Source organism: Peromyscus leucopus, chromosome 8a (assembly GCF_004664715.2).
Source record: "Peromyscus leucopus breed LL Stock chromosome 8a, UCI_PerLeu_2.1, whole genome shotgun sequence".
NCBI lineage: Eukaryota > Metazoa > Chordata > Mammalia > Rodentia > Cricetidae > Peromyscus > Peromyscus leucopus.
Genome location: NC_051085.1, coordinates 57364577 through 57508755, shown reverse-complemented (window position 1 = coordinate 57508755; position 144179 = coordinate 57364577). Strand labels below are relative to the sequence as shown.

The 144179-nt window shown below is 36.8% G+C and overlaps 1 long non-coding RNA gene across 1 annotated transcript; it reads right to left on the bottom strand.

Annotated features, from left to right (window-relative positions):
* Positions 1-55540: 55540 nt before the first annotated feature.
* Positions 55541-117240, bottom strand: LOC119086883. The gene is made up of 2 exons (XR_005090269.1): positions 117137-117240; positions 55541-56022 (listed from the first exon to the last, which is right to left on the bottom strand). It is a non-coding gene; the product is annotated as an uncharacterized LOC119086883 (long non-coding RNA).
* Positions 117241-144179: the final 26939 nt, after the last annotated feature.

The window sequence follows — 144179 nt, the reverse complement described above, 5'->3', positions numbered from 1 at the left end:
GGCCTTTTCTGGATCTTTTTATAGTTTTTAAGATTAGTAGGTTCAATAAAAACTGGCTGAATCAGAGTCCTCCTCAAAAGTCTGTTTAGAATTAGTGAACATTATCTACATTTTCGTCTTCTTGATTGAAACCAATTCAGTTTACAGCTAGTGTGTACCTAAGAGTTCCAAGAATATAAAACAAGTTATGGTAAACCTGGTGAAAATTAAAAAAGCACAATGATGAATCAAAATAAAAATATAATGAAGGTTAACAAGAATAAAAGACAATTATTAAAAATAAAAAATGTTTGGTAAATCTAGTATCTTAGATGTCGTCGGTAATATGCAGACACTGATGTCTAGTTAGGTGGGCCAAGCTCAGATCATTTTATTTTATCCTGATAATTATTATATACTATGAAGACTGAGCACTGAGCACTGTTCATTTTTGTTACTTTTGTCTTGGTTTTCACAGGAGAAATTAAGACCCAGCAGAGGGAAGAACGTTAGTCAGGTCTGACACTGACACTCTTGGAAAATGTTAAGAATTCTATTCCAGTATATCTGAGTCTGAGTGTTGGCTCCAGAGTTAAAATGAGAAAACAGGGAGCTGGCAAGATGGCCCAGAGAGTAAAGTCACTCGCCACTAAGCTGGTGAGCTGAAATCAGTTCCTGGGACTCACATGGTAGGAGGCAGGAAGAGAGAACAAACCCCTCCACATGTTCATCTTACACACACACACACACACACACACACACACACACACACACACACACAACTTTCCCACAAACAAAATAAAAAGTGTAATTAAAAATAGGAACCAAATAATTTTGTAGGATTTCTCAGACTGTACACAAACCCTTTATAATTGATATGCAACTAGTCAGCTTTGTGCCTCAAGTCCTCAGTCTTAGTTATTGGTTGGTGACTTTTTTTTCTTAAAAATTTATTTCAGCTAAATTTGGGTGTGTCTCTGTGTGTAGTGTGTATGCACACATGCATGTTGATGCAAACTGGAACTGGAGTTACAGGTAGTTGTGAAGTGCCTTATGTGGTGCTGAGAACCAAGCCCAGGTCCTCTGCAGGAGGAGCAAGTACTTTTAACCACTTAGCTATCTTGCCAGTGAATTCTTAACATCAATATTACTTTATTTGTATTTTGTATTCAAAAAAGATAAATGAGTTTTCTAATATTCTTATTCTCAGATTTTATAAAGATCTAGAAAAGTTACCTTTAACTAAACAAATTCTACATGCCTATATAATATAAAGTAAATATTTAACTTTAGATATATTTTACTCATTGATTATGAGCATGGTGAGGAAATATTCAGGATCTCAGATTAAAAGGCTATTGTATTCATTTCATTTCCTCTCAGAGTCTCAACAAGTTACTATAAAATTGGTGGCTTTAAACAACAGAAATTTATTCGTTCACGTTTCTGAAAGGAAAGAATCCCCTCAAGGCTGCACTTCTTCTGAGCTCTTGGAGAAGTCTTTCTTTGCTTTTTTTTTTTTTTTGGTTTTTCGAGACAGGGTTTCTCTGTGTAGCTTTGCGCCTCTCCTGGAACTCACTTGGTAGACCAGGCTGGCCTCGAACTCACAGAGATCCGCCTGGCTCTGCCTCCCAAGTGCTGGGATTAAAGGCGTGTGCCACCACCGCCCGGCAACTTTTGGTGAATCTTGGTAACACTTAGTTGTACCTATATGTTGGGAAGCCCCGCTGGTCAGAGGATGCAGCCTATCATAGCTTAGCAGCTCTCCCTGGGCTTGGCACAACATGGAGAACGCCCATCCCCCCTCGCAGAGGGGGCGGGGTGTTTTCTGCTGTCTTCCTAGTCTTATCTGGAGGATGTCTCTAGGCCTGGAGGTCTGACTTATCTCAAAGATGACCCCTGAGACAGTTCTCTGAAAATGTTCTTCCCCTGCTGCCCACAGTACTTAGGTAACATGCTCTAGCTATTTTCATGGGGTGGTGCTGGCACTCATCCAGCTATATAATAGGAGCATGCCACCTAACGCAAATTAGGGTTTGCCCCAGCTATCACCCCAATCCTATATATCCCCTGTAATCTGGAATAAAGTTGAGGTGACTCACTTAAGCTGTCTCCCAAAAAGCTATCTCCATCAACCCACACGCCATCCAACTCTGCTCATTCTCTTCTGCTCCCTCCCCTTTCTCTGACAATCCCTGAGGAAGGAGAACCACACCTAAGTAATTCTATTTCCCTGCTTTACTGTATGTATGGCCTTTCATTGTCTCAAAGTTTCCTCATTCTTTCTTATAAAAACATTAGTTACTGAATTAAGGGCTGACTCTCAGGATACATTTGTGTTAAGATTCTTTTTTTTTAATTTTTTTAATTTTATTTATTTTATTTTACAATACCATTCAGTTCCACATAACAGCCACAGATTTCCCTGCTCTCTCCCCCTTCCTGCCCCTCTCCCCTTCCCCCCAGCCCACCCCCCCTCCCACCACCTCCAGAGCAAGGTCTCCCCCGAGGACTGAGATCGACCTGATAGACCCAGTCCAGGCAGGTCCAGTCCCCCCCCTCCCAGACTGAGCCAAGCGTCCCCGCACAAGTCCCAGGCTTCAAACAGCCATCTCATGCAGCGAGCCCAGGACCTGGTACCACTGCCGAGATGCCTCCCAAACAGACCAAGCCAATCAACTGTCCCACCCATTCAGAGGGCTTGATCCAGCTGGGGGGCCCTCAGCCCTTGGTTCATAGTTCATGCGCTTCCATTCGTCTGGCTACCTGTCCCTGTGCTTTATCCAACCTTGGTTTCAACAATTCTCGCTCATATAAACCCTCCTCTTTCTTGCTAATTAGACTCCCAGCGCTCCACCCGAGGCCTAGCCATGGATGTCTGCATCTAGATTCCTCAGTACTTGGATGGGGTTTCTGGCACAACTATTAGGGTGTTTGGCCATCCCATCACCAGAGTAGGTCAGTCCCGGCTGTCTCTCGACCATTGCCAGCAGTCTTTTGTGGGGGTATCTTTGTGGATTTCTGTGGGCCTCTCTAGCACTTTGTTTCTTCCTTTTCTCATGTGGTCTTCATTTACCATGGTCTCCTATTCCTTGTTCTCCCTCTCTTTTCTTGATCCAGCTGGGATCTCCCGCTCTCTTTCCCTCGACCCTCGCCCTTCATTGCTTCCACTCATGTCCAGGCTGTTCATGTAGATCTCATCCATTTCTCTGTCATTGGGTGATCCCCTAATTATATCTGCATGGACCTATTTAAAATAAGGTCATGGGGAAAGTCAGCAAACATTAGGACTTGCACATATTTGACATGGTACAAGTCAACCTACCATAATAGACCAAGTTTTCACTGTAAAACAACCAGTTTTTACTAATCATTTGAGTAAGCATTCCTTTTATCCAATTAAAAAAAACTGCTTGTAATCATGTATGTTTTTTCCAATTCCTACAGCATATACTAGATTAGTAATAGTGCAGGCACATGGGGCTGTTCTGGCACTGGGTCCTGCAGAATGTAACATGAAGTTTGATGGTAATGGTCATTATATGTTTTCAGGATGCTTAAATAGGATCCCACAGATTCTGTAGCTTAAATAAGTATTTATTTCTAATAAATGTTTCTGGTCCTATAGGTGAGAAGTCTCATGAGGATTCCATCTTGGTTAAAGTTCTTGTAACCTTCCTCCTCTGTGTTCCTGGACACTGGAGCATAGACAACTATCTTCTCACTATAGCAGAGGCCAGGAGAGGGAGGGAGACAGAGGGAAGAGTTAGTGTTCTGACTTCTTATGGTGGTTCCACATACATGACCTTGTCTAAATCTAACTACATCCCAAAACTGTTCTTTCTAGTGCTTCCCACCTTTTAATGATATCACATTTGGAATTAGGGTTCAATATCAAAATTTGTGGGTAATACTAACATTTGATCTGTAGCTGTTTCTCGGAAATGTCAAGGTACTTAAAAGTTATATGGTACTGCATGCTGAGACTGAAAGATTGCAGATGTCAGACAAAATTACAAGAAATAATAACACACAGCTACTTGAAATGTAAAGGAGGGGGGGCTCATGAAACCTGACTCTTTCTGAGAAAGCTGGGGTTGTGAGGTATCCACCAGCTAGTACTGCTCTGCTCAGACATGGGTTTAAGCCAATAAAAAGTCCTTATTAGCCAGCCAGTGACTACACTGGGTATGAGGGATCCTGGTGTAGTCCCAAGCCTTTCTCGGGGTGTGATTATTATTATTGTTGTTGTTATTATTATTATTATCAATTAAATGTATTCATTTATTTTACATCTGACTGGTTTCCTCTCTTCTCTCCTCCCATCCCCTCACCTCACCTACCCCTGAACCCCTATCTGCTCCTCTTTGTTTCTAGTTTCTGTTCAGAAAGGGGCATAACTTCCATGGGTGTCAACAAAGCATGGCATATCAAGTTTTGGTAGGAATAAGTTCCTCCTCTTGTGTTAAGGCAGAGCAAGGCAACCAAGTATGTGGTACAGCACTTTGGCTAGCTTTCAGGGTGAGCTTTTAAGCACAAAAAACATATCCTAGGTCAATATACTTCACTTAACAAGAACAGTTAGCCAGAAGCAGAACTACAGAAACCAAAAAGACAAGGTTAGTATATTTAGAGACTTCCCCAGAACTATGGAGTTTGATGGAATTAGGTCTTTGTTTTCATTTTGGCAAGTGGTGCTGTCTGTGTGCTGAGTCTAGGGCCTGAATGGTACTTCCATGATGGAGTCAGTATACTAAGGCCTATCGGATCTACTAAGTTTTAAGGGCCTGTTACACTGGCTTCACAAAGATGACTGAAACCCAAGAGCAGAAGCACACAATCCATGCACACGTAATGTGAGAGAGAGTTGTTGGGCAAGGATTTCATCACTGTAAGGTCTCATATGATCTCCTACAATTTGGAGTCAGTTTCTCTAGATTCTTACCACAAATCTAGCCTGAATTGGTTTCTGTTCTACTATTCTCAAGAACAAGTTTGATTTTAAAATGAAAGACCCTACAAGTTTAAACAGATGAAAAACATTACTTAAAATTGGAAAAATAATTAATAAAAATAACTATAAATAAACATGAGCTTTGGACCTTGATATGAGCAGGGTTACTCAGAGTAAATGGTGAATATTATTAACAATCCAATAGTAAGTTTGGCTGCATTAAGATATTCATAGCTTATGCAAAGCATGTGAGTGAAAGTAAATGGATGTTTCCATTTAATGGAAGGTAACTTGCTCCCTGCATGTCTTCCTCTCTTGCTTCTAGAGCAGCAACATTTTAGAAAACAGTTCCTACAAATAGTGAACTGTAATTTTATAGTCTGTCTATGTGAAATAATCATAAGCACTCACTTCAGTTATAATAATGGTAAAAGTGATGTGATAAAAGTATAATGGTATTATTTATTCCAAAGAGCTGACTGAATACAAGTCTTGAAAACACACTATGCTGGTGATACTCAAAAGAATCCTCTAATGGATACCATTACCACCTCTATTTCCATGATGAAAAAGACAAACAAAATTAATAGACTTAAAGTATTTGTTTAGGTACCCAAATCATAATATTTAATAGAGCTCAAATTTTGGTCTAGGACTGAAGGATTGTGACTCACACACTAAATCACCTCACCATTTCCTTTGTGCTATTGTAACAATCCTTATCAATAACCTTCATGATTGTATTGAAATTACATTCAGTAATGAAAATAAAGAAATCATTCAGCTATCATCATGTGACAGTGTTCATTCAATGTGGTAAACACATCATTGGCAAAACTATAGAATGTATTAATTCCCATTTCATAACTTTTTCAGATTTAATTCAATGAATAGATGTTATAAATTAAACTTGCATTTGATTTTTAATTTCAATTTATGGTATTTAGTTATAAATGGAACAGATACCTAGTTTAAGGTCTGTGCTACTGCACAGACAGAAAATTTCTCTAATGACTTCCTGAGGACGACGAAGGAAAGAGAGACCACTGTGAGTTCTTGCCGCAGATACACTCTGTGCCCTTGTATACCTCAGGTGTTTGCTGTAAAACAAGGATAATTAATTTACTAACTTTGCCTTGGTTTTGTTAAGATTAATGAATTAATCATGTCTAGAATACATTCTGTAATTCTTTAGTGACAAGTACATGAAAATGTTCAGCACTATATGGGCTCAATTGAGAAAGAAGGCAGCATTTATCATGCCCAGTATCTAATGGACTGTCAAAGGAGATAGAAATAAGTCTCTTCTTTTCAAATAATATTGATGGGAATAAGCTCCACACCATGACAAGAACCTGCACAATCTTTGTGTCTTACCTTGAAGGAAACAGACCACTTTGGATAATATAACCTCTGTAGTCAAAGTACTCAATGCTTCCTGGTTCTAACACTGACTCACAAACCAATACCCAGAGAAGCTCATTACCTTTCTTTGCCTTGGACTCAATAGCTATAAAATTAGGATAATGGTGGCATCTGTGCCATATAACACAAATTCCATTTACTTAACATGCATTCATTATACAATGTATCTATATACAGGGTATTGCTGCCTGGGGGCCAGCACCACAGGGCTGGAAAGAAATCCACAGAGTCAGCACCTACTACACTTTTCGTCTGAGAGAACCAGGGAAAGAGATGCTCATACACTCTCTTGATGGTTTCCTTCTTTATTCTTCTGCTATATACTTTTTTCTACAGTTTATATACCCCAGCAAAATCTTTCAGGCAATATAGGAATCACAATATGGTTACATTCTATTGTTCAAGGGAATTATTATAATGAATACAAGTAAAACACAGCATGTTTTCCATATCCCTTAGATGATTAAGCATTTTACATATTACAGGTGAAAAACAAATAATCCAAAGAATCCATGTACATTCATACCCAAGCAACTTGTTATAGATTAACTGTGTAGGCAAACAAGATGTTCTTCTCAGTCAGGTATTTTACTGGTAGGCTGCATTTTCCAGTTACAAAGAAAGGACCAACTACTTTGTTACTTATCTTGAAAGGTAATCTTATAAGGAATCTTAAAGGAATCAATCCTAAATGTTTATTATGAAAAAGAATCAGTCAGCTCTACTTTAAACCTTTAGGGTACATGCCCACTCATCATAGTTGTTCTGTTTTGTTTTGTTTTTAAATATCAGGAGACTGAGGGCAGAAATGGGTGTAAGGAATTAATCATCACCTTAAGTTATCAACCAATCCTAGCAAGAAAAGTGTGTAAGCTAGAAATAATTGAGCTGCTTTGTTCTTGTTCCTTTACCTTAAAGAGTTCCTCACTCAACTATGTGCCTTTCTAAAACTTTAGATGATCTTCTTACATTTTTACCTTAAAGCCATTTGACAAAAACATCTTAGTCTAACTCTAAGTTATTTTTAAAGCTTTGTTTCAGTTATGATGCACTCTAAAATCTGTGAACATATCTCCCAACATTAAGATTAGAAGAATTTAAGCTACCTGGGCTACTGGGATTCAATTGTTTTTCTTAATCATTAACCTAAGCTACAGTCTATACAGCTCCTCAATAGAAACTCATACAATGTAGCTGTGTGACACTTCCTTGTTTAATTTTTTTATCATCAAAACTCAGTTTAAACTAACATTATTATTATTATTTAGATGGTACAGCATAAGAAGAAACCATCTTTATAATAGTCCACATATAAAAATGCCCAGTAGAATGGGATATTTCCATGAAATAAACACACTATATCACAGGCAGTGGGAATCTCCCCACACCCATTCACACCATGCCAGATACCAGAGAAAGATGGCAGCAGCAAACACATAAAGGCACAGCAGAAGCCAAAACATTCTGGAGTCTGTGGTCACAGGTCCTTGCCTATCTGAGATTCACCACCAGGGATTTGCCTCCTGGTGGGCTGACACCCTGAAGTCAACTACCATCTGCTGCTCCTCTGACATGGCCCCTGGCAACTGGGTGTTTTGGATAGACTGGTGTGGGGTCATGCCCCACCTGGAACTTAGGTCCTCCAAGAAGGGAGACCTGAAACTGAGGAAAGGTAAGTGCGCTACTGCTTGCCCATTCCCCTACCTCCCTCAGATGCAGCAGGGAGCCAAGTCAGGCAAGAACTCATTTATTTAAAAAAAAAAAAAAAAAAAAAAAAAAACAAGCTCCTTTTAAAGCATAAAGAAAACAAGGAGGTGGGGTGGGAGGCAGAAATGCCCCATTGGGCCAATCAGCTTAAAGGGAATCATGTACTGACATCATCTTTCTTGATCTGAAGCTCCAGTCATATTTTTTGTAAACAACTTGGGTTATACCCTCTACACTTTCCCTGGGGGGCCAGCTCTACTAGCACCTGGCTCCATAAGCCCTTTCCTCACAGACTGGCAATAAATAAATCGGTTCTTTAAAATAATTTGAGAAACATTTCTCTAGAGCTTAGGTAGGATGGCTAGACTTACATAAGAATAGATACCTTGTTGTAAAGTTAAGAGGTGTTTCGTGTTTTATTTACTTTCTTTTTTACCCTATTTTTTTTACATTGAAAATAGATTTTTCTCATACAACATATTCTGACTACTGTTTCTCCTCCCCTAACTCCTCCCAAATTATACCCCTACCCAAATCCTCTCTCCCCTCTCTCGTTAGAAAACAAATATACATCTAAAAACAGTAGTAAGATAAAATAAAAACAAACCAGAATAGATTAAGCAAACAAACAGAAGAAAAAGAGCCCTCTCGCTCCCCCCCCCAAAAAAAAAGCACGAGAAACATATGGATGTAGAGGCACACATGTTCACACACACAGGAATTCTATAAGAATACAAAACTGGAAACCATAATATATATGCAAAGTATCTCCAGGGTAAAATTAAAGAACTTCCAAGAATGCCACTGAGTTCATTTTTTGTTTATATTTATTTTTAACATTTGTTTCATTTATTTTACATACTGACCACAGTTCTCCCCATCCTCCGTCTCTTTGCCCCTGACTCCTATCTACCCCTTCCCCATCCTCTCCTCTTACCTCTCCACCCAGAAAGAGGCAGGCCTCCTAAGGGCCTGAAGCAGGCCCGAGCTCCTCCCCCTGCATCAAGGCTGGGTGAGGAAATCTAGCATGGCTTCCCAAAACCAGCTAAGGGCCAGGCACAGGTCCTGATCCACTGCAAAAGAGCCCTACAAACAAACCAAGCTACACAACTGTTTTTTGTTGATCCGCTACGGATAAGCATGGGGCCTGCCCTTAAGAGTTGTTTACATACTGCAGAACTGTCACCCATGTCCCATGCAGGCTCCCCAGCTGTCAGTCTAGTGTCCGGTATGTTCCCACAAGTTCGGGTCATCTGTCTCTGTGGGTTTCCCCATCATGATCTTGGCCCCCCTCCCCTTGCTCCTATAATCACCCTTCCCTCTCTTGGACTGGACTCCCATAGCTCAGCCTGGTCTGTCTGTGGGCCCCTGGCAGTGGGATCAGGATACATCTGATATATGAGTTAGCCTTTTGAAGCCCATTCCATATGGTGAGACACCTTGCTCAGCCTTGGTGCGGGAAGGAGGGGTGGCAGGGGGGAGAAGGGAGAGGGGACTTCTTGTCCTGCCTCAACTGAACATGCAGGCCTTGTTGACTCCCCATGGGAGGCCTTACCCATTCTGAGGAGTGAATGAGGTGGTGGGGGGGGGGGCGAGAGGAGGGGGAACTGTGGTCTGTAGTGGGTAGCCATTCCAGCTTGGATCTGGAAGTTCCAACCCCCATTGAGACTCTGGCAACTGTCATACCTATGAGGTGGGGCCAGGGGAGGCGCCTGGAGACCCAAGAGCTGGATGGGCCAGCACTCACTCTGTGCAGGGACCCTGAACGGTGGAGATGGACCGAGCAGAGTTCCAGAGAACACTGCTGGATTGTGATACACCTTCCCCAGACCCTGCGACCTACCTTTCCCTTTTTGTAAGTTACCCACTAAATAAATCTTCCTTTTAACTAAGTGGAGTGGCCTTAATAATTACACCAATAGTGGTCAGTATGTAAAATGAATGAACGAACAAACAAACAAACAAATAAACAAATAAAAGTTATTTGTATACTCATTGGAGAGAAATAATTTTACATTTGTGAGGAGTTATCAATTGGAGATAAGTTCTGGCTTAGGAATGGGGGTTTATGTCCATTCTCCTCTCAGCACCGGGACCCCTTCTGACTTAAGCCCACACAGGCCCCATGCATGCTGTGTTAGTCTCTGTGAATCTCACATGTGCATCTGACCTGTCTTGTTTCATTTCCTCCATCCCCTGTGGCTCTTACAATCTTTCTGCTCCTTTTTTTTTTTTTTTTTTGTTTTTTTCTTTTTTTGTTTGGGTTCCCTGAGCCCTGGAGGGAGGGATCCATCATTTACTTTCTAATATGACAAATATCACCTGATAGAGATAAGATGAGAGGTAGTTGAATCACTGGTTTGGGGCCATCGTCTGGTTAAGGTATTGTGAGGTACCAAAAATTCCATGACCAAAACAGAAACTACGGTAGTTTACTGGGGACTCAAGGACTGTAGATGTGTACTTTCATGGTGCTGCGAATGAGTGGCTTGGGAGCACTTCCCAAACAAGGGAGAAAAGCTGTAAGGGCTTCCTGTGAATAAACAGAATGTAGTGAGACAACCCAAACGAGTGCATGACCAGGTAATACTCTCTATGACTGGCTGATAAACACAAAGGAAACTGTAAAACATTGTTTTTAGCATTCATTTGAGCACATTACATACTCAGATTAATGACATGTACCCAAATGTTTCATTCTACCGAACTTTTGTGAAATGGGCATTTTGAATACAATTGTAGTGCAAAAAAGAAAGGCTTGGGTGAATGTCTTTATGTTCATGTAGAAAGCTATAAGTAAAGCTACCCTGATTTCTGATTCCTTGCTTTGTTCTACCCTTTAACTTGATGGAATAATAAAGGAAAGTAATATTAAAAATGCCTTTATTTATTTATTTTTTTTTTTACAAACAAAGTGTTTCCCATTGCACTGAGACTCAGCGGAGAAGTTTCTGGGATATCTGTGAGTTTTATTAGAAGCTTTTAATGATTGCTGAATTTGCTTAATGTTGCAAATACAAACGACACCTTGAATCATCATTAAAATTAGCTTCATTGTTTTCTAAGAATGCTGCCTTACAATAGATTTGGTTGCCATTCTGGTATAGAGTATCAAGCATATAATAATAATAATAATAACACCTTATATTACCACTGCTTTGGTTTTCTAAGTACTTTGGCATAAATTATCATATATAAGCCTCATAATAACTCAATCCCTTTATTTGTGGCTGCTTTGTTTTATTCATGACTGTCATGCTGGTATTAGTCATACACACTTTATTTATTCCTATGGTTGGATAGTTATATAATGCCTTAATCAACCAAACAGAAAGATACAAGCTGAGGAGAAGAGAATGTATCACTTGTGATTCTGAATAGCTGATTTCTTTTTATAAAATTAGTGAAAGCATCCAAACTATGCCTTATACAGCTTTAGAAATTAATGTTTTCAAAATATGCATTATTCATATCTATCAGAAGTAAATGTCATTTGTTAAATTAAACTCATTGAATTGGAGATAGGTCAGAAACACTAAGGAGAATTCAAAGCCTACAGAAAATATTTTTAAAATAAACATTGTATTTCATTTAGTTCATTCATTAATAGAATGTCTATATTATGGTTTTGAACTATTAGTAGTATACAAAATATGCTATGTAATTTCTAATCAACTGTAAAATGGGAAAGCTTTTGCTACACTTAGAATCATATTAGTTGATCTGAACTGAATTATATTTTGACTGAATGCTGTTAAATATGTAGTTCACATCTGAGCTCCACAATCTGATAGAGCAGAGGCCACACATCCCTTAATCATGACACATTCACCTAGTGTGAAAAACTAAATTATGAGTATATTAGGCTATTCCTTTAGTCTTGTGTCTTTCTTCTAATCCTGATTAATCAAAGAAAATTTAAATATATTTGAATAACAATTTCATATTTTATTTCAGTTGTTCCCAACCATGTTTTAAATAAGATATTCTTTTGCATACTTATAAATTCATGTAAATCAACAAATATTTCAAGGATCTTGCAAAAAGATAGAGGTTGATGAAAGATATGACTAACTAACATAAATTCTTATCTTTCCCTTTAAAATAAAACTCTCATGATTTCATTGAGACATTAAAATATTTATTAAAATAAACATTGAGACAAAAATTATTAAAAATAACTACCTCTTTGTCTGGATCACTCTTAATATCCACACATAGGTAACAATGCCTGAAAGTCCATAGAGTAATGTCTGTTAAAGTGCCTCTTATGAGAGATGGAACATTTGTGATGTGATAAGGAGATGAAAAAAATAAAAAACCTCATTGCTTCACAGGTAATGATAATAGAACACAGCAATGTGAACACCTATCACCTTAATTAGGGTTCCAATTGCTATGAAGAGACACTATGACCACAGTAACTCTTATAAAGGAAAAGAATTAATTGAAGTGGAAGCTTACAGTTTCAAAGGTTTAGCCTGTTATCATCATGGCGGGGAGCATGACAGCATACAGGCAGGCATGGTGCTGGAGAAGGAGCTGTTACATGTTGACTCAAAGGCAACAGGAAGCAGTCTGTGTATCACACTGAGCAAAGTTTGATCATATGACACCTCAAAGCCTGCCCTCACAGTGACACACTTCCTTTAACAAGGCTACACCTGCTTCAACAAGGCCAGTAAATGAGCGAAAAATAAGAGAATAAATGATGGTATGTAATTTCCCTCCTCTGTATTCTTCACAGTGTGGTAGTTTTAATGTAATTGGCCCTCATAAACTCATAGGAATTAGCATTATTGGGAGTTGTGGCCTTGTTGAAGTACTGAGAAGGTAGACTAGATAGTTTTTTAAAAACTTACCCTTTCGTATTCAATCATATGAACATATTACATAATTTCTTCCTCTTGTGGTGGTGATAGACAAGCTAGCTAACTTGAAAGATCATTGGGAGAATAAAAGTACCTCAGTGTCATCCCTTCCTCCTTTTAGGTTCCCTTTCTCTTCCTTGCTCTCTCTTCTTACTATGGATTTCATTTTAATAATCAGATCTCTTGTTTGTTTCTAGAAACTATATTTGCAATTTCCAAATATGTAGGGTGTCTTCAGTTAAAGTGCAACACATTCATAAACCAGAGAAGACCTTCAGCAACTTTAGTTTTAAGATTTATTTATTTTTATTTTATATGCATGAGTTCTTTGCCTTTGTGTGTATAAGTGCAGCTCATGCATGCAGTGCCAGAGGAGGCCAGAAGACAGTGTTGATTGCTCTAGAATTGGAGCTACATACAGTGTGATCCCCCATGTGGGTCCTGGGAACTGAACCTGGATCCTCTACTAGAGCAGCAAAAGCACTTAACTGTTGAGTCACCCCTCTATCCACCCTTAGATGACTTAAGTTCTTACTCATTTTCTATAAATACCATCAAATTTTATCATATTCCTTCTTGGACTTGACTTTTTTGAAAGCCTTTTAATTGTAGTACCCAGAAAATGGAGACATGGTTCTTTGCTAGTAAATGGTTAATTTCTTTCTTCAAAAATTTCCCCAAGCTTCAGAACATGTGAAAAACATGCAAAAAATATTTTTATACATGTAATTTTTAGTTATATATACAAGTTCACTGATTTATAAATTATCTATATTAGAAGTACAGTGCTGGTTATTGAGCATAGGAATTTGTGCTCAGCAGGCAAGTATTCTTGCTAACACCAATGAGGTGTATCACCACTTCATAAGATATGCTTCTAAAACCCAGAATAATATTTGTTACCCTTTCTTGAAATTTGTTATTTTGGTAACTGATGTGTAAAATCATGAAAGTAGTTCATTTATATGTGGTAAATGTGATATGCCAATACATATATACATTGTAGAATGTTACAATGAAGACTAGATTACTTACTTATCCTCTCAGGTTTTCTTACCCAAATTTCTCATTCCTGTCTATTCACAATTTAGCACCACTAACCAGTTCCCATTCTCCTCTTCCCACTTCCCTGCCAGGCATCTGATAACCTCTGCCCTACTCTCAAGTTCTATGTGGGGCTTGGACCTGCCTAGGCTCAGTGTGCTGGGCTCTGCTGACTCCCCATGGGAGAGCTTGATTTGGGAGATGTGGGGATGTGGGGTGGCTTGGGAAGGAGGGCTGGGGGGTGGGAGGAGGGAGGAGGTGGGATCTGTGCATGGTGTGTAGAGTGAGTAGAAAATTTCTTAATAAAGAAAAATTAAAAAAAATAGCCCAGCTATATTCCTTAAGAAACTCTTTTGTTAACAAATAAAAAATTAAGATGAAAAAAAAGACCAGGTTTCATTTAAAATATTTCTTTATTTACTTATTTTCTGTGTCTGTGTGCGTTTTGTTCATGGGTGAGGCCATGCAGAGAGAATTTGCTCTGTGGAGCTGGAGTTACAGGAAGTTGTGAGCTTCCAGTGTGGCTGTTCAGAACTGAGCTTAGATCCTTTTAATCATTTCCAGCCTGAAGGTCGACTTTCATTTTTATTTTTGTCATGTGAATGACTTACAAGATCTGTTCTGCAGTGCCTGAATTACTTCATTGAATGTAGGATTTCCTGTTCTGTGTTGCTGTGAAGGACAAGATGGCAAATTAATTTTTTTTATTTTGATTTACTTATTATTTATTTATTTTGGATGTGTGTGAGAGCCACAACAAATGGTTGGAAGTCAGAGGACAACTTCCTGGAGTCAATTCTTTCCTTTAACATGGGTTCCAGGAACTGAACTCAAGTCATTAGTGGTAAGCATTTTTACTGCTGAGCCATCTTGTCCACTCAGCATGTATTTATTTTAATGGTATTTTATTGTCAATAGTATTTCCTTGGTTCTATGAACCATTGGTTTTTTTCCCATTCATCAGATGATGGATGCTTTTTGTTTCCATTTCCTAGATATTATAAACAGTGATACAAAACCCAGCATGTGCTGATGTCTCATTGGTGAGTGATTTCACTTTATTTAGTTATCTACAATTTGATGAAATTATTAAATCATGTGGAACTTCTATTTTTAACTTTTAATGGAAACATCCATATTTTTCTATACTAGGGAAAATAATTGATATTCACACTAATAGTTCCAAGAGTCCCCTTTCTTCACATTTTTGTCATCATTTAATAACAGTCTCTAAATTTTTTTTGAGAATATGCAAGCTTAGTTGGGTCAGGTGTTATCCTTTTCTGTTTTGAATGCAAAGTTTGTGATGACTGCTGATATTGAACATTTTTATATTGTCTGTTGGTAATTTACACTTTCTTTTCAGAAAAGTTTGTTGATTTGTTGAGATCTCTCCTGGATATATCTCTAGAGTGGTATAGCTGGGTCATATGAAAGCTCTATTTCTAGTTGTTTTTTTTTTTTTTTTTTTTGAGAAACATCTACATTGATTTCTAAAGTGTCAGCCCATTCTTTAGTAAAACTTTTTTGTTTTTTCGAGACAGGGTTTCTCTGTGTAGCTTTGCGCCTTTCCTGGAACTCACTCTGTAGCCCAGGCTGGCCTTGAACTCACAGAGATACACCTGCCTCTAACTCCCAAGTTCTGGGATTAAAGGCGTGCACCAACACTGCCTGGCCTAAAACTTTTTTAGTAAAGAAAAAAATCTCAAACATTTGACAAATTATACTGTTATTCTGTTTTTCAAAAACAAATTGTAATTAATTTGCTGCTCAGTGTTCTGATTTACTATATGAAAAAAATTAAACCACATAACTTTGCGTATTTGAAGGGTCATGTTTAGAAATGGAAGAAACTGAAATTCTCTTTGATTTCACATCTGACTTTTTGTAACCAAATCAGCTACAGATTTTCAGTATTGGTGATGTGGAAACCATGGCAAACTCTCTATAAGACATCTTCACTAAAATGTTTAAGACTTAAGGTAATGAGCATTTGTGTGTATGTGTGTGTGTATGCATATATAACTATATATTTATCATTTTCTACAAATACCCAAAGCATATATCTCATAACACTGATGATAAAATAATTGGATTATTCATCACTGATTTATAAAAAATAGTCACAATAAGCCAAGCATAAAATTGGCTTACAATATATGTAAGTTTTGGCTTTCTGTGAATAATGTATTAATATTTCATACATTTTAACATATGAAATATATCTTGAAAGAAAAATATTAGTAATGTCAATATTTGTTAAAGTATTTTTAATCCAAGAACAGTAAAGAACATTAATTTTATTTTTTAAATCTTTTCTTTTCCCCATTATTTATTGTTTGAGAATTTTATATGTACATATAACATTTTTAAATCAAATCTACTCATTTCTCCCCTTCAATCTGTTCCCTATCTAACCAACCACTTTCTCTTCAAACTTCACTTACTCCTTTTTTTAAATGCCACTTAAGTTCACTTAGTGTAGCCTATGTGTCTATGAGTGTAGGACCAGCTACCGGAGCGTGGGTAGTCTATCAGGGGTTGAATAAAAAAAACAAAAACAAAAACCTGACTCTCTCTGCTCCTAGCAACCATCTCCACACTGGCATTGTGGCTGGTTTGATTTTCTACAAGGATTACGGGTGGAATCATAGCCACTGTAGGTTCATGTGTGTAATGCCCTGTCACGTCTGGCAAGTACTATTTCCCCATAGATGTGCACTGCCTCTGATTCTTACCATTTTTCCAGTGCCTCTTCCACGATAATTCTTGATCCTTGGAGAGAGGATGCATGATATAGATGTCCCCTTTAATGCTGATCAAGAAACTGGCTCTTTTTATCTGCATCTTGAACAGTTGTAAGTCTCTGTGTTAATCACTGCCTATTGAAATAAGAAAGAAAAAAAGCTTTCATCTCAAAAAAGAAACTTTTCTGATGAAAGTCAAGAGATACAATAACCTATGGGTATAAAGATAAGGACTAAAGGGGCATTTTGATACTATGTCTACTTAGCAGAATAACTCATAGGACATGTCACTTAGCTAGTCATAAGCTAGTATACACTCTAGACACTCATCATCTAGAGCAATTCTGAACCTTCCTAATGCTGCGACTCTTTAATATGCTTCTCCATGTTGTGGTGACCCCCAACCATAAAATTATTTTCATTGCTACTTCACAACTGTAATTCTGCTACTGTTATGAATCATAATGTAAATATCTGATACATGACCCCTGTGGACGGTCCGTTCAACCCCCAAAGGTTGAGACCCATAAGTTGAGAGCTGCTCCTCTAGAGTTTTGGCCTATGCTTGGCACTGGCTCTCTCTCTCTCTCTCTCTCTCTCTCTCTCTCTCTCTCTCTCTCTCTCTCTCTCTCTCTCTCCCATTGCCCCTCCCCCCTCTCTCCATCTCCTCCATCTCTCCATTTCTCATTCTCATGTTGTTGTTACAGGGTCTTATATATAGTCTTGACTGGCCTAGAACTCACTATGTAGGCGAGGTTATCCTCAAACTCACAGATATCTAGCTGGTTCTGCCTCCTAAAGCTGGGATTACAGGTGTGCATCACCACACCTGGCATAGTATTCTATTTTTTATTGTATCCCTTTATTTAACTTAATTTAAGTCCACCCATGGCCCCTTATTGGTTTCCTGACCTCCATCAGTACTAAACACACATATCTAAAGATCCAAAGCTAGCATTCATGTATGTGAGAGGGCATGTGCATGTGGCATTTGTCTTTCTGGGTCTGGGTAACTTTACCCCAAATCATGATTTCTAGCCCCATGATTTTTATCTGTGAGTTTCATAATTTCATTTCTTCTTTAAAGTGAATAATATTCTACTGTGAGAACGTATCATATTTTCATTATTCATTCATCAGTTAGTGGACACCTTAGCTGTTTCCATTTTCTGGTTATTATGAATAAAGTAGAAATAAGCATGGATAAACAAGCATCTCCATAGTAAGATGTAGTGTCCTTTCAATTATAACAAGAGTGTTATAGCTGAATAATGTTGTAGATCCATTTCTAACTTTTGAGGAACCTCCACACTGATTTCCAAAGTGGCTGCACTAGTTTTTGTACTATCACGAATAGTATATAAAGGTTCCCTTTTTCCACATTCATACCTGTAATCATTTGGGTTTTTTGTTTTGTTTTGTCTTGATCTTAGTACTTCTGACAAATGTAAGATTAAATCTCAAAATAGCTTTAATTTGCATTTTCCTGATGGCTAAGGATATTGAATATTTTTTAAAAAATATTTCTCAGTCAATTTTATTTCCTCTCTGAGAACTCTGCTTAGTTCCATATCATAATTTTTAATTGAGTTGTTTTCTTAATGTTCATATATCTAATTCTTTGAATGTTTCTTGATACTAATACTCTGTCAGATGTATGACTTTGTAGAGATTGTGTTTCCCATTTTGTAGGTTGCCTCCCTATTAGATTGATGTGGAGTTAAGGTAAGACTGAGCTCTTCCCCCTGCATAAAGGCTGGGCAAGGTAATCCAGCATGGGAAACAAGTTCCCAAAAGTCAGTTTAGCACCAGAAACAAGTCCTGATCTCACAGCTAGGAGCCTTACAAGCAGATCAAACTTCACAACTGTCACATACATGCAGAAGGCCTAGAATCTTGTAGGAGCACATACAACAACCACAGTTTCACTAAAGCAACATAATCCCTAACTACATTCTAAACATTTGTCTTTAAACCCACTTATAGTTACAGTCCTCATCCTTCACCTAGGAAACTTCTCTTTGTAACAGGTGCACCATTACACGAAACTAACTACAAGCAATCAAACTGCAGAGCTGTGGAGCCCATTCCCAATGGAAACATGTACAACACAACTTCATCATCTAAGGCTCACCAAACATAGTGGGAGGGAGCAGAAAGAATGTAAAAGCCAGGGGAACCGAGACTTTTCTGTGAGATTGTATCTCCTACTGCTGTCAGAAGCTATACCCACAGTCTCACCGACATGACTGCCTAACCATGAGATGAGTAAGGATGACAATAGACACACCAAAGAGGACAAGTGGAAGCCCACAAGGCCTCAACCCCACACAAAGGGCTGCAAGCAACTAAGAATACTAAGAGTAGAAGAAGTAGTCTCCTAGAAAGAGCACACCAAATGGTTATCCAGTACCAAAAAGTCAGCTCTGAAAATATACATACATATCAGTAACATTATACAGAGTGAGCAGGTTATGTTTAGAAATACATACATAGAAAAACAATTAATGAAAAAAGAGACTATGAATTAGAAAGAAAGCCAAGAGCAAGGAAGGATATAAGGTACGGATTGGAGGGAAGAAAGGGAAGAGAGAAATGATGCAATTATATAATAGTATCAAATTTTTTAAATGGAAAAAATTTCCTTGCCTTGTGATTACATCTTTGAGACAGCTTGCTGGCATTTACTTTATCATCTTCAGGTTCAGCATTAGTAAAAACCAAATTACTTTAAAATAAATATCTGTCTCTGACTCTCTCTCTCTCTCTCTCTCTCTCTCTCTCTCTCTCTCTCTCTCTGTGTGTGTGTGTGTGTGTGTGTGTGTGTGTACTTGTTAGTACTTTGGTTTAGATCATTTTGCATGCTAAATATGTATTCCACCACTGAGCTACATCTCTAAATCCTATTTAAGCATTATTTCCATTTTAATTCTTCTAAAACTACAGCTAATATCTAGGAATAAAGCATACTTTTTAGCATTTTATACAAAATCAACAGACCAATAATATTGTAAGACCATTATAAATTATTCTTGGATTTTCCAATGAAGACACATGTGAATGGTAAGCCTTGAACTGGGGTTAGTTTGAAGAGCAGAGGATTTGATAAAATGTAAGTGAAACACACAATTTCAAATACCAGAAAAGTAATGAGCAGTACATTATCAATATTTTATATGAGTTTTATGTTAAGATAATATCTTGATTACCTTGGATTGAACATTTTACTATTGAAATTCACTTTTTTCATTTGCAATTTTAAATACGTCTCCTGGATAATTTAGAGTTGCATTTGTGGTTCACAGTGCTTCTGTTGCCGAGTCGACGACAGCCCATTAACTGCAGGTTCCTCACATGTGCCGCACTCACTGCGATTGTGAGTAGCACCGTTATTCACAGACCAGTGAACTTTCAAAGACACTTCTGGTTTCATGTTGACTGTGAAGGGAAGTTCACACGATGAATTATTCACTTTCTAGGAGAGAGGAAGCATTTAGTGAGTCCCCAGAGAAGTGTTGAGTGGAGGGCAATTTTAGGCAGACAGACCTGTGATATCTTTCCTTCTCAGCGTTTGCCTGCCTATTTCAATGTAAACATGTAGTATTTTTTTCCTTTGGCTTGTGTTGTCCAGTTGGGTATTTATTTTTAGAAGCAACCCTTGTTCTCTAATGTTCATGGAACAATCTATATTTACCATTTTAAAATTAGTGTTGTTTCTTTTGATTATTTATTGCCATAATATTCTCAATATCAGTGTTTCAGTTGTAATAATTCCTTTCCAGTATTGCATTTTGTGCTAATGTTATACCATTATAAAAGCATCTAAATATTTTCCAACATAGAAAAATAATAAAATCATAAACGAGACTGGCATTTTTCAGGTTGGAGCTGAGAGTAAAATCATAGGTAGTTACCTGTGATAGTCTGGCATAGGAAAGTTACTAAAATTCTAACAAGATTAACAATGTACTTGTAGAAAGTACAGAAACCAAGCCTTTTGATTTGTCCATTATTCGTTTTGCTGATGTTTTTCTGTCAGGCATAGATACTGACTTTCTATGGCCATAACTGTTAGGAGTAGCTCACTGAACTATTTAGCCTTTTATCGGCATGCTGGAGAAATAAATGGTAATGCAGATGGAAATCATGTGCTTGAAGGAAATGCCAGATTGTGTTCTTTCTCAACTCAATATTTATTTATAAAGTAGATCTGAGCACCAAAATAAGGATTTGTATCAAGGAAAATATCAGTTCCCTCACAGGGCTGGGGTTTTACTTTTTCCATTGATTTTACTAACCCACTTATAAGTTATTTGGGTATAATAACTAAAATTATCTCTCAAAATTCACTTGATTACCTTGCTAAACAAAGTGTTGCTTGTGTGTCAGTCACTGGAACACAAAGAATCCTTCTCTACTTGAGGTACATCAAGTAGAAATCTAGTGGCCAGTTTCTCTCCACTTGGGATGGCTCTGTGTGGATATGGATAACAGATGAATCCTCAGTTGTATAGCAGAGTAATCATTATTCATTGTGTTATAGAACAGAAGCATACTTGTGTTATAGAACAGAAGCAACCAAAAAAACTGAAACCTACCAAGAATCCTCATATTCTAAGCCAACCATACTGTTCATCTTTTTGTGTTCATTTCCCTAAACAGCTTTTAAAGAAATTAGTTAAAAGCACTAATTTATATCTAACCTCACTGGATTTGGAGGTTAATATAAATTCTACCCACTTTTTTGTCCCTGGCAGTCAGCATAGACCACAGTGTAGTGTGTACCCCATTACCAGATCAACCTCTTCATATGTATGAGGATGTATGGGGGATGAGGACATATAGGAAAATACAATAAATTTTCTTCTACTGTTATATGGTTCAATTTTTTCTTTTTTTATTTGTAACACTCTTCCAGAGTGTCCAGATGCTTGTTATGTTGATACATTCTAGCATCATTTGAAAGCAGAAGCTTCAACTGAAGGATTTTCTAGATGAGACTGGTCTGTGGCCATGTCTGTGGGGATTGTTTAGATTACTAATCGATGTGTGATGGCCTATCCAACTATGAGTGGGACTATGGCACCGTCCCTGGTCAGGTGTGTCACAGCTGTATAGGAATAGTGCCTAAGCCTGGGACTGTGAGCAGCAAGTAAGGAAGACAGCAAGCAGTGCTTCTCTGTGGTTCTTCTTCAAGTTCTCCACCTGTTTGACTCACTCCTTGACTTCCCTCAGTGGTAGACTGTGATGCAAATGAATTCAAATGGATGAAAGATCTCAATATTAGACTTGCTATTCTGAGGACTAGAGACAAAAGTAGGTAGCATGCTTCAATTTACAATCACAGATAAGGACTTTCTGAATAGTGTAGATGTAACCAACTGTCTTATTAAATAAGAAACACAGAACCAATGTAAAAGAGAAAGCCAAGAGGTCAGAGCTCAGAGCTAAAATCTTACCCTTCCTCCTGCGGTGCTCCTACCTCTGAAAGAGAGCTACTTCCTGTGTGTATGTCTTTAAATAGTCTTTCTGTTCTGCCTTCTCATTGGTTGTAAACCCAAACACATGACTGCCTCGTCACTGCCTATCTGTACAGACCTCCAGGTCTTAAAGGCATGTGTCTCCAATGCTGGTTGTATCCCCAAACACACAGAGATCTACCTAGCTCTGTCTACCAAGCGCTGGGATTAAAGGCGTGCGCCGCCGCCGCCGCCGCCGCCGCCGCCGCCGCCGCCACCACCACCACCACCACCACGCTCTTGCTATGGCTTTAATAGCTCTGACCCCCGGGCAACTTTATTTATTAACATACAATTAAAATCACATTTCAGTACAAATAAAATACCACCATAGAATAGGGCACTTACAGTACAGGAAATTAGACCAGCAATGGAAAAGCAATATGAAACTAAAAAGCAAAAAAGCTGTACACTCTTATAACAAAGGAAACTGTTCAACAAGTGAAGAGGCAGCCTACAAAATCAGAGAAAAATCATTGTCAGATATAATTTGACAGAGGATTAATGTTTAGAATGTACAAAAAAAATTTTTTAAAAAAACCTAGAAAACAATAACACAATGAGAAACTGGGTCTAAATACAGATGGTGAGAAAGTGGGTTCAAATACAGATGGCAAGTAACCATATTTTAAAAAGTGTTCAATATCCACAGAGCCACCAGGGAAATGAAGATTAACACCATTTTCAGACTTCCTTTACCCCAGTCAGAATAGCTAAGATAAAAACAAAAATGACAACAAATGATGCCATGGATGGGGGAAGGGGAAGGGGAACACTTAGACACTACTGGTGGGAATTAAAATTGTGCAACCACTTTGGAAATAAGTCTGGATTCTTCCTTAAAAACTAGAAATAGAACTGCCATGTGATCCAACTATACCGCTTCAGTGCATATACCCCAAAGACTCTCTGTCCTACTATATAGATACTCTTATTTGTGTGCTATTCTATTCACAAAGGCCAGGAAATTAAAACAGTCTACATGTTCATTAACTGAAAATATATAATGAAAATGTGGCACATTTACACAGTGGAATAGTATTCAATATTTTAAAAGAAATTTACAGGTAAATGAATGGATCTGGAAGTAATCATTCTTCATGAAGTTACCCAGAACCAGAAACTCAAATGTCACATTCTCTATCACATGAGGATGCCAGCTTTAGATATGTGTGCTTAGACAGGAGTACCCATGGAAGTCAGAAAACTAATAAGGGGCCACGTGTGATTTTTAAGAACAAGGGGATAAAACACAGGTGGTTGAGAGAAGAAAGTGGCATAATGGAACAGGAAGTGTTAAATGGTGTGGGAAATGAGAGGGAAAAATGGAATACAGGGAGGGATAACTAACACTGAAGATTTTTGCAGAGACTGCATAGGAACCTTCTACTACCGAAGTCTGCTAATAGACATGTGTTAGTTTAAATGGAGCTGCCCCATTACAGGGGGTAGGGAAGTGATGCCTGTCCCAAACTGATGAGTGGATAATGAAAATGTAGTAAAATCACACAATAGAATATCAATTAATTAAAAAATGAAATTATGAAATTTGTGGTTTAACAGATTAAATTGGAAAAATATATATATTGAACAAGGTAACCTAGTCTCAGAAAAACAAATGCTGTATGTATTCTGTCATACATGGATTATAGCCTCAAATATTTTGTTTTGTATGTTTAACTTGGAGTACCTCTGGGAATAGAAATTAGAAAGAGGTCATTAGTAAAAATGTGCATTATGGGAATGAGGAAGCAGACTAAAGATAAAATAACAGTAGAGAGGGTAGATACTGGAGACAGAAGGATTCAAAGCAAGATGCACTGGAGGAGATGGGGAAGCAAAGGAATGGTAAAAGGAGTAACCAAGACAAATTGTTCATGAGAAAGCCACACAGAAAAATACAGTCTTGTAGTTCATTGGGAACTTTAACTGGAAAGGACAGCAGAGAACATGTGATATGAAAGAAAGCGAGAGTAGTGGGAGATAAACGGTTACATAAAACAAAGAGGGGACATGGAGGGCAGAAGTGAATGCAATATGGGTGAATTCACCAAAAGGAATGATGTATGAAAAAAAACCCTTATCTAAACCCACTAGTTGGTAAGCTGATTAAAAATATAATTTAACAAAAGGACATTTAAGAGAGGTGTACAATGCTACTTCCAGGAGATGTGGGTCAATAAACAAAACTCTCAATGTCAGATTTAGGACACTTCCTTGAATCCTTGTTTAGGGAAGCCTTAGATGCCTCAAAACAACATAGGCTATTGCTAATGTTCATGATTACATGTCAGAATCAGATAGTAGGTCCCTATTATTGAAGACATAGCACACTTTGATTGGAGCACATGCACAAATCAGATGGAAACTGCCCCAGAAATTACTTGCTGGTTAGCTTTATACAGTGGAAAGGTGATATGGAGGTGGTAAGGGAAGATGAAATCAGTAGTTTTACCCAGTACTGGATCCTGATTACTATAATATCAACCATCTAACAAGAATGTGCCCATTGATGCAATAACAGCATGCTTTTGACAGGGAAAATCATCCACTTTCTGATTGAATTTGAGGACTGATCTATGAGAGACTCATGACTGGTACTCTAAGTCTGGTCAAAACCCCATGGCTTGGAACATCATAAGCCCTACAAGGGAATTAACTGTTATAGGGAATTAACTGTTATTTTGCTAGACCATTGGTTGGGCAAAGTGCCTTATAAATACTCATGTATTGCCCAAGCTTAGATAGTTGAACATAGGCAAAAAATCATAAATAATGACATGCACAAAATTCTAAAACTAAAGAAAATCATATATTAGGATCCTGCATTATGATTTCTTTCCTAGATTAGACAGCTGCTCTTAGAAAATGACAGGCATATGCACATTGCGCGTTCAGCTCACTATGGCTGAAAAGTCTTTTCTTTCTCCCAAAGAACTAAGGTTTACTTCATTAGCAAAGTAAGTCCTCATAGAATAATATTTCAAAATCTCCCAAACTTCTTGAGGGGTTATATGGCTTTTTAAACATTCTTTATTTAGATCCACAACCTTTCACAAAATAACATTTATTATCTTCCCTATAATAACATCAAATGACTACTTCTTCAGAGTTCATCAGAGGAGACATCACTATCCTTCAGGCCATTTCAGTAACTAACTGCAAAAAAGCAAAGGGAACTTTAACAAAGCAGAAGGCCCAAAAGATTATAGAATGGATTATAGGGGTAGAAGACCTGTGAAGGAAGTTGGCATTGTCCCGTACAGACTTAGGAGATTTGTGAGAGAGGTGAAAAAAATTACTTCATGAGCTTAAGTGTCCTGTGAGTCCACGCTCTTTCATACTCCCCAGTGTATCTCCAGACACATGTGATATGGGTTTCAATCACGTTAACTCACAAATTATGCATAGAATAAATGAATGAAGGCATGAATGATTTATTTTATGAGATGTAGTAAAGAAATTCACCTATAAAATGTGCTTTATCTTTGTAGGTAGTGAAATTGCCACTATTAAGTGCTCATAGGAGGAAAAGAGAATTCTTTTTTTCTAATGTAATTTGTTTCTAAAATAGATCTTAAATAGAATCATAAAATTTCTATGAAGCAATATTTTTTTTTATTATACCATGCTCATACACAACAGGAGAATAAATACAAATGTAATGTAAGGAGTTTTTTTCTGCCTACTGGTGTAAAAGGTACTTGGGGAGTCTTTGCTGATAGTGAAATTCAACCACTTAAGCTCTCCTGATCTTTCCATGATACCAATGGCATATCTGTGTAAGACAGTTGATAAGAGGTATATGATTGTGAACCAAACAGAACTTAGTAGTTCTGAGCTCCTATCTAACATGAGCCTATAAATAAATAGTTGACTTACAAAGCAATACAGAGAAGAACTCCATCAAAAAAGATAACCCTAAACTTTGACCTGTCGTCTTGAAAATTTGAACCTTTGGGTTACATGTTTAAAGTTATAAAAATATGATTTTTAAACTCTAATTTTGTGTAAAATTGAAATAATTATAAAGACAATGGATAGTAGATTAGCCAGAGATAGTAATATTAACATCAGACTATAGAAGTAACTGTCTTATTAAATAAGAAACACAGGGCCAATGTAAAGATAAAAGCCCAAGAGGTCAGAGCTAAGAGCCTTACCCTTCCTGCTTCAACGATCCTCTTCAGTCAAGAGAGACCTGCTTCCTGTGTATTTGTCTTTATATAGACTTTCTGTTCTGCCTTCTCATTGGTTGTAAACCCAACCACATGACTGCCTCGTCACTGCCTGACTGTACAGACCTCCAGGTCTTCTATGGTTGGTATTGAGATTAAAGGCATGTGTCTCCAATGCTGGCTGTATCCTTGACCACACAGAGATCTACCTAGCTCTGCCTACCAAGTGCTGGGATTAAAGGCGTGCACCACAAATGCCCAGCTCTGCTATGGCTTACTATTAGCTCTGACCCCCAGGCAACTTTATTTATTAATATACAAATAAAATCACAATTCAGTACAAATAAAATATCACCATATCAGACAACCACATTTTATAGTTTAGGAAACTCTGAGAGAAGTTGAGAGACAGATCTAATTAACCGCTTTCTACTTTGTAGATGTAAATGAACTTTGAACAAATTTCTGACATTCATAGAACTCATTATGTACATACAAGGTTTGCAATAAAACTGTAATCTAGCAGTAGGAAACCAAGTCTAAAAGTAAAAATTCATGAGAGAACACTGGAGAGATTGCTCAGTGATAAAGGTCGCTGACTACTCTTGCAGAGGACCCAAGTTCTATTCCCAGCATACACATGACTTCTAACAACTGGATAACTCCAGTTCTAGGGGATCCAATGTCCTCTTCTGTAAGTGGCAACTCTAAAGTGTTATGTAGACATACATGCAGGTAAAAATACTCACACATATAAAACTAAATGAAAATAAAAATTTAATACAAAAATATTAAAAGTAAAAATTCCTACAGTGCTTATTTACAAGAACTTCTTGGGAATACTGAAAATGTATCCTTACATCCCACGTTTGTTTATTCTCAATATATTATAATATCCTAACTTTGAAAAAGATTGCAAATTCAACAATAAACTTTTAGAACAATCTAGTTTTTGAGAAAAACTCAGGCTATTTAAGGATAAATGAATGTTCTTTGGGCAGTATACAATTGGGAGGTATTTGTGTAGGCATCATAGGAAGGAATCTCAAGGAAATGCCTTTAAAATGTGTTACTATTATTGTTCTAAAACTTGTCTTACATCATCTGAATTTGATAGTTTACTCTTCATATTGATAACCTGTTTCAACAGTGAAAATAGGAATTTGCTAAAAGTTCGCTTTTTGAAGTTATTTCTCTAGAAGTGTCCATGTTATTTAAAAGGAACCATTTACAAATTTCCTTCAACCAGGTGCTGGTATTCTATACTTCTATAACATAATGTGTTTTGCCTCATCTCTCTCTCTCTCTCTCTCTCTCTCTCTCTCTCTCTCTCTCTCTCTCTCTCTGTGTGTGTGTGTGTGTGTGTGTGTGTGTGTGTGTGTGTGTGTGTGTGTCTAGCAAATCATCCCTGTAATTTGTCCAGATGTCCAGGTGGTCCTTACCTATCTGTCTATCTATCATCGATCTATCTATCTATCTACCATCTATCCAACATCTATCTATTGATACAGCATTTTTCTATGAATTTAGATAAGGAAAGAAAAATTGGTTTCATCTTCCCACACCCTTCTGTTATAGTCTCTTACCAATTATATTTCATACAGAAAGTCACTTGGAAGAAATCTCAGCCATGATGAAGCAGCTGAGAGTGGAAATACACATAGTTGAAATCAAGAGCATCTCGTGTTTCTACCTCTTGTTTATAAAGTCTTTACCCTGTTTGCTTTGCTTCCTTCTGTTTCCTGAGAATCTCTTTAATCTCTTCCTACTCTCCCTCAGTAATACAGTAAGTGATTCAAAAACCCTTTTATTTTTTTATAAGGGACAGAGGCGATGGGTACTTTTATTAGAATTCTAGATTCCCTTTTAAACTTTCTAAGGAAATTGACTCTGGTTCACATAAATTTTGTTAGACAATTCTTGATACAAAGCATTCACATATAACCCTCTAAAGGGGAGGGGAGGACTAAATTGAAATCCAAAATGCTAGAAAACATTCTTTTGTACCTTTGGGAATAGGGGCTGGGCTGGGGGAAAGGCAGGGGTGGGGGGTGGGGGGGTGGTGTATGGCAGGGAGGGAGGACAAGGAAATCTGTGGCTGACATGTAAAATTAAATTAAATTATAAAATTTTAAAACAATTATAAAAAATGTATTTTTATTGGAAAAAGGCAAATATGCACAAACTAAAGCTGCTCTTCACCACATGTGAAATAACAGGCCTCCCAAGGTGTGACTCAAGATTCCTGAGAGTTTTGCAATTAGTGTTTTCAGTCACATGTAATCACTGAGTAATGCAAATATATATATAAGGTTTGCCAACCAAGACCTTTGCAACTTGAAACCCCAGATCAGCTTGTGCCAAAGGGATTTTGAACGAAGTTCAGTATAAGATTTTGTGGGAGAAAAAAATGATGCAGCTAGCCAGATAGCTGAATCTGACTCCAGATGTAGCTTGTAGGCCCTCTTATAATAAGTACTGGCCACAGCTATTACATACTTGCCTTGTTAACATGACTGAGGTGAGCCAAGATAAAGATGAGTGCATTAGCTCTCTTTACTGTGATAGCAGTGTTATGTTTAATATTTGAGCACACAGGATTAGCTTTGTTTTCCAAGGAGAGATTTATACAATAATGAACCTAATCTGTGTTTAATAAGGTTTTCTTCCTTTGTGTTCATTGGAATATGGAAATAATTTTAGTTTGCTTGCACAGAAGTCCCCACTGGTTTACATCACAGTATAGTATATAGCACAGAACTCTGGCCAGCATCACATGCACCATATCTGGGTGCACATGGCTTGCTGCCTCTAGAGATTTTTTTCAATCAATGAGTCAGATTTTTCTCTATTTAATACTGCCAAATTGAAGTGGGTTTTATTATATTAATAGTTTACTAATTTCAATTATATTGAAGTCTTTGCAGAAATATTCTGCGGTTTGTACACTATCTCATAAGATATACTTTGAGAGACAGAAATACCAATTTTTTAAAAATTTTAACACATTATCTTTCAAATTTGCACACATAAAAAGTTAAACTAGTAGTTTGTTGTGGAATATTATTTTAAATTATTAAATTTTTTAAAATTATTTAAATTTTATTTTATTTTATTTTAAATTACTTAAATTATTTTATTTATTTATTTTATTATTTATTTATTTATTTTAAAATTAAATTTTATTTTAAATTACTTAAATTATTTTAAATGCTGTGGAACATTTGGTTTAATGATGCAAAGATGTGTTGCATTTTTTTAGGTTGCATTTGTTTCAGCACCTGATTGGTCTAGTAAAGAGTTGGATGGCCAATAGCAAGGCAGGAGAAAGGATAGGAGGGGCTGACAGGCAGAGAGAATAATAGAAGGAGAAAATTGGGGAGAGGAAGAAGGCGGCATGAGAAAAGAAGTTAATAGGACATAAGGGGCCAGTCACTCAGCTACATAGCAAGCCACAGAGTAAGAAATAATAAAAGGTATATAGAAATAGAGAAAGGGGCCAGGCGGTGGTGGCGCACGCCTTTAATCCCAGCACTCGGGAGGCAGAGCCAGGCGGATCTCTGTGAGTTCGAGGCCAGCCTGGGCTACCAAGTGAGTCCCAGGAAAGGCACAAAGCTACACAGAGAAACCCTGTCTCGAAAAACCAAAAAAAAAAAAAAAAAAAATAGAGAAAGGTAAGAACTCAAAGGCAAAAGTTAGATGGGCTAATTTAAGTCAAGAAAAGCTGGCAAGAAATAAGCCAAGCTAAAGCTAGGCATTCATAAGAAAGAAAAAGCCTCTGTATGTCATTTATTTGGGAGCTGGGTGGTGGGCCCCCCAAAGAGTTAAGAGCAAAAAAAAAAAACAGTAGTTAGTATATACTGAAATGTGTGTGAGAATACATGATACATGTGTGTGGTTGTGTATATATTGCTGATAAGGTACTGTGTATGAAGATTAGAAAAATCTTGGTTCATTCCAATGTCGACTTTTAAATTTTTAAAATTGTGAGAATTACTAAAGGAATCATTTTAATAGGTTAGAAACAGCATTAAATGATATTGTATTTTTGATAGTTGGTGATTATATTATATATTGACTGTATTTAGTGAAAATGACATAGTCTCACCATCACCACAATAAAACTTTAGTGTGTAGCAATGTTTATTTCAATTAGCTAGATTTATTTTACAAGGCTTAAATACCTTAAAAATAATGTTTTACATAGTAAATGCATACAGTATCACGTGTTAATATAAAATTAAAATAAAAACTAGTATTGCAGAGTACTGCTTTGGCTCCAAGAAATTTGAAATTGTTCTATTTTACATATTGGTTCTATAACACAGAGCCTTTAAATTTTCTAAGACTTCAATTATTATGTGTAAACTTAGAAAATTGAACTAGTTGAACTCAAAACTGTCCACTAGGCCCTGAGCCCTGTGGTCATGACCAAATGGGTTCCCTAGTGGATATGGGGGTTTGAATAAGAATGGTCCCATGACAGAACTTTCAACTACTGCTCCAGCACCATGCCTGCCATGCCTGCCACCATGTTACCCACTATGATCATCATGGACTAAATCTCTGAAACTATAAGCAAGCCTCCAATTAGCTTTCTTTTATAAGGGTTGGTCATGGTGTCTCTTTCCATCAATAAAACAGTGACTAAGAGAGTAGACCTCTGTTGCAGAGTTTCCCACACTGATGCAGAGCTGTGATGATGATCAGGCGGTCACTGTGCCGCTGAAATCCATATTTACACCAAGATTCTAAGTTTGAAGCTGGGTAAGATAAAAATCCACAGCAGTTGGAAGTCCATAATCAGTCAGTGCTTATTTAAATTATTGATTTCCTCCCTCCTTATCCAAATGTGTTTCAGAACACTCTAAGTGACTTCCATTGACCCTTGCAAGCTTGCATAAAATAGTTTCAGTTGCATTTTTCTATATAGAAACTATTTCAAAGTACAATGCTTTGAATTAACATTTTGATTCTCCCACCCACCCCCCATGGCTAAGGATCATGAACATGGAAAGCATCTCAGCTCTGCTCTTGAAGGTGCAGTTAGAGTGTCTCCAACATCTATGGATGGGCTACTGTTGCTTACTTAAGACCAGTTGTGGACAGAATGCATTCCTCCTTACTCATATGTCCAAAACCAATTTTCAGCATGATGGTGTTTGGGGGAGAGGCCTCTGGGAGAGGTCTTGAGAGTGAGATCAGCTTGTTCTTTCTCTCTCTTTTTCTCCCTCTGTCCTTTCTCCTTATCTGTCTGTCTGTCTCCCTCTTTCCTTCCTTCTTTCCTCTTTGCCATGCTATGTGTGTATACAACAAGATGATACCTGTCTAGGAACTTAAAAGCAAACCTTCAACCCTTTGGTCTTAGATTTCCTATTCTTCAGAACAGTGACAGATATTTATTGATTTAACCACTTAGTCCATACCAGTTTGTTATAGCATCCCAAATCAATTAACACAGTTATGTTAGCCTGGTTCTGCTGTGGCCTTGTTGGAGTAAGGGTGTCTTTGTTGGAGAAGGTGTGTCTTTGGGGGTGGGCTTTGAAGGTTCAAGAGCACACACCCAGCCCAGTGTCTGCCTCTCTGCCTGCTACCTGCACATCAGGATGTTAACCTGGCAGCATGGCTATAGCACCACCCCTCCTGCGCACTACTATGTCCCACCATGATGATCATGGACTAACTGTAAGCAAGCCCCCGAATAAATGCTTTCTAAGAGCTGCTTTATTCATAGTGTCTTTTCACAGCAATAGAAAAAGTAACTAAGACTCCTAGCTTTAAAGCATGACCATATCAGGATTTAAGGAGGCTTTTTCGCATGTCTAGTGATTCAGAACTTCACAGGGCAATTCTGTCACTCATTGTAACTAGGTGTGGGTTTCTCACTGCAGAAGTTTCAGGATAGCTGGGTTTTCTACCTAGTAACTGTCTTCCAAAAAAAAAAAAAAAAAAAAGGAGAAAGAGGAGGAGGAAGAGGAGGAGGAGGAGGTTGTAAATCCTGTTGAATTTAAGCTGCAGCTGTTACAGTGTTACTCCATTAAATGCGATTGTCCCAGCCAGGTTCAATTGTTAAAGAAAAAACTCATTTCTTGGAGTCAGGGATGTCAAAAATTCACACTTATCTTTTATTTGCCATATAACTGCTTCTGATTTGGCTCAATCACAAGGTTTGATTTTTTGATATTTAGCTGATAATTGTTTATTATCATCAAGTTTAAGCTATCTCAGGTATTTTTTCAAAACAATATTAATAAAGGTATAGCTGGTATTTAGAAGGCTATTCACATGCCTTGTTTTTAAAATGTCTTCAAAGGTTTAATATAGGCACTGGAAGCTAAAGTTATAACAAATACTTTGCCCTCCAAATAAAGAGTATATGGAAAATAAACACATAGAAACTCCTGCTATTGGTTAGACACAGTTCCAGAGAGTCCCAGTAAAGACTGGGCATGAGTTAAGATGATTCAACTCATAGGTTTTTACTTTACAATGGCATGAAAACAGTATGCATTCATACTTTCAGTTTTCAGTTTTTCCCCTCTCCTGGCTGTGGCAGATCCTTTCTCTAACTGCTGAACAGCAGCATTGAGTTGCAGCTCCCATATGGCCAGGTAATTATGAGGATGAACAACAAATGTTCCATCTACAGAAGACCTTAGGACTAAACTGGAGTGTTCTTTAGGTTAGACATACTAAATGAACATGTTTTGTTTTTAATAACTTCAACTATAATGAGTTAATAGTGAAATAATCACACTGTAAATCGGCAGAATTGGTCTATAAAGATGTCACAGACATGGGGGCTGAAACAACAGAAATTTATTTTTCCCTCTTATGGAGACTAAAAGTCCACAATTACATTGTTAATAGTCTGTATTCCTATTGAGGATGCAAGGAAAAGCTTCATTCTAAGATTTTTCTTTGGCTTATTAGTGGTCTCTTTTGTCTTTCATTATTCTACCCATATAACTGCATGGTTCCAAACTTCTTCTTTTATAAGTACATTAGTAGTATTGGATTAGCATCATTCATACAATTATATTATGAATGATCAAGACTACCATTAATGAGTTGGGCACAGAAATCAACCTTTTATACACCATAGAACATTCATTCCAGATCCCCTGTGACCACCTGTCTTTCTTTCATCCACAAGTTAGCAATACTGTATTAAGAGGAGAGAAATAAATGGGGAAAAAGAAAAGGAAAAGGATGAAGAAAACAGGTAAATTATGAGAAAAACAGGGTACAAGGGAAAATAATTTGTGTTCTGGAAATAAACCTTACAAAACTAGATAAATATTTCACAATCACAGCACAAAACCTCTTTCAATTACAAAACATTATTATTGGTTATGAAGTTTGAAAAAAAGTTCCTTCTTGTTTCATTTCAGTATCTTCTTCCCACTAATGAAAATCAATAACATGACATGCTGTACTGCTGTCCCTATTCAGACATTTCTAATGTACTGTCAGACTTGGTTTTTACTTGATTTTCTGGGTGTATTTGCCAGTTAATCATTTGTTTTTGTATTACAAAATAGTTCAGCTGTGCCTCGTTGCACACTGAAGATGACTCTTGACAAGTGATTGTCCAAGACTCACCAAGCAATGCTCATGCAGGTTGAAAAGGATGCACACAGAACAGAAAAAAGTGTAGCCAGATTGCTTTTACTAACAGAGGGGATGAGTCAGATGATATATGAATTAAAAGAGAGTGAAAGTGTAATGATGTTGACCATCTTATTCAGATACCTTTGGCGAGGTGTAACCATACATATGAGTTGAAGAGGAAACTAGGAAAATGTTAGAATGATTGCTGGTAGTTTGTTAGTGCTTCAGGCAGAAAAGGGGTTTTGTTTTAAAGAATGTGTAACAACAAGACAACACATACAACTGGACAAACGTCTGTTAAATCTTTTTCTAAGGGTAATCAGCTTCCTAAAGTAAATACAGTATGCTTCTTATTTGTTGCAAACATTTATAGCATTATTTATATATTTGGAAAAAATATTTTATTTATTTTTGTTCATCTTGTGATTCCTAATGGACTAAGGTCTATAAATAAATTGATGACTTTATTGTAATATTTTAACATTCCATGAGTAAATGCTTCATAGAATGTCCCATCTACTTTTTTTAGTGAAATGTACCTTTACTATTGTTATCTTTACTCTGTATCTTTTGTAAATTTAGACAAACAATTCATATCTTCTAATTATATGTCTGGATGAGGTCTACTGCATAGCAAACTTTTTGTTGGACTATCTTTGGATCACCAGCCCCCAAATAATGACATGGAGACTTCTTATTAATTATGAAAGCTAGAGCTTTAGCTTAGGCTTGCTCCCAACTAGCTCTTATAACTTAATCAGCTTCTATTAATCTACCTTCTATGACTTGGCTTTTTTAACCTCTTCTCCCTTTCTGTACATCTGACTCAGATCTCCTGGTATCTCTTGCTTGCCTATGTTCATCCCTCTGACTTCCTCTCTCTGTCTGAAAGTCCAACTCATTCTCCTCTACCTTACTATTGGCCATTCATCTTTTTATTACACCAATCACAGCAACACATCTTCACCCAGTGTACAAATATCTATCCTACAACACTACTGTATGAAACTTGCTGCTTAAAGTAACAATTGGACATAAGACTGAATTAATTAGCTTTTCAGCACAGCATGAAGGTTGCATAAAAGACAGTTACTTGAATTTGTCTCTACCTTTAATCATCTGAGAGAAATTATTTTCCAATTGAAAAGTTATTTGTAATTAACATTACTACAGAATCTAAAATCCTTAAGTATAAACTAATTATAGAATGATTAGAAAATAAAATTCACAGAAACACTAGAAGAAATAATTATTCTAAAATTTACTTTATTATCAGATATCACAAACTGGCAAGATGCCAATGTGAAATAAATATGCTTTTGACAAATAATTTTCAACAGGTGACTACTCTGTCAAAGAAGGTGGCAAATAAAGCCTTGTAAACAGTTTCAGGGACAGATTGGCACTGCAGAAACCTTGTGGAATTCATCTTTCATGATCATCTTTGAGGACCGTCATTGCTGTCATCCCTTCAGCAAATATTCACTGAACTCTGACAAGCACAGTGCTGAAGGCTGTGAATGCGGCAGGGTGTGCAGAACAGACTCAGACATCAAGAAGTCTGTGGTTTCTGCCATTTATTCAACAGGCTTTTATTGCACATTACCTACAGTGTACGCATCTTGCTAAGCTTGCCCTGAGGATTAAGTAAAGGATTATGACACCCTTGGTGTTCCCTGTCTTATTTATCAGTTCTACCTACACTTTCTTGTAATGCAGGACCCATGCTTGTTGTTTACTTACCGAGGGTCCTATCTAGCTGAGCTATATCATTTCTCTGCATTGTATCTCAGACCACAGGTGACCTGTGACTCATTTCCTATATCACTGTTATATCTGACCTTACTGACTTTCTCTATTTTTTTAATTGGTTACATCTGTATCCTGTATTTTGGGACTTACACTGTGAAACTGTTTAGAATAATTCCATATTTTACTAGAAGCTTTCAACTACTGCTTACCTTGACTGCCCCTTCCCCCAATCTGTCTATCATATAACAGATTTCTTACTTGAAAATATCTTTTATCAGAAATTATAGTATCCTACTTATGATGTAACTGGTGTGAGAATTATCCATTGCCTAACTTACTTAAAAACTGACTAAAACTAATATAACATTTATTTTTTTTAACTCTAATAATGAAAAGCAAAATAGTACTCTATTTTAACATTAGAAAAGGAGAGAAACTTGCAAATCTCTGGGGGTTTGAGGCCATCTTGGTCTACATAGTGAGTCCAGAACAACCAGGGCTGCACAGAGAGACTCTGTCTCAACACGACCCACCAACAAAAACAAATGCAAAATTGTGGAGCCCAATCCCCAAGTAGGCAGTATCCTATATGATGGATGTGTAGGAAAGAACTTTCTAAATGATACTCAGTTTGCCAAAGAATTAAGGTCAACAATTGACAAGTGAGACTTTATAAAACTAAAATTCTTCTGTATACCTAAAGAAACAATCAACTAGGAAAAAAACTCCACAGACTAGGAGAGAATCTTTGTCAGCTATACATCTGACAGAGGATTAATATCCATAGTATATAAAGAACCCAAAAATGATTTAAAAAAGAAAGAAAACAAAGCAGATGAACAAAAACCAAATGAACCATAATTCTTTTCCAATATTGTTATTTTATGCTAATGTTATACCCTTATAAAAACATATAAATATTATCCAACATAGGGAAATAATAAAATCGTAAGTGAGACAGACTGGCATAACTCAACAAGAGGGAAACTGGCTGAGGCACCAGTGATAGAAAAGCCATGAATCTTGGAGGAAAACTGATAACCCCAACCTTATTAAACCAGCATAATCCTTAACAAGTATCTGAACATTTGTCCTTAGACCCACAGATAATTGTATTAGTCACCCTCAATCAAGGACCCTTTCCTTTTCAATAGACAGAGACCCCTGCAGAAAACTACAACCATTCAAAATTTAGCATTGTCAAGCCAGGCATTGTGACCCATGCTTTTAACTTCAGCACTCAGGAGGCAGAGGCAGGCAAATCTTTGTTAGTTAGAGGCCAGCCTGGTCTATATAATGAGTTCCTGGACAACCAGGGCTACATAGAGGAGAGCCTGTCTTAACAATCTTCCCACCAAAACAACAACAACAAAATACAAAGTTGTAGAACCCAATCATAATGAATAGATTTACAAAACATTCTCACACTTTAGGATCGGGAAACATTGTGGAAGATGGGGAGGAAAGATTGTAAGAGCCAGAGGATCAGGGAGTTTGCTGTAAAATTGTGTCTCCTAGTAATTTCAGAAGCTACACCCAGAAAGTCTCATCAACATGACTGTCCAAATGTGACCTGGACTAGAACAACATCAATAGACATGCCAGAGTGGATGAGGAAGAGCCCACAAGGCCTCGACTCTACACAAAGACATACAAGCAACTAAGGAATGCTGAGAGTAGGAATAATAGACTTCTTCAGGAAAAGGTATATCAGTTGTTTATTCAGTACCAAATGGTTAGCCCTGAAAACATACATACAAGTAGCATTATATGGACTAAGTAAGTTATATTGAGGAATGTATTTGTGTGTGTGTGTGTGTGTGTGTGTGTGTGTGTGTGTGTGTGTGTGTGTATACAGAATGTATGCAATAATAAATGATGTAAAAAAAGAGGCCATGGATTTTAAAGAGCAAAGACAAGTATATATCTTTTAATAATTATGATTTTATATTTCATTCCACAGTCTTTTGCCTTTGCTCATTCCTCTCTTCAGCCTAAAATAATGCTTCCTATATTTTCTTTAGGTTTCATTTGTTGGATATAATTGTTTTAGGCTGCTTAATGTCATGGAAAGTCTTTCCTTCTCTTTCAACCATGGTAAATATTTTTGCTGGGTATCTTATTCTAGTTTGGCTGCCATAATCTTTTAGGCCTTGGCATGCATTGCTCCAGGTTCTTCTCCCTTTAATCATTATGATGGGTTTTCCTTTATATATAACTTGTGTTTTTTCTGTGTCAGCTTTCAGTACACTTTTTTTGTTTATGTATACTTATTTTTAAAACTATGATATACCCTGGAGATTTTCCTTTCTGGTCTTGTCTATTTGGTGTTTCCATGTGCTTCTTGTATTTGAATAGGCATGCCTTGCCTTAGTTTGGGGAAGTTTTCATCTATGATCTTGTTGAAATTTTTAGTCTATAGCATTGACTTGAAAAACTCTTTTCCTCCTCAAAATTTCTCCCTCTGTAATGTGAGCACAAAGAGGCATTAAATGTTTTAGATGCTATATTTATAGCATTTATAGGCTGGGGCAAATTATGGTTTTTGTTCTACTTTGTACATTTTCCAATGGTTGCTTATTTTTAAAAAAGAGCAATTGTAATATCTCTTATTAGAAATAGATTCAAAGTCAATAGATTGATGATCATTTTCAAGTTTTTACAATGTCAAGTTTTCATAATATTATTATCTTCATAGCTTTAATTTTTAAAATAGCTTTTCTCTCAGATTGCATTCTTTAATTTTTTTCCACTTCATTCTGAGTTTATTCCCTAAAACCAAAAGAAAAGAAATACACACACACACACACACACACACATACACACACACACACACACACACACACACACACATAACTTTAGAGAATTAAACATTGCATATGGACTACTCCCTTGTAGTAAGTAATGGCTAGAGACCTACCCACCAGTCAATTATGAATTTTTTAAAAATCAAATATTAGTCTTGAATGAAAACACGAATAAAATTATGCAAATTTTCTTTATCAAAACTGAATTGATTATACAGTGTACATGTGCAAGAGAGTATATCAAGCCTTCATATAGTATTTACCATTTTCAATGAGCCCTAGACCTAGGGATGCTATTCACTGAAATACATGGTGCTTTCAGAACCTCCTTCTGCATTAATATACCAGTGAGACAGCTGCATTCATTTCATCCAAGATGAATGGGAAATTCCAATCCCCATGATGCTCAGGTAATTTAGTGTGTTAAAAGAAGGGCTCATGCTTTCATAACAGAGATTATTAGTTTATATTGTGTAGGAAGGAGACCATAAATTGCTCAGGACCAGTTTCTTCAGTGCTAGGTTTAGTTTTCCTATTAAAGCTCTTTTCAAAAATAGTTCCAAACACATTTTACAGTAAATTATGATCAAAGTGACAAAGATTGCTATGCTTGCAGCTCAACTGGCAATCTGAATTCCTACAAAGATAAAAGGACACAAAATAAAACCAAAGAGGCCATTATGGAGGAAGGAGAGAGAGCCTTTGAGGAAGCAGGAATTAAAGGTGTGCTCCTGTAAACAGTTCATTGCAAGCCCTTTTAAAAAATAGTTTAATTCCTTTAAGTGTTTCTTTTTACCATAGGAAGAGACTGAAGTTCAGTAAGACTCATTTCCTACCAGCTTTAAAAATAAACAACAACAAAAAAAAAACCCTTGCCATCACAACGTAGTTTTTTGCCATTGTTCTTTCCACATAAACTGCCAAAACTATGCCCCAAACAAAAGATATCATTTGTTTAAATTTGAAAACTTTCTTATTTTTCCAGTAGCTATGTGAGATATATTTTATTTTCTTCTGATTACAAAGGATTTTTGTTGCAACTAGAGAGTTTTGCTCTGTTATTGCAGGAAGGCTTATCAAACACTGTATATATTTTTATCCTTTTCATTAAGGCTGATGATGTGTATGCTGCAGAGATTACTCTGTTAAGCATGAATCATGTAAGGAATATAAGGGCCTTGCTGTTGTGTGGAATATTTGCTTAATCAGGCAAAGATGTGTTACATTTATTCATGCTGCATTTGTTAACTATGTAAAGATGTGTTGCATTTGTGTTAATTAAATAAAATTAACCTGGACTCAGAGAGGCAGAGTTAGCAACTGGTTGACAGGAAGTAGCAAGGAGGAGTTTAGTATGGGTTTTCTAAGTTGGGATGGTGTGGAACAGAGTGTCTTCCAGATTGACAGCAAAGAGAGAAAGTTAGCCAATTGCTACTCTAGCTCTCTGAGATCACAGATTTTCATCCTAGCCTTTGAATCCCAAGTTTTATTATAATGATAGAGATTTAGTTAGAACTACCTTTAGTGGCAGAAAAAGACCCATTGTGTGGGGGAACAGAATTTCCCCCAGACTAAGGGCCTATGGTGGTGGTGGTCACTAGTAATTTAAAGTGCAGCCACAGTAATGGAGGTAAAACAACATCTTGCTTTTTAAGAAACAAGTTACAATTATAAATTTCTATTGCATTGCAAAACAGAACTTGAAAAAAAGCTAAATAACCAAAGTCTATGGGTATTTTTGCTTTCATTTTTATCCTGGTAAAATATGTTAATTCTATATTTGCCTTTTACTCAAGGCTTGCTGGAATTTTTTTTTAAACAGACACACCTCATGTCTACTTATTTTAATTAAAATAATACAGGCTTAATTAAATATTGAAATTAACCATTTTTTCTAACGAGAGTTTGAATTGTGAATAATTATAGTATATTGGAATTTGGACATTAGCAAATTTGTTAATATTGTTGCTCAGGATTTGTTCTACAATAAGATTGTAACTAAGCTGTATTTGAAGAAAGGACACTTACCTATGTAAGGGCTAAATTCTGAAGCTCCTTTCAAGTCTTCCACTCCTATCAGAGTCTTGATCTGATAATGATGCCATACATAATGTGCCAACTGTGACTTTGAGTAAAACTAATTATATAGTCCTAGCTGGCCTTGAACTCACAAAGATCCCTCTGCCTCTGTCTCTCCTTCTGCCTCCGATTGCAATGGAAATGAAGGTGTGTGCCTACCAGATGAAGTAGGTTATGATAAGAGTTCATCAACCTAATGTGTCAACCACATTTAGTTGGATTATCTGCTATCTCTAACTCAACACTGTACTCACGGCTCATGGAAATACTAAAAAGCACAGAAACTCATCAGCAGAAAGACAGTAAAGAATAAGCAATTTTGCCAAGTTTTAAGAACTAAATAATTGTCAAGTCTGGGTGTTCAAGGGGTCGTAAGGTGTGTAAGACTGCATGCTAGGGACCTGGCATGACACTTAATATGTAGCCCTGCATTGTTCCAATGAGATGAATACTATTCAGCTGCAGTTATGAATCATTTAAGTATTATAAGTATATAAATAACTATCATACTTAAAGTGTCAATACTATTTATACCTTAAAAAGAACTTTTGTATAGTTAAGTTGGAAGGCTGAGGTAGGAAGATTAGTATTAGTTTGAGACCAGCCTGGGTTACATAATAAAATTTGGATTAAAAAAAAAAAGCTCTAGTTGCCTTGTGGAGAATATAATTTAGGAAAACAAAAGAAGTGTAAGGATGACTGTCACTTGGGACACACAAATCCTGATATAAGTTTAGAAATTAGAAGAAAAAAATAAGGTATGATGCTGTGTATATTGCTCTGTATAAATAAAATGCTGATTGGCCAGTAGCCAGGCAGGAAGTATAGGCAGGACAAGCAGAGAAGAGAATTCTGGGAACAGGAAGGCTGAGTCAGGAGACGCTGCCAGCCACCGCTATGAGTAGCAACATATAAGATACCGGTAAGCCACAAGCCATGTGGCAAGGTATAGCTTTATAGAAATGGTTAATTTAAGATAGAAGAACAGTTAGCAAGAAGCCTGCCACGTCCATACAGTTTGTAAGCAATATAAGTCTCTGTGTGTTTACTCGGTTGGGTCTGAGTGGCTGCGGGACTGGCAGGTGAGAGACATGTGTCCTGACCATGGGCCAGGCAGGACTGAAGAAAACTTCAGCTACAGTATGTATTTGGATGACAGAGCTGGCAAAACCTGATGATGACAGTATGTATTTCTCCTTTCAGTTTTTCTGTTTTAATGCATTGCTATATTAAGATTTTCAAATGGTGATTATTTTTTAAATTAGTGATGGTTTGGGAGGTATGTCATAAGCAGCATTTCACCAGTGTATTATTTTTATGCTCCTTTTTGCATTCTAAGAAGTGTTTATACATTTGTTTTGGTTGCTGGAGTGTGGCTTTCATAAAAACAGTATATTGATATAGTATAAATTAATTTCAAAGCCTTTACTTTAGGAACATAAGCATTATATTGAAAGAACTCAATTATAACTCTGTGAACACTAGGCAAGGTGGTAAACATTTACTAAAGAATTACATACTCTGTTAGAACTAAAATTTGGAACTTCTGGATATTCTCATTTTCACTGATCATGAACTCTCTGCCATTCTACCATATATTGAATGGGTTAGATTTTTATAAATCTTTGAATGGCAATAATGATTTTTTTCCATGTAAATTAAGACATTTGTGTAAATTTCAAAGGTCAATGGAAAATTGCTATACACACCACAAACTATTGTTAGCTTTATGAACAATTGGAACTCCCAAGGAACTGAAATCATTGTCATCCGTTTATGTTTCAGGCAGATGATTGACCCATTATAACAGGCACATAGTCCCTCAACAATTATACTCTAAGTCTGCATTGGCTTTTACAGAAGAAAAAGATGATTGTTAAATCAATGTGGTTATAAAAATCCCCTGCATTTCATCCCCCAAGCAGTTGGGAGCTGTGAGAACATGATGGAACTGAAGACTGATGAAAAGTCATAATTCTTAAATATTATTAGAAATTTTAGGTGATAGAATTAAAGGTTGATTATGTTTCTTATGCAAATATTCATAAGAGTTATTTTCATTTCATTCAAAATGTACTGGAAAAATCTTATTATAACAAAGTCCCGAGAGCACTGAGAAGTCTGAAGTATCTACGGTCACAGATATCTGTGAAGATTGTTTACATTTGGTGAGATGAAGAAAAACACATATAGAAGGAGATGCTTCAACTTGGAAAAACGTTGGAAAATTGAGAGAATTTCATTAGTACAGACAAGAAGTTATAAAACTAACATTGTATTTCCATGTACAAGTATATCATGTGATGTCTCAACAGTTCATATTGACAAGTTTGTCAAGTAAACTCATATTGACAAAGCTAAACATTGTTCTTGTTTTTTGTTTTTTGTTTGTTTGTTTTTCAAGACAGGGTTTCTCTGTGTAGTTTTGGAGCCTGTCCTGGATCTCACTCTGTAGACCAGGCTGGCCTCGAACTCACAGAGATCCACGTGGCTCTGCCTCCCGAGTGCCGGGATTAAAGGCATGTGCCACCACTGCCCAGTGACAAAGCTAAACTTTATGAAATAAGATTCTCCACCCTCAATCTAGTTATTTAATTTCTCCTGAGGAGTCCCTTTCCCTTCTAGAAGAGCTCAGGGTTTTACAGAGTCGAGGATGGCATCACATCTAATGATGAATGTGGGGTAGAGGCTGAGTGTGGCAGACACATGCATGCAGATTGATGCAGCTGAATATCGCTTCTAAGACAACACTTACTTGCTAAGTGACTTATACATGTATAGTCCCTCATGCTTTTCTGTTTTACTGCTGGTATAATTGAATAACAGCATGGACAATCTAAGGTTGTTCTTTTGCATATGGAAACTATATAATACTTACTGGCTACACATTCACATATTGTAAGTCCATTTTGAAGCCATTTGTTTTACTAACTTTCTGCAGTGCACTCTATTTCTTTGACAAATGTTCCCTGTAAGATTTATTTTATTGTAAATTAAATTACATATTTAATGTCAAAGAATTTTATTTTTTTCTCATCGCATAATACTTTTCTAGTATGATAGCCTTCCTGTGCTTGTTTGAGATACAAATGAATAACAGACTGAGACTACAAACTTTTTTATGGAAAATTACCATGATCTTTGTATAATACGTTTCATCACAGCTTTGTCTGTTTATTTTTGTGTGGAGATTTTTCTTTTTTGTTTGTTTATTTATATTTTTATTTTTTGGTTTTTTCAAGACAGGGTTTCTCTATGTAGTTTTGGTGCCTGTCCTGGATCTTGCTCTGTAGACCATGCTGGTCTCAAACTCACACAGATCTTCCTGGCTCTGCCTCCCGAGTGCTGGGATTAAAGGCATGCACCATTTCCCGGCTTAGATTTTTCTTTTATCTTGCATTTTTCCAATTACAGGACTTCTTTCAAAGTCTGGAGGTGGGTTATTGACTCATGAGGAAGAGTAGAAAACATGAGAACATTCAGCATGCATGGACAGAGCTAATAGGGTTTCAGTGAAGCATGATTTTGTTGGAAGATTGTCGTCAGGTTTTTTGTTTTGTTTGAGAAAAGAGAGAGCAGCCAGTTCAACATATCATTTTTTGTTATTGAGATAAAATGTATAATTAAGAAAAATTAAGACCTAAATTGCCATTCAGATGTTTCACATAAGCCCTGGGGAATCTGCCAACACTGGAAGTTAGTTTTCACCAGAAGTTTATCTTAAAGTCTTAAATCACTGGATCAATGCTACATAACTGTGGAGGGCTGTGGTATTGTATTGCCCCAAATATTTTGCATGCTAATAAACTTATCTGGGGTCAGAAACAGAGCAGCCACAATATTAAACATAAAGGATAGGCAGTGGTAGCACACGCCTTTAAGCCTAGCATTCCAGAGGCAGAAATCCATGTGTTCAAGGATACAGACAGGCATGGTGACTCATCATGCCTTTAATCCCAGAAAGCGAGCCTTTAATCCCAGGGAGTGGTTGTAGAAAGCAGAAAGATATATAAGGCGTGAGGACCAGGAACTAGAAGCATTTGGCTGGTTAAGCATTTGGCTGGTTAAGTTGTCAGGCTTCTAGCAGCAGCAGTTCAGCTGAGACCCATTCTGGATGAGAACTCAGAGGCCTCCAGTCTGAGGAAACAAGACCAGCTGAGGATCCAGTGAGGCAAGGTAGCTGTGGCTTGTTCTGGTTCTCTAATCTTCCAGTATTCACCCCAATAACTGGCCTCAGGTTTGTTTTTATTAATAAGACCATCTAAGATTCGTGGGCCATCCCTCAACCCCACATTTTCCCAAAGTACTCTTGAGTAGAAGCAGCAGGAAATATTAGTTAGAAGGATAGAGGTGAGAGAAAAAGGTAGAAATACAGGATAGCCTCAAGAGGGCCTGCATCCTAATCCGTTGGGCCCAACTGTCTCTGCCCTAGGGTATTTAAAGGAAGAAGTGGAGCAGACCACTGCCCACCAGCACAGACAAGTGCAGACCATTTCAGACATCTGTGCTTGAGACCATTGGTCCAATCATCTTCTTTATGCAGACCTGTTGGGTAAAGCCATTAGGAAACCTAAAGGTGGTCTCCAACATATAACAAAACTATGGTTTACATATTATTGTACATAGGCTTAAGAATAATCTCAATTCCGACATTTCACTCCATATTATACTTGGGGGACAAGAGTTTAATGTAGAACTAAATGGCTGCCTATATGTACTTAACTGAGGTATTTGAACAAGCTCACCATTTTTTATTTTCTTTTCCTTTTTAACAGTGTACTAATGCTTTCCTGTAAACTTTCTATACTGAAAAATATAGACTAAGCCAGGCTTATATTTGTGTTAAGGTGGTAACTTCTAGCAAAGTAAAATACTTTCCATCCTGAAAATTTGCCTCCTCTCCCAAATTGTGCAGAATTAAAGTGACCATATTGTGGACACTGATCTTTAGTCTCTTGAAAACAATAAAAACCTTTATTTACCAGCAGAGTGGTCCATAAAAGGTGCAAAGATCATACAGACTAAACTTTGGCACAGACTCAACTACCTCGGGAAATGAAGTAGGAGCAAACAATAGAATTGTCTGACACAGACATAGAGGTGACTTCTATCTCTTTGATAGGCCTTTATTCCTGTCCTTACTGTTGTGTTAAAAATGTTTTTCTTCTCTGTGATTTGGTTTTCTTCTGGAAATGATACCTTCACCCAGTCTCAGATTGATCCCATATTCTAGATTTTCTATGTATTTTGTTGCTGTTTCTCTTTCTTCCAATTTTTAAAAATGTTTAGTGATAGGAAATTCATACAAGGATTAGATTTACAACTCATTGCTATTTTTCAGTAATGTAGCCACTGACAAGATGGGCTATACTAAAATACATTAAAATTAGTAATAAAATCCCTTACCCAAGGAGCAGGATACAAACATACATAAGACAACCTGCAGTTGGCATGTGTTAGTGATGGTCCATTGCCTTCACACTCAAGAGCCGGATTCCAGGGTAAGTGAATAAAAGGAAAGAATTATCTAATTATATGCTTTCTGAAATAATCTAAAGTGATAATTACATATAAAACTGCATGGCCATATTACTGTTGATAAATTATAATCCTTCATAATCTCAAGGATTTTTATTTATTTTTTTTTATTTTACAATACTATTCAGTTCTACGTAATAGCCACAGATTCACTTGTTCTCTCCCTTCCTGCTCCCCTCCCGTTCCCCCCAGCCCAACCCCCCATTCCCACCTCCTCCAGATCAAGGTCTCCCCTGAGGACTGGGATCGACCTGATAGACTCAGTCCAGGCAGGTCCAGTCCCCTCCTCCCAGATTGAGCCAAGTGTCCCTGCATAAGTCCCAGGTTTCAAACAACTAACTCATGCAACAAGCCCAGGACCTGGTACCACTGCCTAGATGCCTCCCAAACAGATCAAGCCAATCGACTGTCTCACCTATTCAGAGGGCCTGATCCAGTTGGGGACCCCTTAGCCTTTGGTTCATAGTTCATGTGTTTCCATTCATTTGGTTATTTGTCCCTGTGCTTTATCCAACCTTGGTTTCAACAATTCTCACTCATATAAACCCTCCTCTTTCTCACTAATTAGACTCCCAGCACTCCACCCGGGGCCTAGCCATGGATGTCTGCATCCAGATTCCTCAGTCTAAGGATTTAAGAAAAGTGTCATTTGAATTTGTTGTCTTTATAAGTAGTTTGTGGAATACAAAAATGTTACACATTTGATTTGGTACCTAGCCTTCAAGAAATGTCTTTCTAGTGTGTAGCTGGAAAAAAGCATAATGATATATGTAAATAAATACTTAATATATGACCATAGTCCTGAAATCCCAGCAATCAAAAGGATGAAGAAAAAGAATTACGAGTTTGAAGAAAGCCTGGGCAATATAGCCAGACCCTATTTCTAAATAGAAAGAATTGAATCTCAGATAAAGATACCAAACCCTAAGGAAAACCAAAATAAACTAAAGAAAATATTTCACACATTTTCATGCAGCATTTGGTAATTATGAATTGTTAGCATATAATTATTACTAGATGCTTACATAAAGTCATTCATAATTTTAATTTTTCATAGTCAGGGAGTTTTCCAGGCTAAAACTATCTCTTTCATGGCAGGGATGGAGAAAATCATGATCTAATGTTAACCTGATATGCCTACTTATTGGCCATGGTGTTGGATTGGTGTTGGCTTTGCTGGATGTTGAAAGCTATTTACATGACTGGTACCCTTCTAGCTGGAGGCCAAATAATACCAGTCATTCCAGAAGGATGAAACAATCAGCAGATGCCTCCAAGGTGGCTAGGATTCACTATGTAAGAAAGAGGTTTTTAGCAACATGGAAATCATTTTAACAAGATTTGAAAGTGGCACCATTTCAAATTCTAAGAAGAACAAACTATGACTTTATTCAAAGAATATTATTTAATTATTCAGGAGACTTAAGAGTGATCAACAATTGATTGTTTGCTACCACAAGTTGTATTTGAAGAATTTGCTGGAAGTTCTGTTTGGATGACAAAGCTGTAACAAATGCATTTAGCTGTCATTCATAAAGCCCAAGGCAAAGACAGATGGACCATTGATTTGTCTGTAAAGAAATATTGAGCTGCTTTTTCTGCAGTGAACTAAAACATGTTGATAAAATTCATAACACAAAAGATATCTTTACATTAAATTTAAAGATATCATTTGCATTTAAAATACTGCCTTATAGTTTCTCAGAAAATTGGGAATCAATCTACCTCAAGACCCAGCTATACCACTCTCAGGCATATACCCAAGAAATGCATACCAAAAGGACACCTGCTCAATTACGTTCATAGCAGCATTATTCATAATAGCCAGAACCTGGAAACAACCTAGATGCCTCTCAACCAAAGAATGGATAAAGAAAATGTGGTACATATACACAATGGAGTACTACTCAGTAGTAAAAAACAATGACAATATGAAATTTGCAGGCAAATGGATGGAAATAGAAAATATCATATTGAATGAAATAACCCAGACTCAGGAGAACAAACATGGTATATACTCACTCATAAGTGGATACTAGATGTAAAGCAAAGGATAACCAGACTGCAACCCACAGCTCCAGAGAAGCTAACTAACAAGGAGGACCATAAGAGGGATGCATGGATCATCCTGGGAAGATAAAATAGATGATATCTCCATAAGTAAACTGGAGGTAAGGGGGCAGCAATGGAGGGTAGGGGATGGGGGATGATAACATAAGGGAACGGGATGGTCAAGTTGGAACAGGGATGGAGTGGGAGAACAGTGAAAGCTATACCATGATAGAGGGAGATACCAGGTGCTAAGGAAGTTCCCAGGAATCCACAAGGATGACCCTAGCTTAGATACTAGCAATAGTGGAGAGAGTGCCTGAACTGGTTTACTCCAGTAATCAGATTGGTGAACACCCTAACTGTCATCATAGAGCCTTCATCCAGCAACTGCTGGAAGCAGATCCAGAGATCCACAGCCAAGCGCCAAGCCGAGCTCAAGGATTTAGTGGAAGAGAGATAAGAGGGATTCTATGAACAAGGGGAATCAAGATCATGATGGGGAAACCTACAGAGACAACGAAACCAAACTAGTGGGAACTGATGAACTTTAGACCAACAGCTGTGGAGCCTCCATGGGACTGGACTAGGCCCTCTGAAAAATGAGACAGTTGTGCAACTTGATCTGCTTAAGGAACCCGCTAGCAGTAGGATCAGGATCCATCCCTGGTGCATGAGCTGGTTTTTTGGAGCCCACTACCTATGGTGGGACACCTTGCACAGCCTTGATGTAGGGGGAGGGGCTTGGGTCTGCCTCAACTTAATGTACCAGGTTCTGCTGACTCCCCATGGGAGGCCTTACTTTGAGAAAGGAATGGGGGTTGGGTTGTGAGGGGGGAATGCTGGGGGATGGAAGGAGAGAGAGAGGAGGAATCAGTGGCTGCTATGTAAAATGAATAAAAAAAATTTAATAAAAAAAGATCTCAAATAAATAAATAAAATGAAAAGATCCCTGTCATAAGTGTCCAAACAAAAGACAAATGGGAGGAGTATAATATGTCCTTAAAATGTAGCTAATTGCCCAGCAGCTCAAGCAAGAAAACAGAGTTCCTTCTGTTTTTGATGGCTTAAGAATATAATGGTCAAGGTATAGTGTCCTTTCTTCAGAAATTCCAAAAATGAGGAGAGATTTGCTCAAAGCTTCCCATTTCATATTTTGCCTATATTTCTTGGGAATAGAGGGAAAAGTGTTGGCCAAATGTTCGTTTTTGTCTCTGAAAACTCAAAGCTTTGGACTCAACTCACTCATGAAATTGACTAGTCTGAAAGTGAAGGCAGTTACTCTCAGTCCTTACTTTCCAAGTCTGTTGCTATGTACAGAAGAACATTCTTCTGCTGGCCTCACCAAAGAGATTTAGGAACTTGCTTCCGGATAGCATGCGCACAAAAGTCATGAGAAACATTTTTTCCTCTTGCAAAGAATGAATACAGAAGTCAAATGTTTATATGTCTAGAAAAGTGTAATTAGTGGCAAATAGTGTCCCATAAAACAAGGCCCACTAAAAAGGAAGGGAAAAAAAACAGAATCCTCTTTACAATGCACACTACTTTTTATCTATTATCATTACTGTAAAGCTCTAAGGTGTATGTTCATATTTGATATATATCATAATACTAGGTTATTTAAAAAGCTATTAAAAATAAAATAAAACAAAACACTGCCTTAAATATCTTTGTCCTTAAATCCTAGGCACTGTTGAGCATGCTGCACAGGCAGTGCTGTGATGAGCAAATACAATGAAGTAAGCAGCAAGAAGGAAGGTGAGTCTTCCTGTCTCCTGGTCTGCATGGGGAGGAAGAAAGCACAAATGGACCAGACACTCATAACACTGCAAAGGATAGAGCAAAGGAACTCTACATGCCCTACCTAGAGATTTACTGCTCTACCTTGTGAATTTTGAATTATCTTGTCATTCCTAAATATAAAACCTTAGGAATGGCTTCTTTGTCCTGAAAGAGGCACATGATTACACTAATGTTAGCTGGCTGGTTTGCTCCGGCACAAGCAGCTGTCTGAGTCCAATATGTCACATGTAGTAGCTCATTAATATGAAGCATCAAAAATACTTTGAGTTTGAATTGCAGTGATGTTTCATTTTTATATTGTTCTAAAATAACATAAATTTCAGAACAGTTTTCATCTACAGATAAAATTCAGGACAGCTATGTGCTTTATGATGCATTTTTCATTTCTCTCAGGAGAAAAAAATTATTTTGTGATCTATGAAATATAAAACAAGATTATAAAGTGAGGCCTGGTGTTTTTTTGCCATCTTAACTGATATATTTATGGTTTGCATTTGTGATTATTCATTTATTTATTGGGTAAGTTTTAATTACTTTGTCCTTTTTTTATCCCTTTCCTTCCTCAAAGCCTTCTCAAATACTACTTATCTCTTTCAAATTCATAGCCCCTTTTTTCATTAATTGTTGCATGCATTTATGTGTGTGTATATACATACATATTCCTAATTATAGCTTGCTCACTCTATGTATTATTACTCATTTGTATATTTTCAGGGCTGACCATTTGGCATACACTTTCTTGGGGAAGACTGTTGTTTTGTAAATGAATTGTAGGGAGGGGCAATAATTAAAAGCTTTGAAACTCAGTAGTGTTATAAAAATTATTGAAGTTACTCTATAACTCAATAGAATATATTCTGTCACCTTTTTGTCATAACTATAGGTATCTTTTCATTTAAGAATAAACTTTAAGTGTATGTTTAGAAAAAAATAAACAAATAAGCTCTATAACCAATGTCTGTATATTGAATGAGAAAGAACAGTGACCTGAAGTGTAGGTTCAGCTACAATCTGAAAAGGACTTTTACTCCTCAATGGCATTACAGGTTCTCTGTGCTGATGACCTTTACCCTGTTTTAGTTTACACTAATGGGGAGATGCACATGTATGAAACTCACACCTCATTCCTTCCTCTCTGCCTCCTGATTTCCAGAAGCTAGTGGATTTTGTTGTAACATTGTGCCATTAAAAATTAGCAGATTAGTATAATCTATATGAATTCTAAAATTAGATATTTAAATAGGACTAGTCATTTGCTCACTTATTTCAATATTTTATTTCCTTCCATAAGGTATTAATCATTCTTTTATAGGCAAATAGTGGATATTTGGTCCACTATTGAACAAGATGCAAAAATAATAGGAAATACTCATTTTAAAAAAATTTAAATTTTTCTTTGGGATTACTGTACAATAATGCTTGATATTCTGGTTTTTGTTGAATTATTTTGTCAAGGACATAAGCCAATAATTTGACCAGAATTATAATCAGCAATCAGGTTGTTTGCTTTCTAGTGAATGGTTTTATGCATGGCATACATTATTGCAACTGGAATCAATTGATAGAATTTCCTTTGAAGACCGTAAATTTGTTTAACAAATAGATACTATGATACACATCTTACTGTCAGAAAGAATAAAAGAGAACCTTGATTCTATGAGAAGACTTCTCAGCACTTTGTAACATGGATTAATTTTATCCACAAAGTTGTTATATACTATTTATTTATTCTTTGAGAATTTCATAAATATATGCAATGTATATTGACCATATTTTCCCCTACTCCTCTTATCCAACTCCTCTAGGACACCTCACATTCCCCCTTCCAACTCCATGCTTCTATATATTTATTTTCAGTAACCTACTGAGTCCAAATAATGTTGCGCATATATGCATGGTTATGGGTTCATGAGCTAGAGCATGGACCTCACATCAGAAGAAAATTGACTCTCTTTCTCTCCTAATTACCATTAACTGCCAATAGCTCCTCAGATGCCTCTGTTTTAGAATCTTATATATTTTCAATATTTAAAAAAATCCTTTCCTTAATGTTTATGTATATAGATGGTTACTCTATATATTCCTTTGCATGCTATTCTTAAATGCATTTCTTTAATTTTCACTAATTTCTATCTTTTCATTTTGGCATTAAGTAGTATAAGAACATATAATCTTACTAATGTTTTTTCTACTTTCTAAGAAAACATAGATATCAATGAGAAATCATAATTACTTACTCAAATATTACTGTAAAGCAAAGTTATCAATACATGCATGTAAAGCTATATAATTAAAACAAAGTAATTTTAGTAACTGCATTCATATTTAAACTATTTCTTTTATAAACTAGAACTTTTAATTTGATTTCTATAAACTAATTGTATTTCAATAATATACAAAATCCAGTAAACTAAGAAAAATGGAGCTCCAAAAATATTTTCTCCTTGAATGTTTTGTTTAGCACCTTTGCCTGTTTCCACATTCATCATATCGTTTATGATAAAGCATTCTTTTATCAATACTTCCATCTCACTAGAGATTAATGAGTTTACAAAAAAAGGAAGCCTCATTTTCCCCTCATATTCCCTACTAAAGAGCATTTGTTTTGTTTTCAGAGTTTCCTTTTATAAACCCTGAACTGAATGTTGATAAGAGCATCCAGTTCTCTATCCTTTCTAAGACCTGATGTCTGACTAATTACATCGAAGAGAGTCAGCAAAACCAAATAACCTTGATTATACTGAATAACAGATGAATGATTAAGAGCTAGGACAAGGCATTAATTAACTATCTAATTGCCACATAATTCCAGCTGATTATTCTATTTATTCCTCCCTTGTTTTCATAATGATTTCCTCTGTGAAATAAAAATTATACAAGAATTGTTGGCAAAGGTCATAGACAGAAACACTGGGAGAAAGCCAGGGGCTACCTGGACTTCTTTGTCAATGCACTGGGAAATTTCTTTTATCTGCAGCTAAAGTTGCAACATTTGTAAAGATAAGACTCCTTTTCTGCCCCTGGGGAAAAAAATCACCCTACAGCATCTGATTGCCTCTTGATGTCAGGTGACATTGCTCCAAAGGCAATGACACATCTCTCTCATAAAAACACTAAGATTAAAACCAAACAACTGTCCTGTGGTAAATGCAAAATCAAAGTTATATTGCTTTCTCAAGTCTACAGTGGGTTTTTGATGAAATGAGGCAGCTTTGATACTCCTGCTTGAATTCATTTTTATATTGATTATATAATGGTAGAAAAAAACTTCAACTATATAAAAAAACTGTAATCAATATGTCCTATGAATTTGATTAAAAGAACATATCACATATATTTAAATATCTATGTAGTTTTGAGTATATAGTCATCCTTCTTTATCTGAGTGCCATTACTGCTTAGACCCAAAAACAATATAAAAATTCGTATATTCTCAAATCACTAAGATAAAATGTTGCTGTCTACATTTCTATACATTAAATTATCCCTAGATTACTTATAATTAAGTTGATATGTATGATATTAAATAATTTCTCCACCATGTTGCTTAGGAAATAAAGACAAGAAGGAACTAATATTCAGTACAAATGAAATTTTTAAAATATTTTTTTATCTAGGATTGGCTTACAAATGAAGAACCCATAGTAAGACTGATTACTTACACACAGGTGTGTGTGTGTGTGTGTGTGTGTGTGTGTGTGTGTGGTCACAAGACAGAACAAATGAAATAAATTGTTTTAATTTTGAGCTTTGGCCATGCTGACAAAAAAAAATAGACTAGCTTAGAATTGTGTATATATAAGAGTTGTGATTTTTTTCTTTCCTTAAGCATACCTTTATATGTGTCCATACAGGATTGCTTAAATAAAGGGTTTAGTTGTAAACTGTGACCAAGTTATAAAGGCTAAAACTGTGCCACATGCTTGTAAGAAACAGTCTTTTTCCTTTTACTCAATGTATGTTTTCTCTTTACTTATTATTTTATTTGTACAAACTGATGAGATGCTGTGTTGTGTTAGTCAATTATTTGTCACTATAATGAAGCAACCTAGGGAAGGAAAGATTTACTTTGGCTCCCAGTTTTAAAAATATCAGTCAATCACAGCGGAAAGGCATGGAAAAACAGACAATCTCACATTATGGCATCCAGAAGGAACAAAGAGAAAATGTCTACTCCACAGTACTTCTCTTTGAACTTCATTCAAGCCCCCTGCCTATTGCAAGTTGAGGGTATACTCAGAGTGAGTAGGCTCCCTTCAATTAATCCTCTTTGGAAACACAGAAATGCATCTTATCCATGTCTTAGGCACCTCTATACCCAATTATGTTGATAATCAATATTAACCATCATTTTCTAGGAATATTTGATACTTTTAAATAAAGTGAAATAATTCAGTGTATTTAGTACTTGTGTCTCTTTGAACATTGCAGAAAATGTGATTAACATGTAATAATTGCTCATATTCACAGGGTACAATGTGGTATTTTAATAGATGTTTGCATGTTAAATCAGAGTAATTAGTGAGAAACCATGTTTTCTTTGTTCATCCATGTCACATCTGGATGTGACACTGGAATGAAAGGCACATTGTACATATTTTAAAACCTAAGTATTAATATTTATTGAATACTCATATTAGCATCTAAAGTATTTAGTTTGGTGTGTATATGTATATTCTTCAATACATAAGTACAACTGCTCAGTTTGTATGTTACTAATACGTATTCCTAATAGTTCTTTAAGCAACACTGTAATTTATGCAGTGTGAACAGAAATTCTGGAATATACTACTCAGGTTAAAATCCCTCTGTGTTTTTACCACCTGTGTAGCACGGGACAAGTCGTATGACCCTTTTAACACCTAGCCGACTTGGAAGTCAACTTTGAGTTCTGCTGCCGATTTGTTGTGTCCTCTAGCTCCCACTCCTAACTATTCCCCCAGCTTTCTGTATCCACTCACTCATCTCAGTGTAGGGAAAGGAAGGGTTAGGAATTTCTATTTTTGTATGCTGTACTTTAAACAATTAAACTTACTCAAAGAATTATAACCCACAAACTTCATCAGCATGAAAGTACTTGTCAATTTGGATGTGTAAAATCCCCCAGCAGCTGCACTGTGAGAAACAGGGACAGCTGTATTACATATGAACTCCTGCTTTTGGTGTCTTGGCTAATTGCCAATTCCTTTTATTTTTGAATGCTTCTCTCTGTGTGGTTTCCAATGACTGTCCTTTTTCTCTCACACTCTCTGTCCCTCCTTTCTGAAACTCTTGGTTGTAACCTCATTCGGTACCTTCCACAAACATCCCAGCATTGACTCATTGACTAAGCCTTGAAGTTTAAAGACAAGTGAGGTTGTTAAATACAAGTGAAGTCAGGGTTAATATTTGGCATCAGGAATCTGTGCACAATATTTAAAAGATATATTTCTATTGCTATTCAGGAATAAAGACCACATCCTACAAAGTAATCTTTTAAATATAGCTGTATTTTTGTTGAAAAGAAATTATAACACATAGTAGCAACCTTCATGCTTCAGAGGGTATGTTTTTAGCTGCTACTTCAATATCAAACCACAGACGATCTGAATTAAAGAAATTAAGGTGATTTTGCCACTTCTTCACTAGCATCATGATGAGAAATAATCCACAAGGTTCTCCACATGGTTCTCCACATGGTTCTCCTCCACATGGTTCTCCACATGGTTCTCCTCCACATGGTTCTCCTCCACATGGTTCTCCTCCACATGGTTCTCCACATGGTTCCCCACATGGTTCCCCACATGGTTCTCCACATGGTTCTCCCCATGGTTCCCCACATGGTTCTCCACATGATTCTCCACATGGTTCTCCACATGGACACAGTTCACCTCTGCATTGTCATTTTCTGGCAGTGACAAACTATTACATGTCTGCAGCTTTGATTCTCTGAAGATGGAAGATCATTTCTTCTCTGCTGAAACAATGTAAAATGTGTTCATATAATAAGTAAAACTGTGTATAAAATGCTCATTCTAAATGACCAAAGTCATTTCAAATAACTAATGTGAGAGTTTAAATGCCTTCAAAATTAACTAATCAACCTAGGAAGTTATTACTCCCTCAGGAACTCATGGTTAATAAAAGAGACCTGAGGTTCTAGATTCAGACCCTCAGACTCCTGCTTTCATGGTGCTCTTCACTGTGTATCAGGTAGATAACATGGATGAAGTAACTGCTTCCTGTGTTAGTAGGAAGCTTTCTCAGATGAAATTTGCTTGAACTTGTTTATGTTAGAGCTGGAATTTTCATACTTTATCTTCCAACCATCGTTAGATCGGTTTTGCATAATTGACTGCCACTTCCTGACTTCATTCTTTACACAGAATCTAAATTGTTCCTTTCTCAAGGGGTTTTCAGTAGGGCCTTTTATAGTTTGGAGACTGAAAGTGGAAAGATGGCTCAGGAGGGCCAGAATTGCTCAACAGAATGTCTTTTAGGTCACAATTCTAACAATGACTATGTTCCCCTTTTAAAAAAAATGTCTTGTTCTATTTCACATATAAATAGAGGGTATATTTTATACTAAACATCTATGCTTGAAAATGCACAATATCTATTTAAACTGCCTTCAATAAAGTAGTAAAGCACTGAGTGTCTTAAATAAAATGTTATCTTCCCTTCATATATATATGTGTATACATATTTATATATTTATATATGAGAGATACATAATTAAATACATACATACATGCACACACACATATACACACATACATATATATACATATATATATATATATATATATAAAACAAAAATCCTGACATTCATCTGTATTATAGTCTATCTTTCCCATTTCATGTGTATTCCCACAGGTAATAACTGATTTATATACTTCCATTGCAAAGAAATGTTTCACTATGTGCATAATTTTTCTTTTGTAGTACAGCTACATTGAGGTAACTCACGTATCAAGAAATTAATGCTTTTAAGATATGTAATTAGGTAGATTCAGGTGTATCCATTGAGTTGTACAATCATTACAATTAAGTTGAGCACACTTTCACCACCCACAGAAGAAATTACACTTCAATCAACAATCTCTCCCCCACTCTTGCCTCTACACCAGCTCCTATAAACCACTAATACAATTTCTGTCTGATGGTTTCTTTGGTCCTAGGTGTTTTGTGTAACTGAATTGTTGTTATGTGATCTTTTGTTTCTAAGTTCTCTCGTGTATCCTAAGTATAGCAAGGCTTGTCCATCTTGCAGATCCTTCATTACTTGTAACAACTTGAAGGTGAAGTGTTTCCCACAGAGTGATGGTCTGATTGCTTAGCTCCCATCTGGTAGTGCCAGTTTGGAAACTCTGAAATGCTTAGGAGGATGAGTCCAGCTAGTGGAAGTAGGTTACGAGAAGGACCATGAAGATTACAGACTGACCATTGGTTTCAATATAGCTCTTTCCTTGCTGACCGGATAGAACATGAACATCCCCCAATACATAGTCCTACCACCATGAACTGAGCTTCTCCACCCTGTGTTTCCTGCCAGGATGGATTGAAACCATGAGTCAAAATCATTTTCTCCCTTTGCTTGCTTCTTTCTGACCTTTAGTCACAGTAACACAAAAGTAACTAATACAGTACTGTATTCTTATTTACTGCTGAATAATATTTCATTGTTTGGTTATTAAAAAATTTATCAACTTAGTTAACCACTAAGGAGCATTTAACTTATTTATTTCTTTTTTCTTTCCAATAACAAATAATGTAGCTTAGAAACTGCTTAAGATTTTGTGAGAACGTGTTTTTATTTCTCCTATATATTCCTAGGAATATAACAAAACAGTTTTTTAATTTCATATATAATATCATCTGTGCTCAGATGATGGGTGGTGCTTTGTGGTACTTTAACTAGGCAGAGATGTGTTACATTTGTTTATGCTGTATTTGTGTAACTATTAAAGATGTTTTACAGTTGTTGATGCTTCATTTGTTTAACAATGTAAAGATGTGTTGCTTTGCCTGCCTAAGGCACCAGATTGGTCTAAGAAAAGGCTGAACATTCAACAGCTTGGCAGTAAAGGGATAAGCCAGGCTGGCAGGCAGAGAGAAAAAGGAGGAGGAGGAATCTAGGTCCCAGAAGAGAGAGAGAATGAGGGAGGAGAGAGAGCAACCAGGGGCCACCCAGCCAGACATGGTGGAAGTAGGACATAGAGTAAAAGGAAGGTTGAAAGCCCTGAGGTAAAATGTAGGTGAAGAAACACAGGATGAATTAAGTTATAAGAGCTACTCAGACAAGCATAAGATAAGGCCAGGCATTCATAACTAATAACAAGTCTCTGTGTCATGACTGGGGGGCTGGCAGTCAAGAAAGCCTGCTTCAGCGTTTCACTTAGAGTCAGAGCAGTCTGGTACAGCAAGCTTCCACAAGAGAGAGCCCATGAATAAATTTCATGTTGGTGAAGACCACTATACCCCTTCCTCTATCTATTTAACATCACGGAGATGCAAATATTAGAGATACACCTGTGAGGCACTTTCTATATTTGTTCTAGCTTGGGTGAATTTTTGTGGTAACCTCCATCATCTCATTAATGGCTAAGGCTGGTAACAAATCACCTTGAATATCTTTACCAACTATGGCCTCAAGTTTTCTCTCCATACTTTTTTGCTGCCTTTTCTATTCTTTTATTTTCTTTTTTGCCATTAACCCATGTTTCCATTAAATAAGTTTTTGAAAATATATAAACAAATTAAATATAGAAGCTCCTCAAAAATCTAATAATGGAACTGCTATATGATCTGATATAACCCTCCTGGGAATACATTACAAAGAATCCAAGGCATGGCTAGGTTTCTAACTCAGGGGTAGAAAGAATGTCTACCATGTGCTGAATTTTATTTCCAAAGTCAGTGGACTCTCAAACTTCCATTGACTCCAATTTTCTCACTCTTACTTTTCACGCTTGAGTGTATATTCTACTTATTGGCAAAGGGTAAATTCCATAATAAAACAGTATTTTAAGAAATAGATGATAAAAATAATGAAATTGTTTTTGTGTCTTTTTTTGGTAGCTTATTTTCATTATTGTGTTAAGACAGCAAAGTTTAGAACTTCATAGACATATGTTTAGAACTTCAATATTCTGAAATAGAAATAAAAATTGAATATTAATAATAGAAATTATGCTGGTATCTGTCATTAAATTACCCAAAAGTACAATTCACTTCTCTTTTAAGTATTAGAACTATTTTAAAATTGTGTGTGTGTGTATGTGTGTGTGTGTGTGTGTGTGTGTGTGTGTGTGTGTGTGTGTGTATGCTCACACGCGCTCATGCATGCATGGTGAGGTATGACTGCAGGTGCACACAAGCCACATTCAACATGTGGTCAGTGTGCAACATTGAAGAGTCCACTCTCCCTCCCATTGTGGGTTCTTGGGACCAAGCTGAAGTTATTGAGCTAGTGTCAGGCAAGTTACCATCTGAGTCATCTCTCTAGCTCAAGTATTGGAATTCTTTAAGAAAACAAAACCCTGAATTTCAAAGCTGAGTGAATTCTCAGGGTGCAAGTCACAATATAATACCTACAGCATAATGTGTAAGTCACAGATGCTGCCCTGCAAGATGTCCACTCAGCTACTAAGAGGTCTCAGTGAGTAAAGGGGGTTCTTTGGGGAGGCGGAGGGATGTATATAGGGAAGAAGGAGAGATGTGGTTAAAATAACAATATCTAGAAAAGCCTCAGGGAATCAGACTATAAATTATTCTCTAAAAATATCTGTATGTAATTCTGTGTACAAATACACATGTACAGTTTTAGTGAAATTTTCTCATTTGGGCTAATGGTGATTCCTCCAGGAGCCAAACACCACCTAACAAAACTATTACAAGACATGGGAAGCCTTTTTTTGAGTTGTTGGCTGGACTGTCCAATAGACTCCCCAAATACACTTCCAGTCACTGTTGCCCTTGGTTACCGTCACCAAATGTAGAAGTTAAGTCCCTGTTGCCATGTACTTCAGACACAGGGCCCAGAGGCCACTAAACTGGAACTGACCTGAATGCTTCCACTCTGAAAACTAGTTTTCATGGTACCGGAAGGTGTGATAGAAGCTTCCAAATGAGGAAGGCAACCTGTAATCCCACCAAACTGTGACATTTGTGAACCACATCAATGCCCACCATGGCACAATAATATTAAGGATGCAGTAGTAGTGCACATATCTTGGCAGTAACAGCTCTCTAATTGGACTCAGGACTTGTTCAACAAGAGGGAGACCATGCTTGAAAACCTAGATAACAACTCAGTGCTAGGAAAGTCATGGTTACTGGAGGAGAATCTACAGCAATAATTTACAAAACCAGCATAATCCCTAACAATTTACAAACGTGTCTTCAGATAACCATAGATAGATAAGTATAGTCTTTAACACTCATCAAGGAAACTTCTCCACAACCATCAAAATGCAGCTGTGGAGCTCAGTCCCAACGAATGTGTCTATAAAACACTTCTTCACCTAGTGCTTGAGGGACACTGTGGAAAAGGCAGAAAGAAAGATTGTAAAGAGCCAGAGGATCGGGTAATTTGATGTGAAATTGTGTCTCCTAGCAATGTCAGAAGCTGTTCCCATAAAGTCTCACCAACATGACTGCTTCACAGTGAGCTGAACAAGAACACCACCAATGGACATGCTAAAGTGGACCTGGAAAAGCCTACAAGGCTTCAACCTTACACAAAGATCTGTAGGCAAATGAGGAAAACTGGGAGTGAGCAAGGTGGTCTTATCCAAGGAAGATCATACTAGCTGATTTTTCAATATCAAATGGTTAGTCCTAAAAACAAAAAAAAATTTACATACAAGTAACTTCATACAGACTGAACAGGTTATATTTAGGAATACACACATACATGCATGCGCACACACACACATATGCATACATGCATGCATGCGTGCAAGATCAATTAATGAAGAAAAAAAAGGAGATCATAAATTTAAAGAAAGAATGGGAAGGAGTATATAGGAGAGTTTTGAGGGTGGAAAGTGGGTGGAGAAATTTTGTAACTGTAATATAAAAGAAAAAATTCTCAGTTTTATTTTATTGTAATATCTTCTTTCAGACACATTCTTAAACTTTACATGGAAAATCTATTTTCTTCATATATTGAGAAGTACCTAAATTTTAAATAAAAGAGAATGCTTGCCAAATATTTTCTTGCAAGTTGTATAAGGGAGTGCTATTTATTTCAAACGGAAGATTGTTCAAAATTACAGCACATGCCCTAAAAAATGATGTCTCTCTCAAATCCCTCCCCTCAGGCCTCAGCGAACTTTGCAGGAAGAGGAGGAGGAAAGAGCATGAGAGCCAGAAGGAATGGAGGACACCAAGGAATCAAGGCCTTCTAAACACAGCACAGCCTATGTGCATATGAACTCAGAGACTGTGGCAGCATGAACAGGGCCTTCATGGGTCTGCACCAGATGTGGTCCTAGAGCTGAAAGGAGAAGTAGACACATGGCCCCGTTCCTAACTCAGAAGCAACTCCAATTTATAGTCATTTGCAAATAAAATTTTTCTGGTCTTCAAGGGAGTCTCACTGGGGAAACAAATCACTCTTAAGGGTAGGCCCCACACCCAGCAGTAGATGGCCAACATAAATGAATCCAATGGCATCTTTAGAGGTTCTTTGTCTTACAATGTTAAGTTAGGACATTTTTGATTATTTGTCTTGTTTCTTTTCCTACCACATGGGTCATTTGTGTATATATTACAACTTCCAGTTTTGAATCCCTGAGTGTGCAAACACATATATGCCTCTGTATCTATATGTGTTTTTTTGTCTTTTGCTCTTTTTCTTGTTTGGTCATTTTGGCCCATTCCACTTGGGTTTTTTTTTATTTGTTTGTTTGTTTTATCTTATTGTAGTTAATGCTATTTTATTATTATGTCTTAGATGCCTGTTTATTTTCTAAGGAGAGAAAGGATGTGGATCTAGAAGGAGAAGAGGGAAGGAATGGAGAGGAGTAGGGGGAGGGAAAATCATAATCAAAATATATAGTATGAAAGGTGATTATTTTCAATAAGAAAAAAAGTACAGCTCATGTAATTGTTTTCATTGATACTATTTAAATAATTCCTGGTGATGTAACATATCTGAGCACATGCATCGATTAAGGCCATTCTTCATTCTAGGGTGTCATAATAGAACTCGAAGATCTATGAGAGGACATTGTTAAAATTTAAAATGGGACAACAGAAGGCAAGCAACATATACAGATATTTTATAGTCTGTGAATAAAGGAACAGTTAATAAAATCATGACTTAAAACCACACAAAAGGAAAATCATAAGAGGTAGATCACCATAGCAAATAGTTCACAGAAAGTCTCAGACTTAACAGCCACCAGCTTTTCTCATAACTCAGAATTAGTGCTGAAGTTAAAATATTAACTGTACATGAAGCCCAGTTTTGAGACACAATATTCCAGCCATTTGAAAAATGAGCTTGAGTTGAGTGAAGTCATGATAACAATTTTATTTATTTATTTATTTATTTATTTATTTATTTATTTATTTATTTATTTGGTTTTCGAGACAGGGTTTCTCTGCATAGCTTTGCGCCCTTCCTGGAGCTCACTTGGTAGCCCAGGCTGGCCTCGAACTCACAGAGATCCACCTGGCTCTGCCTCCCGAGTGCTGGGATTAAAGGCGTGTGCCACCACAGCCCGGCATGATAACAATTTTAAAATGAGCTTGAGAAAATGAGGAAATCGCTTGTGTCCTGCTATTACCTGCCAGGGTTGGCATCAACTAACTGCATTCTTACTTCATTTTGATCTGGTCCTGAGAGTAAAATCTATCACCACATCCTGCTGAAGATGATTGATTGATATGTAAAGTGCTGATTGGCCAGTAGCCAGGCAGGAAGTATAGGCGGGACAAGGAGAGAGGAGAATTCTGGGAAGTGGAAGGCTGAGGCAGAGAGACACTGTCACCCGCCACCACAATGAGAAGCAGATGTTAAGATACCAGTAAGTCAGGAGCTATGTGGCAACTTATAGATTAAGAGAAATGGGTTAATGTAAGATATAAGGACAGTTAACAAGAAGTCTGCCATGGCCATACAGTTTATAAGTAATATAAGTCTCTGTATGTTTACTTGGTTGGGTCTGAGTAGCTGCAGGACTGGAGAGTGAGAGAGATTTGTCCTGACCTTGGGCCAGGAAGGACCAGGAAAACTCACCTACAATACCCCCTGCTTCTCCTAGACACATTGGCTCAAGCTCATGGGATAGTGTCATTTTGGGGACTAAATATGTTCAGACTACATAAGATATAACATCAATATAAAAATGATTGTGGCCATTGATACTTTAACTTACCTGTAAAAACATATTACAGGTATATGAATGACTCCCATAAGACTTTGTTTTTATATAATAATATACTTGGAAAATTAAAAAAATGCCCTGAATATAAAACCCATTAGATCTGAGATCACTTTAATAATGCACACTGCTAACTGAGAAAAACAATAATTATAGTGATTTTCATGTTCCTGTTCTACATCTCAAGGATTTCTATAGATAAGTACTATACAAGTCTACTGATATATTTATATTTTCATAGTGTTGAGGAACACATACTTCTTTCCTAAAATGTTTATGATAAAAATTTTTGTTAATACTCATTGTATATGTTTAAAAAACTTAAAAAATATGAACAAGGTTACATTCCATCAAATTATTTCACATATATTGAATACTGGTGTGCCAAACATCTCAACAGTGACAGTAACAATTAATCCAAATGGGCAATTTAATTAAAAATGTTTTTTAATTAAACAATGAAAAAAAAGTTAAGACTATAAAACTCAGAGGAAATTTGAAAACACATGAAAAATAAAGGGCACTGGTAAATTAAGATGGGAAGTTTATCTAATCTCCCAGTGTATATGATTTATATTGCATTATTACAGCTCTTCTCCTTTTATATTTAATAAGTATAAAGGAAAGAAAGTATATCATTGCATTCACTATTTTACCAGGGAGATAGTCCTAATCCCTTTCCTCAAGCAGGCTATCTATGTGGGGCCTGGACCACTACGCCAGGCTAACAGAGTCTAACTTCATTGGTCTCTCTAAGGCCTGGAGCAACAGCTTTATAAAGGAGAAGCCCAGCAGCATTCATTGCACTGGGTCTGTGCTTCTTCAAAAAGCAAGCATTCAGGGTTGTGACAAGTTGGCAAAGACAAATTGGCTGGAATTAGCAGTATTGTGTGCAGCTGGCTTCTTGCATGGTTTCTAACAACACATCCACCAGAAATGATTATGTCAAAACAGATTTCCCTAAGTTAGAGCCCTGTAGTCAGCACTTCCTAGCAGATAACCCGATCAAAATGTGCCTGTGTAAGAAATCTGTAGCAGCCCCTGAATGCTGAAGGGTGGCTTTGAGAGGCCCAGTGTCTTAGTGAGACTGTTGAACATGTTGAAATCTTCATCTCTTTAGTCAGATCTGGACAAATTGCTTTTCCTTCCTCCCTTCCTTCCTCCCTCCCTCCCTCTCCCTCCCTCCCTCCCTCTTCCCTCCCTCCCTCCCTTCCTTTTTAGATTTCTCACAGAATTTATTTACATAAAATTAATTTTAAGCTAAATACTTTAAGAATTAGATGATGATAAAAATAGTCCCACAAAAGCCCTAATAATATTTTTACTTACATCAACTTTTCTTTCTTAAGATTATAATTTAATTACATTTCTCCCTTCCCTTTCCTTCCTCTAAGCCCTCCCACATACCCTTCCATGCTCTCCCTCAAATTTATGGCTTTCCCCCCCACTGATTGTTATTGCATATATTCCTAAATATAACCTTTTCAGTCCATACAATTTACCTGTGTGTATGTTTTTATGACTATTTGGCACATGACAACCAATTGGTGTGCTCTTCTCTGGAGGAGGCCACCTTTCCCATTCCTGGCTTTTCTCAGTTGCCTATAGTTCTTTGTGTAGGGTTGAGGCCTTGTGGGATTTATCCCATCTACTTAGGCATGTTGTTGTTGTCCTTGTTCAGGTCATGTACGCAGGTAAGAATTTAATGGGTGTAGCTTCTGATATTACTAAATATAACAAAATAATCCATGGATTTAATAATCTTTCCATTCCATCTTCCACAGTGTTCTCTGAGCCTTAAGCATGGGAGTATTTTGTAGATGTGTCCATTGGACTGGGCTCCATAACTCTGCATTTTTATTGGTTGTGGTTTTTTGCAGTGGTCTCCTTCTGTTTCAAAGAGAAGTTTCCTTGATGAGAAGTGAAGACTAGGTTAGTTTGGTTTTTTTTTTTTTTTTAATAACATAATGGCAACTTATACTATATTATACAATGTCTGGTTAAGGTAATTGTCAATAAATGTTTACTGAATAAATGTGTGTGGAATTCAAGATAACTTGATTTAACCTCAGTATTAAAGAGCATTTAAAGTATGTATGTATATAAAACTGTATCAGATATAAAATTATTCAAAGGGAAAATAAACCATTGTTTTTAAATGGATGTATGCTCATCAGTTTCTCCTCTATTTTATTGTTATATACAAATCACCCTCTTTCTATATGTGTATGTACCTGATTTTCCTTTTTACTCTAGTGGATTTACTAAACTTTTTATATTGTTTTGGTTTTTATTGAGTGTGCCTGAAGAAAACTTTTATATATAAAGAATTTACTCTATTTTAAAACATTTATAGGATTTTTCTCAGATTAGAGTTATTTCGTGTTAGAAAAATAATACTGTGACATATAAAGGCTTTACAATATGTTTACACTCACAGAAGTTCTATTTTGTATTATCTTTTATTATTGTCTTCAATCCTATATAAAGAAGTCGTTTTAGTAATTATTTCATTCTTCAAGAGAAATGTATATTAGGACTGGAGAGGCAGCTCGGTGGTTATGATCACTAGCTTCTCTTAAAGAGGGCTGCATTGGTTTCCCAGGACCTATGTGGTGGCTCACAACTCTCTGTGGCTTCAGCTCCAGGATATCTAACACCCTCTTCTGGCCCCACAGGCGTAAAGCGCATACACACTGCATACATACATACATTCAGGCAAACATTTGTCTACATGGAAATAAAAATAAGTAAATCTTAAGGAGTTATAATGCTTGTGCTGATAAGACCTGGTGAATCTAATTCCAACAAAAGAAAATACAGCTGTTGAGGGCAGAAATGTGCCATTACATTGATGTTTTGTCTGCCAGATCCCTTGCATGTGTTCTTGTCTCACTCACACACACATTAGTGTGTGTCATAATAGCAAGTCACAGCCATAGAAATGAGTAGAAAATTCTACACAAACCACTCTTCTTTCAAAATGTTCTTCCACAAGCCAGTTGATAAATTCTTGAAAAGATAAGACATTTTTGTATTTGATAAAAGCAAGAAAGCAAAGTATTTGTGTAAAACTTACCAAAACTGCTTGTAAAAACATATGTATATTTGTAAAACAAAAGATACATTATTAAAATCTAAAAGTAGCAGCCGTTCTATATAGCACTAGTCTAAGTAAAGATATTAAAATTTAGAAATAAACATATTAACATCTATATTTTCATTATTCTTATTCAAAAGGATAGCAATACTGTATTTTTCAATATCACCTTCATTTTTTAATTGGTATTTTGCATTGTGATCTAAAAGCAGCGGCGCCTGAGGAGAGATTTCAAAAATAATTTTAGTCTGTTTGCCTTATTTGTTTCTAAAACTAAAGGATTTATATTTTTCCCCTAATTGTGTTAAGAAGCCAACTCTTCACTTTGTAATTTCCTAGAGTTACTGTGCCAAGGGGGAAAAAAAAAACTATTATTACAGAGCAGTACCTACAACTGCTCCAAGCAGCTGTTGGATTGGCAGCTCTTTGGGGAAATAATGTGCTTTTCTTCTTTCTTCCTTTGTGTTTTAGCTCCAATAGTACTGACTGTGCAGTCCCATTTACTTCTCATGTGAAAGGAGCTGAACTTGACAAACTAGTCTAATAAGTAAGGCAATTTAATTTGAAAAATTTTAGTGATTTCAAGAAGAAAGATAATGAAGAGATAAAGAAATAATCTTTGCTCTCCTGAAATCGGTATGTGTGACTCAGCTCAGAGACAACAGTATTGTTTTTAGCACATTTACCAAGCTGAGTTTGAACACAAAGCAACACAGAACCCAGGAAAGGGCTCCTTCCCAGAAAGTGATCGCTAGTCTTGGTTGTCAACTTGACTACATCTGGAATTAACTAAGACCCCAGTAGCTGGTTATACCTGTGAGGATTTTTTTCTTAAATCATTTGAAATGGAAAGACACTTTTAAAAATAGATTCTTTTCTCATGCAGTATATCCTGACTATAGCTTCCCCTCCTCCCACTCCTCCCAGTTCCTCCTCACCTCACCTCCAATCTGGATCCACTCCCTTTCTGTGTCTCATTAAAAAAAAAAAAAAGGCTTTGAAAAGATAACAACCAAACGTGACAAGACAAAAATAAAATGTAATAAGATGAAGCAAAAACTTCTCATATTGAAGTTGGACCCAGCCAACCCAACTGGAGGAAAAGAGTCCCAGGAGCAGGCAAAAGAGTCAGTCAGGAATCCCATTAAAATACTAAGCTAATAACTATAGTATTTATCCAGAGGAGCTGGTGCAGACCCATGTAGGCCCTGTGCTTGCTGTTTCAGGCTCTGTGAGCTTATATGTGTCTTGCTTAGTTGATTTAGAGAGTCATGTGCTCCTGGTGTCCACCATTCCCTCTGGCTCATATAATCTTCCCTCAACCTCTTCCAAGGGATTCCTTGAGCTCTGAAGGGAAAGATTTGATAGAGACTTCTACTTTAGACTCTCTGTCCACCTAATGTCTCACTGTGTCTCTGCATCCGTTCCATCTGCTGTGGAGGAAGCTTCTGTGGTGATATTGTGTTCCCCAAAATATTGTGCACCCTAATAAACTTATCTGGGGTCAGAGAACAGAACAGCCACTAGATAGACATAGAGGCCAGAAAATGGTGGCACACATGCCTTTAATCCTAGTATTCCAAAGACAGAGATCTGTCTGGATCTCTGTGAGTTCAAAGCCACACTGGAAACAGCCAGGCATAGTGACACATGCCTTTAACCCCAGGAAGTAAGTGAGGCTTTAATCCCAGGAAGTGATGGCAGAAAGCAGAAAGGTATTTAAGTTGTGAGGACCAGGAACTAGAGCCTGGTTAAGCTTTTAGGTTTTAGAGCAGCAGTTCAGCTGAGATCCATTTGGATGAGGACACAGAGGCCTCCAGTCTGAGGAAACAAGATCAGCTGAGGAATTGGCAAGGTGAGGTGACTGTGGCCTGTTCTTTTTCTCTCATCTTCCAGTATTCACCCCAATACCTGGCTTCAGTTTTTGTTTTTTTTTTTTTAATAAGACCTCTTAAGATCCATGCTAATATGACCTCTTAAGATTTGTGCTACAAGCTTCTCTGATGATGACTGGATAAGGCACTGTAAGTATAACAGAATATCATTAGGAGTCATTTTATTTATTTATTTATTCCAGATTGAGGTGGGAAGATCTACCTTTAACCTGAGCCACACTTTATGTAGCAGCCTATGTAAAGAACATAGGAGAAGGGAGCTTTCACTCTTTATCTGCTTGTTCTTTTATTTCGCTGACAAGTCCATTCCTTTCCTGGCATTAGAGCATACCTCTTTGGAATTCTGGTGTATACTGAAGGCCAGATGAGACATCCAATTGTGGAATGAACAACTACTGGATTCTTGGACTTTCCATTGGCAGACAGCCACTCTTGGATTAGCTGGATCACAGCCTGTAAACAATTCTAATAAATTATATATATATATATATATATATATATATATATATATATATATATAACATGTACATAAAGAAAGAGACCATATATACATATACACACACAAATATATATACACATATGTGTATATATATGTATATATATATATATATTCATTCTATAGGTTCTGTTCCTCTAGAGAGCCCTGACTAATACACAGGCTAACTAACACTGTTTTCAGAAAATCTCTTTGTCTCTTTCCTAACCCAGCATGGAATTCAAAAGTGTTCTGACTCCCCCAATAGGCTGCCCTTTGAAATCTTGCCTTCCTAGTTTGAATGACCTCTAAAACACATCATAATTCCTCATTTGGAAAAGCATGTATAAAGACTTTGAAAGCTATGGCCACACCTTATTTCTATTTCCACATCCCCAATTTCTTATTAAAATTTACTAGTATCATTTTAGTCAAACTAGAAAGTCTCATAGCCCAACTTGACAAATATGTAGATTTTTATGTTTCATTTTCAGAGTACAAAGTAAGTATTTCAGTCATCTTTGTTTCATTCATATTTAGGCATGGTCCAAACATCTGTTGTAAGATTTAATTATTGTTATATAATATCTTGGAGATGATTAGGGAAATATAATTACCTATCAGGTTCTTTCTTTAAATGGCAATCACCTATTTTTTGTCTCTAAAATTCCTAAGCATTTCCTTAATAACAATACAGAATTGCTGTTATCTGTAGCGCAGTTTTCTCTACATGCTCTGTGTTAAACCTTCAAACATAAATTAGTAAATAAGAACTTATTGTTTAATTATTTTATGTTCTATACAATATATACTACATTTGCCCAATGACCTTTTCTGGGGACACTGCCTGGATGACGGCACAGTGACTTGGAAATACTATTTCTTTGCATATTTCTGTTTGCCTTTAGTAGAAGCAACATGATACAAAGTTTATTTAAGCTGGGAAAAAAGCACCACAGATGTCAACCACTGTGTTCAGAAGAAAGGAAAAGAAAGCCCTTATCTTTTCACTTTGCACACAATATTAGCTTCCTGGTATACTTTTTTTAAAAAAAGCTAACATAAATTGGATCAATTGTGAGAACATCATATGTATGTGCAAATCAATGCGTTGTCTACCAAGAAAAGGGCTTCTTAGGTGGGCAGTGCTTTGCTCTATTTTGTTGGTTATCTTTCTTTTAACAGTGTATTTATAATAATATACCTTTTGCTATAAAACGAAACAAAATTGCCACTGACTTTAAACGAGGATGTTTTAGTTTGTGGATGCACATGCCCAAAAACTACAACTGAAAATGATATGGAAAGGCCAGGATTAAAACGGCCAACCAGGATGGGTTTCCAGCCTGTGCCCAGGGTACTCTGCATACAGTCACACTGTTGACTCAATGCCTCCGGTTGAATGCACACCTTAGCAGGACTAAAGGTAATGTAGGCTGAGCACAACCTCCTATGCTCAGGTTGCAAAGGTCTCAAAGGCATTTTCTTGGAATATTTTTATTTTACTCGCACATTAAAGAAATGCAGTTACCTCATAGGGAAAACTTAAATGTATAACCCTTATAGTCAAATCCTAAACTATTTGCACTATTTATCTACATGTGGCTTTTTGCATTATCTAAGCTCTCATATGAGCAGCACCCAGGGCTCCTTGTCCAAAGGCACCTCAGCATCCTGAAATTCACACTCCCATTTCCTTGCTTTAGCCTTGGAAACCACATATCTTGACAGCCCCTCCTCACTCATCCTGAGAGCCGGTAGTTTGAGAGTCTTAATGTTCACTGTGGGTCTGTCTTTCTGTGTTGCTGTCTGAGGAGAATTTGCTTTGTTCTTCCTGGACTCCTTTGACTATTGATTTACCTTCTGGATAGATTCCAAATAAAATATTCAAGATTTCTGGTGACGTGTTATTACTTGACTTGTTTTCAAAATACGATTGCAATCCCTCTGTGCTATTCCCATTCTATAAAAAGGTTATTGCCTCTGAGAAGCTCTTGCGATCCTAACCTTAGCAACACACACACACACACACACACACACACACACACACACACACACACACACGTGATCTCAGTCTATTGACTATAATCTTAAATATCACAAGACTAGAATGCCTTTTGATAATACCATGTTAATTCCATAGCCTTGATCTGATCTCTAACACCTGTTAAGTTTAGTTATTACCCTTTGGAATCCTCAGTGCTCTTTCCTTTCTTTGAGATATTCTACTTTACTTTGAATTTTCTTGTTCTCGGGATTTTCCCTTTACCCTGTGCTGTAAAAAAAAAAAAAAAAAAATCCTCATGGGAATCCATCAACACTGTGCGGTAATTTTAGATGCAGTGGGAGTTGAAGAAAAGGTTTCTGTACACAATATTTGTTGCTTATGTCAACTTATATATTTCCTGAAGAGAAACAGTAACCACTGTGTATTCCATGATTTTCTTTTGCCATAAATTTTTTTTATCATTCTTACTCAGGGTAAAAGATAAATCACTTAAACTGAGAAACCATTATTTCCTATTGCGTTAATTTTGCTTTTCTAGAAATTCTATCAGTTTGAAAATGGCAAATACCCATATCTGTACTTGTAAAATAACCTAAAATAACTTTAAATGAAACAAATCAATGAAAATTATATGGTGCTTCCACAAAGGAGAGATGATGGTAATCATTCATGATTTCCTAAGGTGGAATCTCATTTTCTCATAGTATCTATAATGGGTGTGAGTTCTTTGTAAGCCAAAAACCCAGACAGGCTCTGCTTCCTTTGAAAGGCTACAACCATGCTTTTCAATGTTTTGTAAAATCCACCTGATTTTTAGTATGATATTTGCTAATACCTAGAGATCTAAGTTTTAGAAATTAAAAATAAAAAGAGAACTCAGAAACAAAATACAAGGTCCAGGATTACAGCATTACCAGAAATAGAATTTAACACTTTCTAATGTTTTATTTTTTTTTCATTTCTAAAGCTTGAACTCAGCCCTTGCTAGGTAAGTGCTACACCAAGCTACCTCCCTTGTACCAAGCTCCTCTGCTCCAAAAAGGATTCCTTATTCCAGGTTACATTTGGGTTTTCCATGAAAAACAAGTAAATGGACTTATTATGAAGTAATAGGAATTACTGATATAAAGACTATTAATTTTCTAACGAAAATACTTTCATTTCTCTGGTCAATAATTCTTGCTCAATATCTCAATACTGTTTTCTATGCCATGTTTCCTATGCATTTGCTTATTATCAATGTTTACTGACTGTTATATAGCAAAACATTGTTGGATACTAGATGAAATGATCAGCATTGCAGATCAAGACTCCTTCCCAGCAGAGACTATACTTTAGGAAGGATGGAAAAGAACCATTGGTCCTATTTCTGTCGGTGTGCACAACTTGTCCATTGAAAACAATATTAATGTTAATAAATTTTACAGTTTTAAAAGTTATATTGAGCAGAATGGATAAAATATTAAGAAGTGTTCAGAAGCTCAAATCAGAATGTCTGTGGGGAACTAGAAAACTAACAGATCTTTAACCAAGTCTTACTTGTCCCCTGCTGGGACCTGCTGACTTTGAGGTTATATTTTATTTTCTAACTCATAGGATTTGCAGGCTAATAAACACTATAGGAGAGACAGGGCTTAAAGTGTGTCCCCAAAACAAGGTTCTCTAATGATAAATGTCATTTAGAAACTGGAGGGAGAATATTCAAAGATAGACATGGTTTTAAATATTTCTTCTTACTATTTAAACCCATAAGCTAGTCTCCTCATGGGTGTATAGTGCTAAGACTCACTCCACCTGTCTCCAGGTGTTGGAAACCAAACTTCTTTTACTCTGTGCTTATTCTCCTGTGAGTCTGAAAGGTTGCAGATTTCTCCACCAACACAGTCAGTCCTGTGGACAAGTTGGTTGTCCTGTGGTCCAGTTCAGTTACAAGAACACCTACCTGGAGAAATGCCAGAGCCTACAGAGTGAGGGCTCAACCCGCAGACACTCCACTGTTTTGATCACTTATTTGGAAACACTATAAACTGGTATAAACTACCATCCAGGTAAAAGGGTACATAGGGCAAGGTCTGAAACGATCCTTAGAGAAGAAATTTCCATCCCTGGGGAGTTCTCAGCAAATGGATCCAAAAGTTCTTGTTTTCTTCCCATAAGCCACCATGTCTAGCTTTTTAGAAACTCCTCAAGCCTCATACTTTGGGTTTTATGGATTTGTCTTGAATAGTTACAATTGTTTAAAGACTGGACAGGGAGACCCAGGAAAGCCTGGTTGTTTTTTGTATTGTTTTGTTGTTGTTGCTTTATTGGATATGTAGCAAGGTCCATTTTGATGTGCTTCTGGAGGAGGCCTGCCTTTGGAACAGAGTATGAACTAGGAACTAGGGAAGAAAACAAACTAAAGCAAAATAAACACACACACACACACACACACACACACACTCATGCATGCACACACATGCAGAGAGAGAGAGAGAGAGAGAGAGAGAGAGAGAGAGAGAGAGAGAGAGAGAGAGAGGACTGGAGGGAGGCAGGAAAGGAGAAAGAGAGAAAGAGAGAGATTATGTACTTTATAGTATGAATACTTAAAAAGCATGGATATAAATGATAAAGATAAAACTATACAGTAGCTACAATTGTAAAAGGAAGTAGAGAAAAAATAGACTAGGGGAAATAACATGTTGCTTTAAAAACAAAGCAAAACAAAATGACAGTAGAGTTTTAAACATTTTGAAAATTGTGAGTCTTAAGTGTAACATTTTATTCTTCCATCTAATTTATAATTTAAAATGAAGGTTACATGGTATTTTTAAGAAAACTATACCTGTAATTAATTTTGACTTCCTTTAAAATAAGAGAATTACAGATTTGTAGGGAAACTAAGCTTACTAAGCCTGTAGTAATCTATATCATTGGAACGGTTCAGCAAGGGAAGCTTCCTTCAGAAGGTTGAATTGGATCAGGAAGATGAGAGAGTCTGAAGATAGCCAGAAAGGGAGATGATACAAAACAGCCAATAAAGAGAAATCAAGATGGGTTTAATTAAATAACAGTCTCCTAGATCTACAGGAGGGCTTCACATGTCTACCATTGGAATTGCATGGTGGGTCCCAGAGTTCTGGGATTCCTCAACCTTTGATGATAATATGAATTAACTAAGGGTTGTTTTAAATGCAAATTATGTTTGGGCCTGTCCTACTGAATTCTACTGAATTATGATTTTACCAGGCATGTACAACCAGTGATCCTTGGGCAGTATATATCCCAGAATAACCATGAATGTGATGTGATACATTTATAGATGACAATATCATACCACAATGTCAAAGGGTTGAACATTCCTTATCAAAGTATCAAACATAACCTTCTATAGCAGTAGTTACCAACCTACTCCTTTGGGGTCAAATATCAAATATCCTGCATATCATATATTTACATTATGATTCATAACAGTAGCAAAATTTTAGTTATGAAGTAGCAGCAAAATAATTTTATGGTTGGGGGGTCATCACAACATGAGGAACTGTATTATAGGGTCACAGTGTTAAGAAAGTTGAGAACCACTGCTCTATAGTAACAAGTAATTGTACAAGGCAATTGAATTTCTCATATCAAAACAACAAACATATCGTAGTATTTAGAAATAAATTTAATATAGATGTTGAAAAATTTATTCACAAAATTGTATACAATGCCTGGAGTGCAAAATTGAACTGTATAGAGAGTGAGTATACTATCTCAAATTAAAAACATTAAGTCATAAAGTTGTTAATTCCTTAAAAGTGAAATCATGGAGCCCTGGGTTCTGTATTTCCAATGAGATTCATGTAAGATACCACTGCTGTTGCTCTGCTTAGCAATACTAGAGGGTAGGAACATAAGTGTACTAGTAGGTAGAGGGAGGGAAGGTATATGGTGGTTGTGTATGTAAAGAGCAGGAAGATAGCAAGTTGTCAAGGATGAAGTCTTTGTGGAGTCCATCAATGATATTTAGAATTAATGTTATGGATGAGGAGAGAAACTTGAAGCATATCAAATCTAAGAGTTCCAAGAGCAAATTTTTGTTTAAGAAATAATTTTTTCTTTAGTAATAAGTTTAATGTGTGGCAATGGATGTCAGATAGACCCGAGAAGCTAGAGGCAATTGAGGGGGCATGTTTCATAAATTAGGTGAAGGGTAATAAATGGCAAAGGCAAAAGAGTGACAGGATACAAGTTTTACCCCATCATACCCATGTTCACACCATCATACCCATGTTCACACCATCATACCCGTGTTCACACCACCATACCCGTGTTCACACCATCATACCCGTGTTCGCACCATCATACCCGTGTTCACACCATCATACCCGTGTTCACACCATCATACCTGAGTTCACACCATCATACCCGAGTTCACACCATCATACCCGAGTTCACACCATCATACCCGTGTTCACACCATCATACCCGTGTTCACACCATCATACCTGTGTTCACACCATCATACCCGTGTTCACACCATCATACCCGTGTTCACATTCATGCCACTAGTTCTTGCAAAACTTCCGGAAAGACAATTAGTGACTTTTATCTGAGTGTGCCATGGTCAGCCAGTGTGCCATATGGCAAACAGCTGTCTTATCTTCCTGCAGAAGAAATTGGTGATATCTCTGTCAGCTGGACACCTGTACAGAACACTGCTATCATTTTGTTGGTTCAAATGACAATGCTAGACGTTTTAATTTGGCTGGTTATGTAGAAATACATTGGTTCTTCACAACTTTCTCATATAACCCCTATACTCTCCAATTGAACTGTCTTCCTATCACTTCAAACACATAAACAGCTCATTTCTGTCTCCAGAATATTTTTTGTATTTTCTTAAGGCTTTTATGTTATATTCTCTTCATAATTATCATTAATGAGCTATAATTAGTATTTATTCTTTCCTTAGAAAAGTTATTTTCTAGCATGTTAATTTCTCTTCCATCGCAGTATGTGTCATAGTAACAATAATATTTCTGCATACTTAATGACTGTTTCCTATGTGTACTATGCTGCTCGACTTAGGGTACATATGCATTGAATATTGAAATGAATAAATGACTTTATGCCAGCTATATAATTCACAATATGACTTTAATTCAATTTATAACATTCCCAAAGCTTACTTCTCAAGCCCATAAAACATCAATAATACTTATTTTACAAGGGTATAAAATTTTAAATATACTATTCAGTTAACTCAATTTTCATTCCAGGTAGCATAGATAATACTATGTGGCTTCATGAGCTTAACTACTCTTATTATTAGCTATTGGTAAAAAGCAATATTTCTTTTGAAAACTCTTTGACATCAATTTGAAAGAACCCTTTGTAAAATAGACTTTTGAGAAATTCTGACAAGAATGCCATTGATTATATGCTTTATGTGGACATAATACCATTTGCAATTTTAGAGATGGTCAGTTTGATCATTTTCAGATACACCTTTCTTTGGAATTATGTAATTTTGTTAGATGAAATGTAATAGCATTGAGATGAAAGAACATGCTGTCTGCTTACCTAATAGAGATTGTTCTCATTCTCCATTTCTAATTTTTATCCTCTGCTTGAAAAGAATGAAAAGAACTACTATTTTCTGAGGTTGGCTGATGACGTTTCAATGAGAACTCAGAAATGAGCCTCATTTCTTTCCATAATCATAATGATATTATATCATATTCTTATGCTGATGACGTCATTTATTCCTATAGCTATTTAATTATTGGAAAACTTTCTGACTACAAACAATATGGTTATCTTTCACGTTTTTGCAAAAGAATGACAGCAGAGAAAGAAGTGGTAAATAGAGCAAGCAGTTCCCAAATCTTTGTCTTATTTTTAGCCATACATGGCCATTTTTCTATCATTATAATGAGACAATTCTGCATTTTATATCTTAATGGGAGAGCTGAACTGATAGACCAGAGAGGCTAATTGGAATGTAAAAGTGATTGATGGCAATAACGATGGGGTGAATGTTGGACCATAAACAGTACCTTTTGAATCATCACTGTATTTGCTGAAGAAAATATAATTTGCCATGTTGTATTTGTTGATCTAAACTACTTTGCAATTGGAGTCAAGAGTACTCTTGTCAGTTTACCATGAAGCCTTACCAGTATATATGAACATATACACACATTCTCAGATTTAATGACCTAAGCCTTCCTTAGCACAAGCATAGTAAGTTGATCCTTGGGGCATCTTGAAAATCAAGCACCTCAAAATTATATAATATTCTTGGACATTATAAGAAAATCAAGTGCTATGTAATTCTTTGTCAATAGAATCAGTAGAAGCAGTATGCAGATCGTAGGTTTGTATACTTATTATGCTGTGTGTGGGTCCGAGGTGTGGGTCATTTGTTTATGTTGGTGCCATCCATTGGAGATACTGACTTATAAAAGTGTACTTCAACAGATGCAGACAAAAAGGTGTGAGTGATTTTAAGGATGACATATCTCTGCTCTATGGTTTTAGTCTTCCAAGGAAACTGCTCTCTTGCCAGAACACTTATGGGTGGAGAGAAAATTCACAATAAGCTTCTACTCCCATTTCCTACTTATGCTATATTTCTCTGTGTATAAAACAGAGACTTGGTATCTGCTCATTTAAGGAACACGTGGATCTTTTGAGTCAACTGGTTTGAAAAACATTATAAACATGAATAACAAAGGTACTGCAATTCCATTTGATGAGTAAACCAGAAAGTTTGCAACTTGACAATAATGTCCAGCCCCCACCTCCACTCTCTCTTTCTCTCCTCTCCCAATCTCCCCCTCTCTCTTTCTCCTTCCCTTTATACCTTCCGTTCTTCCCTTCCTCCTTTTCAATACCTTCGTTACAAACCTTAGGTTACTGCAGAGACATGTACATCTGTCCATAGCTGGTGGAATTGATTTGCTCTTCTAAGAAGGGCAAACATAAGGAACAGACATGAAAGCAATAGCAAAATGTGACTGATAATACATTTCTTGAGATTATGGAAACAACAAATAATGAGGCCAACTGAAAAAGCACAGAAGAAATTAGATTCTGCAAGAAAATCAAAAGTCTGGAAATTAGCATTACAACAACATTACATTTAAGAGTAAAAATAGTGCAGCAATTGACTTTTTTGCTTCATCTTTGATATATTTTCTTTTTATCAATACTCTTCACCTCCTACCATCGAGTTAACCATCCTGTTCTTCCCAACACACACGTTTACACACACACAGGCATGCAGAAAGGCATACACACATACTCACACACATGTTCACACACACACACACATGTTCACACCCACACATGCTCAAACATGCATTCACACTCTCATGCATACATGCTTACACACACAGGCACACACACACATGTATGCTCACACATACACATGCTCTCACACACACAGACACACAAACATGAACATATACTCACACACACATACTCACACACATTTATTCTTCAACTATCAACTGAAATGTTTTCTTCTAATAGATAATAGTAATTCTGATTATTTTCATATATTTTTCTAATATTCTATGTCTCTTTCCATGTACATGAAAAAATTCCTATAAAGCAATTGCCTAAATAGAAATATAAACCAGCTACCCAGTAAGCTAAGAGCTCCTGAATTATCTCTGAATTGAGAGTCAATGGGGACAGCAGATAGCACACACTCAGCTCCCTATTCTGGGAGGCTTGGCTGTGGGCTTCTTGGCCAGGTTGAATGTTGGTGCACAGAGCTGCCTCTGATATTGCTAAATCATCATGTGTTGCCTTTGCTGTGGGCATTTTTAAACATTTCAAAAAAAATTTTAACTGATGCGTAAAATCAAAAAGGTATAGGTATTCACAGGTACCATGTGATCAACAATCACTATACATTATTCCACACATCATAGAATGTCAACATTATATCACTTCAAATACAGTTAAACATTGATTTCATTTGCTTTTTCTTTAGAGCAAAGCAAAATTAGTAAAAATTATGAAAAGTGTTCAAATTTTTTACACTAACCATATACATAAACTAAGCATGATTAGGTTAAAAAGTATAAGTATACAATTTGTGCATTTAGCACTTTTACATTAATTATATGAACTATTCACTAACTATTTCCATATTTCCTGTCTTGATAGATGTCTGTGTATTTTAAATTTTGCATCTGATTATATTAATTGAAATAATTAAATTATCTATGCTTTTATCTAAATTACATTTACTCAAATATAACTGAAAATATTTCTTTATCATCAGCTTGCATTCTTAGACTACATTTTAAGTTTAATTACTATTCTTTGAATACTTAAAATGTATTAATAATTGCAGTTTATTAAATTTCATTATGTAATTATTTTTAAATATTTCAATAAAGTATCTAAAACTTTGTATTCATCTTTCCTCATGATGTTTTTCTGTTTATTGCCATCCATTATTCTTACAGCATTCTCTTAGTCAATCAAGTATCTTAGCTTGAGATAGTTTTTAATCCAAGAAATTCATTTAAAATGCTGAAATGCTTAAATTGAGTGAGCATGACTTACTTTCAAACCAACACCAGATTGGATTCAAGTTCTGTGGCACCTGTGGAAAGTTTTCCTTTTATTTCTCTAACCAATAATAAAACATTTCTATTGATATAAAAATTAATTGAAACTTTTTGTTATGAGTTGAGCCACCATAAACGATAAGATATTTTTTTTATTTTATTTTGATCATGATACTAACAATCTCTGTTAAGTTTATTTAACAATAACTTGTTAACAAATGATGTTTGTATGTTTACACATAGCCTTCTTTTTAAGAGGACTAGAGATAGTAGCTGTGTTTAATTCACTTTCTCTTGGTGGTAAAAATATATAGCATAAACTCTAGATTCTATATCACATGAAGAATGCCATATGTGTGTGATGAAGAATTTATTAAGAACACATTGTGTACCACACACTGAGCTAGATGTCAGAATCATTTTTAGCAAAATGAATAAACTGTTTCCAAAATTTATGTGTTGAAATATATTATACCAATGTGGTATAAGTAAATGGTAACATCTTTATATCATGATTAAAGTATGAGAGTATATACAGGTGAGTTGTGACATCTCATGAACTCAGCCGTCAACTTTCCATCTTTTTGCAAAATGAGGACTCAGCACTATTCCCATATAGAGAACAAGCATTTAAAACCCCATCCTGAAAACAGACCAACCCTTATGAGACACAGAAACTGATGTTCCTTTGGCTACTCAGCCCGCTGAAATGTGAAGAATTGTAATTATTGGTTATAAAGTCATGAGTGTTTTGTTGTATGTACAAATAGATTAATAATATTCATGAACATAGGGAAAGTAAAAAAGAAAAGCAATAGATTGAAAAGTAATATAATTTTTTTCATTGAATCACTATTTTATTTTTTTATATGGTCTATTTGGGTTTTTTTCATTTTTTAAATTTATTTATTAAATTTAATTTTACATATCAGCCATGGATTCCCTTGTTCTCCCTCCTCCCACCCCCCCACCTCCACCTTCTCCTAGCCCACCCCCCATTCCCATCTCCTCCAGGGCAAAGCCTCCCCCGAGGATTGAGTTCAACCTGGTAGACTCAGTCCAGGCAGGTCCAGTCCCCTCCTCCCAGGCTGAGCCAAGTGTCCCTGTATAAGCCCCAGATTCCAAACTGCCAGTTCATGCACTGAGGACAGGACCCAGTCCCACTAAGATGGACTGGGTAGATGGGTTAGTTGGTGAAGTTCTTCCTGTCACAGCAGGAGCTGAGTTTGGACCCCCAGAATCCACAGAAAAAGTCAGGCATGGTAACCCTGGTCCGTAGCTCAAGCACTGTGGTGTTGGGAGCAGAGCGGAAGAGGCAAAGACAGGTTAGCCAGTCAGTCTAGCCAATTAGTAAGTACTAAGTTCAGTGAGAGACAGTCTCAAATATAAAATGGAGAGAGATCATTACCTCTCCTTCTGCTCCTCCAGATCAAATGCCCCAGCTCTGTAGTAGAATGCCTGCTGCAGTCTCCCTTTCCTCTCTGACCCCATCCCCAGGTCACAAAGGTCTTCTCCTCCAACCTTCCCTCCCTCATCTCATCTGTTATCCTAGCCTCCAGTATCAGCAGACATTCACAGTGAGAACACACTACCTGAGCAGGCCAAAGAAACAGGCCAAAGCTAACTTAAGACCTTCACAAAATCCAATCCCCCAGTCTCAACAGGAACCTCTGCTGCAGCCTTCCTTCCTTCCCTGCACACGTCTCCTGTGGACCCCATAGATCTTCCCCTCTTGACTTCCTTTCCCTACTCCTTACTTTATCCCAACTACAGCAAGCTCTCTCTGCTAACTCACAAGTCACTACTGCCAGGAAATCAGGTAGACTGACTGTAGATCATCCCCTCTCTTTGAATTCTTCCTGACTCAATCCCCCAGTCTCATCCCCAATGCTATAGCAGACCTTCTGGGTTGACCTCTCTTTATGCTCAATTCCCATTCCAAGAAGACTAAATAAACAGATCCTGGTGGAACACTCGGCTTTATTCTCTCTTTTGACCCCCCCCTCAGGCCCCTAACCTATTTTCATTCCTAAGTGTCAGTTCCCAGTATCCTGAAACACATTTTACCTGGACCTCCCAATGGCCATACCTATCAGATTCACAGAGCATTTCCTACCAGGCAACACAGCCACCACACTTTCCTAAAATCCATAAAGGAAACCAAGGAACAAAACACCCACCCAACAAAGACAAAGCCAGATATCAGAACCTAGAACTATAATATTCCTGACCCCTGATGGTTATATATCAGCATAAAAATGCAATCAATAACAGTCAGAGCAATATGTCTCCACTAGAGTCCAGCAACCCTGCCATAGAAGGCCCTGAATATTCCAACAAACTGAAGCACAAGAAAAGACTTAAAACAGCCTGTATGAAAGTGGTAGAGGTCCTGAAAGAGGAAATAAGTAAATCCTTTTTAAAAAAACACAAACAAACAATGGAACTAAATGAATAAAATTGTTCAAGACCTGAAGAACAGAAATATAAACAATAAAGAAAACACAAACTGAAAGCATTCTGGAAATGAAAAATTTAGGACTTCAAATTGTTGCTGGAGGGCTTCTCTCCAGGTTCCCCAAGCCCCACAGTCCCATAATCCACTTATAAAATAATCACTCAGACGCTTATATCACTTATAAACTGTATGGCCGTGACAGGCTTCTTACTAACTGTTCTTATATCTTAAATTAACCCATTTTTATAAATCTATACCTTGCCACGTGGCTCGTGGCTTACCAGAGTCTTTACATGCTGCTTGTCCTGGCGGTGGCTGCAGCATCTCCCTCCTTAGCCTTCCGCTTCCCAGAATTCTCCTCTCTCCTTGTCCCACCTACTTCCTGCCTGGCAACCTACTTCCTGCCTGGTCACTGGCCATCAGTGTTTTATTTATATAGAGCAATATCCACAGCATCAAACAGAAACTACAGAGGCAAGCTTCTATTGTTGAAAACAACAGAATACAAGAGATGAAAGAGAGAATCTCGGGCATTCAAGATACAATAGAAAAAAATGAATATATGTCAAAGAAAATGTTAAATCTAAAAAATGCCTGACACAAAACACCCCGGAACTCTGGGGCATTATGAAAAGACCCAATCTAAGAATAATTGGAATAGATAAAGGAATAGAATCTCAGCTCAAAGGCCCAGAAAAATATTTGCAACATAGTAATAGAAGAAAAATTTCCTAACCTAAAGAAGGAGATACCTATAAAGATACAAGAAACTTACAGAATATCAGATAGATTGGACCAGAAGAGAATGTCCCCTAGGCAATTAATAATCAAAACACTAAACTTACAGAACAAAGAAAGAATATTAAAAGCCACAAGGGAAAAAAAACAAGTAACATGAATGCAGACCTATAAGAATTACACCCTGACTTCTCAGTGGAGACTCTAAAAGCCACAAGGGCCTGGGCAGATATGCTGCAGACTCTAAAAGACTATGAACATTATACTCAGCAAAACATTCAATCACCATAGATGGAGAAAATAAGACATATCAATATAAAGCCAAATTTAAGCAATGTTTATTTATAAATCCAGTTCTAAAGACAGTGTTAGGAGCAAAACTCCAACTAAAGAGGTTAACTACAATCAAACACACACACACACACACACACACACACACACACACACACACATACACACTGAATAAATAATCAAACAGTAGCAAAATCAAAAGAAGTGAAACACATAAATACTACCACCACCATCAACAACAACAACCAAAAAACAGGAATCAGCAATCACTGGTTGTAGTGGGTAGCCATTCCAGTGTTCCAATCCCCACTGAGGCTTTGATAACTGTCACACCTACAAGGTGGAGCCAAGAGAGGACCCTGAATACCTGAGATCTGGAAGGGCTGGCTCTCTTGGTTCCTGGACCCTGGACACTGGAGGTAGACCAAGCAGAGTTCTCCAGAAAACACTGCCAGACTGTGCTACACCTTTCCCAGACTTTGTAACCTATTCCTTCACTTGTAAGTTACCCCACAAAATAAACCACCCTTTTAATTACATGGAGTGGCCTTAATAATTTCACCAATAATTGGTCCTTGTTATCTCTCAACATCAATGGTATCAATTCTAAAATAAAAAGACACAGACTAACAGAATGGATCTGTTCTTCTGCTGCATCCAAGAAACACACTTCAACATCAAGAATGGACATTATATCAGGGTAAGTGGTTGGAAAAAGATATTTCAAGCAAATGGACCCAAGAAATAAGCTGGTGTAGCCATTTTAATATCAAACAAAATAAACTTCAAACCAAAACTAATCCAAAGAGTTAGGGAAAGACAATACATACTTACCAAAGGAAAAACCCACCAGGATGATATTTTAATTCTTAACATCTATGCCCCCCCCAAACAAGAGCACCCAAATCCATAAAACAAACACAACTACAGCTTAAATCACATTGAGTTCCTGACATACTGGTAGTGGGAGACTTCAATACCCCACTATCACCAATAGATAAGTCATTCAGACAAAATCTAAACAGAAAAATGCTGAACCTAACAGACATTTTAAACCAAGCAAACCTAAAAGATATCTGAAGAACATTTCACCCAAACACACAAAGCAATATACCTTCTTCTTATCACCTCATGGAACTTTCTTCCAAATTGACCACATATTTGAACATAAAGCAAATCTTATGAGATACAAGAAAATTGAAATAAGATCCTGCATCCTCTCAGACTACCACAGATTAAAGCTGGATATCAGCAACAGAAATTTACAAACTCATGGAAACTAAACCCTCCACTGAATGAAAAATGGGTTAAGAAAGAAATTTTAAAAAAAAATTGAAGACTTTGTAGAACTTAATGAAAATGAAAACACAAATACCCAAACTTATGAGGCACAATAAAGGCAGATAAGGGCAAGGTCATAGCACATAGGGCCTACATTAAAACCAAACAAACAAACAAAATGGAAAAGATTTTATACCAGCAACTTAGCAGCATCCCTGGAAGCTCTAGAAAAAAAAAGAAAGAAATCAAATCCCCCCAAAGTGTAGACAGCAACAAATAATCAAACTCAGAACTGAAGTCAATAACAAACAAACAAAAAAAGCAATACAAAGAATCAATGAGAAAAACAGGTGGTTTTTGAGAAAACCTGTAAGACTGGCAAATCTTTATCCAAATTAACTAAAAGGAAGAGAATGAATATCCAAATTAACCACCATATAGACAAACTCAAATAAAAAACCACATGATCATCTCATTAGATGCAGAAAAGGCATTTGACAAAATCCAACACACCTTCATGATAAAAGTCTTAGAGCGATCAGGAATACAGGGAACATACCTAAACATAATAAGGCAATTTACAGCAAGCCAACATCCAACATCAAATTAAATGGAGAGAAACTCAAAGCAATTCCACTAAAATCAGGAATGAGGCAAGGCTGTCTGCTCTCCCCATACTTATTCAATATAGTACTTGAAGTTCTAGTCAGAGCAATAAGACAACATAAGGAGATTAAGGGGATACAAATTGGAAGGGAAGAAGTCAAGCTTTCCCTATTTGCAGTTGACATGATAGTATAATTTAGTGATCCCAAAGATTTCACCCAGGAACTGATACAGCTTATAAACACCTTCAGCAACATAGCAGGATACAAGATCAACTCAAAAAAACCAGTAGCCCTCCTATATACAATGGACAAAGAAGCTGAGAAGGAAATCAGAGATACATCACCCTTTACAATAGCCACAACAAGATAAATAGCAACAAGTAAATAGCAAGACAACATAGTCCCATTGCTAAAGACAACACCAACAAAACCTGTTAAACATGGAGAGGTCAAGCTAGTGCCTACATAGAACCTTCACCCCTACATTCTAATGTCTTTGGTACATGAAAGTACTCTGCAGACTACCAAACAAGAAACATAAACACCAACACAGACACAAAGCCTTTGATATAAAATGCTGTTCTGATTGCAAAATATGCTGTGGCAATGGTGACACAAAGCTTATGGAAGCAACAAGATAATATCTGATTTGATTTAAGACCCACTCTCCAAGGAGAATCCCATACCTGACATTGCTTGAGTGACCAAGAACCAGAGACTAGAGAGCCCAAAGACCTAGGGTAATTCCAAGTATGATTGGTCTTAACTATGTAGTAATAAAAATGACTCTATTCTGCAATATTCATAGATAAGTGCCTTATTCAACTATCATCAGAGAAGCTTCCTCTTGCAGCAGATAGGAACAAATACAGAGTCCCACAGCCAGACATTACACACACACAGACACACACACAGACACACACACACACAGACACACACACACACAGACACACACACACACAGACACACACACACATGCATGTGCACGTGGGTGGACAGAGTGAGAAAGACAGAGAGATAGAGAGAAAAACAGAGAGGGAAGAGAGAGAGAGAGAGAGAGAGAGAGAGAGAGAGAGAGAGAGAGAGAGAGAGAGAGACCTTGAAACACACAGCTCCAATGAGATATATTCATCAAATCCTTCCCCTCCAATTTCAGGGCACCCTGCAGAGAAGGAGGCAGAAAAAGTGTAAGATTCTATGATGACAATTAGGGTAGTCACCAATCTAAGTACAGGGGGAGGCTAGTTTAAATACCCTCTCCATCAATGCTATGAGTCTTAGCTGGGGATGTCATTGTGGGTTCCTGGGGATTTCCCTAACACCAGATTTATTCCTAACCCCATAATGGCTCACTTTGTCAAGATATATCTCTTTCATTGCTCTCCCTCTCTATCCTTCCCCCAACTAGGCCATCTGGAACCCTATGAGGAGTGGATGGGGGTGGAATGGAGAGAGGTGGGGGGAAAGTGGGAGAAGGGGAGGGAGGGGGAACAGTGGTTGGTATATAAAATGAAAAAAGAAAGAAACCTCTGAATACATTTTCATAAAGGTTTGACTGAGGTGAAAATATTCATCCAGGTTTGTAATAAAAAAAAAATGTAAGAGCCCTAGGGGATGGAGGACACCAGGAGAACAAGATCCTCTAAATCAACTGAACAAAGCTCATATGAACTCAGAGAGACTGAAACAGCAAGTTCAGAGCTTGCACAGGTCTGCACCAGGTCCTTTTCATATATCCTTTGTGTATGTATTATAGCATTGGTTTTAGTATTTTTAAGGAACTCCCAAGTGTGTGAGCCAGTGGATCTCTGAGTCTTATGCCTTCTCTCTGAGCTCTTGTCCTTCTGTTGGTTTGTCTTGTCCATCTTCAATGTGGTAGGTTTGTTTTTTCTTTCTATATTTATTTTGTTATGTTTTGTTGTTGCCTCTTAGAAGTCTGTTCTTTTCTAATAACAGATAGAGAGGGAGTGGATCCAGGTGGGAGGGTTGATGGTGAGAAACTGGGAGGAGCAGAGGGAAAGGAAACTGTAACCAGCATATATTGTATGAGAAAACAATCTATTTTCAATAAAAGGGGGAAAAGAAAATTTAAAGATTGACTTAGCTTTCTAATATCACTTAGAATTTCCAGTAAAGAAAAAAGGCATTCAAAGGAATGATGTTTCAATTTTTAGAACTGCTAAGTATTTTAGAAAGTGAAAGATTAAAATGAGCATCGGAATAGACAGGCCCTTGATTAGACTTGGAAAAATGCATAGGAAAAGATGGGATTCCTCAAACGTTAGGAACCATTTCTTCTAATAGCAAGACTTTACAGTAACTGCTCGCATACCTCATTCCAGATGAGAATTCAATAAGATACAGGTATTTTTTTACCCAAAGACAACTAAGTTAATACTTTGGTCATTATTTTTAACTTTATACCTATGTTATTAAACTTGATTGAGGAAATTTAAAATAGACAAAGAAGACAGAGCCAAGCCTGTGCCTGTGTGTTTGTCAACCACAGTGTTAGTTACCTTTCTACTGTGTCTAAGTCTTCCTTCATATGTCCATTATTAAAATGTTTCTATTTGTTTGAAAAAATAGAGAGTGATCAAAGAAGACATGAGACATCAACCTTTGTCTTCTACATGCATGCTTGTGAGGGCACACACGCGCACGTGCACACACACACACACACACACACACACACACACACACACACACACACATGAATATAGCACCCATCTAAGGTTTGTAGCAGGAATCTTAAAAGTCCTTATTAATAAAATCAAACCTGGACCAGGTATTGGAGTGAACTGGAAGATCAGAGAACCAGAACAAGCCACAGCTAGCTCACCTCGCTGGATCCTCAGCTAGTCTTGTTTTCTCAGACTGGAGGCCTCTGACTCCTCATCCAGAATGGGTCTCAGCTGAACTGCTGCTAGATGCCTGAAAGCTTAACCAGCCAAATGCTTAACCAGGCCAAAATTCTTAACCAGGCCAAAATGCTTCTAGTTCCTGGTCCTCACACCTTATGTATCTTTCTGCTTTCTACCATCACTCCCTGGGATTAAAGGCATTTGTCACCATGCCTGGCCATTTCCAATGTGGCCTTGAACTCACAGAGATCCAGAGAAATTTCTAGCTCTGGAGTTCTAGGACTAAAGGTGTGAATGCCACCATTTTCTAGCCTTTGTATCTAGTGACTGTTCTGTCTCTGACCCCAGGTAAATTTATTAGGGTGCACAATATTTTGGGGAACACAATACCACCACAAAGGTTGGTCCAGAGAAGTTTCCTAAGAAAGTAATGTCTAGTTTGAGTTTAATTCTCATTACCAGCTAGTTTTACCACAGGAAAGCACACAATATTGTTAGAAGCAAATGAAGCAAGAGCATGACACACCAGATGAAACCCATAGAGGACATTTTTCAGTGGGTTAAGCACAGAGCATCAGGAAGGCAATGATAAGGAAGGAATCACACTGTGGAGGAGTACAGAGCTAACTCATGAAAACAAACATGTGCAGTGCGTGGGCCAGCTTAAGTAATTTTGACTTAACGTTAAACACATTTTGCTGATCTGGGTAGAGCAAGGAGATGCTGAGCAAGAAGAGAAGCTAAACTGCATAACTATCATATAATTGGTTTTCATGCTAAGCATGCCTAAGTTTTAGTACAGTTATGCATTTTGACCTATTCAATACCAGAAAGTAAGCCATGAATATTCTTAATATTCTTTGCGTTAATGATGAAAATGTCCAGCTAAAGGAACACAAAGTTATTTATTTTTAGTTTATTTATTTGTTTGTGTGTGGAAAGCACATGGGCCACAATGTGCATGTGAAGGCCGGAGGACAACTTGCAGGTGTCAGGTTTGGCTTTCTGCCATGTGGGTCTAATGCATCCAATTTAGGTCATCATACTTGACAGCAAGCACTTTTACCTACTGAGTCCTATTGCAATTCCAGCACCCATAACTGAACCTTATGGTTATATCAGCACAAGTGTTATCTAGAGTCTAGACATGTCTCTTTAAATAATCCTTCTTACAAATGAACAATTAAAAATAAGTGTAATCAATTATGGAAACTATAGAAAATGATAATAATGTATGTTAATTCCGGGTGTGATAATGGTTACTCATGAAAATGTCTGAAAGCATAAAGAGAGACTACTATACATTGGTTATGTGTTAGGTAGGATGTCCTTTAACCAAGAAATGAAAAGACAAACAAAAAGAATAACTCTGATAATTATCAGTTTGTATAAACATTTAAGCATTCATGTATATGAGGGAAATATCTGTAATATTTCTTAAAGCTCTTGCCTTATGCAAGTGATAAATGAGTGCAGCTTGCCTATGTGTAGTAGCAACAGACGGAGAATGGACTTAGTAATGTTTATAAGGTAGAATCGCTACAAATGGCCAAAATTAATGAATAACTAAAATACGGTGAGGATTAAACTGAGGAACAGGATTTGTGGTGCCTTAAATGTGGGAAAATATATACATTTATTACTGTGCAATGCTTGCAGAATTACTAAACTATTTCCTAGTGAAGGAATACCGGGAGTGCCCCCTTCCACCCATCCTAGCCAGTGCTACGGTTTCTGTTTCCACCCATCTAGCAATGCCTCCAATGAGCCTCCTCACTCAAAGCCATCTTCCTAAATTCCGTGCCTCATCCCGACTGCACCAATTATATTGCTCTTAGAAACTCAATCCATCGGAAGCTCCCACATCTGTTTCACCTTCTTACCTATACTGCCCTTAAATGACTCAATAACCTCATAGTTATTTATAGTAAGAATTACGACTGATAGTGCTCTTTCTTCTTGCTTTTGGAGTCATCCAGATGTACTGTGTCTCTCAAGTATCTGAGAATAGTCTTTGTCACTATGGAAAAGACTTCCTAAATCTGATTTCTGTCTTTCATTTTCCACTTAACTTCAAGAATTATTCAACACCTACCACAGAAATTTAAATAACACATAATCAGGGCCCAGCCTCCCTTTCCAACTACATCTACCCAAATGGACAGACTAATTGCTGTTTCTGTGTTCTGTTCTGCCTTGCTATGTCCAGGAGGAAGCATGTGCATTTTAATGTTCTCTCAGCTTTTTCTCAAACCGTTCCTTTGTTCTTTTCATTGCTTGTCATTTGCAATCATTCTCCAAGCTCACAGTGAATTTTTACTATTACTACTTGTAGTACCAGATAGAGGCGTGATTAACAGCACTCTCCTCTGTATTAGCAAAGGGATCTCAGGAGCAACAGTACCATATCCTCATTCAGCTGCAGTAAGCTAAGTGTGGTGTATCACTGCATTTATGTGCTATGGAAAAATTGAGAGGCAAGTTTGCCTTATCCTTTTTTTTTGTTTCATCATTCAATAACAGACACATTAGATGTTTAATAACTATTTTTGTACTGTCAGAATCTACATTATCTTCTGTATAAATCCATGGTAAAATATTTGTGTGTTACAATAAAATGTCACATTAAACTGTTGCTGTTTCCTTCTAAATATTTCAATATTGAGGATGTTCAGGGCATTGTCAGCTTTGAGAAGACCTTACTGTTAGTGTATCAAAATGTTTCCAAGACAAAAGTCACTTGTCTCAGCACATCTACTGAATGACATTTCCAATTGTAGCATGAATCTTAAAAGGTCTTATTAATAAAAACAAACCTGGAGCCAAATATTGGAGTGAATGCTGAATGATCAGAGAAACAGAACAAACCACATCCAACCTCACCTTGCCAATTTCTCAGCTGATCTTGTTTCCTCAGACTGAAAGCCTCTGAATCCTCATCCAAATGGATCTCAGTTGAAATGCTGCTAAAAGCTAAAAGCTTAAAAGGCTCTAGTTCCTGGTCCTCATGCCTTATATACCTTTCTGGTTCCTGACATCACTTCCTGGGATTAAAGGCGCGGGTCACCATGCCTGACTGTTTCCAGTGTGGCTTTTAACTCACAGAGATTCAGGCGGATCTCTGCCATTGGAATGCTAGGATTAAAGGTGTGTGCTACCACTGCCTAAACCTATGTTTGATATAGTGGCTGTTCTTCTCTAACCCCCAGATGAGTTTATTGAGGTGCACAATATATCAACCACAGCCAATGTCTACTTGAAGGATCGCTACATCTTCTATTGGAAAGTAAAATACAAAGGCTGAAAGTGATGTTGATAACTTTGGTATTTTTTTCTATTAAAAGTCATCTAGTGGACTTGCTTTTTAAATACTAAAAAAAGCTTTTGTAAATATTATATTACCTGTAATTTATAAAACTTTCTAATTTTATGTATTTATTTCCCTCAGCTCTCATACTAAATTCTGACAAAACATAAAAACATAAATTCTTCAAAAGTAGCAGGATGGTTTCATGTGGTTTCTTAACGTTGTTCTCTTAGCAAGTAACCATTCAGTACCTAAAATTATAAGCCCCCAAAACTGAGTGAATAGAAGATTATCAAAATATTATTCCTATGAAAAGTGGTTGCCTAAATTAAATTTAAAATATTAGCCTCTGTGAACATCTGTCATCAACAGTGTTGAGAATTCGCCAAAATCTGTCTCTGTGCTATAAGAGTTCACATGAACATACAAGGACATGCTCTGTAGAATTCTGGGACATAATTTATCCCACTACCTAAAGCAATACTGTTTATAAAAGCAGTTCTGCAGAAGGGCTGTTCCTGGTATTTCAGAGAAATAAACATTGGTGTAATTTTTTAAACTGCAGCTGTTTCTACAACTCAAATTGTCAACACAAGTTTGTATCACTCTCATTGATTCATAATCCGCCATGCTTCCTTCTAAGCCAGTAAATTTTGCTGGAATGTGAACAAAAAGGACAAGAAAGATTTAAAGACATTTACATATCTTCTAAGGTGCTACTATAATCCTAAAAATACTATTCACACTTTTATCTTGGATATCAGAAAAAGATTTTAAACTTGACCTGTGTAGTCATATGGTAGTTTAAAATCTTAAAAGTTATGAAATTGATTTTGCCATTAATAAAGACAGAGTACCAGTAATATTGTTTATTGGATGCTTATTGTGTAATAGGCAATAGTACAAGAGGTTTATTTATAATATATTTTGTTAAAAATTTGGATTTGGAGAAACTGTAGAAAAATGAAACTTCTCTAAATTGTGGTGGGACTTAGGTGGATGCAGTTCACCTGAGGCTTTCATTGTAAACTAAGAGTAGATCAAGTACTGTGGTTATAAATCAAATACTTATATAATGGAAAAAAATAAGTGCATAAAACTAAAATGTAAATACCACAGAAACTATAAAATGGTCTTCTTTCTAAATCTAACACTCTGTCTTTCAATAGCAAATTTGTCTTGTTAGTTTTTGTATCATTTCAGTTATTCTGTATATTTAAGGATTTATGAGCACTCTTTCCTTTGTACAAAATGAGGAATGTAAATTGTTTAAAATAGTATAATGCTATACACACAATCTTTTGCAGATTGTCACAACCAATATCTATCTTCATTTATTTTAATGACTATGTAATATTCTTACTATAAATGCAGTACTATTTGTCCAACCAGTGCCTTGCCATATGACCATATGACAGTTATTTGCTTCCAGGCTTTTGATGTTATAAACGATTCCTTGATTGTTCTCCACATAAATGCTACTAATATACATTAGAGGCAGAGTTTTGAAGTTAATGTATACGGACAGTTTTTTTATTTACAGTTTCTTTGACAAATTTTCCTCTTGAAAAAACCATAAGCTTACATAAATGTATGAGGAGGTTTGTTTTTACCTTGAGAACCCAAACAAGGTTTTGCTAGACTGATTTTTACTTTTGCTTTATTTCACCATGAATGCTACTGAACGCGTCAATTTTTCTGTAAGTCTTCTTGTATTTACATTATTATGGGGAGTCTCATCTCAGTAAATTTCTAAAGAACACCACTGTATTGTCAATTGACATTCAAAGTGAGAAATAGGATCCTGTGAACCTGTTCTTTGGCTATCCATTTCAGTAAATATAAACCTCAAGTTTAAAGAGGTGGGCATGCTTTATAATATCCTTGACAAATATTTCTTCAACTATAACCAGTATATTATAATGTATGTTTAACATGTAGAAATATGTGATTTTTAAACTAAAGGCATTATTCTCCTCTTTGTGGAAAATGTGGGTAATGTGATACAGTTGCTAACATCCAAAGGTGACATTCAACTTGTTGTAACTAAATTGCATTAACTCTATTAATTTTTTAATAAATATTTTTATTTTATAATTAATTTAATTTTACATATCAGCTATGGATTCCCCTGTCCTCCCTCCTCCCACCCCCCCATCCTTCCCCCCCAATCCATCCCCCATTCCTACCTCCTCCAAGGCAAGGCCTCCCCTGGGAAGTCAGCCCAGCCTGGTAGATTCAGTTGAGGCAGGTCCAGTCTCCTCCTCCCTGCACCAAGGCTAAGCAAAGTGTCTCCAAAAAGGTTCCAAAAAGCCAGTTCATGCACCAAGGACAGGTCCTGGTCCCACTGCCTGGGGGCCCCCTAAACAGTTCAAGCTCATCAACTGTCTCACTTTTCCAGAGGGCCTGATCCAGTTCCATGGGGGCTCCTCAGCTATTGGTTCCGAACACCCTAACTGTCATGATAGAACTCTCATCCCACCCAGTGACTGGTGGAAGCAGATGCAGAGATCTCCCATTAATTTTTGTCTTTTTTTCCCCTTTCAATTGAGATAGGGTCACACTACGTGGCCCAGGCTGGCCTCAAATATGCAGTGATCTCAGGTTCTCAATTGCTGGGATCACAGGTGTGATGATACCTTGCTCCCCACTGATTCCTCTTGAGAGTTTTCTGTTAGAGTTTTCTTCTTAAAAGTTTTCTGTTCAAGATCAGTTGAACATTGAGAATTTGATTGCCAAATTATTTTTCCTTTTGTAACCTAGGCAACATATTTCCCAATACAGCTCATCATTTTCTCTTTGTAGAAGGAAGCACAAAGGTAACTCTTTAAAATAACTGCCTTTAGGCCTGATTTTTCCAAAGTAATTCTCTGGTTTAAGTCATCCACTATCACTGTGTGAGGGTCAGTATGAGATTTTAGCTGTAATAGTGTTTCTTTCATGAACTTGGGTTCCCTTGTGTTTTGTCCATACATGTCTAGAACTGCAATATCCTCTGGGTGGATTTTTTTTCCCTTTTGACAAGTATGTAGTGTCCTTTCTCATCTTTTCTGATAAGTTTTGGGTTGAAGTCTATTTTGACAGATATTAAATAACTACACCTATTTGCTTCTTGAGTCTATTTGCTTGCCACTGGGCAAGAAACTGCCCTTGTCTTGACTGCTGGCAGTATGTTGTCCAAATTGGAAAAGCAGGACACAAAAAAAGGTGACTGCCAAACCTTTCCAAAACACGGTAGGACAGTCCTTCAAAATTCCTGCTTCACAGAAAAGTATGTCGGATATTCACTGTCTGAAGTTGTATTGCTGTGATTGGTATAATATAAAGCTGAACAGCCAATAACTCGGCAGCAAGTATAGGTGGGACTTCCAGGCAAAGAAAAGGAGGAGGAATCTAGGCGTGAGAGAGAGACACAAGAAGACACGGGGGAAGCAGGATGGTGGTACATGACAGAACACAGGTAACTAGAAATGGGTTGATTTAAGTTATAAGAGCTAGTTAAATACAAGACTAAGCTAAGGCCAAGCTTTCATAATTAATAAGTCTCTGTGTCGTTATTTGGGAGCTGGCTGGTGGGACAGAGAAAGACTAGTTAAATAATCACTATGAGAGTAGGTTATAAGCACTATTTCACATTTGATTTTTTAAAAAAGGCAAATAGGAAGGACATTGATTTTAAAAAAAGGAAATTGTTTGCAATGTTGATGGAAACATTCATTTCTATATCCATGATGTAAAACAGTATAGAAAACCTCAATACATTATAAATAGAGCTACCAGATGATCAACAATCCCTTTAGTGAGCACATATCCAAAGGAATTAAATCCATATGTCATAGACATCTGCTTTCCTGTGTTTATTGTGGTTTTACCTACAGTAGTCAAAATATGGAATCAATCTAGGAATCCATCAACAAATAAATAAATAAAATATGGTAAATGTATTCAATAGAATACAATTAAGCCACAATCATTTGGGCTAACACAGATATACCCAGAGGATATAATATGTTAATTAAAATTAATTAACTACAGAAAGAAAATACCAAGAAATGTCACTAGCATCTGAAGCTAGAAAAGCTGATGACATAAAGTAAATAATAGGATGGTTGTTAGCAGGGGCAGAGGAGATGTTCATCAAAGATACAAACTTCCCATTACATAGGAAAATATGTTCAAGAGATCAATTGTAAAATATTGTGACTATAATCAATAGCATTATTTTTTCTGAAAACCACTACTAATCAATTTAAATTTTGTTACTATGACAAATGTGTAATGGACATGTTAACTACATATATTTAGTAATTCTATGATCAATTCATATATACTTCAAGATAATCCATCATATACAATAAATATATTCAAATTTGCCAATTCACATTATATATATACACTATATATATTCATATATATACTTGTATATATGGAAATATATTCTTACAAACAAAATGAACATACTTATTACAGAAAAAAATTGGCACGTAAGAGGGAAAAAATAAGCAAGTATCTAGCAAAGGTAAAGCCCAAACTTGTTATCCACTATAAATATCATAAACCCATTACAAGTTTGTATAAATACAAAAAGAAAACCTCAGCCTAAAAGAAAGATGAACACAAAACCAGGCAATTCCCCAAGACTGACTATAAAATAATGAAAAATTAAGTGTAAGCTTACTCTCACTGGTTTCCAAGAGTGTGTAACTATATTGTGGATCTTCAGATTTGCAAAGAGAAATCTTAAAGTTGTTAACATAAAGGGTGATTAAAATGTTAGAAAGTGAGCACCTACATTCATTGTTGAATGGAAGTTATCTGCATCCAAACATTATCTATTTAAGTAATAAAGCTGGACACATAATATTGCACAGAAAAAGATTTCATATATGTAGATTGGACTCATGATATACACACGTATGTGTCAGCATGTGTCCCGAGCATACAAAAGCATCTCTCGAAGGAAATTCACTCTATTTGATAATAAATCTGTAAACAGAAAAGTGAGATTAGAGTGTGGTGACAATAACTTTTCTGTTCTCTTCCATCCTTGGGCTTCTTTTACAACAGAAAGAATTAGCACATTTAATTATACTAAAAAGGATATTTAGCCAGTGGTGGCTGCTTAGCATTATTAGGATTCAAATGTATCATTGAACGGAAGACTAAACAGATGTTTTGGACATTGCACAAGTCAGATAAAATCACTCTTTCACTGATGACAAGGGTTTATTTTTGAGTTGAGAGGTCATATGTGAGGCACAGATCTCCATTGGGAATTTTAGTTATTTGTTTAACCTGACTATACTGAGCCACAGAAAAACAGCTGGGTTGCTTCTCAGAGGCATAGAGAAAGATCAGTGACACTCTCTCTCCATCTGCCCCAAAGCAGGGTCACAGGAGGATACCTTGGGGTATCCAGGGTCTGGAAGCTTTTGTGTGCAGCTGCAGGAACTCATGCTATGACTTCATTGTGTTTTGTCTGAAAGAGCACAGAGAGTCATCAAAATGCCTGAGTAGAGGGGGCATTTTATTGAACCATATCCTAGGCTAAATTAATTGAGCAATGAAACATGACAGTTCAATAGGTGAGATTATCAAAGGAAAACTACCTCCCTAAGGCAAAGGCCACAGATGGGTGCCTGAGCTTTTCTGAGAAAAATGATTACTTCATGATAAAAATATAATTGACCCCTATTGTTATATTGCCATTTAATGAGTCCTATCCAGCTCCTAAATAGGAAGGGATGGTGTGCAAGGGGGTTGACAGTTACATCTGATGCTAAACCATGTAAAGTCACAAGGCTTTGAAGAGAAGCTGGCCTTTGTATGACTAAATCAAAGAACCCTTTCAGTTGGTTGGTTCAGTAGAGCTTTTATCTAATACAGAGCTTTAAGAATGTTGCACTTTATTTCAAAAGGCTCAAACAAATTAATTTGGTCTATTTTGTGAGAAAACTGCAAACTATTAAATGCAAGGGGCCTAAGCAATTTATTCAATCATTTCCTTATAAATTGAGCAAAAGTTTTTAATGCATATTAAGGGTCCTGATGTGATGATAGGAGCCTTACTTTAAGGAACCACAGTTCTTACTTAGTACACAGAACATCTTAAATTTGAATGTTTAAACAATTAAAATATCTAATTAGCTAGGATCCTTCTAGATGGAAAAAAAAAGAAAGCTGAGCTCAAACTAGCTTAAACAACAATGATAATTATTCATTAGCATACCTGGAAGTGCAGAGGCTGATCAATCATCAGGGTTGATTTAGTCCCATTTTTTCAATGTTGTTTCTTTGAGATTCTCTCTACCCACATTGTCCAGTGTAAAATTTGACAATAAGAAAAATGTTCTTTTGCAGTACTGCATAACACCACAACACATGGCTATCGAGCCCTGGAATAGTGCCAATTCAGTTACAGGCTATTTTATTTTTAAGCAAGTTAAATTTAAATTTTGGTAACCAGAGAAGGTTAGTAGCTTTTGCACCAGGTGGTGAAAATTCTACATTATGGTTCCCACACATTACATGACAGCATCTCCTACAGGTCTGCATGCTGACAAAGCTAACCCAACTGACATCAGGTGAACTAATGGATAATGATCAGTTTGGCCACCAGAGAAAATACCTTCTTTCTATGTTGCATTGTTTTAGAATAAATCTCCTCAATCATTAAACTTCTATTTGTACCATCTTACTAATCCTAAAATATTTTAAATTTGTACTTATACATACACATATAAAGATCTTCAATTTGTTATGCTTTAGTAGGCAATGTGTTTCCAAAATACGTTATTTTCCAAATCAAAAATATATTTACAACTTAGGTCCCAGATTTAGGCCCATGAATATCAGCAAAACAGTTCTTGATTTAGAGCTGTGTGAGTTACTGACCTTGTTAGAGTCATAAGATCTAATTTTCAGCATTTCTGTGCTGAAACAAACATTTGACACAGTAGAAATACATAGTTCTAGATAGTTCATCTCCTACAAAAGGCTGAAAATCCTCTGTGAAGTACACAGGCCATTGAAATGACTAGATATAAACACCCTCTAACGAGCCTTACTATGTTTTCATTCAGTTCAACATGATTTTCCAGTACCATACTTTGTTTTGTATGGATGACAAAAAAACCTGATCCTTAATAAGTCCCTCTCTCTCATTAATTAACTTTAAGCAGTTAAGATATAATGCAACAAAAATAAGATGTGTCATATGTCTGCTGTTCATTTTGCAAATCTATTAGAGTGTATACAGTCTAGCATTGCTAGCAAAAATGAAAGAGTTCTCAAAGCCTTTCTTCTGTGTGAAGGAAAATTTATTTCTTTTTTATTTTAATATTTATTTATTTCATTTTATGTTTATGACTGTTTGGCTTGCATGTATATCTGTGCAACATATGCATGGCAGGTGCCCAGGAAAGTAAGAAGAGGGTATTGCATCCCCCTGGAATTGGAGTTTTAGATGGCTGTGAGCCACTATGTGAGTCCTAGCAATGAAATCTTGGTCCTTTTTCAAGATCAAGTCTTCTTAGCCACTGATCTATCTCTCTAGTTTCAAATTTTATTTCTTTCCAGAAAGGATAAAAGCAAATATTGTCTACTTGCTTATTTTTACATACATATTATCTCAGAATATATTTTCCTTTTGTTTATAACAATTTTTCAGAGGCACGTTGAGGAAAAGAGTTGAGGAAAATAGACAAGAAGATGTGTTTGCTATGAAGTTCAGTAAAAGTATTGATATAACTGATTTTCTATTTAGTTCAATGGAAATCTAAATGAAGATTATCCTGGGAATTTGTGGTTATCTATTTTTGACTTTATAGGACACATACACAACCAAATATGTACTGATGCTGAGTATATATGATAAAAACACTGATGAAAGGATTTTACTTCACATGTTCAATCCAATAGCTTATTTCCCTATCAGACTATTGTCTACTGGTGGGTAAAGATCACCCATGTAGAAACATAATAGCTGAGCAATATGCAATTGTTGAATGAATGACGGAGTTGGGGTTCAGTTACATAATGAGAGATTTTACCATGGCAGTAGCCTCTGCTGGTGGACTAACATTGGGGGTATTTGAAGGTGATGGAAGCCTTAGGAAATGAAACTTCATTAGAGGAAGTGGGTTGTTAGAGATAAGTGTCTGATGGATATATTTGTTCTTCCTCCTCCCCATTACCCTATACCTCCTCACCCCGCCTGTCTTTCTCACTGTCCTCTTACCTTCCAACGCCAAGTGAAATGCTCTGTTCCATGCATTCCTAAACATACCCTATCTTGTCAAAGTAACAAAGCAACTGAAAGTGACCATGTACTGAAACCCCTGAAATCATGAGCCAAAACAATGTTTTCTTCTTTTAAAGTCAATCATCTCATGGGACTTGTAAGTGACAGAAAGTTGACTAGCGGTCACTAGCCTTTGGCACTATTAAGGGTTGGCAAAATCTGTAAGATCCTGGGCTTATTAGAAGGAAGTTAGGACACTGGGGTAGGAATTTGAAGGTAATACTGAGACCTGGATCTTTCCTCAATCTGTTCCAAGATGCCTTGAAGAAAACAGCTTCCTTCTCCATTCACTCCCAGAATAGTTTTAGGCTTTGCTGCAAGCCCAAAAGGTATCAAAGCCAAGTGACCAGGAACAGAATTCTCTGAAACTGTACAGTAGAAAATGCCTTTCCTCCTGATATATGTGTTGTCTTGGGCATTTTTTCAGTTACAGAAACTGACTGGCATTCATTTGCTCTGCAACCATGTCACATTGAACTATCGTGCTCTGGATTAGCCTACTTTTCCAGTCAGTTTCTAATGTGAGTCAATGTAATTTTGATTCAAGTAGAAATATTAAAGGTGGATAAGGTAAGGACTTTGGCATATCCTGGTAGTTATACTCATGGCTATGAGAGAAGTGCATCTTATCCCATAATCTAAGACAAATTTCTAAGAATAAATTCAGCTTTGCTCTGTTATTTCTGAGTCTGGGTACTTTAATTAGCACATGCAAAGTTATATTTTAGGAATTGGAGTTCAATGTTAAGAATAAACTGCTTCTAATCTTAATTACTTCCCACTTCAGTGTACCATTGTTTTGTCCATTTTCAACAATTTCATTCTTCCTCACTAAGTAGCCTGTACCTTGAGAAAGCTAGTTACATTATTTGTCTTGAAGAAGACTGCATCTTTGATACTGTTATTTAATTCAATTTTTCCTAGATACATTATTACTCCATGCTGTTAGTAATTCCGCTGGACAACAACTACTAGAAGGTGCTATGGTCCCAGATAATGCTATGTGAATTAGCAAGCAGGACTGCTTTCACATTCCTGCCTTGAATTCTGCTTTGACTTCCTTCCGTGACAGACCATGACTTGGACTTGTAAGTCAATAGTCCTTTCTCTGTGAGTTCATTTATGCATCGTCATGCTATGGTCAGAAGACCTTGTTTCCTTGATATGCTCCATGCCCTCTGTCTCTTACATTCTTTCTGCCTCCTTTTCTGAAGAACTCTCTGATCCTTGAGGGAAGGGATTTGATGAAGACATCCCATTTCAGACTGAGTGTTACAAGGTTGCTTATTTTCTGCTTATTGGCTTATTGTGAATCTCTGCATTAGTTCCCATCTACTGCAAGAGGAAGCTTCTCTGATGATGGCTGAGTAAGACACTGATCTATGGGTATATCAGAATGTCCTTAAGAATCATTTTATTTCTAACTTCCTTTAATATAACAGTAGTATTTGGTATTCCCCTGGGTCATTAGCCCATCTAGTCTTAGGTTCTTGACCACCTGAGCATTGTGGGGGATGGGTTCCATCTCATGGAGTAGGACTTAAATCTAAGGAGAAACTGTTTGATTTGTCCCACAAGCATTGTGCTATCATTACACCAGTGCATCTTGCAGGCAGTTCACCACTGTAGACTGAAGGATTTGTAAGAGGGTTGGTGTTTACCTTTCTCCTCTGGTAGTATGCAGAGTTCCTTCAGTAGGGGTAAAGGTAGGCACTAGGTCAGCTTTTCCATGTTCAATAAGTTGTTTAATGTTGTCTTAAGCAATAGGGCATCACCCTCAGTTTGAGGAGAGGAAGCAATAGACTGACAATAGCCTAGGTTCTTTGAGGATTCCCATAGAGTCTGTCTCAGTTAGGGTTTCTCTTGCTGTGAAGAGACACCATGACCAAAGCAGCTCTTATAAAGGAAAGCATTTATTTGGGGCTGGATTACAGTTTCAGAGGTTTAGTCCATTATCATCATGGTGGGGAAACATGGCAGTATGTAGGCAGATGTGGTGCTGGAGGAGTAGTTATATCTTGCAGTGAACAAGAAGTCAACTGAGACACTGGGTGGTATCCTGAACATAGGAAACCCAACATTGACACACTTCCTCCAACAAGGCCATATACACTCCAACAAAGCCACATCTCTGAACAGTGCCACTTCCTATGAGATTATGGAGACCAATTACATTCAAACTACCACAGAGTCCTTTCGACTAATAGTTCAGTTAGATGTAATCCATTCCCAGAACTAGAGACTTCATTTGGTGATGTTTAATATCCAGCTGGGGATCTGTTTCCCCAGTTATTTGGTAATTCCATTTAGATCTCTTTATATATATATATGGAAGATATATGGGGATCTGTTTCCCCAGTTATTTGGTAATTCCATTTAGATCTCTCTCTCTCTCTCTCTCTCTCTCTCTCTCTCTCTATATATATATATATATATATATATATATATATATATATATAAGCTTCTACTGTATTTGATTTCTTTATGATCCCTCAAATGACCCTTAGTTTTAGCTGTCCCACACTATTTCACCCTTTCCTACTTCTTCCACCCTTCCTCATTGGACCCTCCCATTCCAATCCCCCTCATCTACCCATAGCTATTCTAGTTCTCCTTCCAAGGGTAATTCATCCCTCCCATCTAGTCCCTTACTCTATATCTAACCTCTGTGGTTATATAGATTGTAGCCTGCTTATTAAAGACTTAACAGCTAACATTCACATATAAGCAAACACATACTATATATGTCTTTTGGAGTTTGAGTTAATTCACATAGGATAACATGATTTTTTTCTAGCACCATCTATTTATCTGTGAATTTTATGATTTAATTGTTTTAACAGCTGAGAAATATACCATTATGTAAACATATCACATTTTCTTTATCCATTCATCTGTTGACAGACATCCAGTCTGTTTCCAGTTTCTAGCTATTATGAATAGAGCAGTAATGAACATGTTTGAGTATGTATTTCTGTAGTTGGATGTAGAGTCTTTTGAGTATTTGCCTAAAAATGATATAGCTATATCTTGAGGTAGATCTATTCCCAGCTTCCTGAGGAATCGCCTCACTGATTTCCATAGTGGCTGTACAGGGATGCAGTAACACTAACAATGGATGAGTGTTCGCCTTATTCCACATCCTCACCAGCATGAGTTGTCATTTGTTTTATTTATATTGACCATTTGGACTGGTATAAGATTAAATTTCAAATTTCAAAAATTCATTTGATTCCACAATGACTAAGGATGTTAAACATTTCTTTAAGTTCTTCTCTGCCATTTGTTTTTTTCTCTTCTGAGAATATTCTGTTTAGATCTGTACCCCACAGATACCAAGAAAAACATAAACAAAAGAAAGCTTACAAATTCATGCAAAGTGAACAACTCACTACTAAATAAAAAAATAAGACAGAAATTAAGAAAAAATTAAAAGCTTATTTTAGAATTAAATGGAAATGAAAACACAACATAATGTACCCAAACTTATAGGGCACAATGAAGGCAAATAAGAGCAAATTCATAGCACTAAGTTCCTACATTAAAAATTTGGAAAGATTTCATATTATAACTTAACAGCACACCCAGAAACTCTATAAGAAAAAGAAAAATTAACACCCAAAAGAATAGATGTCAAGAAATAATTAAACTCTAGACTGAAATCAATAAAATAAAAACAATACAAACACCCCAAAACAAGCAAACAAACAAACAAAGCCATACAAAGATTAGGTGTGATAAGGAGTTGTTTCTTTGAGAAAAATCAGTAAGATTGACATATCCTTAGCCAAATTAACAAACTTAGAGACAGATAGGGGACATAATAATAGACACTGAGGAAATCCAGAGAATCATAAGAACATGCTTTTAAAACCCCATATGGAGAAGGCATGTAGATCCCTGTGCTCACTATAAGCACTAGGGAAACCAGTGATGTTAAACACATGGGGTTATCTCTTTGGCCTGTTTCCTATCCAGAAGGCTTGGAGTGGATACAGTTAATAGCCTGGTGACCTGTGTGGCCAGGCAATCCTGGATCTCCCAGACCTCTATCTTGAGCTTGTTTGTGTCAGTTAATCTATAGTACTATCCTCCTTTAGACCCTTATCTTGAGGCTGTTTTCTCAGTTAATCTATAGACTCTATCTTTATGAAAGAGGTCACTGGTACTTTACAAAGAGTTTCAATGTAATCATGTCTTAAGCACTGTTGTTCACATGGAATTGAGTTCATTATCACCGGGGGGGGGGGGATTGCAAATTGTGCTATGCTTAAATATGTTTAAAATATACTACCTGAGGTCAGACTTTTGAAATTTGAACCAACACCAGCTACTAAGTTGTGCTGAACTGAACTACCTTATCTCCCATGGATATTTACTTTGCCTACTTTGGCTGTGTAGAGACCCCTGAACATATACTCCAACAAACTGGAAAATCTAAAAGAAACAGATAGTTTTTTTGATATATACAACTTAACAAAGTTAAATTAAGGACAGATAAGCAATTTAAATGGACCTATAATCCCTATAATCCCTACTGAAATAGATGCATTAACTAAAAGTTGCCAATAAAAAGAGCCCAAGGCCAGATGATTTTAGTGCAGAATTCTACCAGACTTTCAAAGAAGGGTTAATGCCAATACTGCTCAAATTATTCCACAAAATAGAAACAGAAGGAACAATGCCCAATTCTTTCTATGAAGCCACAGTTACCTTGATACCCAAACCACAGAAAAACTAATTTCCTTTATGAACTTAGGTGTAAAATTTCTCAACAAAATACTTGCAAACTGGAACCAAGAACAAACAAAAAATATCATCCACCAAGATCAAATAGACTTCATTCCAGAGATTTAGTGATGGTTCAATATATAAAACATCTATAAACATATAAACAAAATGAAAGACAAAAACCACATGATCATCCCAGTTGATACAGAAAAGGCTTTTAACGAAGTTTAACATCCCTTTATGACAAAAGTCCTGGCAAGACTAGGGATACAGGAGACATACCTCAACATAATTAAGGCAATTTACAGCAATCTCAGAGCCAATAACAACCAAAATGAAAAGAAATTCAAAACATTTCTATGAAACTCAGGAAGAAAACAAAGTTGTCTATTCCCTCCATGCCTATTCATGATCGTACTTAAAGTCTTAGTTAGATAGAGCAAAATAACAGCTGAAGTAGACTGAGGGGATACAAATAGGAAGGGAAGAAGTCAAAGTATCTTTTTTACAGATGATATGATTGTAGACATAAGTGACCCTAAAAAAAAAAATCACTAGGACACTCAAACAGCTGATAAATACTTTGATCAAAGTAGCAGGATACAAAATTAACTCACAAAATTAGTAGCCTCCTGATATAGAAAGGACAAATAGATTGAGAAAGAAATCAGGGAAACACCTTTCAAAAAAGCCCCCCCTCGCTATTTCACTTGCAGCTCTAATAAGGCAAGTGAAATATTTGTATGACAACACTTTAAAACACTGAAGAACGAAATTGAAGAAGATATCAGAAGATGGAAAGATCTCCCATGCTCATGGATAGGTAGGATTAACATAGTAAAGATGGCAATCTTACCAAAAGCAAACTACAGATTTAATGCTATCTCTATCAAAACACCAACACAATTCTTCACAGAACTTAAAAGGACAATTTTCAACTTCATATGGAAACATACACAAAATAAATCCAGAATAGCTACAACAATCTTGAATAATTTAAGAACTGCTGGAGATAATCCACCTCCAATTTCAAATGGTATCACAAATCTATAGTAATAAAAACAACATAGTATTGCCAAAGAAACAGACATGATTGATCAATCATATTGAAGACCCAGACATAAGTCCACACACCTATAAACACTTTTTTGTTTGTTTGTTTGTTTGTTTTAATAAAGAAGCCAGAAATGCACACTGGAAAAAAAGGGAACATCTTCTACAAATGGTGATGAACGAACTGGCTGCATGTAGAAGAATGCAAAGAGATCCATACTCATCACCCTGCACCAGAGCCATATCCAAATGAATCAAGGACTTCAGCATAAGGCCAGATACACTGAATCTGGTAGACAAGAAAGTGGGGAATAGTCTTGAACTTATTGATATAAGAAAAAGACTCTGAACAGAATACCAATAGCACAGCCACTAAAAGCAACAATAACAATTGGAATCTGAAACTGAAAATCTTCTGTATGGCAAAGAACATGATCATTGGAACACAGCAGCAGGTTACATAATGGGAAAAGTTTTGGTTTTTTGTGGTGATATTGTGTTCCCCAAAATATTGTGTACTCTAATAAATTTATCTGGGGTCAGAGAACAGACAGCCACTAAATACAAAGGCTAGAAAATGGTGGCACTCACACCTTTAATCCTAGCATTCCAGAGATAGAAATCCCTCTGGATCTCTGTGAGTTCAAGGCCACATTGGAAATAGCCAAGCATGGTTACACACACCTTTAATCCCAGAAAGCCAGCCTTTAATCCTAGGGAGTGATGGTAGAAAGCAGAAAGATATATAAGGCATGAGGACCAGAAACTAGAGGCTTTTGGCTGGTTAAGCATGTGGCCCGTTAAGCTTCAGGCTTTCCAGCAGCAGTTCAGCTGAGAGCCATTGGGATGAGGACACAGAAGGCCTCCAGTCTGAGGAGACAAGACCAGCTGAGGATCCGGCGAGGTGAGATAGCTGTGGCTTGTTCTGTCTCTCTGATCTACCAGCATGGACCCCAATAACTCGTCTCGGGTTTGATTTTATTAATAAGAACTTTTAAGATTCATGCTACATTTTTTGTTTTGTTTTGTTTTGTTTTACCAATTCCATACTCAATAGAGTGCTAATATCTAAAATACATAAAGAACTCAAAGCATTGGAAATCAAGGAAACAAATAGCCTATATTGCTTTTTATCATAATTATAGGTTCTGAATAACTCATTATGACCATCTCCCACTTTTGTAAAAATTAAAACCACCCCAGAGAAGGAGAAAATGAGGCGAAATGAAGAGCTCCAGTACAGAGGCTGCACTTGAATAGGTTGTGTGTTCCATCCCTGATAAACATCACTGTCAGAATCCTTTGTGTCTACCGTAAATCACTTTAGTTTCACTTCAGGCACAAATTTTCATGTTTTGTGTATTGCACAGATGGAAGACAGTTGGTGACTGAGCTCCGTGAAGATCCCTATGGGGCTTGAAAATGAGTTTCATATGTTGGAGTCTCTCACACTGGTGGGTTCACAGCTCAAGGCTTTCAAATGACCATAGTTAGTGACACTGCCCACATCCTTCTCAGCTCCACACTAAATAAACTTCAGTGACCCTCCTGGTAGAGTCTTAGAAAGGACAGTCTTTACATTTTGAGAGTCAGGAAAAAAACAGCCGTTTCTATAAATTATATCCATGATGACCTGTTGACTATTAAGATTCCAAATAATATATTGTCCTTTTTACATGACTCTTGCTCACTAGCCATCTTATACAAAACCCTAGCATTCTTTCTCTTAATTTTCCCATGTCTCATGATCTAGAAATAGTCATTACTATGATACTTCATCTATACAAATTACAACACATTTCTGTTTAGTAAAGAACTATGTTAACTTTTATTAGGAGAATGGCAGTAATGAAAGTTTTGTCTAGCAACTATTTCATACAACCAAATATGCAGAGCTGTTTCATGTTTTTTTCTAAAAGATAGTATTTTTAAAATGCTAAAAATATTTTTGATTTTCAAGTTTAAACACTCATTACATGGATTATATCTTTCAAGCCATGTATTACTAGTTATGAGTTGGATACCATCATGAATACTACTCATTTCCTTTACTTTACAATAATTATACATAAATGTGAATTTTGTTCACTGATCATATAGTACTACAATAGATTTAAATATTGAGAAGAAGAAAATGCACACAGTTTAAGGGATTTTTATCACATATTTAAGGAGTTATTTTATCTATCAGGTTTTAATGTCACGAAAAAATTTAATAACATCCCTTGAGAACCCTTAGATTTCTGCACCATAGTGCTTAAGTAACTGGCAATAGTGCTGCAACCATGCCTCAAAGTCATCTAAGTATTTCCAAGATGATTTGTTATGCAAATAAGATAAGAAGGAATCTATGTTGACTTGAAGGACAGGACAGGGTGACCTAGGGCTCTCAAAGTCTGGCAGGCACTTGGGAACAAAACAACAGTTTTAGCTACTCAGCATGTTACAGAAGAGACAATGCTGATGGTGATTTGGCTGATCTGGATGCTGCTCAAGGTGGAACCTTTCTCCAAATGCAATTCTAGCTGCTGTGTTGCATGAGCATATGGTTGTTTATCTTTTTTCCATCAAGATCCAAGTCGCTCACAATATAATTGCTTTTTATAAACTATTCATCATGATTAATGATGCGGAGATGAACTGTATGGTCAAGGGTCTGATGCAGTTATCATTTACAAAATTAAGAAAAGAACCTCATTTTTATAGCAAATAATAAGTCTCCAATAGCTATAAATGTGTTTGGTTCTTAAAATAGTTAAGTTATAATCAATACACACTGTCAATCTCTAACTTTACAAATGGTTTGAATTCCTGCAGTATTCACCAATTTGGAACACATTTTTCTACAAGAGAATGTTAAAGGAGTGGCTGACTCTTCACTCCAGCCCAGAGAAGCTTACTCCTTTTGTGTTCATATATTATTGAACAGCTTTTATGTGCCAGATAAAATATTTTGTGTTGCTTAGATACAGACTGAACAGCATAGATGAATTTTGACCACCATAGAGCAACAAATGAACAAATGCACAGCATTGTTTTAGATGCTATGAAGGAAACAAAAGGCACAGAAGGAAGAGAGGGTGGCGGGAGACAGGAAGACAGGCATCCAAGTCGTCTAGATTCTCTGTGATTCTGAACAGATATTTGCAAAAAAAAAATGAGGTTTAAGACTTTTCTTAATTTTAATTACTGACATGAAAGAAAAAATTTAATCTGAGATCCAGTCCACACAGTCTCAGTTAACCCACATGAGCTCATTAGACTGTGTCTTTGATTAATCCTTCTCAGCTTTACTTTAGTTAGTGAATGTAGACTACCATGGAATCAGGAAGTCTTTCAGCAGAACTTCTCTACAAAAGAGACAACCCTGAAAGAACTGGTAGATGAGACAATGTTGATTGCACCTCACAGCAGTATATTCTTCCTCACAGAAGGATTTGGGCGACATGTCCCCACATCTACACGAAACAAAAACTAAAGCAAGGTTTTCAGAATAGAAATTCAAATGCAAAATCTGTAAATATATTAAAATGTATGTCATATGTAGAGAGAAACTGTAAAACCTCTGAGATTATACCACATTTAATGTTTGACAGTGACGAATGAGCCAGATGGATTTGAGTGAATCCAAGCGGAAGAGTCACCTAATACCATTGGAGATGGTGGCAGAGTTGGGGTCTGCAGTTATAATTAAATGTGGTGAGAGGCTTTTAAACAAGGGAATGATCAGTCATAGCTAAAAGATAATTTTGTGGCTAAATGGAAAGGAAATGAAAAAGAAAGCAGAAAGATATAGTAGAAAGCTTAAAATAATCTAAAATAATAGCAATAATACTCCTCCAAGAGTTATTAAAAGTTTAGAGTAAAGTGAGTGCTATGACTGAGAATTGACCAAGGTAAATTATACTTTGAACTTCAAACCAACAAAACTTGACAGAAAAATGATAAAAGTTTGTGAGAAGCAGGGAAGGATGTTGATGATTAAAAACCATGGTTAAATGTTTAGAGAGAAAAATAAGAACTGGAATAGAAAAAAAATAGCTAAAGGGTAAAATCATGGTTGATTTTATTCTGTTTGAATTCCATGATACAATGTTTTCTTTTAGCAATTAAAATTTATCCTTAATTTAGTTCTCTTAAATTGAAATTGACTATTTGTAAATATAAAAATAATTATTTAGAAGAGAGCACATTTCTTTAATGTCTACATTAAGATGAGATTATAAAATCTAGTATGATTTACCGACTGGGTATAGTTCACTCAGGGGGAAAATTTGTGCTCTAAGCAAGGTAGACAATAAAACAATTGTCTTTACAACAATAAAACTTTTATAGCAAAACTTTTACAGTTTTTTAAATCAACCTAACAAAAATGAATATATGATGGAAACAGGAGAGAGAGAGTAGAAGGCTTGCTAGGAATGGGAGCAAGAGGCAAGTGGATAGCTGGATCTAGACACAGCAATCAAAATATTCCTTGTGATTATTTTCCACAAGTGCCTTAGACAAAGGCAGGCTGAGTGGCTCTGCTTCACCCTTGGCTACCCTGTCTCCACCCATCACTTCACAGCTTTGAAGCAGACGTGAACACCTCACCCAAGAAAAAATGATGGGTGGCATCTATGGAATGTCATGATGTAGAACAGTAGCTGAACAGTTAAATTATTTATCTAGAAATTCTGAATTTGAAAAATGAAAAGAATGGAGAACCTACAGTTTATTGAAGTCTCAAAATAGAAAAACAATTCAGGGATAAGCTGGATAAGATGATACTTTTGTAATTTGAGCTTGCCATTATGCCCTGTACTAAGAACAAAAGAAACATCAGATCAGGCTGTTACTTGATTATTTCTATTAAAAAAAACTCTTAGAAAAATTTCTTACATTTTATTTTTATTTTATTTACATCATTTTCACCTTTCCTCACTCTAACCTTTCTCTTTTCTCCTCCCCACTCCCAGCGAAATTCATGGTTTCTCTCTTTCTGTCTCTGTCTGTCTGTCTGTCTGTCTGTCTGTCTCTCTCTCTCTCTCTCTCTCTCTCTCTCTCTCTCTCTCTCTCTCTCTCTCTCTGTGTGTGTGTGTGTGTGTGTGTGTGTGTGTGCTTAAATATCTATTGTGTAAATATATAAATACAGCCTGCTGAGTCCATTAGCAAATGCTCATATTTTTTTAAGGCTGGCCACATAGTATTAGATAACCAATTAGTGGCCTCATCCCTGAGGAAGACTGGCTCTTCCTGTCCCAGCATTCAATAATTGCCTATTGCTGTTCTTCTAGGGTTGGAGCCAGTGAGATTTCCCACACACACATTGGCGTATAAACTGGTGTTGTCATTGTTCAGGTCTAGTTTTGGCAGCTGTTTTGTTGAGATTTCATGAATAAAACTTTCTTGTTATATACAGAAGACACAATCTCACAGTAAACGTCTTGGTGCCCTGGTTCTTAGAATCTTTCTTTTCTCTTTTCCATGATTTTTATCCAAGCTCTATGTATGAGTGTTGCATTGTAGACGGATCTATTGGAGCTGAACACCCCAGAGTTAGTTGTTCTCTGCATTTTGACCATTTGTTTCCTTCTGTAATGACCTATCTAATTCAGGGGTTTTCAACCTTCCTAATGCTGTGATCTTTTAATATCGTTCCTAATGTTGTAATGACCCCCAACCATAAAATTATTTTTGTTGCTACTTCATAACTATAATTTTGCTACTATTCTGAGTCATAATGCAAATATCTGTGTTTTCTGATGGTCTTAGGCAATCCCTGTGAAAGGGTCATTGGATCCCCAAAGGAGTTGTGACCTACAAGCTTAGAATCATTGCACTAATTGCTGCAAAGAGAAGCTATTTGATGATAAATGAGAGATACATTAATTTGTAGGTATAAGGATGTCTTAGTTTGAGTTACTATTGCTATAATGAAACACCATGATCAAAAGCTAGTTGGAGAGGAAAAGGTTTATTTGACTTATGCTTCCACATCCATAGTTCATCAATTCTGAAGGAAGTCGGGAAAGGAGCTCAAACAGTGCAGGAACCTGGAGCAGGAGCTGACGCAGAAGTTTTGGAGGAGTGCTGCTTACTGGCTTGCTCCACATGGGTGGTTCAGCCTGCTTTCTTAGAGAACCCAGGACCACTAGCCAGGGATGGAACCACCCATAATGGGCTGGGCCCATATATATTTATCACTAATCAAGAAAACATCCTATGGGTTTTTGTACAGCCTGATCTTAAGGAGGCATTTTCTCAACTGAGCCTCTCTCTTCTCTGATAACTCTACCTTGTATCAAGTTGACATAAAACTACCCAGTACAAAAAAATGTTTAGAATGCACTTAGGAATTTTATTGGTTTAGGCAAGTGGCAGTAGTAGACTCCCAATTAGGTTCCATGTCCTCACTAGTCATGGATAATTGGCTTGGTTTATAGTATCAGACATGAAATCCTCTTGCTGAGTGAAACTTAAGTCCAATTAGACAGTTATTGGTTACTGTCATGATATGAATCCCACTATTGCATGTTTAATAATATTTTGCCATATTGGTCATAGTTGTGGTTCATAGGCAGCACAGATGTGTAAGACATTTAATTGCTTTTCTCTTTGGAAGTTTTTATTAACACCTTCTGGTATTATGAAAGCTAGTCTTCTGAGCTTGGTCAGATGCAGATATATTCTTCCTAATTCTGTGTCTGAAGTGCGTGGTATCCTTAGCAATGGGAGGCTTACTTTTGAATTCTGTGAATCAGCCTAGGGAAACATCAATAGCTTTCATTGTTTGGGGAGTTGCTTGTACACATAACCAACAACTTGACATTTCTCACACCTGTTACTTAGATTTTGCTATATAATCTGTGGCTCTTTCAGGGAGAATTATCACCCCAAGAGACATAACTATTTCATGTACTAATTTATATACGTGTGTGTGTGTGTGTGTGTGTGTGTGTGTGTGTGTGTGTGTAATTTTAAGTAAACAAAATAATATTATTTGTTGGGAAATATTATTTTAAGGTATGTTACTTTTGTTTATGTTGCATTGGTTTAACTCTGTGAAGCTGTATTACTGTGCATGTCTAAAATGCCTGATGGTCTAATAAAGAGTTGAACAGCCAATAGGGAGGCAGGAAAGAGAAATAGGTGGGGCTGGTAGGTAAAGAGGATAAATAGAAAGAGAAATCTTGGAGGAAAGAAATACAAGTATCCAGAGAAGAATGACATAAGGGACCAGACACCCAGCTACAGAGCAAGAGTGAGAGTACAGTTTACAGAAGTAAGAGAACAGGAAAAACCCAGAGGCAAAAGATAGGCTAATTTAGTTAAGAAAAGCTGACTAGCAACAAGCCAAGCTAAGGCCAATTATTTATAAGCAAGAATAAGCTTCTGGATGTGATTTATTTGGGAGCTGGGTAGTGGGTCCCCCAAAAAAGCAAAAACAACCAACAACGATTTCCTAGAGCTTTTTCAAATATCCTTATTGTTATGTATTCCTCCCTCAGTTTCTATATTGCTTTCTGCTCCCCTCCCCCAGGAAAACCTCTTCCTGCTCTTTTGCCCATGTTCTCCTTTATAGCACTTATATCCAATCATCCCCCTCTTTAAAGCTCCATCTGGCCCATCCTCCCATTTTCCCATTTTACTTTCCTGGTTTCTGTGGTTACACCAGGTTACACACTCAAATATAAAAATTTAGAGCCAGGAGACACAAATGAGAGAGAACATGGGTTTTGGTTACCTCACTCAGTATAATATTTTCTGCTTCTATCCATTTACCTACAAATTTCATGGTTTCAGCTTTCCTTACAGCTAAATAATATCCCATTTATAAGTACTGCATTTTTATCATTATTCATTCATTAGTTGAAGAGCATTTAGGTTGTTTCCATTTCTTAGCTGTTGTGAATAGAACAGCAAAAAAAACATTGCTAAGCAAGTATTTGTGGAGGAGGATGTCAAGCCTTTGGGCATACTGAAGGAATCGTATAGGTGAGTCATGCAGTACTTTTAGCTTCTTGAGAATTATCCACATTAATTTCCATTGTGGTTGAACCAGTTTGTAAACCCATCAGCAGTACATGAGGGTTCTCATTTCCTCACACCTTTGCCAGCCTTTGCTCTAGATGGTTTTGTTGATCTTAGTTAGTCTTCCTGGGGTAAAATGAAATCTCAAAGTTGTTTTCATTTGCATTCTCCTAATTGCCAAGGATGATGAACTCTTTTTGAGTGATTTCTTAGCCATTTTTATTTCTTCTTTTGAGAATTTTCTGTTCAGAACCATAACCATTTGAGTTACACAAAGCCACAGTATTTTTTAAAAAGAAAACTTTCCAACTGGTAAAGAGAAAAAAATGTGGAAATCCACCAAGGTCAGCTGAATAGAACTAATGGCAAAGCCAATGTGAAGGTCATAGTACTCCCTTTACAAAGCTATGGTGTGAAGAGCAGCTGTGTGACATCTGTTGTTTTTCATTCTGCAAGATTTTGGTTTCCATGTTCTTTACTATTCTGAGAAAACTAATGTAATATTCCCCAAATAAATTAAGATTAACTTGGCTTCTTGAATGTAAACTTCTATTAGAACTGAAGACTTGGAAAAGGAATAGTGAAAATCTTCCACTGGGATTCTGGGGTCAGTGTATGAAGGCGTAAGTGCTAGGATTTATTTGGCTGTTGTCTCCTATTCCTGTTGAAAACTGATTGTCCTCACCTTGACACTGTAATTGTTAAGTTCATGTGAAACCCCAAAATGACATTTGATCATCTTTATTTTATGTTCTATTTATAACAACTTATTCCTATCATTACTGCCAAACTTAAACCTTATTCTCCTTTGCTTGTAGGGCTACTCCTGATTCCAAGGATTCTGAGATCAAATCTCAGCCTGCCTCTGATTACTGTGGTTAATCCTACTTGTTTATCTAAATAATTACACAATATCTCTTATCTTTTAGAATATTCTAAGAATTAGTAACTGTAACATGACTGTCAATGGATATTTTATTTTTGTAGCTATTGATATTAACTTTAAAACATTCAACTTTTTCATTGTCTCCAAAATTGAAAGAAGGAAAGGATGTTGGGTGAGTTATTGTGTTTCTGCAGAGAAATCAACCAAAGGGAGCATTAGGGAAGTAAAATTCCTACTTCTCCGGTATCATTTTGTAGTGATTTCTTGTCATTCAGACACTAAAAATGAAGCATTTATTGTAGAGTATGTTCTCTATAATAATTCATCTTAGAAAATTGCAGCCAAGCTCTTTATGGACACCTTTTTTGCTAAAGAGTTAAATAATGTTACAAATTACTAAGAACACAAATACCATCAATTTTTAGCCTTGGTCTGAATATTAGAGAGAAGGCATAAAGCAGAAGTCAATTTAATGAGTTTTCATTGATTTCCTCTTGAAGAGCTAGAAGTAATTAATTGAGAAATCCAAAATTTTTCAAATATTTTAGACACTGTATTTTAAAGATGGTGAATGAAAACAATTTACCTCATAGAAAACTATATCTTTGTCAAGTGGCACAGCATGTTGATTATACAAGGAAGATACTGAACAATTTTAAATATATATTAAAGAGGTGTTCTAAATATATATTAAAAATTTGAATTGAAGTCTACACATGTAAATTGTTGCTTTATTATATGAACTTTAACTCCAGTGTCAGAAGACCTGAAATGTACAAGTATATCTGTTTATTCATAGTGTCATTTGCATTAAACACATGTCACAAATATGATTACCAAACCTAACCTCAGGTCGGGCAACACATCTGGCCACAAGTCAAATCCACCCGAAAGGACAACTGGATAGTATAAAATTGTAAAGTATGTTTTCTTAATGCTCCTAAAAGATAAATTTCATAAATACATCAATTAGTGGGAAATCTTTCAGAATGACTCTTCAAATAATCAGTTTTGAAGGAAATGATACCTGTTTGTATGAATATATTATAATGCTTGCTTAAAAAGGCAGTTAATCTTGACACATATTATAATGCTTGCTTAAAAAAAGCAGTTAATCAGAATTGAAACTTCATCTTGGTGGATCTTTCCTGTGATGAGTATGTAATGCCCTTCTTGATCTCTTTTGATTGATTTTAGTTTGAAGTCTATTTTGCTGGATATAAGGATGGCTACACCTGCTTGTTTCTTAAGACCATTTGGTTGGAAAGTCTTTTCCCAGCCTTTTATTCCTAGGTAGTGTCTATCTTTGAGTTTGAGGTGTGTTTCTTGTATGCAGCAGAAAGATGGGTCCTGCTTTCGTATACATTCTGTAAGCCTGTGTCTTTTTATAGGTGAATTAAGTCCATTTATATTAAGGGATATTAATGACCAGTGATTGTTCATTCCTGTTATTTTTTGGTGATAGAGTGTGTACTTCTCTTCTTTGGGGTTTACTGCTGTGGCATTATCTATTGCCAGTGTTTTTTGAGGGTATATTTGACTTCCTTAGGTTGGAATTTTCCTTCTAGTGCTTTCTGTAGGGCTGGGTTTGAGGATAAGTATTGTTTAAATCTAGTTTTGTCTTGGAATGTCTTGTTCACTCCGTCTATGATGATTGAAAGTTTTGCTGGGTATCCATGGTCTCTTAGTGTCTGCATTACATCTGTCCAGATCCTTCTGGCTTTCAAAGTCTCCATTGAGAAATCGGGTGTTATTCTGATGGGTTTGCCTTTATAAGTCAGTTGGCCACCAAGATGAAGTTTCAGTTCTGAACATTTATGCCCCAAACACAAGGGCACCCACATATGTAAAAGAAATATTACTAAAGCTTAAACCACATATAAAACCCCACACATTAATAGTGGGAGACTTCAACACCCCACTTTCACCACTGGACAGATCTCCCAAATCGAAACTTAACAGAGAAATAAAGGACTTAACTGATGTTATGACTCAAAGGACTTAGTTGATATCTACAGAACATTCCATCCTAACAAAAAAGAATATACCTTCTTCTCAGCACCCCATGGAACCTTCTCTAAAATCAACCACATATTTGGCCACAAAGCAAATCTCAACAGACACAAAACAATTGGATGTAAAACAAAGATGACTAGACTGCTACTCACAACTCCAGGGAGGCTACCTAGAAAACAGAACCCCAAGAAAGACTCAGGGATAGTCTAATGACAGAGAAATGGATGAGATCTACATGAACAACATTCATGGCCATAATGAAGGGCGAGGGTCGAGGGAAAGAGAGCTTAGGGGAGCGGATCCCAGCTGGATCAAGAACAGAGAGGGAGAACCAGGAATAAAAGACCATGATAAATGAAGACTCCATGAGAACAGGAAGAAGCAAAATGCTAGAGAGGTCCACAGAAATCCACAAATATACCCCCACAATAGACTATTGGCAATGGTCGAGAGACAACCGGAACTGACTTACTCTGGCGATAGGAAGGCCAAACACCCTAATTGTCATGCTAGAAACCCCATCCAAATGACTGAGGGAACCGGATGCAGAGACCCACGGCCAGGCCCCAGGTGGAGCTCCAGGAGTCCAATTGGTGAGAAAGAGGAGGGTTTGTATGAGCGAGAATTGTTGAGACCAAGGTTGGAAAAAGCACAGGGACAAATATCCAAATGAAGGGAAACACATGAACTATGAACCAATAGCTGAGGAGCCCCCAACTGGATCAGGCCCTTTGGATAAATAAGACAGTTGATTAGCTTGATCTGCTTGGGAGGCATCCAGACAATGGGACCGGGACCTGTCCTCAGTGCATGAACTGGCTGTTTGGAACCTGGGGCTTATACAGGGACACTTGGCTCAGCCTGGGAGGAGGGGACTGGACCTGCCTGGACTGAGTCTACCAGGTTGAACTCAATCCTCAGGGGAGTCTTTGCCCTGGAGAAGATGGGAATGGGGAGGTGGGATGGGGGAAGGGAGGGCGGGAAGGGGGAGAACAAGGGAATCCATGGCTGATATGTAAAATTAAATTTAATAAATACATTTTTTAAAAAGGCAGTTAATCTTGACACTCACCTAGGATTAGCAATATTTTTTTCACATACCTGTTTATCTGTGTTGTCAGGCCACCTATGGTTTTAGAGAGAGCTTAGATCACATGCTTTTGAAACAAATTTTTAAGTTAAAAAGGCCTAGAAAGTGAAGCTAGGTAATGGTATGGAATTGTGATGTCGTCCCTGTTCCTTTATTCTCCTGGAACCCATTACATTCTGGCTTAGCATAGAGTTCTGTCACTCTTATTTCATTGGTTTGCAATGTTTGTACATATTTATGAAATATTGGTGACATAAATCAATATGTCAACTTTTGAATAGGCTAATAGTTATTAATGGTTGGACATAATGGATTTAGCCTCCTTTGAGGCTACAATATTTGTTTTGACTATTCTAGTTCAAATGTTTAATGCTGTGTGATATGTTCAATGTTTTATTTTCTTTAAATATCTTTACTTATTCATGTGATTAACTGCAATATAAAACATATCTAAGAATGGCCCCCAACACAGTGATCTGATTCTTCCCATTTTGCTTGATTGGAAGACTTTGGCATTTCCTCTTCTTCTTCTCCTTCCTCTACTGCTCTTTCTCCTTCCCCCTCTCTCCTTCTGATCCTATTTCCCCTTATGATATTTTCTTCCTTGTCTTTCTCTTTCTCCTCTTCCACACCATATTCTCTGTGCTCAGAATTATATTATTAGCTGCAAAGAAGGTTCAGAAAGTGAATGTTTCCTAACAGAAAATTTTAAGAAAGAATTAAGGGAAATAGTAATGGAAACACTGAGTGTGATGCTCAAGGAGAACTCATAATGTAATCATTTTTACTTCTCTTCATCCTGAATCAGAAGCCACATATGAATTTTGTTATAATTCCTACAACGAACAAGTAATCAGACAAGGTTTATAAGATTCTTAAAATGTAGACTCTAAAAATATCATTCTTTTGAAATAGTTGAAAAACTAAGTCCCAGGGAAAATCTCAAAGAAAGCAAATTGAAATTCTGTGATTGTTTAGAAAATCTTCCTTTATTTGTATTTACTTGGTGTGCATATTTACATTCTGTAGAGAAAGGGGACTGGCTAGAGAAACCCACCCTGACCCTGGAGCCCAGAATTAGGGAAGGATGGCTCAGATAATGCCAGTGAGAGAAACATAGTTTAGCTCAGATCAGAGCCATATTTGCCCCTGTCCAACTGACCTGTGAAACCAACCAATCACAGAGCAGAACAGCAGAATCCTGGCCCTAGGGCCCAGGACCAGGGAAAGAAACACTGTGCTTGGGACCTGAGCCAGAGAAATGAACCAAGGAAACATGCCCTGACTCTGAAACCAGTACCAAAGAAACACTCTTAGCCCCTAGAATCAGAGTCAGTGAATGAAATGTGCCCTGGCCTTAGAGGTAGTGTCAAAAAGCTAAGTAGGGCCAGTGAGAGAAACATAATTTAGCTCAGATCAGAACTGTCTCTGCCCCTGTCCAGTTGACTTGTGAAACCAACCAATCACAGAGCAGGATAGCAGAATCCTGGCCCTTGAGCCCAGGACCAGGGAAAGAAACACAGCCTGTGTTTGGGACCTGAGCCAGAGAAATGAACACAAACCCAGAACCCAGGAAATATGCCCTGACTCTAAAACTAGTACCAAAAAAAAACACTCTTGGCCCCTAGAATCAGAGTCAGTGAAAGAAATGTGCCCTGGCCTTAGAGGTAGTGTCAAATAGCCAAGAAAGGCCAGTGAAAGAAACACAGTTTGGCCCTGAAATCAGGGCCATCTCTGCCCCTTGCCCACAAAACTGGCCAATCCCTGGGCAGAAAATAAGCTAACCAATCACAGTTGACCCCGCCCCCTAGACATCCTATATAAACTGCCCTGCCCGGTCAGTTGTGAGCTGTTCTCTCCACCCTGCTAGAGGCAGCTACTCTCCTGGACTCCTCCTTCCCAAATAAACCCCTTTCTCAAAAGAGTTTTGAGTGAAACCTTCATTCACTGGTGCACAGAAGAACCTTGCTAAGACATCCCATAGTGGATTGAGCAAGGGGGAGCTGAACAGAAGAACCTTGCTAAGACATCCCATAGTGGACTGAGCAAGGGGGAGCTGGTAACACTGAGCCAGAGATTGTGATTCTCCAGGAGAGGAGCAAGATTGTTGTGTGCTGTGGGGAGAACATTCCCCATCACACCAGGTGTATCCTGACTTTCCTGAAGAGTCAGGATACCCTTCCTTGCTTGAAGCAGTTCCAGGCGTGACTCTTCTGAGAAGTCAGAAAAATTTCCTTTCCAAGGTTGGGCTGTTTCTTTGCAGTCCCAGCCATCACAGCTGTACTAAACATCTCCAGGTGTCCGGGACACCTTCAAGGCAGAGCTCTTCTTCTGAGTAGCTCGAGGTGTCTGGGATACCTCACCCTCTAGGGCTGAACCGTCTCCTTGCAGTTTCAGGCATCAATTTACTAACATTTTGGTGCTGAAACCGGGACACCAAACCCAGAGTTTTTGAAATTTACTAACACCTTCATAGGGATATCATAAAATTTAGCTAAACAATAAACCTCACTCCATAGAATTCACTATTTCTTATATAATTCTAAGTAATCTACTGTAGAGTACTGGAATTATTTCAACCTGTAAAGAAATGAAGAAGTAGGACATGGAACACTAAGAGTGAGGGACAACAATATTTGGGTACAAGGACACCTATGCAGCTGTGCTTTTTAGATGTGTAGCTTTTGACTAGGTAGCACATCACCTAATGTTGTATAAATTGCAAACTGCATAAGAAAGATCATTTATCTAGGTCCTGATGTGGAAGAACATCGAAAAACAAAAGAAGACAATTTGCTGTTAACATATATTTAATAATGTAAAATCTTTGGAAGTTCTGAGAATTGCCATTTCTCTTAACTATGCTTATAGCTTATAAGAAAATATTTGTTTATATTTCATGTATATGAGTTCTATGCATGTATACCTGCATGCCAGGAGAGGTCATCAGATCCTCTTATAAATGGTTGTGAGACACCATGTGGTAGCTGGGACTTGAACTCAGAACCTCTGGAAGAGTAGCCAGTACTCTTAACCCCTGAGCCATCTATGTGGTTGGTTGGGCTCATCAGGATTATGAACATGGGTTTTATTATAGTTGCAAAGTGGTTGGAGATAGTATAACTGAAAATGTTTGTCTGTGTTTGTTGGATTTTTTTACATTATGTGAACAAAGTACACTCATTAAAAATTTTAATTTTCTAAAAAAAAGAGCATTTCTTTGCAATATGCCATGTCTCTGGGGAAGCCATAAAGCTGGAGGAAGCCTACCAGAAGCAGTAGCCTGACCAGCAGCACTCAAAGATTACAAAATTACAAATGATGCTGAATTTCATTAAGTGTCTAGTATTTAGTAAACAAAGAATTATCATTCTTTCTCATCTATTACATTTCAGTTTTCTGTTGAATATTTTCTGGTATTTCTATATTTTTAAGGTGCCTCAGCTTGGTATAGTCAGGATATGCTCTTCTCCATTAATGATTTGTATGTTCTCCTCCAGTAATAAGAACAATACAATTCATCCAGACTAATATTAACCCCCTAAAACCACCCCTGACTCCTGATTCTTCTGCAAATTAAAATATTTTCTCTTCTGAACAAGTTTTATGTGTAATTCTCATTGTTCTTCATCTAGCTTGACTACATTTTCATCTATCGACATCTGCCTACACTTTTCAAATATGTCCTTTATCTGGGTATAATCATACCATATTTAATTTATCCTTCGAACTACTTCTAGTTCTTTTTTTCCTACAAAAAACAATATGATTGTCATATCCTCCTTCACCTAGACATAGTGAACATTTGTTTCCTCTATTTGAGAAGTCTAATGATTATTCTTAAGTACTCATTAATTTCTCTGTAATGAACAGGATTAGTCTCCAACCCCTTTTCTTGATCACATCACTTCCTATGAGCTACTATAAAACCAGTCACAATGAATTGTGACTATATGCCGTTACCACTTCTCCCACTTTCCTGAGAATGAGTTTCTTTTGTAAGAAGTTTTCTTTTTAGTCATGCTCATTATTCCAATGCCTAATTGCAGGATGAATGACCCCATAATTGGCTATCACATAGAGTGCTTGACTTGTTTGTTCTACTTTTGGTTCAGCACAGCCTTTTAATTTAATCAGCTAATTCCTGTTAAAATAGGTAAATAGAAGATGAAAGACACTATAGCAGGTAATTAAGTTAATCTTACTATGTCCCAGGATTCAGAGCAACAAAAAGCCATTTGTTCATTTCAATTTTGTTTTACTTTTTCATATACTTTATTTTCTGAGTACTTAAAACTAGAATTATTGAAGTCAAGATTGACTTCAATTATTGAAGTGAAGAATGATTGGTTGTTGTGAAATATATTGTTCCAACTCTCTTACATCATCTTAATAAGAAATATTTGCTTTGCTTTATTGTTGTTTTATATTAGCTTTTTTTATTCTTGAGAATTTATTATATTATATAATGAAGCATGATCATATCTATAGTGATTTACCTCCTTCAATTCTACCCATGATGGCTCCCTCCTAACTTCATATCCTCTTCACTTTTTGATAACCTATTAAGTCTAATTAATGTTACTCATATATGTGTGAGCATGGGTCTATCCAGTGGAGCATATGAAATCTACCAGTATCCACATATAAGTAACAAAGCAAATATCAGAATATTTCTCCATATCCTATCAGTTATTGATTACTGGTAGTTCCTGAATGACAAATAGGGCCAAGGGAGCATTTCTCCATCTATGCTGGGATTTTGGCTGAATTAGTCTTGGGTAGGTTATCACAGCTGGTATGAGTTTATGAGTATGATACTCATACCAATACCAACTGAAAACATTTGCATTTTACATTACTTACCATTAACTGGCTCTTACATTATTTCTGCCTCTTCTATGTTTCCTGAGGTTCAACACAGCCCAGTTACAAAATTGGTTATCCAATTGAACAACAGCAACAAAAATCTCAAAAGAAAACTTATGAATGGCTTGGAAACTCTATTTTTAAAAAGTACTCAAAATCCTTAGCTAGCAAGGAAATACAGATTAAAACTATTTTGAGATCCCATTTTTCAACAATCAGAATGCCCATCATCAGGAACATCAATGACAACCAATAAGTGGAAGGGGAAGTCATACATTTTAATGAAAATATATACTAGTGCAGCCAACTTGTATATTAGTCTGGACATTTATGAAAAAAATGAAATTGTCATATAGCCCAAATATACCATAAATGGGCATATATCCAAAGGTCTTTATATCTGACTATAGAAATACTTGCACATCTACATTCACTGTTCCTTTAATCACAGTAGCTAGGGGATGGAATGAACCTAGATGTCTGTTAGCAGATTCCTGGAGAAGTAAAATGTGGTACATATTTACAATGGGATATCACTCAGCTTAAAAAAATAAAATCATGAAATTTACAGATAAATGAAAAAACAGTAATACAATTCAAGCCCAGAAATATAAATGTCCCATGTTCTCTCATATGTGACTCTTAACCTCAAATCTTTTATGTTAAATTTGGAGCACAATGGAAGTAAGAAAATGGGAACATGGCCTTTGTAGGGGCATGTGAAGGGTAAGGCATAGAAGATTATAAATGCTATTAAAGTAGAAGGTTTAAATATTGAGGGTGGAAAGTCTCATTTGGGGAAGAGGATGAGCATATGGAGGAAATGGAAAGAGAAGCCAACCCAAAGAAAGAGTAAGTGAAAAGCCACGTGGAAGCCTGTTATGTAACAGAACAAGTTGTTTAAAGTAGAATTGGAGTGGTAATAGAATAAATGTGATAAAAAAAAAAAAAAACAGGGGTATATTCTGGGATAAGGAATAAAGTTTGAGTGGGGCTTGGATGGACATGGAGGAATAGGGAATAAGAGGGGCTAGTGAGTGAGTGAGCTAACCAAAATTAAAATGTATGAAGAGTCTTAGAGAAACCCATTAGTTCATAAGCTAATTTAAAAGTAAAAATTAAAGAAGAGTGTGAAAAGAATCACCTTGCATGGGAGGATAATACTGCTCACAGAAGACTTGGTTTATTAATGAAAATCAAATTGTAAGGAATGGGATACCTCCCTAATTACTGATTATGAAGACCTCAGAGGTCATGTAAACAACACAGGCTATTGTCGTTGCCCTTAGTTATCAACCATAACTACCTGGTAAGACATTTTGCTGAAGACATCACACACTTTGGGTACAGTACATAAAAGTGTCAGCCTCAAACAGGCCAGGAAACTTCTTCCCCTCTGGATAGTTTTTATGGAGAAAGAAAGTGCTATGCAAGTTGCTGGGAAGAAAAGACATCAATGATCATGTTTTGCTTTGATATTTATTCACTCTTCAGAATACAGAACAATGTTGCCCTCCTCTCTTCCACATTCTCTTTTGCTTTGTCATTAGTCATCAGAAGATTTTGTTCAAGGTCATGTGTTCTTGACCTTGGCACAGATTCTCTTTAGGCTTCAGATAAGGTGTTTTAAATAGTCTCTCAGCTTCTGGTAGATTATTTACACTTCCCACTCATTCTTTGCTAATCCATATTTTGATGTAGATCCCCTTTTTAAAGTGAGTTAGCACATAGTCTGTGTTTCTTAGCTTTCTAATTCTCAGCAGAAAGTGTGACTTAATCATGGACCGATCACTAATATGTAATGGTTTGCATAATTCCTGATTCACTTCCTGCCTTTCATGTATAACTCATTAGATATTCTTTCCATATGGATTCTAAATTTATGTAATCTAAGAAGCATTTACTGCCTGAAAAATATTTCCTTCATATCTTTCCACAATAAAGAACATCTATAAGTGTTGATGTGTATAATTAAATTTCTATTGAACTACCATCAGTAATGACTTTGAGTATTCTTATTTAAAGTTGATAATTTTAGCATCATGCATTTCTGGATATCAGATGAGTATTGCAGCAATCACCAATCTCAAATCATAGTATGTCACCCTCTAAGAACAGAAAGTAGAGAACTGTGGAAGGAATAGAATCAATTAATGAATCAATCAAGACAAGCAAACAAGGATTTACCAGCTATTTTTTAATGTATATTATTGCTTTATATATGCAATATATGAAGTGTTAATTGTTGTCATGGCTATAATTGTAAACATTATCTTAAGAGTTTGCTTTCCTCCTTACTTTTAATAAATGCTCAAGCTTTTGTATAGTATGTGTTTTTATAACTTGATGCTTATAACTACTATATAGTACACCATGATGGACAGTCACCATTTTCTCCCTGTCTTTTGTCTTAGGATGGCAACTCAAAATGCTTCTAACATGTCAACATTATCTACTCAGGGTGTGCAGCCATTGCAACTATTAATCTTGACTTCAACAATGTTAGAAAATAAAATTTCTCTGTGTGTTTTTACATAAAAATAGTCATTGAGATCACTGTTTCTATCTAGGCACTCTTAATACACAGAAGTGGGTAAATATTTTCTGATAGACTTCTCTGTTTATTGTTGGATATCTGTCAGCATGCCTACTTTTACCCACCAGAAGCAAGTAGCAACCCCAGTAGCAATAATAATTTGGCAATCAAAGACACCTCTAAATATTGTCCAAAGTTCCTGAGTGTGCTATATGTACCACTGATTGAACAGCTGATGTAAGTTCTCTAAACCTTTGTTTTTTGTATTACTTATATAAATGTGATATTTTTAATGGTCAACTACAGCCTGGGATATAGTCGCACTAAATCCTGTCTTCTGTTTCTACTTGGTCATTGCAATTGTTCACAATGCCAACTCCACTTGTTTCTTGACACACGTCCCACTCCTACTATTTACTTGATAGAGTTTTTACATAGATACCTGGAAAGAGAATTTTTTGACTTTTTTTCCAAGACATTTGATGGTGACTAGATGTCCATATCTTCTTTTCATGTAATAATATTCTTTAAAAAAAAAAAAAAACACTCTGTCAGGCCCAACGTTCATCTTTACTGTTTTCATGCTAAACTAAAAATGTCAATGAAATAATTTCATGCTTTTAGGTATGATCTTGATTTTATTCTTTTTATTATTCATTTTTTAAAATTTATTTTACATACTGATAACAGTTTCCCCTACCTCCCCTCCTCCTGTTCCCTCCCACCACCACCTTTCTATACCCCCTATCCACTCCTCAGAAAGGGTAAGGCCTCCCATGGAAGTCAACAGTGCATGGGATATCAAGTCGAGGCAGGACTAAGTTCCTCTCCCCTGCATCAAGGCTGAGTGAGGCATCCCACCATAAAGAATAGGTTCCAAACAGTCAGCTTATGTGTAGGGGACAAATCCTGTTCCCACTTCTAGGGGCACCACAAACAGACCAAGCTACACAACTGTCACCCACACGCAGAGGGTCTAGGTCAGTCTCATGCAGGTTCCCTAGCCATTGCTCTAGGGTCTGTGAGCTCCCATGAGCTTGGGTCAGCTGTCTCTGTGGGTTTCCCCATCATGATCTTGACCTCTCTGGCTTCTACAATTTTTGGGCAGAGTTCAGGGAGTACTGTTGAAGAGAGGGGGGAAGGACTGATGATCTTGATTTTAAATGCCAATTGTTTCATTGTCTGGTTTATGCTACCTTTGTGTTTAAAATGAAACCTCATTGAGAAGTTCAAGCTTTTAACACTCAGCAAGAAGCAGACTCTTAAGGAAAACAATCCAGTCGTTAACTGATCCCTCCTCTTTACTTACCATCAAATATGCACCAGAAAGGTGCGTATTTATGGTCCAAATTAACATTTTATCTCAGTATCTCCTAAATTACATGACTGTACATTAAACATGCTTTTAGATGATCTAAAATCATGTAACAGTAACATTCAGAATAAGTGCTTCTGAATGGACAGGCAAAATGATAGAGTTTCATAACTTATTTATCTTATATGCATTTGGCCAAAACTCAAAATTTGTTTCTAACCTGGTACAAAGTACTTTCCTTATTTTGTTTTTATCTTTTGTCGTTGTTGGTGGTTTGTTTGAAATGGGCTCTCACTATGTATTTCAGGCTGGCCTCACATGCACGATATCCCACCTCAGATCCCTACTGATGTAATTACAGGAATGAACTACAACATCTAGCTAAAATTACTTTTTTAAAAAAAAAAAGATCAAATAAAGCTGACAAAACTCGAAGATACTAAAGAATTATTTAATGACAACAGAATTCTTACTTTTTGACTCCTTTCATTTGCAATCATGTACTGGTAGTGATAGTGATATAGAGAAATTCATTTGGACAAGTAACTGACAATATCTGGTGTTGCTGATTACAGGTCAGGCTATGAGACTCAAGAATACATATTGCCCATGAAGATAAAGACAAAGGGCATTCACGAGAAAATGTTGCAGTGGATCCATATTGTACTAGACTCTGGACCAGGTAATGCCTCAGAGGAACACCCTTCACTGGTTTCCCATTTCACGAAGAAATGGACTCATTGTGATGTACAAGCATGACCTGATTAGTCTGTACTATCTGAATTCATTTACAATCATTTCCAGCACTTCCGTCTTTCCACACTAGTCTTATTACTAATCTTTGAATTATCCACAGTAGATTTTTCTTGAGCTAATTTTTTTCTTCTGAGGATACACTACTTCCCTACTATATGACAAATGAATATTTGTTCAATAATAAATATAGTTTTCTGTATTTTCTCACATTTCTCTTATCTCTGTTAGCATTTTGATGGATAATAATGAAGTCTATTCATCTATTATGTGACTTATAACACTGAACAAAAGCTCAGTTGGTTGCTTGTTAATAGCTATATCTCAGTCTTCTCCAAGATAAATAACTGAATATAAAATGAATATCTGTGTAAGACTAATAAGAGGTCAGTATGCAATGACATATTTTACAGTATTAAATGTAATGAAAACATAAAATGTAGGCAGCCATTCTTGTCCTCATATTCTCCATGTGCAGATTCAACTAACCAGAAAAGAAAAATAGTGTCTGCATTGAATATGTACACACTATTTTCTTGTTATTCTCTACACAATATTTTTGTATATGAAGATGTTCACCAAAGTACATAAAATAACAAATGTTCAAATAGCACTAATATTGTTCAAAGGCATTATAAGTGACTTAGAGATCATTTAAAATATGTGAGAAGATTTGCATAGATAACATTCAAACCCTACATCATATTTATAAAACACATGGATATCTATGCATTATGGTATCCATAAAAGAATCTAGAATCAATCTTTCAGGCTTTGGAGGGAGTTTTGTATTCATTTTACTTTATGCCTACTCTATTTTCAGATAAAATGAAAGTTCCTTATGAAAGGCAAAGGAACCATTGAATTAAAATTAAGAATCTTACTTTACTCTTAGCTCTATGAATACTTATTAACCTCTTTCTTAACTAATTTCAAAGATAACTGTTTTTAGAATTAGTACTATGAAAAGAAATAGAAACATAACAGTTAAAGTTGAAGTCTATAACATGATTATGACTTTTATTTTTCCTTTAATGTTTCCAGAATATTGATAGATCACTGAGAAGCAAGTCAAATTATTACTTGGGTTTATTGTTTTCATCCATGCTTAACTCTGCTAATATTATTTAATATATAAAGTATAGGAACACAGTCCAGGCATAGAGTCATGTGAGGAGAATCCTGAGTATTTGTGAGAAAACTACAAGAAAATAAAACAAGAGTCTTGTGACCTCAGTTTCTTCAAAACATGGAAATTGTTCTTGTAATGTGTTTCCAGGCTCCTCCCAAGTGTAGTTGATAGGCATATATTTATATCACATTACTCATATTGCTTGCTGTTTTTATTCAATTAAATGTTTAAACTATCTATGGAAAAGAGCTTTTGCAATGTGTATTTTGTTCTTGTGATTGTATGCAGATTGAACTCATAGTCATGTGATCTTTTCTTAATCCTCTGATAAGTTGCCTGAAGCTCTGAATAAAGTCAGCTTTTGCATGAGACTTTAGTACACCTCATTTATTGGTTCCATTCTTCCAGGTCCCACCACCTCTAGAGCAATGACAATGAAGACACTGTGATCTTAATTTTTACTATAATCAGAAAGTATAATACTAATAATATACTTCAGATTCCCACAGTGTTGCCCATGCTCTCCTCCCCCCCACCTCTCACTTCTTCCCTTCTTTGCTTGGTCCCTCCCTCCCAGATATGCAGACATATCTGTGAGATGGAGAAAATATCTTCCAAATAAGTGTGCATCCAATTTGAACATTTTCCTTAATGAGGATGACACACAGTTCACAATCATTTATCATGTTTCCATTTCATATGTGTAAATAGATTCAAGATTAAAAGAAATAGGAGGAAGTTGATAACCATAGGATTAATTATATTAGTTATATATTTTGCCTGAATGTAACTCTGACACCTTTGTATAGGTAGGATGTTGTCTTTTTGTCGGAAATTATCCCACTATCTGTTTGTAAGAGATTTGGAACAAATTTATCTACTGTTAAAATTCTGGTTTATTTGGCTGACAGTCATGGCAGATAATATTTAATCTACAGTACTAATTGGGAGGATTACCAATGGGAAACAAATTTAAAGTTCTTAACAAAGTCATTGGCACATATTGAAGAATTAAAAACTCTAGACTAGGCAAGATAACACCACCTGCTGTGCATATAATGACAGATTCCAAGCCAGATGGGCAGCACTCCACAGAGGAAATTTTATGTATGTTCAGTCTCCTTAGAAACCAAGCCTTTATTGACTTTGTGTGATTGAGTTCAAGTCCCATGCCTCACTTTTAACTAGTGCTCATTAGTTGCTGATTACTATTGAGTACTACTTAGCTGTCCAAAATGAATATCATGGTGGGGGATGGAAAAGTGGGTCATTCCCTTTTCTCTTTGTCTCAGGGAGTTTATTATTTCTTTTCTTTATTTTCACTCTTTTATTTTAATTATTTGAGCAGTTTATTTAACCGTGATAAACCCCCTTTTGTAATTGTATATTCCAGGGGTGTTTGCTTAGTATGTAGCATTTGTTATTGAAAATATTTTTTCCATACAGTATATGTGGATCATGGTTTCCCCTCCCCCAGTTCCCCCCAGATCCTCCACACTGCTCCACCCATTCAATTCCATGCCTTCTTTACAGCCTGATGATTTGTATGTTTTCCCATGAAGAATTCCTGTTTTTTCAACAATTCTGACTTCAGAAATCCGAACACCGCCCCACTCCTGGCTTGTCTTCTCTTGGCCAAACTGTTTTTTCTCCAGTGTCCTGGCCTGTCTTGGAGCACTGTAGTGGTGCCTATTTCCTTGGGATCTTATTGTTCTAAAAAGCCCACCAGAGCCCTTTAGACTTTGAAACAGGAAGGAAATAGCTCGGTAATAATTTATTTATAACACAGTTCTGTAGTTATGCTTCTCTATGATCCACAGAAAAAGAAAACAGTTCAGTTTCTCTGTAAAATCTAGTGAGGTAGAAGGTGAGGTACTGAAAACACATTGAATCAATTTCACAAAAAGCCTGATCTAGAATGTATTTCTATCTGCTCCCCAACCTCTGTTTTCTTCCCATAAGAGATAGATGAGAATCTGAAAAGTACAGCTACTTTAGCAAATGCACTTCAAAGACAGCTTTTGAACTCATGTGGTGCTGTGTGTGTGTGGTGGTGGAATACACCTGCGGTTCCAAAACTTGGAGAATAAAGCAAAAGGATAGCCTGCCTGTGCTAGAGTTTAAGGACAGCATGGGAGCATAGCAAGACTTGTAGCATGGTAGCTTGTCTAATAGCTATATGTACCCTATAAAATTAGTAGAAGCAGTTAACCTGTCAGGCATACAAACACCAATGCAAAGGAACAAGAAACGTGGGAGAAAGAAGGTATTATAATTCCTCAAGAGAAACATGATACCCATGCAGCACTGCATCCCAAAGAAAATTAAATTGTATAATGACTTTAAGAAAACAATGGAATGTAATAAAATGAAACACCAATGGACAATTCAATGAGTATAATGACAACTCATAACACAAATGAGAACTCTATCAAAGATGCAGATTATAAAAAGTGAGCCAAATATAAACTTGTGTCAAAAACTTAGCATATGAAATAAAAAATATATAGTGCAGTGGCTGGGAGCTGACTCAGCATAAGAAGATCAGAGTTCCAATCCCCAGCACCCATGTAATACTGAATATGGTTGCCAACCTGTAATTCCAGCCCCTAAAGACAGAGACATGAGATTCCCAGAGAACACTAGCCAGAGAAGCTATGCTATGATCTCTGGATATGAATGAGAGAACCATCAAAAATGTGGCGAGATAAGGAAGAAAGCTACTAAGAAAGATTGCTGAGGTCATACCACACATCTATACCTATAAAGAGAAGAAAAAGAAAGAATGTGGTGCAAGGCCACAGCAACACTATAGCTTCTCTTTGGAATGACTTTTCTCACTGTATATAAATTCATCGAGGTGTATAGCCATTGGGCATAGCTACTTTAGATGTGTGATATTTAAATATATTAGCAAGCTTTTTATGATAAAGTTTATAAATTTAAAAATCAAATTAAGAAAATAGATTTTATCAGCCACAATAAATAATCTCCAAGCTTGAAGACAGATCTTTTGAAATAACCCAGGCAGACTGAAGAAAATGTAATGACAAAAAGATATATTGTTAGGGATAGGAGAGGATGGGAGGGGAAGAAGGGGAGGGAGAAATCGCTAAGAATGGAGAATACCTTTGAAACTTATGCCATATCATTCAAATGTGATTTTTGCTGCTTCTAATGGGAAAGAGGAGTCACAGGAACAGCTTATGTTAGTTATTTTTACATTGTTGGGCAAACTAAACAACTAAAGACAGGGAAAGTTTATTTTTTGCCCAGAGTTCCAGAGAGATTTCAGCTCTTGGTGGTGGGAAAGATATGGCAAAGGTGATGGATCACAGTAGTGGAATCATATGGCAGAGTTTCCTCACATGCCTGTGACCCAGGAAACAGAAGACACCATGAGAACCAGTAAGTATAGCCCTCAAAGGCCCAACCTTGTGCCTTACTTCTACCCTCCAGGATTCCCAAAATTGCCAAAATAATGGAGCTTCAGAATATGTGTTTCAGAATAGTACCAAAAGCTGGGAGTGAAGAATTCAAAACATGGAAAAATTCTGGAGTCAATCCATAATGCAAGAGAATCCTTAGAGGAGTCAGAGGAGGGTCCAGGTACATACAAAAGAGAACCCCTGTTAGATTATTAGTAGATTTAATAGAAGAAATTTTAGAGTGAAGGAAAGAATGTGATAACATATCCACTTTCCTGAAACAAAGAACTGCGAACACAAAGTACTAAATTCAGATAGGTTATCTTTCAAAAAATGTCATAAAAATATGTTCTTTTCAACTCAAGCCAAAACTGAAGCCTCCCAAGAAACAGAATGGAATCCTATACCAGAAACAAATTTGATAACTACCATCTTAAAGCATACAATGATAAAAATGTAAGCCAGATGCACAAAATAAAAGCAGAAGGAAATAGAGCTCCACTAATACAGAAGTCAGTTTTTACATTTTACATTTCCTTGAAAGGAAACAGATTAAATTTCTTAGTTAAAAGGTATAGACTGGGAAAATGGAATTTAAAAATAAACAGGTATATGCTGCCTAGAGAATCAGAGAAAACATCTGTAAACTGGTAGTCAAACAAGGCTATAATTTCCAGAATAAAAAAAAAAAACTTAGAAAAAGAATTTATAAATGGCTAACATATATTTGAAAATTTGTTGAATAGCACAATTGATCAGAAAAGGTGAAGTCACAATAACAAATCATCTGGTCCCAACTATATCTGTTATTAAAATAAAAGAAGTAACAAAAGCTGATGAGGATGCAGATGGAGAGAGAGAAAAACTGTGATCCACTGTTTATTAGTAGGAATGTATAGTTATTATACTGGCTCCTCAGTTACTACAGGTTGAAATGCCATATGATCCTGCATTAACTACCTGGTATGTATCCAGAGCAACTAAAATCAGCATGCTGAAGAGACATTTGGATGTTCATTTTTGTTATACAATAACCAAAATATGGAATCAACTTAAATTCTGCTGGCAGATGATTGAAGAACATGCATTATAAATGCACAATGGAATAAGAAAATTCTGTAATTTGTATCAACATGAAAGGAACTGAGGATATCATGTTAATTAAAATAAATCATTCACAAAAATGACAGATACCACACATTTTCATTTATGTGGAAGCCAAAATATGCTAGAGAATAATGGTTAGCAGTCTGGAAGAGGGTTGGGGAATAGAGAAGATGGTTAGTGACAGGCTGTGGCTGGATTGGAGGAAAATCTTCCAGTGTTCTCCTGCAAAGGATGACTATGGTGGACAATGGCAATTGAATATTTTAAGCAGCTAATGGTCTGTTTACTGCACTAAACACAGTGGGGCCTGGGAGAATAGAGTCAATAAATAAAGTGGACTAAAGCCTTGTGCACTAGTCTGTTTTATTCAGGGTTTCATACAATTTATACTCTGAGAGTTAAGAAGAGTCATGCGAGGAACTATACAACCACAAGGATAAGCTGAATGTGGGAAAAACATGTTTTTTTCTATAGAGTTATATAAACTAATAATAGCCAGTTGTAATGATAAATCTGAAATAAACTCACCCCTATCTGCTACATCTGGGAGGAGCATGACAGCATAATTCAAGAACAATTCCATGTTTTTGAAGAAACTGAGGTCACAAGACTCTGGTCTTGTTTTCTTGGAGTTTTCTCATAAGCACTCGGAATTTTTCCTCACACAACTCTTTATGGACCATTTCCAACAACAGAGGACTTGAAATTAATAAACAGAAAAAAATGATAAATACCTGATTTGATAGATTTTCATTTATCCATTATACATTGAATATATGCATTGAAATGTTATACTGTATTCCATAAGCACCTAGAATTGCTGTATGAATTAAAAATAAAGTTATATTTAAGGATACAAATTAACAACATAGATTTTTATGTTACACATTTCTACAATAATACAATAAAAATTTAAAAATATATGCTTACTTAATATAGAAAAAATTCAATAATACCTTAATTCTGACTGGTACGGAAGAGGCAAAGGAAGAGTCTTGGTGACAAAGCCAACATGGAAAGAGATAAAATCATATATTAATGGGTTATGTCTAAGAACAAATTTTATTTTTGTCAGGGAGGGGACACCTTAAAGGGGAAGGAAATGATTTACTATTATCTGTCACTCTGGGGCTGAAATTGGTTTCAGCCATTCGCCTGTTATTGCTCTGTCCTGAGAAGCCTTTATTTAGCTTCCCATTTGGGGATTTAAAACCTTCTTTCATTTAAAACTGACAAGGAAAGTATATTAGTTCATGAAAGAATAATACCCTCCATCTCATCTCTCAAGGACTTTTCTTCCTGCGTGTTCCAGAAACTGGGCTGATGTGCAGCTTCTCTTTCTATTTAAGAACAAGAGGAAAGCTCCAGGACAAGTTTGCTTATGTGATCACAGGTGATTTTGCTCCATATGTTCCTTTCTGAACAGGCTCTTGTGGTTGTACACAGCTCCTTTCCAGATTGGGATTCAATGTGAGTCCTGCTTTATAATGTGTCTGAAAATGCTGTGGACTCAAATGCTAGTTGAATTAAAGAAGGAAAATCTTATTGTATGATTTACACAGCTGTTTCTGAGCCCAGATTCTTATAAAAGGTACCTTGGTGGCATTTTCTTACCACAAGATTGACAGACTGCAGAAAGCTAAACATTTTCTTTTCTAAAGAACTAGTGCAAAGCAGATCTATTTTCAAGACCAGTTTGTCCTTAGTAAAAGTTTGAAACCGCTGAGTTGAATCATGGCCATAAAGCAAAGAAAACCTCCCAATGTCTTAATTCATAGCGGATGTTTAAGCAGCTGTAACAGAAAAGAGTGTCTTCTGGCCTTCCAAGTCACCCCCACCCAAATCCTTTTTTTTTTTTCTCAGAAATTTCACAATGGTCATTTCCTCTTCATCTCCAAACAAATGTTTAGCTTGAGACTTTTTCGCAAAATGTCATATATTCTTACGGATGACTTAGCTGCAGATGGTGTGCCTTGGTAGTATTCTTTTGTTTGAAACAATGTGGAAAAGAAATATCAGGCAATAGTATGACAGGAGCTTCAGCTAAGATTTCTTGAGGAAAACACATATGCACATGCTTCTCTGAAAGCTGACATCATTGAGATTTAGCAGTTGCTGTGTTGTTTAAGTAGCCCTTGCAATTTTCATGATTTTCCTGCATTCCTCAGCAGGTTTCATTACCCATGTGACAGCTAGATTTCCAAGGGATGAAGTATCACCTGCTCTCAAGAGAGAAGGCAGATAATATAACAGAGTCTAGGATGTGAGCAAGACTGTGGGAACATGAGCCCCATGTGGATTGTGGGAAACCAGCAAACATTTCTTTGATATTATTCAAACTCTAAATCTGAAGAGAAATACCACACATCTTCCCATTACCATCTAAATAAATAAAAGTATATATAAGCCGGGCGGTGGTGGCGTACGCCTTTAATCCCAGCACTTGGGAGGCAGAGCCAGGCGGATCTCTGTGAGTTCGAGGCCAGCCTGGGCTACCAAGTGAGTTCCAGGAAAGGCGCAAAGCTACACAGAGAAACCCTGTCTCGAAAAACAAAAAAAAAAAAAAGTATATACAACACACACACACACACACACACACACACACACACACACACACACACACACACACACAAGTGTGGGTTGAGTATGTGATGGTTCTGATAACACATTTATATTTCTTTCCCACAAACAGATCTTATTGCTAAATATTACATGGTCTGAGAAACCCACAATTTTTGTTCCTACTCAACTGAAGAATTTGTTGGCAAAAACATAAAAATGTATTTCTTAAAATTATTTAAGCATAAGTTAGTTTCTTTTTTCCTGCTGCCTTAAAGATAAACTAGTTAGTAATTTAGAACAATCCTCTCAGTTTCTTTAAGATTTAACTTTCTTTACTATACAAAAGAAATGTCCAAAAGATGAATTTTAATATCTAGAGAAAGATTCTTTCTTCCTCTCCTGAGTAATAAATTCAGGTGGATCAAACAAACACAAAAACAAATAGAAGTTTCAACTTGGCATTATTGGTCACTGGAACTTTGTTAACTCCAAAGAGACTAGAAAGTGAGGCAGGGGTGTAGAACATTAAAACAAAGAGAATTTACTGCTGAGACTAGAGAAAGGGGCAGGAAGTAACTATAATATAATGAAAAGTACTTTTGAAAACCCACATAAAACTCCATTTCATTATTCTGCAGTCATAGGTATATGAAAAGTAAAATTTCTGTGGCCTTTGAGAGGAAATAGGTTCCAGGGAATGTCAATTCAAGGTTAATAAACTGTAAGTTGTTGTTGTCACAGGTGACTTCCTTCCCATAATCCCTTATCCTCTATCTCCTTGAATTCCTAGACCTAAGACTTATAAGGTGGCAGCTCAAATATGCAACTCAAGCTCTTTTCTCTTAAGACTCTAGAACCACAGGGATTTGACATCCCCTCTTAAAGACGATGATCACCAGACAAGGTGAACCGACTAACTGCTGTATTCCACTTAACTCAGCATCCCCTCCTGTGAGTCCTTTGAAAGTGGCATTCATCTCTCATTAATTTTAGAGAAAAAACATCAATAATCCCTGTGTATTATGTCTTTAAGTGTGTATGATTTCTTGGCTTTAGAAAAGAATCTAAAGAGCTTCAAAGAAAAAGCACACTTGTTCACAATATGCTTAAATACAAAAATACACAGCTTCCTAATTTTTGTTGTGTTTGACCTTTTAGATGTTAGTTAAAACTCCAGTCAATAAGAAAGCAAGTAATAAATATCAAGTGGCAATAGTTCACTTAGTTTTTTTTTTCTTCAGATCTTCTTCCAGTTGCTTAGAGATTACAAAATGTCCACTATTTCCAACAATATGATATCTTCATTTATGAAACAATTGTTCAAGGCCAAATTTTGGACTAGACACTGTTGATTCAGACATAATTGAAACACAACTGCTGTGTCTCAAGAGTGTTGTGTGTTGAGCTGGGGAACTCCACATCACTTCCTTTCACCCAGATGTTTAGGTAATAGTCCTTTGAGATGGCTGAACTGACTTTGGAGCTATTGCTCCTCAATATGGTTCTCATATTCAAACAGTCTGGAGTGTAGGCTCTACATTTGAGATTTGTGTTGTGACAAGAGAAGATGCAATGAGTCAGTCATTCTGAAAGTTCAAGAAAAACAATTGATCTCTGTAGCAGGAATCTTAGAGGTCTTATTAATAAAATCAAACCTGGAGCCAGTTATTGGGGTGAATGCTGAATGATCATAGAAACAAAACAGGCCATATCCAATCTCACCTCACCAATTCCTCAGCTGATCCTGTTTCCTCAAGACTCGAAGCTTCTGAGTCCTCATCCAAATGGATTTCAGCTGAACTGCTTCTCGAAAGCCTGAATGCTTAACCAGCCCTAGTTCCTGGTCCTCATGCCTTAAATACTTTTCTGTTTTCTGCCATCACTTTCTGGGATTAAAGGCGTGTGTCACCATGCCTGGCTGTTTCCAAAGTGGCCTTGAACTCACAGAGATCCAGACAGATTTCTGCCTCTGGAAGGCTAGGATTAAAGGTGTGAGTGCCACCATTTTCTAGCCTCTGTATCTAGTGGCTATTCTGTTCTCTGACCCCAGATAAGTTTATTAGGGTGCACAATATTTTGGGGAACACAATACCACCACAGATCTCTTTCTAGAATTTCTTCAAACCATGACTTCCTACCTACAGTGCTAGTTAGTATAGATTCCTTACTTCTTAGCTATCTCCCTTTTTCACCTGCCTCTCCAATCCCCATACTATCCTGGTCCAGGAAGCCAGGGCCTACCTAGGCTTAGTGTGCTATGCCCTGTGAAGCTTGAGCCTTCACTAGAGAAGCTCTGTCCAATTCTGTCACCTAAGACTCTTGACTTTAGCCACCAATATCATCTTCCTTTTCTATTTTTCCCATGCCGAGAGAGAGAGAGAGAGAGAGAGAGAGAGAGAGAGAGAGAGAGAGAGAGAGGATATGTGTATGTATACCAAAGGTATTCTCTCAAATCTTCACAAGTCTCTCAATTGTAAATAAAAAAGGACCAGCAGCCTCTGGTAGCTAAAAGCAATCCTTCTGTCTGAGTATGGATCTGTGTCTTCTGCTATATTCTGTTTTCAAATAACATAGAATCTCAGCCTCCCATAGTGATGGGTGTTTGTAGCACACTTTCAGTGAGTCACTCTACACAGGGAGGCTTCGTAGTGAATAACATGGTGTCATTCAGAGTTGACTTCAGCTCACATCCACAGTGACCTTGTAAAAGTCTCATTTGGAGCTTTTTTATCATTAAAGTGAGAAAGTGGAACCAGATAATTTGAAAGTTCTTATTTTATAACTATATGGCTCCTTCTGGGAAAACCACCTTCTCTGTTTCAGACTTAGCACCCCATTTGTTTTATTTGGTCATCCTAGCTTCCCTATATCTTTATTTATCTGAATAAGTAAGTCATCTTTCCTCAAGGCTGCAAGGTTTTTCACTCAAATCTCTAAAGACTGATTAAAGTATCCTGAAGTGAACACAAGCATCGGCCAGCATTTATAAGTCCCTGGCAACACGAAACAGATGGCTAAAGGAATCGAGTGCATTATCTCATAGGCTTAGCTAATCTCAAAGTTATGGGCCTTTCTGGATGTGAGAGCTGAATACAGAGGAAGCTGTGGAGTGACAAATTAAAGCTGATAAGATTGCTTTTTGCTTCGTCCTCCAAATACCCATAAAGCTTGAGCTTCGCTTCGCAGTAAGTAGAGTCATTAGAGTTATTGGGAAGAGAGGCTATGGCTTGTGTTTACTTGTCAAATGAATGTGAAACATAGGAACCACTCAACCATTTCTACATAGTCTCCATTTCCCAGATGAAAACTGAGGAGTAAAACTGAATTTAAAACACTGTCTTTAAGTTTGAGAGTAATGTGGAAATATTTTAAGTGAAAATAAACAGGAGAACTGTTTTTGAATAGTCTACAAGTATTATCTTCTCATTTATTGCAGATATAAAAATAAGATCTTCAATGTTTTCATCATTCAACATATCATCAGTATCACTGTTGAATCTTCATGGGATTTATAACTCTTAGCTTAATCTGATAAGAATGATATATCAAGAGAGTCTCTGGGGAGTGAATTCTGATTCTATGGTAACATAAATTACATAAAGTAGTGGGGGATTAGTCTCTTCCTCTGACCCCTCCATTCTTGGTTTTGAGATGGGTTAATAATGGGTCATCTTTTCCAGTCATTCTACATCCAGACCTTTCCAACTCTCATCAGTACACACCCCAGTTACAGCTTTATGTGGTGATAGTGTGTCCCCCAGTATATTGTGCACCCTAATAAACTTATACGGGGTCAGAGAACAAAACAGCCACTAAAGCTGGGTGGTGGTGGTGGTGCACACCTTTAATCCCAGCACTTGAGGAGGCAGAGGCAGGCGGATCTCTGTGAGTTCGAGGCCAGTCTGGGCTACAGAGTGAGGTCCAGGAAAGGCGCAAAGCTACATAGAGAAACCCTGTCTCAAAAAACAAACAAAACAAAAAAAAAAACAAAAAACAAAAAACAAAACAAAACAAAAACCCAGCCACTAGATAGACATAGAGGCCAGAAAATGGTGGCACACACACCTTTAAATTCTAGCATTCTGAAGACAGAGATCCTTCCAGATCTCTGTGAGTTCAAGGCCATACTGGAAATAGAGCCAGGCATGGTGGCACACACCTTTAATCCCAGCACTTGAGATCTCATGCCTTGCTTGGGAAAGACACACACCTTTAATCCCAGGAAGTGAGGGCAGGAAGCAAAAAGGTATATAAGGCGTAAAGACCAGGAACTAGAGGCTTTTAAGCTTTGAGGCTTTTAGCAGCAGTTCAGCTGAGATCCATCTGGGTGAGGACTCAGAAGCTTTCATTCTGGGGAAACAAGATCAGCTGAGGAACTAGTGAGGTGAGGTGTGGTTTGTTCTGTCTCTCTGATCTTTCAGAATTTACTCCAATACCTGGCTTCAGTTATTTCATTTGTAAGACTGTTTAGCAATGCTACTACAACTTTACATCTTACTTGATCTTTCAATGAACCCCACAATGACCCTGTTACCATCACTTCCCAATCTTTCATTCACTTCTCCTCCTTTTTAAAAACTTAATATTCATTACTTCAAGACCAATATTTAAGTTTATATTAAAGACAACCAGAGGAAACTGTGGGATGGTTGTGTATACATCTCTATCATATCAGAGCTCCAAACACTATACATTAAAGACAAAATCAAAACCATATAGAATCCTGAGACTTAGTTCAAGGTTATCCAGGATAAACTGAAGAGTTGGGAAAAAAAACCCTAAAGCTCCAAAACTACACTAGCTTCTTCTAAAAACCATCATGTGGAATACAAAAAGATACAAGGAAAAGATACTTGTAAAATAATTTCAATTACTTCTGTGTCCCCAGAAACATATTCAGTTCAAGGGGAATACGAAGTCACCCAGAACTGAAATTTTCTGAGGTCTCTTTCCCCCAACTGCTTCCTGAGGGACCACATTTTTACCTGGGATCACTTTGCCTTGGCCTGATGGACTCCATATAAAAAGGTAAAGTGGGTACCTTACACATTTGTGTGTCCTGATCTATAAGCTTGCATCAATATGTGGGTATTAAAAAGAAGTATGTGCTCTACCAGAGATTATCAAATAATTACTTGCTCACAGAGACAGTGCCCCTCCCATCCTTTATTCATTCAGCAGTGTGTGCCAAGTATGCAGCCTAGCAATCCTGCCAAGATTCCCAACCTTCCTCCTACAGAACTGACCTTCACTCTCATGTGATGTGTAACCATCAGGATGCATTTAATCATATTCTTTATTCGTATTTCTGTCAGTTACAACATGCTCAACATTATTCTTCAGTTTCTAGAGACTAATTTCCATCAATATTGCACAATTCCTCATTAGCAAAGCTCCCTTTAGTCTCAAATCTTTCTTTGCTGTCTTCACTAACTGGCTGTAATAAGGACAGAGTCAGTCTTAGAGACATACTTCTAGCTCACATCCTTCAAGTGGGGGATTAGTCTCTTCCTCAGACTCCTCAATTCTTGGCTTTGAGACAGGTTAGTAATGGGTCATCTTATCCAGCCATTCTACATCCAGACCTTCCCAGCTCTCGTCTCTACACACCCCAGATCTTTCCTGCACAGCAGAGTATGTGTCTAACCACTCGGTCTCCTCCCCAGTGCAAGCTAGTCAGCATCTCCACTTGAACATCTAAGGCAGTTGGAGCTTCCTGTAGATTTTCCTTTTCATCCAGACTCAACGATTTGCATTTGTACCAGTCAAATTTAAGTACTCAGCATTCACATTAAATGGAAGCAGAAATCCATCTCTATACAAAATTATCCCTGTGACCTCATGCCTTAGAATTCTCCTTGCTCTCTGTTTCAGGTACACTGGCCATCTTTCTGTTCTCCTTTTATTTTTTAATTAATTAAAATTTTTCATTTCTTTTATATCCTGACCACATTTCCTTCCCTCTTCTCCTCTAGTTCCTTCCCCCACCTCCCCTCTGCTCACCCACCCCCCATCCACTCCTCCTCTGTTTCTGTTCAGAAAGGACAGGCCACCCAGGGGTGTCAACAAAGCATGGCATATCAAGTTGAGGTAGGACTAAGCTCCTCCCTTTGTGTTAAGGCTGGGAGAGGTAACCCAGTATGGGGAATAGGTTCCCAAAAGCTAGCTCAAGTATTAGAGACAGTCCCTGATCCCATTGCTAGGAGTCCCAGAAGTGAAATAAGATACACAACTGTCACATGTATGTAGACGGTCTGGGCTGGTCCCATGCAGGCACCCTAGCTGTTGTTCCATAGTCTATGAGCTCCTATGAGCCCAGGTTAGTTGTTTCTGTGGGTTCCCTTGTGATAGCCTTGACCACCCCACCCCCAGCTCATACTGTTCTTTAAGTTTGTCCATAATACTGCTTCAGAGCCTCTTCCCTTGAGATGTGTCTACCCATATTGTTTTCATTTTGCTGTCTTCTCTTCTTCTATTAAATATTTATTAAAATTGCACCTCTATTTCTGAGGTCTTATGTTCACTGGTTAAAATCGGTGCCATACACTGGGGCTAGATAGATGTCTCAGCAGCAAAGAGGACTTGTTCCACTTACAGAGGACCTGTGTTCAGTTCCCAGCACCCACATGGCAGCTGGGTCATCCATAATCAATTCCAGGAGATCTGACCCCTCTTTTGACTTGCTGGAGATGTCTGTGCTGCATATGCATGCATTCAAGCAAAACACCCATACACATAAAATAAATGTCTGAAATATTTTTAAATCAATTACACACACAAACGCTCTCCCAGACTGTAATTACCTTAATGACAGGGACTTTCTTTTATTTATTGTCATCAGTAAGTGATCAGCATCCATAATGATGCTTAATATATAGTAAGCACTCAATAAATACATACTGAGTGAATAAATAGATCCTTAATAACCAAGTAATGGCACTTAGCCTTAATGTATAGATTTAGCCATATGTTCCTCCTGTATTAGAAATGGTAAAATTTGTACTGTGAATTTTGTGTAATTCCACTCCCTGTCTCCTCCCTTTCCTTTTGTCTTCCTTATCCCCCTTTTCCTTTCTTTCCTACTTCCCTCGTTTTTCCTCTTTCAACCTTCCCTTATTTACTTTTCATTTTTCTGCATTTCTAGCTTTACAAAGTCCAGAATCTCATAACTATCAAATGTCTTCCCATGAATAGACTTAACACACAAAATAATAAAACAGTGGTCTGTATCAGTTATGTAGGTCCATCATTATTGAGTGTTACAAATCAAGACCTTAAACAACATAGAAGTATTGCTTCACAGTTCATCAACCTAGAAAGTGAGATTACAGTGACAGCTGGGTGGTTCCTTTGGCTGTGTTCTGTGCCGCTCCCCTAACTGCTTGTTTGCTGGCAATTTTTGTAATCAGATGGCCATGGGAATTCTTATTCACATAGTGGTTTCATTCTGTGTGTATCTGCCTCCAGACTTTTCCTTTTTTAATGATAGCTGTTATATTGGCACAGAGTCAACTGTAATGATCTCATTTTAATTTGCCACAGCCTTATCTCCAAATAAGGGGACATTCTAAAGTACTCAGGGTTAGCACTTCAAAATCTGAATGTCAGGGAGATGGAATTCAACCCATAACAGGGCTTATGTCCCTACTGTGGAATTGAAAGCAACCAAAGGGAGCTAGGATTTAATGATCCTGAAGGTCTCAGACAGAGCAAGAAACATAACAGCAAAAGGCTTCTCTGAGTTCAGATTCCCTGACACACTAGCCCCACATGCTATTTGCTCTGTTACAAACACAAACCTCAGTAAAGGAAATTAAGATATATAATAATTAGCAAGGAACTTGGGTCAAGATAGTACAGTTTCATGGATCTATTTCAAAATTAATTCACGATAGTGGAGGCAATTCAGATACAGAAAAATAATTGGAATATTTTAATCCAATTTAACACAGTTACCAGAGAAGTCTTGGGAGACAAAGCAACAGATGTTGACCTGACCAGACTGATAGAAGCGAAGCACCCAGGGAGACCTGGAGTGATGGGTAGTGAACAGCTTGCTCATTCTGTCCAACGGAACAGACTTTAATTTCTTCCAAAATCCAAATATAGAGATTACTTTTTTCAATGCTGAAAACATGTAACAGCTGCCACTGCCTTCACAGAGGAATGAGTTCTTAAGGCTAAAACAGTTTTCTGCAGAAGCTAAACAACAGTGAAAATAAAATTATTTTCATATAAACTGAATAGATCTCAGTACTAGAGAAGAATAAATCATAATTATTTATAATTAGGTGACAATACATTTGCTTTCAACTGAGCTAGCATTAGTGTATGTTTCTTATGTGCCTCCTTTTCAATCTTGCATACAAATTATTTTCAGATGAGGACATAGTTTATTATCTCAATTTTCTCAGAATCTAATAAGAAACTCAAAAAACTAATCTTTCAAAACAGTTAAATGCCGGCCGGCCGGTGGTGGCGCACGCCTTTAATCCCAGCACTCGGGAGGAGGCAGAGGCAGGCGGATCTCTGTGAGTTTGAGGCCAGCCTGGTCTCCAAAGCGGGTTCCAGGAAAGGTGCAAAGCAACACAGAGAAACCTTGTCTCGAAAAACCAAAAAAAAAAAAAAAACAGTTAAATGTGTCCTTAAGAAGGTTTCAAAGAAATATATAAGAGAACTTTCACTGTCTTTAAGCTAGAAATACTAAGAAATATGTACAAAATGTTCATGTAAGGAAAGCCATTATGAAATATTTTACTAGAGAGAGGGAAACAGAGAGACAGAGACAGAGCAAGACAGTTTCAGGAGGAAGGCCATGGAAAAGCAGAAGCATGCTGACACAGAAGTATATTTACCCTTCTGACACAAGGAGTTACCAATGGCACAAAGCTCAGGAAGTGATTTTAGGAACTTATTTCTATGCTAGACTGTATTCTTAGACACTATGAAAGACCCTAACATTTAAAAGGGAAATTATGTGTTCGTATTTGAATTGAGGAATCCTTTATGTTACTATCAATACAAATAATGAATTTGAGACAGATGAGAAAATACTCAAGAAAATTAAAATTAGCTTGCCCCAAATTCTACAATTACTTCAGTAGCTAGGCTCTTGGGTAAAATGCAACCAGAGATGGTGGTACAGGGATGTAGCCCAAGCTATCCCAAAAACTAACACATGAGGATCATTTGAGCTCCAAAGCTGAAACACAGCCTCACAAAATAGCGAGAAAGTAGAAAGAAGGTGAGATAGAGAAAAAAGTTAAAAAGGAGCAAAGTTAAAAGATCTATGAGACTCATTTGAGAGAATCAACAAGACAGAAGAAGGGTGAATTAAGTAATGGCTTAACGC